The sequence below is a fragment of the Rattus norvegicus genome, chromosome 8 (assembly GCF_036323735.1).
Source record: "Rattus norvegicus strain BN/NHsdMcwi chromosome 8, GRCr8, whole genome shotgun sequence".
Lineage (NCBI taxonomy): Eukaryota > Metazoa > Chordata > Mammalia > Rodentia > Muridae > Rattus > Rattus norvegicus.
The window spans coordinates 97,505,192-97,649,370 of NC_086026.1; the positions used below are offsets into that span (position 1 = coordinate 97,505,192).

Sequence of the window (144,179 nt, forward strand, 5' to 3'; positions counted from 1 at the left end):
TAAATACGACTGTGTGGATGCCTCTCTAGCAAGCTTCCTTTGGATATATGCCCTGGAGAAGCTGGGTCATAGGATACAGTATTAGCTTTTGGAAGAACTTCCATACCGATTTCCTTAGTGTCTGGATCAGCTTGTATTCCCACAAGCAGGGTTATCCCCAACCCCACATCTTTTCCAATATTGGTTATTTTGTTGTTTTTCTTAATGATAGCTATTCTGACTGTGGTGACCGGAATCTCAGCAGTTTTGATTTGTATTTCCCTGATGACTAAAGATGTTGAACATTTTTTCATAGAACTATTGACCACATTTTTTCTTCTTCTGAGAACTGTCTGTTCAATTCATTTACACATTTATTGACTGAATTCTTTGAGGATTTCAGTTTTGGCATTTAACATTTCTTACTTCTTTATATATTCTGAATGTTAATTTACTATCAGAAGAAAAACTGGAAAACACCGTAGACACTTGGTTGTTTTCTTTGGCTCTCTGAATCTTTTTAATTTAATGGGATCCCATTTGTCAATCCTTACCATTCCCTGAGCTATGTAGGAAACTTCTGCAAGAGGTCATTGCCTATGACTGTATCTGGAGAATCTTTCATGCAGTTTTCTCTAGTATTTGTAAAGTTTTGTCTCTTTTAGTAGGATCTTTTATCTTTTTTTGAGTCAGTGCTTTAATGGGATAAGAGTAATCAACTTTCATTCTTCTGCATGTGGACATCCAGTTTTCCAAGCACTACTTGTTAATGAGTGTATCTTTTCTCCAACATACACTTTTGGCCCCACCTTCATCAAGAGTCTGGTGGCTAAGATTGACCTGTAGTTACTAGTATTTCAGTGGGCTCTGGGTCTATTCTCGTGCCAGTACAACACTGCTTGTATAACTATGGTGCTATGGAGTGATTTTTTTTTTTATTAACTTGAGTATTTCTTATATACATTTCGAGTGTTATTCCCTTTCCCGGTTTCCGGGCAAACATCCCCCTCCCCCCTCCCCTTCCTTATGGGCTATGGAGTGATTTTAAGTGGTGCTTCTAGCACTGCTTCTTTAGCTCAAGATTACTCTAGCTATTAAAGCTGTCTTTTTCACTCTTTTTGCAATGAATACTCAACTCCAGCCTTCACATGAGGTAAGCACCTGTTGTACAGCTAAGTCACATTGCAGCCTCCCCTCTTTTCTCTTTCCTTATAAGACAGGGTCTTGCTATAGAACCCAAGCTGTTACGGAATTCATATTTTGTAGCCTAGACTGGCCTTAGATTTATAATGCTGTTCCCTCAGTCTTCATAATAGCTAACATTACAGTTGTGTGCTACCAGGCCTAACACCAGTTTTTCTACTATTTTCTACTAATGTCTAACTTTTTTATTTTGCTTTTTTTTCTCCATCTTTATTAACTTGAGTATTTCTTCTTTACATTTCAATTGTTATTCCCTTTCCAGGTTTCCAGGCCAACATCCCCCCGAACCCGTCCCCTTCCCCTTCTATATTGGTGTTCCCCTCTTCTTCTTCCCCCCATTACTGCCCTCCCCCAAGAATCCCATTCACTGGGGGTCCAGCCTTGGCAGGGCAAGGGCTTCCCCTTCCACTGGTGCTCTTACTAGGCTATGCATTGCTACCTATGAGGTTGGAGCCCAGGGTCAGTCCATGTATAGTCTTTGGGTAGTGGCTTAGTCCCTGGAAGCTCTGGTTGGTTGGTATTGTTGTTCATATAGGGTCTCAAGCCCCTTCAAGCTCTTATGGGAGCCTTCTTGGGTATCACTCTATCCCCAGGATTTCTGACACTTATAGTGAAAAAACATTCTTGGGAGTATTGTGACTTGTTCCAAATGAAAGCTGAGGAAACAATTTCCTTTGGTTGGTACATTATGGGATAATATTATGGCTAATGTCTAATATAAACAACTTTAAAGTCAACAATGTTACTTATTGAGTCCAAAACTTGTCTGGATAATCTACAGTCTGATAGCAAGCAGATAATGCTGGGAATCTATTAATATCATTTTATGAAATAATTTCGGGCATTATACATTGAAAAGTAATGTTTATCCTGAGACCTTTCTCTCTAAAATGTGTTTAGAAGCCACAGTCCACAAGCTATATAAACTGAGATTACCATTTTTAACAATGCTTTAAAGGTTTGAAGTATCAACGAAAACTAATTGTGCACCTTTCCTGAGGAAAGAACAAGAGAGAAAAAGGGACAAAGTTCGAATACAGAGGCCAAGTGAAGAAAGCAGCATCCTGTGAAGAGTCCTTCCAAAGGACATTGGGAAGAAACAGATCTTGTACCACATTGAGGAAAACTACTGAAAGGGCTTTCATTCTGAAGCTGAAGTTAACTTTTGAATAACCTAACAGTAACCTGTAGATAAGCTAAAGCCAACGCTTCTTACATAAACTCTCATGAGAAGCAAAAGAGGAAACCACAAGGAAAATGTAATAATACTTAATGTAGTCTTGTCTAATAAAGGGGGAAAAACTCAGTTGGGTGTCTTGGCGCATGCCTATAAAGTCAACACTAGGGAAACAGAGGAAGAAAGAGCTTGGGTTCATGGCCATGGTGCCCAGGTTACGGAGTGAAGCCCAGTCTTTAAATAAAAGTGCTAAAGACTTCATCTGTGTTGATCTCATCTCTTATGAACATACCTACGTTGTGGGAGTGTATTGATGAGTACCATCTGCCTTGAGACACTCACCCGGAGTTAGTCTAATTAGGGTGGCTCTTCTGTCCATGTGGAGGATTTATCTGGGATTGCAGAAATCACTTAAAGAAGTATCAGTCTATTGCATGTAACTGAAAACCCAGATCTCCACCAAGTTAATCAAGAAATACATAAGAAAGTAAAACCCTAAAAGCACTAGCTGCTAGAATATAAGTATAAACTTAAGTGATAAAAAAGCTTGGAAATATTAGGAAAATTTTGCTGACTGATGTGGCAAAGGGTTCAAGTGGTACCAAAAGACACAGAGCACAGAACAGGCATCCGTCGAATTCAGTAGAATGGGAGTTGACTCTGAGTTCATATTTATCATATTTATTTTAATTAAATCCGTATGTGTTACAATGATGTTACAGCCCCCGAGAGAAGCCCAACATATAGCCACAGAGATCACTGTCTACTTTCGATATGTTAAATTCCTGGACAATTTGTGGGGCTAGTTTAATACATGTTGCCTAAATAGTGCCTCTACCGCACCAAAAAAATCTAATAATAAAATAAAGTAAAAGTGATGTGTTCGGACGAGCAGTGTAGCACGGGATGAGTACTATTCACTTTCTTTGGACACTGCTCAACTCCACCACTCCTCTGGGCAAGAAAACGTCAGATTTCATTTTTTCTATACAATAGTATAAAGCACTGTAGCCTGTGAACTAGAGTTTCTCCTTTAAAACCTGTTGAAAACTATGCCTCTGCCGACTAGTTCAAAACAATTGCAAACGCAGTCTATAATTTAGAGCCTGAGCAAATTAAAACTATTTCCTGGCCTGCCCAAGGCCATAGAAGTTTCAGTAATAGGTTATGGAGCCAGGTTGCAGGGAAACTAGTGGATGCATGAAAAGCTTTTTAAAAGCCATATCTTCTGTCTGTGATGCTGAATGAGCTAAGGGCCCAGGCCAAGAACTTCATCTCCTGATGCGAATGCAAACGCCTCGTTCGGAAATGCCTTCCTTTCTCTGGATAGAAGTCACGAATGTACATCCCTGAATATAGCCCATTTCCTGATTTTAGAAAGGAAAAGACTCCACAGTCATGCATTCTGTAAGCAGACTGTTTAACAGTGTTCCACCCATTAAGAACGCTGCTTGGGATCAATACGATTAAGACCAATTAACTGCCGTTTTATTCTTCACTGCAATATTTACTGAGCATAGTACCAGACAATAAATACCGTGCTCAGCTCTTGAGATATAACAAAGGTCCACATTGCATCTGAAGAGCTTGCAGTCTAGTGGCCCACAGCCTGAAGCTATTCTTGCTGAGGATGAACACACCATCCTCAGGTGGTTCCAGAGACTGCCCTGTGAATCATACTTCCAAGTGACTGCTTGATGTACTTCCAAAGATACACAAAAATGATGTCCTTTAAGAATGGAAGGGAAGCTTGCTTTGGGCAAAACTGTCATTCATCACATCTTATTCTTGTCCCTCTCCCTCAAAGAAGAATGGAGGAGGAGCAGGCTAGGTGTTGGGAAGCAAGCATGTTAATACCTGAACAGGAAGCAGCAGACAGAATCTCAAGCAGCCTTCAGGAGAAGGGAGGCTTTGCTTAGCTGCTCTCTCTAGGCACAGGGATGCTGTTTTCCAGCAAATCTCTCTTGACTTCCAGAGCAAATCTTTCTTTCAGTACAACATACAGTGACTTGCAACTTAGTAAAAGTCAGATCATATCATAAATTCCCTAGAGTAATGATCCCAGTTGCACTCATAGATCTCTGTAGAGATACACTTTCCTATCATTTAATTCCATTAAAAATATTCTTGGGAGGGGTAGCAAAAACAAATTACAATTTGTTGGAATCCCCTTCCTTTGAACATTAGCCTGCTACCTTCCTATGCTTTCCATACAATATACTTCCTATTTATTACATAAATTGATATTTTGATATTTAGATGTCCCATCTCTAGAAAGAGAGAAAGAAAGAAAGAGAGAGAGAGAGAGAGAGAGAGAGAGAGAGAGAGAGAGAGAGAGAGAGAGAAACTTGGTGAGTACAGCACATGAGATCGAACCTTGAAATTGGAAACTCCTGAATCTGGTTGCCACTGAGTCTGAAGTTAGCCATTCTTTGGGCCTAACTGCCTTGGAAGTGAAAGAGGTCTGAAGAAATCAGGGTTGGCAAGAAAAGTGTCTCTCCTTCTGAACCTTCCAGCTGCAAGCTGCTTAAAGACAGGTCATTTGAAGAACTTAATCGACCTGTCAAAAACATTTTGATTTTGCTTCAATGTGAGGCTGACAGCCACTTTCCCCACAACTGAGAGGAATCTGCTAACATGAGAGGTACTTGAAGACGTGTTAAGATTTTTGCAGCTATTAACACATTCCTAAGAAAAATACCTCTGGAGACACAAGAAAGCCAAGGATAACAACCGTCTCTCTCCAATGAAAACGTTTAGTCTGTTTGATTAAAGGAAGATAAATGAAAGGACAAGGCCGAACTCACCTCACATTCTGTGCCGGCCTGGTTTCCTTGAGACCAAATTGCCTAGTAGGAAAAAAATGTAGTCAATCTTCAAGTCCCTGCATTCCTGAACAAGGACTCCTAAGACCTCCACTGGCTGAGGGGGAGTGGGGGGCTGTGTGTGGGAGGGGCCTAGGCTCTGTTGTCTAGGGAGTTAAGCCAGGGCCTGGTGGCAGAAGGAAGCAGACAAGGCAGGGTCATGAGCATGGTACACGTGCCCTTCGTCCATCCAAACAGAGGTATACAGCTCACCCTAAGTGAGGAACAAAACCAAAAGCTATAACCTGACCTCAGCCGATCACAGGTGCCTTTATGCTTCTGGTTTTCTTTTTTCTTTTTCCTTAAATCAGAAGATTGGTCCAAAATGATATTTTCCAAACTGCAGGTTGTTGCTATTAGAATATGTAATCAATTTAATAGATTATAATAGGTGACTTTGATAAGATGTGGGGAGTCAGGGTAGAAAATATCACAGTACCACATACTGTTTCATGGGACTTTGAAAATATTCTCACTTTAACAGACATGTGATGCTTATGGTAGTATGTAATGTTTCAAGTTACGTGTATAAGGTGTAATGATTAGATCAGGATAACTGGCACACCCATCATTTCAAACAGATAATGTTCTTTTTGTGTTGAAAACATTCAAATCCTAGTTTTTATCAGGAAAAGATTGGAACCCACAAGGCTTGGCTTTAGAATGTAGGAATTACCAAGCCTAGTTCTGTGCTCTCACTCTTGAAAGATGGAGATTCTGAGGCCGACATTAGTGTTTGTCTCCTAGCAGCACCTCAGCCACCAGATCTTGAGGCTTCCATTGCTGGCTCGAAGCCCACTGTCCTTCTGCTGTCCAGCTTTCAATGGCCGACCTCCTTTCCTCCAAGTGCCCTCTGCACTTGCTTCTTGTCTTGTGTTTTGAATTATTTTCCCTCCGGTGCATTTATTAAGAAATGATGGGTTTCTCTTCCTTTATCCTGATTGGGTTATGACTTACCTATTGAAATGTACAGTCATACGACTTGCGAGTTTTGTGGAATTTGTGACAGCTTCTTTTGTTACACATTTCTTCTGCTCCTTCGTCGGTCTCTCCCAGAACACATCTTGAATATGTGTGAAGCTGTGTCCATCTTCTGCACAATTCAACCTTTCTATCTTGCGTCACACTGCCGCCCTTGCTGTCTTCTGAGTGACACAGAATTTTCCTACCCAATGACTCTTTTCTTTTGTCTCTGGTGTGTTATTTTTTTAATCATCCACTGGGCCTTTATAAAACTTACAGCACACATTTCTAAAACTTAAATGCTTCCCGGATTTTGTTGTCATTGTTACTTGGTCCTCTCAGTTGTTACATTGCTCATTTTGTTAAACGTTTCAAATGTGATTGTTCACGGCAGTCCAAATACGGTCTTTATTCTTCCCTGCACTTGACTTCTAGTGTGTTTGTATCTTTGCATGTCAATTTGTGGTTTAACTTTACTCTCTGCAGCATTGGCTGCCATAATGGTCCGACACAGAGTATTTGATCTGCCTCTGCTGGTGTTCAGTGGGCAACTGAAAAGTATAAGGACAGAGTGAAACAAAAAAAAATGCCCCTCTATTTTAAATAATGAGAAAATTAACTTTTGAACAATTCATTAATTCACTGAATATGCATTTTATTCATTTATTTAGCGATGGCACTGGATTCTTCCCAGGTTCATTGGCATGTAACCGACAAACACACATTGATGCTTTCACATTATTACGGACTGTGAAGTGATCCCACCAGCAGGCTAACACCTTCTGTTTATTTTTAGCCAAATTGTTTCAGACCTAATTTTCCCATACTTTTTGGTCACACAGTAGACATCACATGGCTGTTTGTTGTTGATTGACCCAGAGTTTTGTTATGTAGCTTAGACTGGCCTACAACTCGTGATCAGCCAGCTTCTGCCTGTCTTCAAAGTGATGGGCATATGGCTGTGTGTTACCATAACTAACCCCTGTTTTCAGTTCTCTACTTATGCCATCTAATGACTTATGTCAAAAAATATCTGAACGTCCTCAACTATTAGAACTTGATGAGTTGTTCCTAAGATTGACTTTTAAAGACCCCCAAAGAGAACAAAATAAATGTCAAAAACCCAGATTTTATTGTATTTCACTTCTTTTGCAAAAAAAAAATCTTTCTCATTTTATTTGCTATAACTGGGGAACTTTTCATGAATGTTGTCTTCTTTTGGGAAAAGAGACTATAACTTCCATGGTGCACTTCAGCAGATGTATGATTGAGTGTCTTCACTCATATGGATCCCATTGATTCATTTTAATCTATACACCTTATTAAAAGATGAATCTATGATTAAGGCCCTTAAAATGTTTCTCATATCCAAAAGTAATGAACATGAATTCCTTCACTATAATTTGATGTCAAGGATGACCATGTTTGGGTACATCTCTTTAAAAGACTTGTCACCACTTCTAAACTAAAATATATAGATTATTGAGTAGAAAAAAATTCATTATTATCAATCCCATTTTAGAAGCAAATAATTCTATTGCTATGGCTTGAATATGAAATGCTACCCCACCCCCAAGTGACTCATGTTCTGAAGACTTGACTGGTTCCCAACAGATAGATCCAGTCAGTTATGAGTAATTGGGTCATGAATAGCCTGACCTTGTACCTATGATTTAGTGAATTAATTGACTGATGACTTTATTTTTATCAGTGGCATACTGGAAGTTGTCAGAAAATTTTGGAGGTGGGGGCCAAATTGGAGAAAGTCTGTCAGTGGGGATGTCATTAAGGGTTGCATTTATCTTTTTCTTTGCTTCTAGAAGTTATACAATAAGCAACTTCACTTCATTCTAACCTGTGACCATGATTTCCTGACTTACCCCAGCCCAGAAACAGTGAACTTAGCTGGCAAGGACTGAAGCATCTGAAATTGTGAGCCAAAACCATCTGCCCCTGATTTCAAGCTGGTTCTGTTGGGGTTTGATGACAGCAATAAAATACTAAGCCAGTGGTCCTTTAAAACCAGTGTAAAATGATGGAGAATCTAGCTTAGGTGGTATCACTAACGCTAGCAAAACAACAGAATATTCAGATATAAATCCCTTTGAATTTCATAGTCACTGGCTTCCGGTTTTGATATTGTACTGTGGAGAACAGTAATGAAGTGTGGCAGGCCTGGTTTGGCTAATGGATATGTTGCCTTTCTAGAGGATTTCCTAGATTTCATTGTGCCAGGAATGAAAAAAAGTAGGGAGAAGGTGAACATACAGCCTCTAAGGTTTATCTCTACTTTTTTTTTATACAGATGCTGGACCAAAGAAAGTGTGATAATGATGCATGAAATATATTATAAATATAATTAATAATATTGTATCTTCCCTTCCGATGTGTAAGAACTGCCTGCTTTTAGAATCTCAGATATCCTATGTAATTTTAAATAACCACCATATTATAAAGGTTCAAACGAAAGTTCATGTGCAAATGAATCCTCCTTTATAATGAAAACACAGTAGTTCCGGACATAATCAAAACTACTGCACACATAATGGCTGCCTTTCTTTTCGTGACTAAATCGAATAGCCCAGGGAACTTCACCAACACTCCCTCACATCTAATGTCATCAAACATCTTTGAAAGATTATTCTTGCATTTAATATAGTGATGCTGTGAATGCGCAGGGCTGGTTCTGTGCCTGGAACTGTCACAGAGCTTCGTGTTTACAAGATGGCTTAGCATTGCGGCATCTCTATGAAGTACATGACATTATCGGCATCTTGTAAAGATTAGCAACCTGAGATTTAAAGGTGTTAGGGAACCACCCAAGATTTTTCTATACTTCAAAATATAAGCTCCTGTGCTTTTAAAGTTTCCCAGAGTTCTTATATGAACGTTGTAGAGAAAGCAATTTATTTCTTTTATACTATTACAAAATGTCACATGCAAAATTTGGTAACTCACGACATAGCGGAAAGTCAGAAGCTCAGCAAAATTTAAGTTCTGTGAGCTATCAATGTTTCAATGATTTTCCCCCTCTTGTAGAGGCTTTTATCATCTGTGTAAGACAAGACAAGCAGAAGAGACTCATGAAGTTAAAATAGTATGCATCTCTCATTGAAGGCCAGGGAAATTCAAGTAGCTAATATACCATTGTTAGATATATTAATAAATGCATCCTGGCAGAGGTTTATTTCAGAATGTGCCCTAGTTGATTTCAAGGTGAGTGGTGCTTGATGTTCCCCTACAGGTAATAAGTGAGAACATCCAAGCCACAGAGCCCAGTCCATTTTCCTCACAGAGAAGAAAATGTCACAAATGCGAGCTACTGTTTGAATCTGCACAGCAGTTGTCTCTGTAACTAGGCCTTCAATTTCCCTACCAACCTCTTTTCTTTAAAATATTATTGTATTTTTTCTGTCCACTGGGAAAGAACTGTTAGCTGAATTTCAAGGATGCTGTGGTGGATTTCAGAGACAAAGAACTCAATCATCATTTAATTATATAGTATCTTCCCCATCCCATACTGGCTCAAGTTCTGCCCCCACAGAAACTCTATAGGAGGAAAAAGAGACAAGATTCTGTAACTAGAAAAAGCACCAATGTATTTACATACCACAGATATATCATTCAAACACCATGAAGATTGTATTTGTGGGTACAGAAGTAGAGTAAGTTTCCATATTGGCAACAGTTGTATTCAAGATGAAACATCTCAGTGTTTAGCCCTCTGATATAGGTGGACCCTGAGAGAGGGAGGACAAACCCTCTACAACCAAGACCAAAAATTAATAAATAAATATAAATGAAGAGAAGTATTTCTAGCTCCACAGCATGTGGAAGCAGTTGAGTTTGGGAAACAGACTTCTGATGGATTGGTGCTTGGGTCAGCCAGGCAATCAACAAGGGGTGATCGAGGGAGGGGCGCTATCCTTCATTTCACTGGAGGCAAAACGGTGTTGATGTATAAATGTATGTCCTGTTTTCCAATTGTTCTCATTCAGCAATGAGGCATGAAGCCTGGGAAACCACAGATACTTGGATCTAAGAAGGTATTTATTTCACTCTCTAGGGCTGTGGAGTGGCACTTTATCTTATTCTTGTGAGTTCCCACAGCCTTAAAACCTTCTTCCTCTGGAGCTTCATGTTCATTAGTTTGATCTGTACACAATTCTATTATCAAAAAGTGCCCCCATCTTAGGCTAGGTGGGAGATGGGTAACATTTCTTCCCTCCTCACAGATGGTATACCTTGCCCTCCATGCTTTTCAGATGGTTTTAAGTCAAAGCAAGAACAATCTGTGTAGTTACATGTTAACCTCTATACACTAGAGGTTTCTCATAGAAAATGGCTCTTCCCTTGACCAAGACAGACAGACAGACAGTCAGACACACACACACACACACACACACACACACACACACACACACACACAAGTTTTCCCCATCATTACCCAGAACTCCCTCAGGACTAAATCAATCCTGACCTCGTCTATCACAGTGAAAAGATAGAGACAGATGAATTCAGGGCTTCCCAACATGGTTCTTATTTTTCCAAGTACATAGAGACCTTCCTGTGCAACTTTTTTCCCAGCTCTACTTGGAAGTTGTAACAGATCCAGCTACCACTTTAGAACCTCATTTGTATTGTGCTGACACTTAGGAATCTAGTTTCTGTTTGAGAGATGTCACAAAGTTGGTGGGCTCAAAACATGAACTACTTTCTAAAAGCCATCTGTTAGAAGCCTATAGATTTCCTTGGTTTGTTTGTTTCTGACTGTCTACTGAGATGGCAAAAACAACATTCTCACTTTCCAAGCCCATCCCGCAGACAGCGATAAATTGTATGTTTATTATTATTGAATACTAAGGGAATAAATATCTACCAAATATGCAGCAAGGCATGAACCCACATACATACATACATACATACATATACACACACACTCACACACACACACACACACACACACACACACACATAAAACAAACCCATAAAAATGTTTGACAAAAGAATATCCCTTCTCTACAGCCACTCCTCCACTCCACTCCATTCAGAGTAGACACTGCCAGGGTCACTGTCGAGCCTTTGGGAAAAGCCCAAAATCTACAGTTTGGCATACACAGCCCTTCACAGCCCTGACTCGAATCTTCAATTTTACATTTCCCTTTATTTTGTCCCAATATGGGTGCTCGCAAAAGTAGTTCTCCCACTTCTAGGATTCTGTCTGTGCTTTAAGTAGATGAGCTGAAGAATAAGAAGAAAAACTAAGTGTTTAAGGACTTTCTAAAACACACCAAGGTTCTTGTCCCTTAGGAGCTAGAAGTGTACCCAGGATTGTCAAAGCTATGAGGTTGTCTGCAAAAACAAACAATTCCAAAAAGAAACTTGCAGTTCTGGCAGGAAAAAAAAAGACTGGGAAAATGTAAATAACTAAATCAATATATTAACTTTTGCGACCCTTTCCCCTCTTGTTTATGAGTTTTTATGTCATAGATTGGTAACAGAGTAGTGACAAAATGAATGGACTAAGTTGCCAACATATCAACATCTCAGTGATTCGTCCTTGTTGAGAGCATTTGAACATACTCCAAGGATAAAGGAGAATATGAACATTATCCAGTCTTTTTAGTTGTCTGCATATTCGCACATTAAGCTAACACATATAGAACCAGGTGGAAATTACATCAATGTTTGCATAATGAAATAGTGTTAATTTGTCTTTTTCTTTTTTCTTTTTCTTTTTTTTTTCCTTCGGAGCTGAGGACCTAACCCAGAGCCTTGCACTTGCTAGGCAAGCGCTCTACCACTGAGCTAAATCCCCAAACCCATGAAATAATGTTAATAGAAAGGATTGCAGTCAAAACAAACCAGTTTCTAGATAAGAACCTACATGGAAAGTCTAAAGAGACGCAGGTAGGCCATCTCTGTGAAGATAAATGGTGGTAGGTGTTGTCTAGCTTTCATTCACACAGGGCAGAGAGAAGCATGGGCAGGAGAAGTAGTTTTTGTGACCAAGTCTGCGATACACCATAGTCTTTGGGTTTAAGAACTTTCCAGAAGGTGTAGAACTGTTGCCAAGAGGGTGAAAATGAGTTTTCCCATAACCCTCATCAACCATGGCAGAAACCCTCCCTAAAGGGACCAGCAGAGGAGTCGCTGGTCTTGACTTCCTGTAAAGAAGTACTCCCATTCCCATTTTTCACTTTGCCACAAGTACCTACTGACTGAAGCTGATCTTCTCATTTTTTTAACTACTACTTTTGACTTTCATACCATCTTCACCTCAAAATGTAGACTCCCAGAAGTTGGTAACTGAGTCCCGTTCCCCAAGCCAAAGAAAGCAGTCACAGTCCAGGGACTTAGCCTCCTGTAGGCTTCAGGCAGCTCACTCTCTTCTTTCACCCCCTCATTTCTGAATGGGAAATAATACCAGCCGACCTCACTTCCAGCACTGTTTCCTCTGCCACTAAATATTTATTAAACTTCAGGATGCACGACACAAAGCTGGATTGTACAGGCTAAATAAGACGGAGCTGTCCCTGGCTTAAGAGAGCTTTTATGATGTGAAAGATAGGCAGTCTAGGGCACATAAATAAGGGTGAGAGTGTGTGATCTTTGTGTCAGACTGAAGAACAAAAGCCAGGAACGCATTCCATTCACCGTTTTCCCTGGGTGTGTTTGCCTTGATTTTAGATTATCTTTGGAGACAAATAAATGGAAATAAATTTGAATTTCAAAAATATTGGGTTTCATTCCAAGAAATAACCAGCTTCTACCTCTCTTTCTATTTTTCCCAAAGGGCATTCCCTAGCTCCCAGCCAAGCATATCCGCATACCAGATACTCACAGCAACTCTACAGAGGAATAATGTGCCAACAGTCGCCATGCCAGGGAGAGTCTCAGGTGCCAGTTACTGAAGCACATAGCATTAGGATAGTATTTATCCTTCACGAAGGAGGCAACATGAGACTACTAAGAAAATACTTTCTCTGGAGGGAAGAGTGAGTTCAAAGAACTGGTAGCCCAGAAGGTATAGAATGGGAATTGTTGTGTTAATATATCTTTTTCAGCCATGAAGCCTCAGCCTTTCTCACTGATGCTGTGAAAAGCTGTACACAAAGAGACAACCACTTATGCAAGGTCCGTTATAATTTCCTACGTGAGCAATGGCTGCCAGTGTTCACTTGGACCCTAGCTCTATCCCCCTTGTTTGTTTAATCTAAGCTGGTCTTCCTAGAAGATGAAAGTCTGCCATTTTAGCCTCAATGCCTCATAATATATGTGTTAAGCTCACCGCTGCCTCATTATTTATTAACGTCAAGTTATTACACTTCAATGGAGGATGGGAGCTGAAGCCACACAGTGACAGATGTTCCAACAGATCAGCTTGTATAATAAGAAGCTGGGCCAAAACTGTCGAAAGGGGTGTTTTTTAAAAAAACATACAGACTTCAAAGAAATGAGCTGTGGCATCTGCAACATCGACCGAGCAGTGCCAGTGGAGGGGGCGGGACTCCAGGCGCCCGGTCGGGTCATGCGATGATGTGAGCTTGCAGCCTGGGCCTGGAACAACATCTGGGCTGCAGCAAAGCTGGCCAGGACGTTTTAAAAGAGCTCCCGTGGTGCCTCAAACTTTGATTTCCCAGAGCTGAGGGGGGGGGGGGGGGGGGGGGGGACACGGGCTGTACTCAGGAGCGCATGTGTTTTGGCTCACGTGTTTTCTCCTCAGTCACTGTGGAGGGCCGCGCTCAGCTGCAGGATTGGATGGACACTCTCTCGGATAGTCTTTCTCTGTCCTCAGGGCTGTCTGTATCCTCAGGGGTCGTGCCAAGGTCTGAGTAGGCAACTGATGCAAAGAGTATAAAATAAGGACTGTCTGCATAGTGCTGTGAAAACTGCGCATGTCCTTTCCCAGCAAGGAATTTCCAAGGAATGTCTGTCCATAAGAATTTAAGGCTCATCAGTTTAGGGTAATATGCAAGATGGAAACTAATTGTATGTGTGTGTGGTGTGTGTGTGTGTGTGAGAGAGAGAGAGAGAGAGAGAGAGAGAGAGAGAGAGAGAGAGAGAGAGAGAGAGAGAGAGAAAGCGCTACATACCACACATGAAAATTAAGAGTATCTGTTGCTAACAGCCCAGTGCTCGAATAGTTCCCTGTCTCCTCTCTTACGTTTTCTTTCATTGAATACATAAATGGACACAGATTCTACTGTATGTGACACACAGTAGAAAGTATCCAGGGCAGAGAAAGGATAGGGTACTGCAGCCCACCAACTATTAAGTCTCACTGACTGCTGACAGGCTCTGGAGCCCCAGAACCTTAGAACATAGTGAAGGTCACAGGTCAGAAGGGCGATGACAAGGTGCTTGGACTCTGACGCCAGACCCTTGGGTGCAGATCTTGACTTTGCTTTTTGTTAGCTATGTAACCTTAGACACCTTAATCTCTCTGTGATACTCAGTGCCTGGACCCACATGACAAGTACCAAAGCAATAGAATCCATTTCAGAGGCTTGTCAGGGAGAAAAAGTGTCTATCTGTCATGTGATGCCTTCAGAGTTGTCATGTGATGCCTTCAGAATTGTATTTGACACAAAGCTTTATATTTATTTTCTTTTAAAGCCACTCTCCCTGTGTGTCATATGAAAGGCATTTATCTTGCAAACCAAGCCATTGGAATTTGGAAACAAATTTCCCTCTTTCACTTCAAATTTCCCACTTTACTAAGCCAAACTCTCCCCTGGATTTCCTCATTCTTTTGTTTCTCCAAAAATTAAGTTGTATTTTTTAATGAATAAAACTATTCTTCATTTTCATTTTTTGTACATATATTAAGTTTGTATATTTCCAGAACCCATTAAGGAGCAGCACCTAACAGCATGCTGCTGTAGACCCTATGACTTAAGGAAAGGGAGAGAAAGGGCCAGCGGGGAAGCTGTGTGGTAGAGGGTTTGCCTAGCATCCGTGGGGCCCTGGATTTAATCCTCAGGAGTGAAGGTATGGAGAAACCACTCTGAGTGGAAGAGGTTGGTGTTATACGATGTCAGGCATTTTAGACTGTCACTGGCTTGCCTATTAACTGTCACATGCCTCTCATACAGCAGTTCTGACAAATCACAACCAGGGTGGGAGAAACCAGGCCCCCTGACTTCACTCCCTTTCCAGACCCCCTCCTTCCTCTTCTCCTACCCTGTCAGACAAAGTGAAGGATGTCTGAGAGCACTTTGTTGAGTCATAGCCTCTGCTCAAACCCGAGGATGGAGGAGGCTTTTTCTATAGCACCACGAAGGAAGCGAGAGGACCTCCTAGCTCTGTGACATCCATCCATGAGTGCTTAACTGACTCCAAGTACCTACCCTCATTTCTAATTAGGTCATCAAGAAACCTTAGAATGTTCATTCAGGATCGACACTTGTCTATAAGAGAGCTAAAGTGAACACCAAAGCCCAAATGACTTACAGAAAACATTACTCATTCTTCACATCAATAACCTTTGTACCTAAAAGTGCAGCTAAATATACCAAGCAGAATAAAAGGGTATCAAAAATAACTTCAGTGTGGTCATGATCTTCAAGAGATATTACATTTTACTCAGCCCCTAAAAGTGACAGTCATCCCGATGGGACGTTTTACGTTCACAAGCTATAAAATCTTAGAGAAGATCCCCAATGTGGAAGCCCATAAATGAGTCATTTGGGAACACACAGCTTTCTTTTTATAAACTCAGTAACAGCAGAAACAAATCATGGTCTCTAGAAGCCACAGTGATAATCTTCCTCCTCCAGCCTATTTTCGCTTCAGGATGAAAGATGGTGTTGGGGCCCCGCAGATTCTTATTGAAGTTTATGGTAGGTCAACTAAACAGACAAGCCCAGCCTTCTCTTTGATATCTCCCTTTTCCCCCTATGTAAGCCAACTCGACTTTGTTTTTTATTGGATTTCCATTACTTCGATTCTCATCACGAAGTCTCAGTTCCTGTAACTGTTAGAGCTTATGGTAGTTTAGGACTTTGAACATCATTAATTAAATCATTGCATCATGCAAGCCAGGCATATTTCTATCCAAAGTTGTCTTGTCCTCTAGCCTAGAAACCTTGGTGTGGGGCTTTCTTGCAGAGACTGGATTGCATCTAAAACCATGTGGCAAAGGAGAAACCAAAAGGAGGCCACTAAGAGAAGACTCAGGCTGAGACTGAAGTGTTGTTCTCCAGGAACCAACCACACACTAGGAAATCAGCAGTGCTATAACTGCTCCACTACTCAGCCACCAGCTCCTGACCAGCTTTTTAGCAATTTCACTTGCTGCGAAGCACCTGCCCAACCCTTTCCAGTCAAAACTTCTATGGCATGCTCTATATATCCAAACTTTGACTTCAACTATGCCCTTTTTCAAATATATATATATGAATTATATGTATACTATATATAAAGGTTTATGTAGACCTAATACTTCTAATGACACTAATAATACTAAATCAAAATTATTATTCTCATGGGATATAAAAGAAATGCTTTTTTCTTGAACAATTATTCAAGGGTTGTCTTTATAGGAGATCCCACCTCGAGTCACAACCATTTTCCATGTATATGGATAAATAAATTTGCTTTATTTTAGATTATATACTATTCCACTACTATGATAGACATCAGATATGATCCATCAGTTATAGTCTATAGCTTTGAGGATCTGATATTCATATCATTAACATAGATAAGCAAGCACACAATAATGGCTAATATTTTTGAAGAATACCCAATGATACCATTTTCCAGTTTTTTCTTTTTAAATTTTTTAATTTAATTTTTGAGAATTTCATGGATGTATGATGTATTTAAATCATTCTCTCCTTTCTTCTCCTCCCTCCAATTCCTGTCATGTCCCTCTCAAATTCATGACCTGTTATTTTTCAGATACACACACACACACACACACACACACACACACGCACACACACACACACACTCTTTCTCTCTCTCTCACCTACTGAGATCACTTAGTGTTGTTGAATTGCTGACTTTGTGGGCTCGTTTCTGGAAAAGACTGATTTTTTTTTCTTTCTCAACAACTATTAATTGCCTGTAACTCTTCTTCTATGGATGAAGTCTTGTGAGAATTCTTCCTCTCAAGTCCACGCTGTATGCATATATATTTTATATTTATGTAAACATGTAAATGAAGTTAATGGCCATAGATGAACAAACAAACAAAAGAAGTTCCAGACATGAGAATCTCCTGACAAGTTGTTGATCGGGGGAGTACAAGAGTACAAGAGACCCTTCAAACCATATGAACTATTATTGCCTTTCCCCTCGGTTGCCTCCCACAAGTTAAGGTTAGACCCGATTGCTCTGTTGCCCAACATGGGAGCCATTTGACTACTGAGTACTTAAAATGTTTAGTTATAGAATTTGATTATTTTAACTCTATCTTAATTAAATTCAATTCAAATTTTAAAGAACTGACAATATAATTTTTTATTAATAGACACAACTTTGCTGATTAAAAAGGATGATGTTGAAAATTTATTATTCAAACTGAATATGTTGCAAGTGTCCCTGGAGTTCAAACTACAAATTTTTTCAGTACAGAAAGCAAAACTATGTAAAAAAAAAAAACTCTCATTAATATGTTTTACACTAATTAAATTTGAATATACTTGGCTAAGTACATCGCTAAAATTTATTTTACTTCTTTCCTTTTTTAATATGGCCACCAGGAAATGCAAAATTATTTGTGTGGTTCATTTTCTATACCAAGTGAGTAATAATACTCTAGAGAGAGAATTAAAAGAAGAAAATAGCATGCCCTCTGTATTGAAATGTGAAGGACAGAGAATGGTAAAAATAAGAGAATAATGATTTAGCCCAGATACCTACATGATAGAAGAGTAATCTCACTTGAGAATAAATCATGGGCCCTTAATTCCCCAGAGATCTAGTCTTTCATTCCTCCTTCATCAAAACTGACCTTGGGAAGCCCATACTGGCCACCTCCAGGATGAGACTGTTCTCTGGAAGACTGATGGCTCACTGTCTGGACAAGACGTACTCCCCACCCCTTACCAAAGGGCTTAAGACAGTGCGATAAATACAGAGCTAGCAGATATCAAACACCCTCCCCTCTGGTATTTGTGAGGGCCTTAATGAGACAGAGGGACTCTAGGAAAAGTTTGTGTCAAAATGATTCTTTAAAGTGAAGACGCAGATCAAAGTTCACCATTGCCAAATATACAACTTGAGGATGAACTCAAGTGCTGCTATTAATCATGGTTTCTGGGGATCCGATGACACAGATTAAATGGCTGTAAAGAACACTGCCGTGCATCATGTTCCTGAAACTGTCATCAACGCTTCTGCCAAGTGTCCGCAGACCGGGCGGAAGGAAAGCTGTTCGGTATTTATGGAGGTGTCTCTAGCTGAGCCTAGCCAAGAATCTGGACACCAGGTTTAAGTTCATGAGAACGCCTCAGAGGTGCCTTCCAGACCTCTGCTCCCTCAGGAAAGAAAAGACCGAGAAACCGAGAGGAGTGTGGAGGTGGACCAGCGTGGGATCGGACAGCGCATTAATTTCATTGACACTTAGCTTTCAATCATGATACGACTTTCCACAAGTATTCCATAAAACATTTTAAGTAACTTATAATGTGCCAAAGTTCAAAGGTCTGCAGCTATGTGGAGTTTCCCCCTTTTTTTTCACAGTCAAAAAGGAAAAAAAAATCTCCCAAACAGAAATGCCTCCTGGAGACAACAGCTCACAAACACTGTTGGATGGGCAGCGTGAGGCTCAAATTTTCATTGACTTCTTTGCACAGTTGACACAAAACCTGAATTTAACTAACAAGTAAAGGAGTTTGCACGAGGAGGACATAGCACTGAAACCAAGGCATGGGCATGGAAAAAGAAGCAGCAGAGGGGGATGGTAGGGCATGCATTTGACACGAGTGAAGCAAATAGTTATTGTGGGAAGAGTGGCATACAGTACGAGTTTCCTTATACAACAGCAGTTCAGTGCCAGCTGGGACCAAACGGAGAAAGAGGGAAACTCCAATTGTATTTGAGACAAATGTACATGAACATAAATATTTCTCGCCCCTTCTTTTTAGTTATTGCGTGCTTTCTTCTTGAGATGAGGTGAGGCTACCTATGCCAGTTTGATTGTGAGCTCCTGAACCTGTGAGTGCTGGATTACAGGGATGCGTCATCATGTCTGACAGGTAGAACATTATCTGCTTCCAGAGAGAGGATGTGGGAGGCCACTCTTCCCCTAGCTATGGCAGGAGCACCCTATTGTGTCCAGTACTCAAGAGTGTACTTGAAAGATTCTGCACAGTGTCAAACATTGCAACCCTGCCTTCAACGATACCCTTTCAGAGTACGTCATCACAGCTCACCAAAGCCTTTCCGCAGGAAACAATCTGCAGTAAGTTCAGATTTCTGTGAGTCAGTGTATGATTATTAGTTTCTCTAGTAGATTTCGCATGCTGTACGTAGAGGGAAATCCTATATCTCTTTTGCCACAACTTACCCCAACATTTAGAATTATACCTGATTTAGAGTTCGACACATGTATTAAAGACAGCTAATGGCTTGATTTAGTTACTGAAAACCATGAGAATTAGGTTTTCTTCCTATGATTGTTATAACACTGTGTTTTTACTAATACAATGATTTTCTTCATTTTTATTGTAGTAAATATACATATATAATAAAATTCACCTTGTAGATGATTCATTAAGATTTACTTTATCATGTATTTTGCATATGTCTCTCCCACGTGTGTGTGTGTGTGTGGTGTGTGCTTTCAGAATCAAGAAGTAGGAATCAGATCTCTCAGAGCTGGTATTAGGAGGTCACTATGAGCCCACCATGGGGTCTGAGAACCAAATTCTGGTCCTCTGTAAGACTAGCAGGCACTCTAACTGCTGAAGTGTGTCTCGGGCCCATTAAATGATTTTAAGTGTTATAGTTCTTTGGATTTACTTGATAGGCAATCACCACCTTACCCCCTCGATCTCTAGAAACTTTCACCTTCTGTCTTAGTCAAGGTTTAGACAACAAGACAAAATTACCCATAACCCTTTCTCAAACTGAAGCCAGAGTTCTCCATTCCCTTCTTGCATCTATAGGCACAGCTCCACTTTTTACCCCTGGGCATTTTGATTTCCCTAGGTTATGAGTGAGATACAAATATTTGTCATCTGTATATACATATTCGACCCAAACACATTCACAAGGCCCACCCATGATTGCAGTAACACATATCAGAATTTTATTCCTTTAAGAGACTAAAGACATGGCTCACTAAGTAGCAGCACATTTGCAACCCAGTCTGCCTGAGTTCAGATCCCCAGGACCCACCTAAAAGCCAGATGCAGTGGCACAAAGGATGGATGGGAGGTGGAGGTTATGGACCTCCAGCTAGCCCGGCTATGCTGTGGCAAAGAAATCCTGTCTCTAAAGAGGAGGAATGGCAAGGACTGACACGAAAAGGTTATCCTATGGTCTCCATACTTGTTCTATGGTATGCAAACACCCACAGATGCCACTTTCACACAGACATGCACATGTATGAACACACACACACACACACACACACACAACTTGATATATATGAATGTCTACCTATATTATGTATGTGAATCAGATGTGTGTCTGCTGTCAGCACAGAGAAGAAGAAGGGTCTAATACCTTGAAACTGGAGTTACGGATCATTGTGAGTTGCTGTATGAGAGCCATGAATTGGACTCGGGTTTTCAGGAAGAACATCCAGTTCACGAAAGTGCTGAGTTATCCTTCTAGCCCCAGCTTGCTCCTTTTTAAAATAAAAAAAGGGAAACTGGAGAAAAGAACTGTCTCCAAAGATCTCACTATTAGAAAGAACTTCCCATAGCATTTTGAACTTTCATACACCTATATCCAAGGTATTTAGCTTCATAGGAAAGAATGCTGACAGTTTCCTTTCTCCTTTCCAAATGCCTAGTAATATGCTCTTAAACTCATGCAGACTTCCTAGTGGTCCTGTCCCAATTTCAAATTCCTCAGCTGTTCCTGAGCAAGTCTGGCCAGCAACTGACCAATGCAGATCTGGATGCTTGGAGCCAACCATTAAACTGAGCTCAGGGATCCCAGTGCGGGTGCTGGAGGAAGGACTGTAGAAGCAGAGGGGGACATCAGCTGGCCAGACCATCCAGTGCTCCCAGGGACTAGACCACCAACCAGGGAGTATAGAGGGAGGGATCCATGGCTCCAGATACATATATATCAAAGGATGGCCTTGTCTGACATCAAGGCCCTTGGTCCTGTGGAGGTTTGACACCCCAGCATAGGGGAATCCTGGAGCAGTCAGGCAGGAGTAGGTGGGTGAGTAGAGGAGCACCCTCATAGAGGCAAAGGAGAGGGGGAGAGGGCAGATGGGATGGGGGGTTGTGGAGGGGTAACCAGGAATGGGGATATTATTTGAGATGTAAACAACAGGAATGATTAAATAAATAAATAAATAGAAAAGCTAAAATCAAGTGCTAATCTTAAAAAAAAAGAACTCTCAACTCCTCCAGCACCATGTCTGCCTGTACACTGCCATGTTTCCTGCTATGATCATGATGGACTAAACTTCTGAAACTGTAAGCCAGCCCCAATTGAATTATTTCCTTATAAGTGTCATGCCTTTCCTTATAAGTGTCGTGCCTTAGTCATGGAGTTCCTTCACAGTTATGGGAACCCTAAGACAGAAGCTGTCGGGGAGACTTGCCGCATTTGTTCAATAGCGTTCTGGTATTTGCAGCAGCGACCCACAACACATCTCTATGTCTCTCTTACTGGATCTCTGAGGATCTTCCAAACAGAACTTTTGAGTTTTTCTTGCCTGCTCAGTGATCTCAAGGTAAATCTGCAGAGACAGCAAACATCGAGCTATAAACAACATCATAGTTCCACACACCAAGGTTATCAAACTTAGGAAAACAAATGGGCAGAAGCTTAAGAGGGCTCCAAAATGTACTCATTTGTTGCAAGGCCCCTGACACTTCGCGTGTCTCTATGTCAACCTCTTTAAAGAATGCCTTTCCTGTTGTACAGTGAGAGCCTCTACTATGTACGGAGACATGTGGTTCAACTCATTTTTGCCTTGAAACTCAATCAGGCAAATTAAGAAAGAGGAATCTGTAAATCCCGGCAATTCATTTCACCAAATACTGTTAAGAAAAATGTGCAGTTTTCCAAAACCCTAAATAAGCACATTTTTCCCTTTCTTGCTAATAATGGAGAAATATCTTATTACTGTTCTGTAAATAAAGTCAATTGGGAAAATGAATTCTAAATGATGCTAGGATTTCCAAAGAAAACCACAAAACAAACTCGGATTCTAGGCGATAATGCATCCCACTTATACCTTGGCACATGGTACAAGCCGTTTGCAGTGAGCATCTGGGATATGTGACGTCATAACAAGGGTGAGGGCAGCAACTCGTAGGAAAGTCAGGGGGCAATACGTGTTTCCTGCCAGCTGTGACAGATTGCTTTCTGAAGAGTTTTTCGTTTTCTTCAGAAACCATTTTTACAAGGCACTGAAGGCACCAATGGTGTGTCATTCACTGCTGCCCATGTCTAAAATAATAGTGAATAGTGAAGGCTTAATAAATAGGCACTGACTGAATACATATTGAAAGTGCTGACCATTTTCTATGGTAATAAAAAAGCTCATGATGCCTTAGGATCCTTTTATTAAGACACTGAAGGGATGATTTATTTCCTTAAGAACATTTCAGACCTGTTGCGGGGGAGAGGCGATTTATCGAGTACTGTTAAATTTACATCCTCTAAAAGCACTTTTGAGATGCATATCAGTTATCACCACCCCTACCATTTAAGGATGACGATAGCACTAATGATAATAATATAAAACATCGGATGAAAAGAGCCGATCGAAATATCTTGGTTTTCACATCAAAAGAACTATCAAGAGAAGAAAAACAAACAAGACCTCCCCAAAATTAAGGGTTCGGTGCTGCAAAGGACACCATTAAGAAAGCTGGAAGATGGCACACAGGGTGAGAGGAAATATTTGCAGATCATATATCTTAGAAGAGGCATGTACTTAGTTTATATGCAAAGAAAACGTACGCCATGATGATGAGGAGGAGGAGGAGGATGACGACGACGATGACGACAGCCCAGTTAAAAAGTGAGCAGGTAATATGTATGGTTATTTCTCAAAAGGAGATACACAAATGACCAATAAAGCAAAGAAAAAAGTATCATTCTTGTCATGAAAGAAATGCAAATCCAACCATATAGTAAGATGGCATTGCAGAAAGACGGATAATAACAGGTCAGAGAAGATAGCTTTGCATTTCTGACAAGCACGAGAAATGGGGCTTTGGAAGGCAGTATAAGAGTATTTCAGCATCACACAGCTCCACCCCCAGGTACAGACCCAAGAGCGACAAATACGTTGCTCTTGTCCTCACCATAATATCTGCAGTGTTTACAACAACATCATTCGTGATAGTTAAAAGTAAAAATGGGTTGAACATGTTAGTTCACTTCCACAATGCTAGCCCTTGAGAGGCAGAGGTGGACAGGATATTATTCTAAGTTTGTTCTAGAACTAATAACGATGGTGATAGTTTTACAGTTCTGTGGATACAGAAACCCTTGAATTGTTCACTTCAGAAAGATAACTTGTATGATATTGAACTATTATCAATAATTAAAATATAAATATTACTGGATTTTTAAATCCTTGGTGGCCAAAGTTGTGGCTAATTTATTACTTTTTGAATATTTTTTATTTATCATTCAGTGTGTATGGATGTGTTGCCTTAATTTATATCTGTGCACCATTTGTGTGTCTCATGTCCATAGAGGACAGAAGAGAACATAATATCCCCTAGGACTGGAGTTACAGAGGATTGTGAGCCATCATTTTGGTGCTTTGTAAGAGCAGATTGTGCCCTAACCACTGAGCCATCCCTCCAGCTCTCATGTCAGATTATTTATGCTCATGTTACACTTATTGTATGACATCATACTTTTTAAAATAATTTTATTAGATATATTTCTTTACTTACATTTCAAATGTTATTCCCCTTCCCGGTTTCCTGTCCATAAGCCCCCATTCCCTCCCCCCCCTCCCCCATGCAGGTATCCCCCCTATACATCCCCCTTATTGCCCCCCCCATATTCCCCGGTTTTGGTGGCTGTATGTATATGGGTCACATGTACTTTTTATTGTAATACATGCACATACCTCAAAATGCACTATCACATATCTTTAAAATATGCAAATCAGTAGTATTAAATCCTGTGTCATGTTGTACAACTATCACTATCGATCTCTGGAGTTCTTTTTAACTAATAAAACTGAAATTTCACACTGACTAAATGTTTAATCTGTTCCTCTTGTAACTCCATGCAACTTCCATTCTATCTTCTGTTGGTGTGGTTTTGAGACCACCAAAAGGGGGTGCAATCATATAGCATTGTCTTTTTAATAGAAGGTGTTTTTCACTGCACGAAATACCCTCAACTTTCCGACACCTTAAAATATTTGCAATAATTTCCTTCCTTTGAAAGGCTGAATAATATTTCAATCTGTGTGTAAGGGGGTGTGTAAGGGGGTGTGCATGCACACACAATATACACACACACAAAATGTCATGGTATTAATAGTAAGTCATTCTAGTGACCATAATAAAAGGATTCAAACACGGACATGGAATGTCTGTGTGGATCTATATCTAGTCTTTTACAAACTCAGTCAACAGCACACTTAATAAATTGCTTGATAATATCACATCTGAGTCTTGGCATGAATGAAACTTCAGAAAGACAAATTTAAGTGACTCTCAAGGATTTGAATGGACTTAGAAAGATGTCTAGATACTTTACAAGATTTCTGTGCTTTTCCCATGTGATGATTATGCTGTGCAATTAAGAGCAATATGAAGGGGAAGTTTTATTAATATATTTTATGTACACTGCGCAGTATCAAATAAATTACTAAATATAGTTTCACTCAAATATGAAAGCACTAAAATTTTTCATATATGTTGTAACTAAGCAAAGCTCCATTCTACTTAAAAAGTCATCTTTAATTAAACCAGTACATTGAAAATAATGCTGATATTGCTATGTTCTTTGTAAAATATATACACACATATTTGTCTGTGCATATAGCTATATAGAGAGATGTGTATGTACATGTATAACATTTCAAAAGAATAAGCTTGCTAATATTAAGCTAAGTATTAATAAATAGGTATTTCATGAATTCAAACTTGAATGAAATTTTCAAGATTCATATTCTAACTCAACTTCTTAAACACTAACAATCTGCATCTCAAAGTGATTTTTATTAAACTAAATCTTGATTGAGAAATCTATGGTGTGCAAGCAACTTCTCTATTCACCAAGACAATCATGTTTTCACTCAAAAATAGCAACTTACCTGCAAATACACCTGCAAAAAAACCACCAAGCGTAACATCTGGCGGAGGTTTCTATACTCTGTATTTAACTCCATTCTCACCTTACCGTTTCTTCTCAGAAAGGATGATAAGATTCAAATTCAATATGGTAATCATTTAATGAAAATCTAGTTGCCAATGTAAACTTTGGAATTTCCTTCATGTAGAAGAGCCAGCAAGTTCTTATAAGGAAACCTAACACTGAAATAAAACAATTCTTTACAAGATCCAGTGTGGTGTCCAGCAACTCTGCCATGATGCTCCAGTCTCAGGGAATGGCTCCTTTAATGGTCCCCTGCTAGACTTCAGGGGAATGTGTGATTTCACTAGCCATCCCTTTTTGCATCTTCTCCTTCCCTCAAAATTTCCCAAAAAGAACCTGCTGCAAAAATTACTCCCTTTTTTGTTCTCCTAATCGAAGGCTATCTCACTAAGCTGCTCTTTATTATGCAATAAAACTTCTGTAAGTTTAAACTTGGGGAAGGGTGCAATGAAGACCTACTTGCATTTTAAATTGTTTCTTTATCTCTCACCATTTCATGAATTGACATAAAGAGCAAGTCCTTCCTTATACAGGCCACACTGTGCCTCCTCTGGGAGGCATGAAGGTCTCCTGACCCCCTACATTCCAGAAATCAGGGGTCAGCAACAGTGTGCCCTACTTGTGAAAAGCTGTTGACCTCTGGGAGGGGGGCTTGTATGGAAGCAAGTATTAATTTTCAGAATGTGACTGGCCTTGATAACAACACCCTCATCCCATCTCCATGTGTCCTGGAATGTTTTCCAGTCAAGAGGCCTAGAAGGGATCTGTCATCACTGCTTAGCGGCTCAAGGAGATCATTCCGACATCCCTGCCTTTCTCTCTGGACCTGAACAAAGCATTCTATTCCATCTTCTCTGCTCACATCCAAACTATCACATGGGGCCTTCACCTTCGATGACTTGATCGCCGCAAAAAGAAATTAAATTGAAATCAAAAAATAAATAAATACCATGCCCATTTCTCCCTGCTTTGTAATGGAGGGGTATAGAATTTGTGTCTCGGGTGTGTGTGAGTGCCTTTATTTAAAAAAGTATTATCTATAAACAATTAAAATGATCACCCTCCAAGACCATAAAATGGTTTCATAATGTACTTTAATATAATTTCTTAAGCAATTCTTAATAAAATACAGATAGATAATTATAATTATCAATGCATGTGTGTCATTCAGCACAACAATAGAAGGTTATTAGTCTTTGGGCTGACATGGTGATTATTATTATTTACAGCAAAACATAAAAGAAAGAACATTTGTACAATATTGCTAGGTTTTACCAAAATGATTAATAGAAATGTCTCCTCACATCATGGCATCATCTCAAATGACCAACAGCAAAAGGAAAATGCCCCACCGGATGCTCTCTCAGGGTGGAAAGCTGTCTTCCGCGAATTAGAATGGCCCAAAGGCTAGACTCGTTCTCAAAGCCTCTCTTTCCAAATCTCTGTCAAGTTAATAATACCACGCATAAAGCCTTAGCTAGCTCTATCCATTGCAAATATTTCATGTCCCTTTAATACTAATCTTGGATTTAAAATTTGCTATTCATTTGATGACCTTCTTACAGAATCCATGGGGAATCTTGTCAGAAACTATAAACAGAGGCAAATCCAGAATGTGTTCTGTCTAAACAGAACATTCCCCTCAATATTCAGCAGTGATTCCGTTCAGTAAAGAAAGAAAGTGGGATGGAGACTCCTTCCGGTCCAAATTAGGGACAAGTTAGAGCAACTCCGTGGATAAACAGAAGGAAAACATTCTCTTCGTTTGTTAGACGTGAAGTGCAGAGAACAGCTGGGCAGACACATCCCTTTAGATTCCCAGCAGAAGGAGCCATCCATGCTCCACTCTTTCCTGTTTATCTACTATCAAAGTTCCTGCTTCTGAACTCCTGAGCCACGCGTTCATTTTAGGAACCTTTAGAGGTCAGTCCTGTTTTCACTTCTTCACTTCCAAAGTTAAAATGCTGTTGAGGTTAAAAGTTTTATAGCTCACTTATCATAATGAGTATCTTCCTCCGTGGTCCTCTTAGGAGGCCTTTCTAGTGACAGACTTTGGCCTTTGACTACAACCACAAGACAGATTGCCGGAGATAACCCTCTGAAATTCCTCGCAGCACTAGCACCACAAAGGCAAAATGTGTCTGTTTTGGAAAAGAGTCAGACAGGGAGATAAGACAAGGGAGGGGGAACATTTCAATTTGTAGGAGTTATGAGACATAAATAAGTGGTGTACATGCCTTTTCCTAACTCATAGCCCAGGGGTCAAGCAGTTCAAAGATGAAAAAGTATAGCCTAAGAAACCAAGCCACACAAAGGCCTAAGGACTGCTTAACACTATTCAATCCTCTGATTAAAAAATAAATAATAAACATTACTCACTGGGACAGAAGAATCTGAGAAGTATGCTTATTTCTTTTAATTTTTCATGCCATACAGTCCTACTCCTCCACTAGTGAATATTGGCGTTTTAGAACGTTTACGTGACAGTTTCATGGCCTTCTTGATAAACTAAATGAAGTGGGCAACAATTTCAAAATATCAGAGATATGATTTCTTTTTTTTTTTTTTTTGCAGGAAGTAAGATTTTCTGTTCATTAGAAAGTGGAAAGTCACAAGGCTGTCCTCCACCTTCCTTCAGAAAACAAACATCAGCACAGCTATGGATTTTGACAGACCCCAGGTCTGCAGTCAGTGAGAAGAAACAGGAATGGCTGTGCAGTGCTGGCATACACCTTCAATCCCAGCACTTGGGAGGCAGGGGCAGGCTGATAACTGTGCCTTAGAGACCAACCTGGTGCACAGAGTGAGTTCCAGGACAGCAAAAACTCCACAGAGAACCCTGTCTCAAACAACAAACAAACAAACAAAAACAACAAAATGAGAAGGAAAGTAAAGCTAAGCTTTTATTGTTAGATACCTCAGAAATACACTAAGATTTAACTGGCTTTTGCACTTTTGACGTTCTCACATCAAATCCAAGGATAAAAGAGATCGCAGTGCTATCAACATTTCAATACAGACTGCTAAGAGCACGCTTCTGATAGATGAAGTTACAAATCTTTGGTTAGGTATGTAGGAAACTGCTGTAATAAACCCCATCCCTTCGCATGTGGGCATTAGAAGAGTCTTTGGTAACATCAGTACCAACTTTCAAGTGTACCGTTTTACCTTTAGAGTCTGAAGTACACGTCGCCAATGCTATGTGGAACTGAATAAACAAGGCAGAGAGAAAGCTTCCGTATGCTACATGCTGTGTATATACAGCATACGCACACACCATAATGTAATACGTGTTACAATCTTGCCATGAGGAAGTAAAAATACTCAGTCAGCCTTCCTTTTCTACCATATGTACATTTTTCCCATATTGCTTTAAAAAAAAATAAGGAAGATCCATTAGATTCAAACGTCGTTTAACTTAAAGGCCTCATCAGACCATATGCGCAGACACTTGAGAAGATGACAGAGTCAAGCTTCCTAGGGTCCTGGAGTCAAAGAAACTCTGCTGGTTCCCACTGCCGAGCAGGTGCACTCCTTCCACCGGGGGCAACATCTGCCGATCCGTCATGGTCCCACTCGGTGACGACCCCAAGAAACTTCCTTGGGAAGAGACAATTTTCTCAGGACTGGCAGCCAGTTTGGGGGATGTGGAGAAGTTATATCCATACAAGGCACAGGGACTGTGCAATCGGAAAGTGTTGTAGGAACCCTGATGGGTCTGGTTAGCAGCAAAGGCATTGCTGGATGGTGACGGGATGATGTACTGCAGTTGAGGGGACATTCCTGAAATCTGCATGGACAGGCTGGTCTGCGGGCAGCTGAAGGTGTCCCCGTCCGTGCCGCCCATGGACATGTTCACAGAGGGGCTGCTCACACTCACATAGGAGGGAGTCCTGGGTGGGGCAAAGGTCTCGCTGCTCTGGTTGGTAAGCCTGTTGTAGGTCTCTGCCAAGGACGTGCTGTATCGGTTGAGAGCAAGGCCTGACCGGGCGCAGGCAGAATAGTCAGCGGGAGCCATACTACACAGCTGGCTGGTGTTGGGCCCCAGATGGAAGGCAGGAGAGGAACAGGAGGAGCCAGACAGCAGGTGAGGGTGCGCAGCAGGAACGCCATTCCCAGTACCTGGGAGTAGAGCTGAAGAACTTGTGTTGCCTATAAAAGAGGTTGCAACGTAAAGAATGACTCCACCCACCATATCTTCCTTTAAATTTCATAAGTGTTCGTACGGTATGTGAGGCTTTTTACAAAGGGGAGAACTACAAAGGTGAAAGGTGGCTTAGCTTTCAATGAATTCTGAACTCAGAGTGAGAAACTTAAGCAAACATACAGTTTCTTAATGTTGTGAAACCAACGACTGGTCAAATGGCTCCAAGGGTAGTAATAAGCAACCTGGGTTGCACACGCAAATGCACAGACACAAGTAAAAAATAATAATAATAATAATAATAATAATAATAATAATAATGGTGATGATGATGATTAGATAAATGTATTGAAATTTTAGAGGAATATTCTTAGCCAAATTATCTCTCCTGGTAATGAAGAAGTTTTGTAATACAGAAGACAGTAAGACACTCTAACATGAAATTTTTAAGTTCTATCACAAATTGCTTTCTCAGAATTTTCCTATTGACAAAAATATCACAGAGGCCAAACTTACCAGAAATTGTATAAAACTAAATTTCATCTAATTTTGCCTCTTGCCCCAAATGTGTAATAAACTGTTCTTTTTATCTGTGCTATTTCCCTTCTCCCAATGGTTTTCACTTCCTTACAGAGGGAAAGAACTGCTGGAAGGAAAGCACCGCCTCTCACACCAGGATGCCCCACCTCTCATACGTCTGGAGCTTCTCACTGAGGCCTGTGTGCAGCCATGATTGCACCACTCAGGTCTCTGCTATGCTATCCCTTGTCCCTCAGAGATCTCAAGTCCAGTTAGAAAACAGGTCGGCAAATCACGGGCAACTCAAGAGCAAACGTCTAACAAACGACGCTGTGAAACTCGGAAAAGGCTGCTTAATTCTGCAACCAAAGGATAGCCAAGATGGCCGCTGACTCACTTCCCTGGATCTGCTGGCAGATTGATGTTTGCAAACTTGACATAACTTAAGAGCAATGGAGAATTCCAACGTGCTGGACAGGCTGTAAAACCTTCATTATTCTAACAACAGTATTTCATTCTGCTTCTTTAAATAATCTAAAAGCCCAAAACAGGCCATGACAATAACTTAAACCCAAGTATGTAAAGTTCTCACTCGGGAGCTGGCAGGATCCTGGTGAAATCTGCCTAGGTGGGTGGCCTAAGAGTCTACCTCCTGAGGAGGAGACACGAGCCCTGGACTGGGCTCAAAAATGGTCCGATCCAGTGTGCCTGAACATATCACAGACCTAGTAAGAAAACCTAGTGAAGAGGCAATAGTGAAGTGGGAGGGACAGGCATGGACAGCTTCCTATGGAATATATCTGACTTTGGAGCCCAGCATCCCATGTCCCAAAGTGAGACATCAGGAGGTCAGAATTATGAAATAAACAGCTAAATCATGCAAGATTGAGCCCCTAACACCACAGGATGACCATCGTTCCTGGCCTGTCACCCGTCAGACAGAAAAGAAATGGGTTCTGGAATAGGACATTGTTAATGATAAACTCAGCATTGGGGTGCAGATAACAAAGTGTGCATTTCTTACACATCTGCCCCTTCTCAGTGACTGGCTGCATGCATGACCCAGGAGACTGAATTACCTTGCTTTGGGATTCCAGGAATATCTTCAAAGGTGAGAGTTCGTAGTGATGGCCTCCAGAATGCATATGACTCCACCAGAGCTTCCAAACCCATTCTAAATGGAAGGGTGGGGGCAAACGGAGTGTAGTTAGGAACAGTTGGGCTTTTCACTAGTAATAAACATTTGAGTGAATGACATGGTACTGACCATGCTCTATCCCTTCTACACTTAGTGGCATGTTCGGAGATTGCCACAGGCAAGGAGAGATGCTTTGGACGGGGTGTAGGAAGAGAATGGAAACCTAGTACATACGATGCCTGCCAACATTCTTAGGACCCCCAAAGCTAACACATGGACCCGCAGAGTGGAGCCCATGCTGGCTACTGTGAGTCCGAGGCTCTGCGGTGCTTTGGTGCTCTCTCTCTCTCTCTCTCTCTCTCTCTCTCTCTCTCTCTCTCTCTCTCTCTCTCTCTCTCTCTCCTTGTCTTAGGAGTTCGCCCTCGATCATGAAGGAGATGGTGGCAAAAGCATTCTTATGTCAAGATCTCTTTTATGAAGGGACCTTTCTGCTCATCATTCAGTACCTCAGGAGCTAGCTCAGAGGAAGAACCACTCAAAGAAAACCAGCTTCTGTTCTGGGATACAATCTCCATTGCCAACCAAGGTAGGCCAGCAGGGGGCAGCACTGTCTGCTCGCTTAGCTTTTCACTGTGTGCAGGAGGGTAGGAGGTCACCTTTTCTCCATACAAAACTGTAGAGGGGGCTATCCATACAGTATGTCTATACAGTTAGTAGAGATGTTTTAAGTTATGATACAACCTCGCCATACCTACTTAATGATTGCTGTGTAAAGTGACAAACTGGGTTGCAGACTACTTACATTACTCGATGTCTTTATATTACATCTGTATGTTTTAAAACAAAAGCAAGAACTGTAAGCGCAAACATAAATAACTTCCTACCATAAGTACATTGGTCTTCCTCCCTCTTCTATCTGGTGGCTAAGGAATACAATCTGGGATCTGGGGTTGAGACTTTCCCTCAACTGTCCCTTCTCAAGGCAGCCTGAGACCTCACTACTCATCTTCGACCATTTCAACCCTAAACAATTTGCTAAAAAGATGACATGGTAGGGACCAGAGTGTATCTCAGGAGTTTACCACTTATCTAGAATACACAGAGCACTGGGTTCATCCACAGCACTGCAGATCAGGGTCAAATGCAACCTGGACATTTCTTGTCACTGTAATATTTCTTGCTATTTTCAACTCAGCTGATAGCCTCCCAGTACCCACAAATCATGAACTAAGAACTAAGGCTAGAGAAAACCACCAGCCGGTCATATGAACTCTCGAACAAAGTACAAAGCAACTTAAAGAGCAGGACCGACTTATGCAGAAAAAACATCTCACATTACTGTCCTTCTTGTTAAGGTTTCACACCCCCTGCTGTGGTGGGCTTGCATGGGGACCTCACTCATTTCCTCAGTCTCAGAGAAGGACAGATCTGGGAAGGCTTTTGGGGGACATTACCAGTCAATACCGATGCTATGGCAGGCTGCCCCAGGAAAAGCACCTGCACCTGTTTCTCCTGGGCTACATGGGCTGGAAGAATGGAGTCTGGCTTCTGACATCATCACCGTTGTCACAGAGTCACAGAGGACTGTTAGCCTGGATCAGAAGAGCCAGTCTGTGACTAGAAGGCACTCTAGCTAACTACGACTTGACCTCCCCAAGTCACTTTCCAGAGATTTCGAGACTCGAGTGTGAGGCTTGAAGCCCTATTATATTTAGCTGTAATTCATTTCATTCTACCTGGTTTTTATTTTTGCTTAATTATTTTTGCAAATCAGACATCAGACCTGTGACCAAACTACAAGCTGAACCCCTGAGATCATACCAACCAGTAATATTTTCTATATGGCAAAATATTCATTTTTGTTATTTATTTATTGGTTTTCTATTAGTTATTTATTAGCTAATTTATTATGTAATTTGTGGGGCCTGAGTTGTCTCCATACTGGGTTACCTGTGAGTTGTATTTAATACCGGACTAATGAATGCTGGATAATGCTTTGAAGGTGTCTATTCAGCTTAAACCGATACTAAACATTGACTACTTTCAAGAGAAAAGAGTTCCCTTATGTTAAAGAATATTAGTACACACCTTTATTTTAAAAACAGCAACAAACCACCTACTTTTTATTTTCACACAGGTGAGCTTTGGTTAAAGTAGATTTGGATAGTAAAGATACCGACGTTCACTATTAAAATCAGTTTTATTAAAATCAGAAGTTTGTGGAACCACATAGATATGTTTGCTGCTTTCTATGTAGCAATGTAGCCTGAATTACATTTCACATCCACAGTTCAGATCCGTAAGGGGAAGTTGCTGAGCAGAGTAAACTCATAGCCCTGTACTGTAAGCTTGGAGGGGCCATGTCGACTGCAAGCTTCTTCTCACTGGGAGCTAGATAATGCTGCCCCAGGCTCCCGCTCCACACTGCCAGTTCCACAAAGGAGTTCAGATATTTTGCAGGAAACAGTTATAAAATATTTATTAGTTGAATCTGGACTTTTGTTAAAAAGCCTTCATTTTCTCCAGTAATGGAGACTTTTCCCATCTAGTTAAACGAAAGATGAAAGGCCCCTCCTGCAGGAGAGTAGCCAAGGCGATAATTCAGACAAGGTGCCTTTGAACAACCTCCACATTTACCAGTGCCCTCATTTATGCTATCGAGTGGCCGAGTTTATTTAGTAAGATGGTTATGTTTTTCCTGAAGTATTTAAGAGAAGAAATTTTTGTACCTTCCTGAGTAAAAACTTTTATAGGGTCAAACCTAAGGCCTAACTGCGGAATGGGGCTATTCTCAGCACATAAATTCACTCTCACATAGCAAATGCCTGCAGGAGGGCTTCCAAGGACTGAAGCTACTGACTCCTGTAAAACAGGCTGCAGAGCCATAAGTAGCCAGGGAAAGACACGTTTTAATTAAACAGGATCGTTTTTATAAAATCGAACCACCCATTGCATGTCCATGTTTATCTTGGGGCTTGATCACCTTGTTTATGTCATGTATGAGGAAAATAAAAATAAAATTTTGTTTTAAAAAGCAGTAAAACTGCACAGCAGAACCAGGGATAATAAAGGAATATTGTGGACTTTTTCATGGACTTTCCTCTCTATTAATATATGAAAAAATAGTACGTCCCTCTATGCCCTCAAGGCTCTATACCTTCAACAAATCCTCCCATATTACATGAGTTCTTTTTTTATTTTTCAGGAAAATAATACATCAATTTGAAATGTTTAAAATTGACAGAATCTTTCACAATGTTAATGCCAGATTTTTTTTTAATATAGAGCAACATTTCATGAGAAAGGATGGAAACTTTATTTCATTAACCAGAAAGCTCTACACTAGTGGTTCTCAACCTTCCTAACACTGTGACCCTTTCATACAGTTCTTCATGTTGTGGTGACCTCTGACTATAAAGCTATTTTCAGTGTTACTTCGTAACTGTAACTTTGCTATAATTTTTATTGCTATTTCATAACTTTAACTTTGCTACCGTATAGATCATAATGTAAATATCTGATAGGCAACCCCCATGAAAGGGTCATCTGATCCCAGAGGAATCGAAACCCATAGGTTGAGTCCTACTTCTCAATATAGACACAATACATTTCCTGTAACAAGGCAGTCACTTGAAGCAAATTAAGAATATTGAGTTTTAACAAGATTCAGGGTGTTAAAATATAATCCATTATTTCTGTCTGTTGATTTAAAACATTATAGGTTTTATTAGAATCAAAAGAAATAGCACAAAGCACCATCTGAGGCCAAGCCTACATATTTCCATACAGCCAATGTGGGGTGAACCCAGTCAGTCCTAGCCTGTGCCCCCAAAACTCAGCAAACAGGGCTGGGGATTTATTTCTCACCTGTGGTGCTGATTGCTTTCAATAACATGATTTAAATAACCAAATCTTTTCATTGTGCAGGCATATCTAGAATTCTTCCTCGAAATTTACCCTCTGAACCCATCGTCTGATTTCTTATATAAGGCTCCTTCATTATTACTTTCTATCCAAAATATATGTTAAGACTATTCATAAGTCGTTGCCTCATAAAGGAACTTCTCTCCAGTGTCAGAGGCAGTGAGGTCTTTTGCAAACTCATCAGCAGTGTGGGTGTGGTTCCTGATGTTTACTCTCAAAATCTCAGTGTGGCCCTCCTATAGGTCCAAGAGTTTTAATACCTTGATTTCCTACTTAAGAAAGAGAACTAAAGCCAACACAAGGCTCTAAAATGTTGTTCTGATACAACCTAAGACACAAGAAGGGTTTAACCAAGCATTTGACAAGGCAGGAAAAGTCACCACACAGGTTCCCTTCAGCCTCTACACCCATCATTTGAGGGCTACTAAACTATGATTTTTTTTTCATTGTTTTCAAAATGTCTGCAAGGTAAGATAAGCAGGAGCAAAAAAAAACAACAACAAAACCAAACAAAACAAAACAAAACAAAAAACAACCAACAAAACAAGCAAACAAAAACAATCGCCAGGCAAAACTTTTAACTACAAAACATATTTTAAAAGGCATAAAGCAATTTTGATGCAGGAGATAAATTTGTTAGCACCTGCAAACCTTCCCATAGGGTGAAGCACTTCAGAAAAAGCTCTCCTATTGGCCAGTCTTGTTGCTCCTCCTACACTAAACTTCAAAAGAAGCTCTCCTATTGGCTAGTCATGGTGATCCCCCTACATTAATTGGAAGGTCACTCTAAGATCTAATATCACTGTGTTTAGTATTTAAACTGTGTGTTGTTTAGGTGATGCCACTGTAAAGGAGGATGGCACCAAGCCTCTTTAGCAACTGAGTATGTTTTGAGTCCTGTCTGTCACCTATCTTGACCATTTAATTAGCTGAAAACACTGAAAATGTAGACTATTACCTGACTGCTTTTCTTTCTAAAATGTCAAGTGGAATCACTTCTTGATAATTGAGTATTTTCACTTCATTTAGACAAACCTAGTTAATGCCAGTTTCAAAACATATCAGAATAATTTAGGGAGTGATGTAATAGAGAAGTTCAAAGGCTGCTTGTCATAAGATGTCTTCAGAAGAGTGAGCATAGCAAAGCCTTCCCAGAAAGAGCATTAAGAGAATGTTTCTCTATTATCACCCTCTATCACAAACAATGATTTCTTAAAATGTAACACTGAGCTGTACCAGAATAGAATCATTATCAATAAATTTAGAAACTTGCAGCAAACAGACTAGATGATCTTCTCCTTGATAAAAGTAATAAAGTGGGATTAATTGTGGTAGCTATCTCCTTCACTGCAAACACTGGAAAACACAACACAGAAAAAATAAACAAGTGTGTGGCTGTCTGTAGAGCCAAGACAGATTTGGAAACTGGAGAGCTGGGTTTCTTGGCAATGTGAAATGGCTTCATATTCCAGCTGGAAATCTGAGTTAACAAGAGACTCTACCACTATCCAGAGAGAATCAATAGACAGTGTGTTATCACTAAGAACATTCTAAACCAAAAGCAGAGGCAGGAAGGACAATTTCTTGGAATAGGGAAGCCCACGGCCCCTAAGAGCAGAATTCTCCATGGCTCCTCCAGAAATAACATACAATCCACATGCCAAGAGCCTATATCTTCACCCCCACCACATGCATGATGTTTACCTTAGGGCAGGCAACAGGGCTACATACACTCTATACCTGTTACCTCCAAGACACAGTAATGTTTACCAATTTAATCTGTCATCCGAATAATTCCAAGCTATGTTTGTTAAGTTAACCTTTATGCTTGTAATCAAAAAAATCACATTCAAGTTTCAAATCACATTCACTAGAACAGCCAGAAGGTTTTATTAGGAATTACCTGTTCCTCCCAGAGTCTCGGAAGCCTTTGGCAAATGGATTCCTGTCTATCTTCAGGCGAGTAATCTGCGGTGTAGAAAAGCAATTGTGTCAAATCTTATGTAAGCATTGTAATCTTAAATAAGAACATTATTTAAAAGTTAGGGTAACGGTAGAACTAAAAACAATCCATAAATTAACCGACAGAGGGTTCCATTATGTTCCTTGTGTGTTTTAATATCCTGATAGTGAAGGTTGACTTTAGATGTCACCTAGAACATCTGCTGAGAAACAGTTCACTCATTTTCCTTCTAAGTATGAGAATAAAGGACTGGTTTGGTTTGAACATTCTTGAAGAAGTAGACTGAGTAAGCCCCCTGTTGATTGTTCCTATCTGACCATCCTGTCAAGCTGAAGTTATTCCCTTCCGCTCTAGGATGTGGTTTAGCACTGATTCTCTTGTAATAGTGTTAGGGATGGAGGACCATTGCCTTGCTCTCCACGTAGCACACAGTGGGAGAGGAAGTCAGATGGCACAGATAACTCTGTATGTGTAACAGAGAGACGGGGGGGAAAGATGAATTGGGCTTTGTTATAACATATGCTGTTCTCTCTTCGTGCACTAATTTTTCCCAAGGAGAAGATACATTTTCTGTCCCTAATATATTTTAATAATCCTAAATCTCTCTAGACCTTCAAATGGTTACTTGCATATTTCTTCCTAAAAGTCTGTATGTCCCAAAGTGACAATGGGAACAGGAAAGGCTGAGCCCCTTCGGCTGGAAAGCAGAAGCGTTGAGGGTCAGTCTTAAAGACGAGCACACGGTTGCCACTCAGATGAGTGCAAGGGCTAAGAAGTAACCGACAACAGTCTGGCTGGCAGGTGAATGAGTGAATGAATGAATGTATGTATGAAGATATGAAACAAAAAGAAGGGAATCTAACACAGACCACGTCAGCGGCCACCACTTAGAAAACTGGCTGAAATGGAATGGATTAAACATTTTGCCTACAATTAATACTCTTTCTCTCTTGATTTTTTTGGGGGGATTTTTGTGTTTTAAGTTGAAATAAGAGTCACATCATTTCCTCCCTCCATGTTTTCCTTCCAGCTACTCCCATGTCCATTCTCAAGTTGACAATCTCTTTTTCTTTCAATACTGTTACATGTATGTGTACACGCACAGGTGCATGCATTTATACAACTCTGTGTGTGTGTGTGTGTGTGTGTGTGTGTGTGTGTGTGTGTACACAAACTTCTAAGTCCACTTTTTATTGTTTATGTTCATACGGCTTCAGAACTGATCACTCTGCATTGGACAACCAATAAGAGGGCTTGACGCTCACTCTCTTTTCTCAGTGTAAAACAACCATAAAGAAACAACCTTTTGCCTATACAGAAGTGAAGCACTTCATTTCTCAAGCTGTTTAAACCATCATAAAAGCATCGTTTAAAAATTGCTGGTCTTTTAGACTATAATGCACATCAGTGCCCTGCAAAATACTTCAAATCATAGTTGAAGAGAAAAAGCCCTTTAGAAAGCATCCAAAAAGTATATATAGGAGAAATCCTTCTGAAATATTTCTTATAATTTATGGGTTGTAGTTTTAAAGCCAAATCTCATGTTCTAAGATACAACTACCTTTTCACACTTTACATGTCTATTTTCTGGGTAACCAACACGCCTTCTAATTTTAATTAAGACATTATGATTCAATATCTCAAGATAGATAGTAAAAATACACTGCCAATGGCAAGAAACGCGCTCAGCTGAAGTCATCACTACCATAATCCTGCCTGGGAATCTGTGGTCTTGGAGATGTCGCTGTGTATACACAGGCATACTGTGAGTGTCATGTACAGCAAATGCTTTACGGTAATGCCTAGCATTTAGATAGAACAATAAAGAGAGCTGGCTCTCTCTTTACACCTACAGAGTCTAGCAAGAGGGCCACTGAGACAATACCTGCTGATTCTGATAGGCAGTGACAGTTGTGAAGACTGTTTCTGGAAAGGAGAACGCCTTCACTCCCTCTCCCGAGGGAACGGGCTTGATGGGGGACAGATCGTCCCCGCAGTCTTTACGGATGATGTGCACTCGCGGTTGGTATTTGTGCATAGAATGAAGAATGATCTAGATCAAGGGAGGAAAGCCACATTAAACAGGAACCACTCTACTGCAGTTTGATGGTATGAACAAATATGTAACGTGGAAAATAACCTTTTCCAGGAGAGTCCCATTTCTGAAGATAATTTCTGAAGTTAATTTAACAAAATACTGCAAAGCCTCATGGAAGGGGTAGGAAGACATCTGTAGCATTCATATAAAAATGCAAATCGCTTTAATAAAATCCTCAGTACAGCCACATGAAATAAACATCAACTTCTATTGCTTAAAATACAATAATATATTCATAAAGATTTTCTTTATAATGAATTGAATAAAACCAGAGTCAGTACCAATGAAATGAAATGGAAATGATCATTTACTTTGCGCCAAACCCATCTTCTGAAAGATACATGCGAAGGTTTTCAAACTCCAAGGGATTTGCTCCTCTGTGGGTGACTGCACCCACACATCCCGCTGTCTCCTGTGTTTGTTCTACAAAATCTGTAGTTTGTCAGAATAGTATAGTGTCTGTGCCCCTATTAAAGTCCCAGACTAGAGACTGGAAAACCTGCCCTGCCCAGTCTCTCATGTAGGCACCAAGATCCTAAGGTTTGTCCTAAGGAATTGCTCTAGATTCAGAAAAGTATTTCATATACAGAGGTGGACATCATGTAATCGTTAACATGGAAGAACTATAAGTCACTTACATGCCCAGCATACTCATGCTACCATAGAGTAGTCACCAAGGAACAACTACATCCTGAGATGTGATGTTACAAAGCTGTTGCTAACACTGTTTGGGCAAATTTTCAATCATACAATAAAATGCTGGTTTTTAATCTTAAGGTGATAAAACAGTGCCTAATTGTTTAGGTACATTTTATGAAACAGAGTACGGCGGCTCATAAAGAGATTTGAACAATGATCACCTCTGATGATGGGATCACAGGTCAGGGTGTGTGTGTGTGTGTGTGTGTGTGTGTGTGTGTGTGTGTGTTTGCATGGGAGGCACATTTGATGTTTTATGTTTTAATACTTTCATAAACAGCAGATTTTAAATTTTTTCTTGGGTTCTATATTCATAAATAACTTTAGCTGATGAGTAGGAAAATTTTCTGAACTCTAAGCTTTAAATTCAATATCTTGGTTATTATGAATCTAGAAGGAAAATACCTAAATGAAAGTTCATGGGAAGTGTGGTGTTTGAAGATGTGCTTCATGTTGGTCTGGATGCAGGCAATTTAATAAGCCAACTTCAGAGCTTTGGGTCAGCTCAAACCCAAATAGCCCTGTACTCAGAGAATGTCTGCTGTCAGAAGAGCAGGCCTTTACTCTTAAGATAGTCAATACTGCAACTGGTGGGTGTTTTGCTTGTTTGTTTGTTTGTTTGGTTGGTTGGTTGGTTTTATTTTTTCTCGTTTGCTCTGTATGTAAATGGAAGAAATACTGGAAGGAAATAGATCTAAAGACCTTGCCAACTCTTTGAGGGAGGCAGTGTGAATACAAGAAACTGCAAAAGGGGGCAGCGGTCCTCATCACCACCTGAGAGAACACGGGCAGAAATCAGCTGCCTCTTTCTAGAACCAGGAAAAGGAAATAATTTAAGCAAACTATTAGCATCTTTGACCAGAAAACTTTTAAATGAGTAAAACTACAATACACAGTAGTAAACCCTGTGTTGCCAGAGATGTGTACTGGTTTTTTTAATAGTTTCTGTTGGTTTTAAGTATGTGTGTTCACTGCCACCATTTGAAAGGTATGCCTTGCTATAAACCAGGATAAAAGAACACAAAAATGAAAGTGTATACAAAGAGTTGAACCATTAGCACAGTCTAGAAAACTTTTTTTTCTTCTGTCTTCTTTAGTTCTTTAGGTTTTTTTTTTTTTTTTTTTTTTTTTTTTTTTTGACAAGGTTTCTCTGTGTAGTCCTGGCTGTCCTGGAAATTACTCTGTAGAACAAGCTGGCCTCGATCTGCCTGGGATTAAAGGCCTGTGCCATCACTGCCCAGCGGCTAAACAAAGTTTCAGTAGATGAGGAATGCCTTTTGCTCACTTCCTTGTTACTAGGTTCTGTCCACTAATTCTGATTTCAAAAGATATCAAAATCTACACTTTAATCATTGGTAAAGTTTCTAGCCTGGCAGAGTTTGTCTGCTTGTTTGCTTTGTTTCCTGAGCGATGCTAGGGTAAGGAGAGCAGCTGACGTGAGGTCAGCTTTCCGACTTCCAGGCAGGAACATGCCTGTTTTACATTTGGGGTTCTGCATGATGTTTCTTTTTTTTTTTTTTTTATTAACTTGAGTATTTCTTATATACATTTCGAATGTTATTCCCTTTCCCGGTTTCCGGGCAAACATCCCCCTAATCCCTCCCCCTCCCCTTCGTTATGGGTGTTCCCCTCCCCATCCTCACCGCATTGCTGCCCTCCCCCCAACAATCACGTTCACTGGGGGTTCAGTCTTAGCAGGACCAAGGGCTTCCCCTTCCACTGGTGCTCATACTAGGAGATTCATCTGCATGATGTTTCTAAGCCTCAACAGATTGTTTTTTAAATAATAAGTCCTACAGAACCTACAGACTTCTGAGTCCTCAGAGGTTCCTAGGCCGTGGGTCTGTTGTCCTTTCCTGTCTACATGCCTTCACTATGAATTTACATTACATGGGCAGGCACAGTCCCTGGGCTAGGCTCAATAGAAGAAACACACAGGAATGGTTTTGAGACTGTAGATGCAGTTAATTGAGTCCCAGCTTGTGTCTCGCTCCCCACCTGCAAACCTGCCCTGGTCCTTTTCCTATGATTTACTATTGCAATAGCACACTCTTTTCAAAGTTAACATAAAATAGCAAATGTCCACTTTTAATGTAATAGCCTCAACATCAAATCAACTTTTCACCCCTTTATTGAGCTGATTTTCTCTTTAGAAAATTGTCTTGCAATAGGTATCTTCCAGGGTTGAAAAGTTTCAACCTTCCTGTTCTCCAAGCTAAGAATTAAAATGTTGGTGGCTGGAGAGATGACTCAGCAGTTTAGAGCTCACAATTGTTTGTAACTCCTGTTTGAGTGGCTCTGACACCCTCACACATACATGCATGTACGCAAAACACCAATGCACATAAAGTAAATAAATTAATTAAAAAAAAAAAAGGATCAAAACGTCAGCAGCACTCAAATGGCAGCATCTAAAAACTCCAAGAGAAAAGTGATTCCCACAGCAGAACAGGAGGGGGGAGAAAAAGACACGAAATTTCATATAATTAAGCCAAAAGTGTACAGCCAATTCCAGAGCATTGGAGTGGAATGATTTGGAATGGAGGTAGTAAAGGGCTCTTTATTTTTACAGCCTTGTCTTATGAAGACTGTTCTCTCAAGGACATGCCTCCATTCAGTTTTATACGTGTCCGCTCATTTGTTTATACCCTTACCATGTTTTCAAAAGTGAATTTGGATGGGGTATAATGAAATGGGGTGCAAAAACTGATTGATAAATGCCTGTGTTCACACATTAACTGATAATGTATTTTAAGAGTCTATAGAAAATATAGTGTATCCCTGGAATTTTTGAGAGAACACGAAGCAAGCTCAGTTCTTCTTTATCATCATAGTATCACCATTTGTTTCTTAGTGAGTTAGCAAATGCAAAACTGGCAAGATGGCTCAGTAAGGATGATAAGTGCTGCCAAGTCTAACGACCTGAGCTCCTTCCCTGGTAGAAGGAGTGAACGGACTTCTGCGAGTGTACTCTGACCTCTAGGCTTGCGCAGTGGCATGCATTGACCCACAACCACCCATTCTCATAAATAAATAAATAAATAAATAAATAAATAAATAAATAAATAAATAAGATAAACCGTCCCATTTATAAGAATAGTAAGACAACAATATTTTTCTTACTGAGTAGGATACCTCGGACCACCAGCCATTCAAAAAAAATGAGATCATAATTATAGCTTAAATAATCATACCTTATGTGTACTCTCTATACTATCTGTTCTGTTTAGACAGGATTTGGTCAGGGGACTAGCTATAACATTAGAAAAGGCATACAGACCTATATTCACAAACGGAGTGAACTCATTTATAGGCTTCTTTTCTACTTTAAAGACTAGAGTTGAGGGGCTGGGGATGTGGCTCAGTAGTAAAGCACTTCTGCTGGCCTTAACCTCTATCACTGCTAATTAGTTAATTATGAAATAGATTTGTATCAAAGGAAGCATAGTTCTTTTTCTTACCCCCCCCATTGGATAGTTTATTTATTTACATTTCAAATCTTATTCTCCTTCCCAGTTTCCCCACTGTAAACCCCCTGTCCCATCCCACCCCCCTGCTTCTATGAGGGAGAAGCCTACGTCTTTATCTGACAGCTGGATAGTTTGACAGATGGGGCTTCTAGTTTTTCAAAAGTTCAGTGGAACTTGTTGATGACTGGGGGAAAAATGTTTTTTTTCTAGATGACAAACTGTCAAGATTGGATTAAGCCAAGCAAAGGACCTAAAAGGACCAGATAACAATGCCCCTCCCTGGGGTGGGGATTTAGCTCAGTGGTAGAGTGCTTGCCTAGCAAGCACAAGGCCCTTGGTTCGGTCCCCAGGTCCGGAAAAAAAAAAAAGAAAAGAAAAGAAAAAACAAAAAAACAAAAACAAAAAAACAAAAAACAATGCCCCTCCCCACATCCCCAATCCCTCCCCTCTCCCCCTACCCCTTCCTACAAGCCTTACAACACCAGCTATGCCTCGGTTTAAGTAGTGTGGAAACTATCAGTTAATCACAGGCATAGTAGGGTTCTCTTTTGTTCTTCTGTGACACTGTGTTTCAGGCCCTTTTAAACGCACTCTTTCAAGTTTGCCAGCTGCCTTGTGTCTCTAATTCCAATACCACCCATGAGAAAACAAGGCCGCGGGAGTGGAACTGACTTGCCAGGGAATCACAGATGTGGCATCCTTCTCAACCACTTCAACTTCCTTCCCAATGAGAAAGCTCAAGCACTGTTCCTGCATCATCTTGCTTCCCCATCTGACTTTTCAAGGAGAAACCATAGGAGAGTGTAGGCACGTGTGACAGGAAATCGTCAGCAGTGGAGACACACGCACTCCTACAAGCCTATGAATATAGCTCTGAGACAGAGCCCATTTCCAAAGCATCCCCAGAACTACAGATAAGAAGTTGCTGCAGCTCAAAGTGCACCCTCAAACCTCTTCTCCTTTTAAGAGAAATGCTCAAGGAAATGCTTTCCTCAGAAGACAGGTTCCAGGAAAACAAGGAAACATGCATGAGGTAAGAAACTATCACCCAAGCATAGGACCTTCCTATCCAAGGGAAGGCCAAAAGCCACCCTTGGTTTGTACCAAAGCTATCATAAGGTTACCCAGAATCCCCAAGGATCAAAAGGATCTACAAAGTTATCCCAACATTCAAGGATGAGCTGTGGCTCTGAGGGACATTGCCACTCTGAATCTTCCTTAATTTCCTTTTCTGAACCAAGTCTAGTATTTGAGAAGCTAAAAAGTCACTCTGGGGAAATCATATCATCTCCTGCGGAAGCAAGTCTAGTCAATGCCTACAAGACTTGGCTTACCTGGGATCACTTTATGCTAATTTAATAACGCTCCCAGGGCCCCAGAGTTCTCCAGTCACAAAGCTGCATATGCGTGGAAATGTTAACACAGTAAATTGGAGAGGGTTAGGTGACTGAGAGATTAAAATGTAAGAAAGGAATCTGGGAAATTAAACTCTGTCCTGTGCGGTTTTATTAGAGGTGACACTGACTTCTTTTAGAATTGGTGGAATGACAGAAGTGAAAAGACTGCAAAAGCTAAAGCCCCCAAGGGTCTCTGCTTAAGCCCCACCACACAGCACTGCCTGCAGTGACCTGAGCTGCAAGCAGCACAAATACAAGCATTTTCCCAGTCTCTAATCTGCTTTCACTCGGGCTCAGCTAAGAGTCCACGCAGCAGAGGACTTCCTGTACTCTTCCTAGGCTTCCTGTGCTGGGATGACTGTACTCTAGGAGCAGCAGACAGGGAACCCATCTGTGAGGGCTCCTTTCTCACCCCACGGAGGCAAGAAACTCACAAAACCAGTTTCTGCCCAGTGTCCTTGATCATTTAACAATCTTCAAGAACACATTTTTCCCCCCAAGGAATAATGTGGAAAGGCCTTCCCCTCCAGTCAACTGGACACTAACATTCACAAGGCCATGCCCTTGCTTCTTAAGGTCACAGATCTCTTGTGCCCCTATGGACGCCCTTTCAATCCCTTGATTAAACAGTACATCTTGTCACAACTGTAAAAGAACACTTCACTAGTAGCCAGAACACTTCATTATTGTTGTTGTTGTTGTTGTTGTTGTTGTTGTTGTTGTTATTTGCTGCATTTAGAAACTTTTCTAACAGCGAGATTCTTTAGGTCCATGTCACTGAACTTCAATTTGGAACTATTCTTTTATGTTTTGAACAAATAGTGTGTGATGGTTAATTTTAATCTATTGACTTGGCCAGGACACTGTATCCATATTTTTAAGCAAATAGTGACAAAGATATGGCTGTGGAAATATGGCTTAGAGACAAATACTTAATCAGTAGACATGTGAAAAGCAGATTAGTCTCTGTAGCAGTAAGTGGCCATCGTCCAATCAGTTGAAGGCTCTAAGAGAAAACAGAGTAAGGTCCCGGGAAGAAGAGAAAATTCTGATAACAGACTAGCTTTAGGTTCAAGTCATAACTTCAGTTCTTCCTAGGTCTCCAAAAGATAGAAGTGGCCCACTCTCCCACAATGACGTGAACATGTTTATTCTCTATCTCCTCCCCCATCCCTCTCTCCTCTCTCTCCTACCTCAATCTCTTTCTTCTCTCTGACTCCTCTCTCACATACAAATACATAATATTTTTCCTGTATGTATGTATTATACATTATACATAAAATATACGTATATTATACATACACACATACATATTATATTTTCTGGGAAATTTCTTTTAGATAAAAACTACTAAAATTAGAAATCTAAAAACACAGATTACTGAATCTACACATAAAACTTTTTATGGTACATACTATATATAAAACCAGCGCCCTTAACTAAAAGTATTAGAACTGTAAGATGACTATGTTGATATAAATTCTTTATCAGTTAATGGTTTAGGGCACAATTATCTTTTTAAAAAATATAATCTTAAAGTGTAGAATTCAGGACACTCATTTGTGTTTTGAAAGTAAGCAGCACCAAATAGCATTCAGTCTAAATCCCCTACTAAGGGGGAAAACAGACCCTTTCCGATGAGTGCACCAGCAACAGCTCAGACAGAGGAAATTGTGACACGTTTCAGCACAGTAAGCAAGTGAACAGTAGCTGTAACAATTTGATTGTGGATTTATAAAAGTAAAGAAAAAGAAAATAAAGTTGTCTACTAAAATAGAAGAAAAAACAAAGTGTCTATTTCCTCTGATTCAGTCTGAAGTCATAAAAGTGGCCATAGTTTGTCATGTCCTTAGCTGTGCTTTAAAAGGCAGACACTGCATTTGCAACAAAAAGGTGACCATCCCAAGGTTCCCATCAAGGTGATGAGACATCTAGACAGCTGCAAACCACAGCACAAGCAATAAATTAATGTTCATTTCAGTTTTATTTTGTGACTCGTTTATAAGTAACCTGTGTGTGCTCTTTGGCTGGGAAATAATGAAGTTGGTATTTCTTTCCTGTATGCATTATTCAAACAGCATGTCAGTTCTTCTGAATCAAAACTCTAACAACAATACACCTAACAGCAATGCTAGCTTTGAACAGAAATCAACGTTATCCAGAGTTAGTGAGTATTTAAAAAAAAAATTGCGCAGAACCCTGCCTAAAATCAGCAAGCTGTTAACAACGACTGACTGTCTTTTCTGAGTGGTTGGACTTGATCCACGTATCAAGTTTCAGCAGTTTTAAGAGTAAAGGGAACTGTAACATACTTCGACACATTAGATGTCATTGCAAAACAATTGGGAACTTGCAGATGGAAGGCACAAACAGAGTAAGCCCAGGCCGTGAGCCGCATCTGGGAAAAGAGCTGGATGCGTAGAAGACTTAATAAATCATCCCTGTTACCAAACTTCCAAACACAGTTCAAGTATAATAATTAGCCCCTCATGGGATTTCAGATAATTTTTTTTTTTTGGTCTCTGCCTTGGTTCCTTTAAGTCCAATACAAAGCAAATATCTGGTTTAAGCTTAATAAATGCTTCATGGGACACTTCAGCTACAGACATGGTCTCTGATACAAATACATACATTGATTTGGCATATATTGTTTCCCCACTGACCAAAGGGAAAGGAGTGTCACAATCTCAGCAGTTTTCAGCTAGGCTCTGGGTTGTCACCTGATGGTCATGCCAGAGAGGCTGTCTACTTACATGGCCTTGGTCATCCAGTTCGTTGTTGGTAAGTTTCAGCTTGTCGAAGCTGATCACTTGTCTCATCCAAGTCTCCCCAGAGGCCGGTGAGTCTGGATGAATGTATACTCGGGGTGGCACCGGGGAATCAGCATTTCCTGCCACCATCCATTTAGAGCTGTGGTAAACATATCTACATGGCAAAGACAAGACTATCAGAATGTGAACTATTTCTTGTAATTAACAACTCAAAGCAAATGTGCACCCTTTTCTAAAAGTCTAACACAAACTTATTTCTCTCCACACCCAAAAGAAACCTTTAAGCAAACTTTTGAGTTTGTACTATGAAGCCTTGTATAACTCAGAGTAAACATCTTTTTGATGGCTTAGTGAAAATATACAGGCTGTCTCCTCCCATAAATGCCACATATCGTGATCCTAACGTATTACACATACAATAGACATAATTTACATTCTGGTAGTTTTCATCTGAATAGTTAACTGACATGAAGACAGTACGAAACTGTCACTCTCACCTCTGAGTAAACCTACTTCAGTGTCTTATTTTAAAGTTTTTTACTTCCTGAATGATAACTTCCCTTCTCAGGCTCCATACAGCCTGGTGGGATAAAAGTGGAGAGGTGAGAGAAAACTGTTACATTGTTTTTTGGGGAGAAAAAAATGTATCATTTTAACATGTAGGACTGTTTTTCCCAACATAAGCATAGAATAAAATAATTCAGGATAATTTAAATTTTTTGAAGAATCATAAAATGTAAGGCTATCATTAATCTTTCGTGCTTCTCTTTCTTGACCTTCCAAGAAAATCACTTCAGTTAGCAAGTTCTAATTTCCAACTATCGATACTCAACATGCAAGGCACACTTGTATAGACCTGCCAATTAAGATTATTTTCACAGTTAAAAAACATAATAGCCTACTCTGTTTCTTTTTAAATATTCAAAAATAAATTGACTCAGCAATAAAAACATTCAAGCAATAAAATTTCCAGGAATAAATAAAATCTGAAAATTCAAGTGTACAATTCAGATTATTATCGCAGTGTGAATCTAAAAAAAAGAAAATAGAAAGTAGGATATTGAAAAAGTGACATGAGATTATACATTTAGATATGCTTTATCCTATTCACGTGTTAAAATACTGCACAAAATTTATGGTGATAACTTTCAGGTAAGTCAGAAACACCTGTGTGTCAAACGCACATCTTTTTACAACAGCACGAAACGTTTTCTTACATCCATATTTGGTGAAGCTCTTTGTCTCAGCTGTGGTTACGCATTTCAGTGAACTCAATTTTAAGCTCAATATCCCTTGTAGATTTTAATTCCTTCCCTTGAAGCAAGATATATATGCAGAGCATTTAAATTTTTAAAACTGTACTTTAATTGGCATGGTATGGTTTTAATAAATAAATTCCTATGAGCTATTGTGATTGTTGATTTTTTTATAACGTTTTTAACCAAATACCATTCTTTGTCAGAGAATAAGTCAAAAAATAATTTCTGGTACCCATGGAAAAGTTGGAAAATAAATAGAAATCTTAGAGATACATAAAAAAAAAAAATACCGGCACTTCAGATAAGACTTGGGCTACTACCAAAATAAATAAAAACGTTCTATCAAAACCTTGCAAAATTATGTGCACTAAATGGTTCAACATCCAACATGCCCTAAGAAAATAAATTGTACATATAAACTTTCCTTGTAAAACATGCTAATTACCAAAGCCAAATGTATCCTAGGAAGCAATGGTGGAAAACAAATTTGTGTTTTACAGTTTGATCTGTTAAGATGTAAATTTCGTTGCTTACTGTAACAGTATATATAGATCTAAAGTATATGGGCAAAGCTTGAGGGAGGAACAGAATAGAAACTTGAAAAAGGAAAGGGTAACTTGGAAACTCATTAAGAACTATGTCATCTTCCTCAGCACAAAACTCAGATTAGAATATGGACTTTAAATCGTATGTGATTGCTGAATAAACTTAATGCATTCTGCTTTCTGCTAGTTATTGGTAATGTTAGCAAACTCCCAAAGACTTACGGAATTAAAGCAAATCATTCAACTTAAATAAAAAAAAAAACACAAATAAAACTACTATGTTTAACACTGTCAGTATTTCATATGCTCATATGTAAATTTAAAGCTGGATACTTTGACATCAAAAACTTGCCTTCAGCAAAACAAGCACCCATTTTTTTAAAGTGATAAAAATCAAATAATTTCATTTAGACATATACTAAATGGCAGAAAAAAAAGAAAATAAAAAGACCTTTCAGAGGCCCTTCTTCTATCTTCCAAACTCTCAAACTTCCTTTTAAACAATTTAGCATTTTAAACCCTTCTGATAAACAAAAGGCATTGTCATTGAAAAATCCCTAATTCTCTCTCTTGCATAAATGGAAGCAAAGGCAGTTTGAAACTAAAGAACTAATGTATCTTTTCAGAGTTCACTTGATGCCTAGACAAAAGTATTCTGTTCCAAAATCCTCAAATTATAGAAAACTTTAAAAAATTGTCCATTCCCAACCTGAAAAACAAGCCAGGGATAACAATTTACTACAAGTTTAAAGATGGTTTCTTGTCACAATGAAATTATGAGATTTATTTTCTAACTTGTAAACATGTTTTTCAAAAGTCAAATTTATATGACTTTTACTATAACAGGAAAATTAGCATAAGATCAAAATAGGAAAAATATAACATTTACCATAATGTGAATCTGCAAACATTGCATTAAGACACTTCCTATCAAAATTCTAACTGAAATTTTAGCGGACATTAAAGATACATTCACTGTAACAATGCTGGACTGTCCCCTGCTCAAAGTTCCAATGACCAAAGACATCTCTTCATGTATTAAAAGCTAAACAAACACTGAGTTTCCACATACCCTGGGGGACAAGGCACCAACTGAGTTGTAAGAACCCATAGGTGTTTAGATCAGGAATCTGGGAATTCTACAGACTGTGAAACAAAGATCATAGGCTGGATAGGACAGGCACAAGCTGCAGAGCCCTAATGTTGCCGCTGCTCTGCCTGTAGCCATCAGTCCTACCTGTATCTTTTGTTGTCCACGGGCACAATATCCATGGCAATGTAATATTGTTGGTGAGGATCTAACCCGGAGATCTTCACTCGCATCGCTGGAAACATGCGCCTGTTTGCAAGGGAAGGGTTTGGTTTTACTTGTGATTAAGAATAGAGACTGAATAAACCCAAGAAACGTCCATTTTTTTTAATGTAGACAAACTTACAATATTCACTTTAATAACATAATTCTGGGTTCAGAACACAGGATATAGCAAAACTACAGCCTTTAAAATTGTGACTTGTTGTGCTGCGTACACGCGTTCCGTGTTTAGTGAAACATCAGTGTATCTTAAACACGAAAGGACTTTACAGTAAAGAAATGCTGCTTTTGAGACAAAACCAACAAAGCCTATTTACCTTCCTACGAACAGTGAAATGCGTCAAATGATACAAACTTCAAATTGCTGAAAGCGATAAAATATATTATAATGTGAAATTTTAAAGGGGGTTATAAAAAACCCACAAGGAGCCAATGTGCCATGCTATAACCAAACAATATGTTCTTTATTGAGACAGGACTTCCTGTCTGCAGCCTGGTAAGGTAAGTGCAAAAGGCGCTCTAAATTTGAAAGGTATAGTAAAACTTCTTTATTGGAAGCAGAAACTAAACACAACGTATATTTATGAATCTCCTCCCCCCCCACACCACAACCCCAAGATGTTTTCTTTTCTAACCACAATTATTGCTAATTAAAGCAAACGAAAATTCCATTTTCCCTTGACTTCCCAGATATGTGTATCAAAGGAGATGCTGAAGTAAAGGCACGTAATCCCTTTACAAAGAGCACAGAAGCAAGAAATACGCAGCACCTTAGCATGCATTAAAAACAGCATCAGTTTCGCCCTTTAAAAAAGCTTTCCTTTAATGATTTATGTCTAGGACCCTCCAACTAATCTCATTTCTGTTCATTTAGCCTTATAACACAAATTTATTTACCGATTTTTTTTCTACAACAGCGCTATTAAAGGCCACTGCCAGTGAAAAGAAAGTCCCTAAGTATTAACTAAACAGGAGAGCAGTTTAATATGCTGGCTGTTTTAGTGTTCTTTCAGTGCACCTGTAAGATAAAGAGGCAAGGTCTTTAACTACATCCTTTATAAGACAACTGTTGCTTTGTGCTGCTGAAGAACGCATTTGGATCATTAATAAAAACTTCCCTGAGAATGCAGAAGGTAGCATATGGATTCAATAAAATATGTTTTTGTAATTTCTAATAAGTTTGGATGCTTTTATGCTACCCAGGTTTTTACCATGTGTACTCCCTGAAAGAGTTGTGTGTGCTTTTTAAAGAACCTTTAAAGGGATCGTATTATTCTTAGATTTCATTACAGTAAATGAGTTGAAAACTTGAAAGTGCAAGTTTCTTATGCCGACCCCAAATTAATTTGATGAGGCCAACAAATCCATTTATTTGACTAATGACCCATACACAAATTACACAGTCTAGAAAAATTAACTTCTTTCCAAACGTTTTTGTATTCTGCAAATTAAGGTAGTGGGGCTGATTTCGTGTGTGTGTGTGTGTGTGTGTGTGTGTGTGTGTGTGTGTGTGTGTGTGTGTGTTGTCTACAGTTTTAAAACTCAGAGTAATGATTCTTATCGCAATACATGATTAAACACGACCATGGTGACCTTTCACGGTAGCCTAACATCAGAATAGCACAATACACCCTTGGGCTCATGGTGCTTCCTAATCTAGAAGTTAGAAATTTTATAAAAAAAAATCAGAGTGTGCTAAAAAATATATATTTAAAATATAACTAAAGCGGGAGGGGTCATCTATTACCTAGTTCAGAACTGATAACTAGAGCCTAAGTAAATGCATAGACTGAGGTACACAAGTAACTAGGTCTCACTCCCTCACTCAGAGCATGGATCCTGGCTCGCTAAGGCTGTAGCACCCATCTTGACAAAAGATCTCTCTGACTTTAACAAGACCGGGCCGGAATGCGCCCTTCATCGACAGCACTGTCTGGAAAGAAAGCAATGAAGATTTAGACAGGGAGCTACTGTCTGGGGCTTTGTGGGGTGGGTCACGGCTGCGGCCAGGCGAAGGGTAGGGTGAGGCCAGAGTCCCAGGAGACCTGGAGACTCAAACTTACCTGCCGGCTTTGGTGATGATCATCTCGGTGCCTATTTCGTGAAAGCGTTTCCAGAGTTCTGCTCCTTGCAGATCCACTCTTGGGGCCTGTGGCGCGGGCAGCGGGGTCCCCGGCCGTGCCAGGCCAGGTACCGGAGACCCTTTCGGGGAACCTCCCGGGGACGCCAGCGGGGAAGCGCCCTGCAAGAAACCGTCCTCACAGCTGCCTGGACAGCAGAGGGCAGAGACAGGGAAGCAGTGAGGGCGAGAGCGGCCTGGAGAATCAACTCAGGGCCAGGCCCGAGGACAGCTGCCTGCAGTCCAGCAGCGCCGGGCGATCAGAGCTGCCTTGAGGCCTCTAGGGTCCCACCAAGTCCGCATGTCGCAGAGCCAGGTCCGCGGACTCCCTGCGCAGCAAACGCTACGGAATCTGGGACCGGTCCCGAGCGCACTATTTCGGGGCTCAGATCCCGCCGCTGCCTCTGCCCCGATCTGCTCCGGTCACCTATTCCTCCCTTCGCCCCAGGCGGCCGTCTGGCCTCCGGGCCTGAAGCGAGGCACCTTCTGGAAAGTTCCCCAAATCCCGCTCCCACCAATCCTCCCAGCTGCTGGCTCTCCAGGCCTCGCCGCACAACGGATACAGAGTGAGAAAAGCCAGCCCCCGGGCGCCTGGGCTCGGGCGGAGCAGCGCTCCGCATTCCGGAGGGCAAAGAGTGTGGGCGAGCTCGCTGCCGCCTCCCGGGTTGGCGCACCCAGCTTCGGGGCATCTGATGCGGTTTCCGCGCTTTAGCCCGCGCCCTCCCGCACGAACCACGGGGGCTCCTAAAACTTAAGAGAAGCGAAAAGCAGCAGCACCCCTGGGCTCGAACCCTCCGGGGCGCAGGGACAAGGACGTCGGCAGCCCGCCGGGCCCGGCTGAGAGCCGCGGATTGACGGTGCGCTGGGCCGACGGGTCAGTGTCTGACCTCCGGGGCTCGGCGGCTGAGGCCGGGGAGGACCGGGCGAAGCTCAGGTTCGCGGGATCCGGGCGGGGACGCACCGGGAAGCCGCTGGGGCGGGAAGGGGTCGACTCACCCGCGGGTCCGCGGGAAGCACAGCTCCGTTCGGCGTCCGTGCAGCTCCGCGCCGGCCCGGACGCCGACCCGGCTGCGGGCGGCGGGGGAGCCGGGTCTTCGTCGGCCTCGGTGCAGCGGTGTTCTCTCGCGCCTCCGCCACGGCTGCAGCCTGCGTCGTCCACCGCCCCGGCCGCCTCTTCCGTGGCCAGCTTTCTCCGCTTCTTTTGAAGCTGTTGCTGCTTTTCGGCGCCGATCAGTGCCTCCACCGAGAAGGCATGCGCCTTGAGGCTTAGCATGCTGCACGGTGAGCCCCTCCGCTTCTCCGCCATCCCCGCCGCCCCGAGCCCGCCCGCCCCTCTCTCATATACCCGCGGCTGGGGCGCACGCACGCGTTCGCCCTCCTGGCCCCACCAAACGCTCCGCAGCTCCCGAAGCCTCCCGAGATCTGTTCCCTTCCTAGCCGCGGGCAAAAACAAATTTGCCGTTTCCTCTTTCTCTCCGGCGTTGGGATCCGAGGAAGCAGGAACGCGGCCGCCAAGTTTCCTTCCCTCTGTCTCTCCTTCGAGCTCAGTGGTGCACTTTTTGACTCCCAAACCCTCCACCTCCTCTTGCTGCTCCAAGATCTGCCTCGACTGATGCGCCCGAGAGGACTAACACGGGGGAAAAAAAACACTCTGCGGACACAAATTAGGGATTGTAATTGAAATTTGTTGCCTTGATCTGTCAGCACTTCCAGGCAGGAGAGCGGTGGGAAGAACTTGCTCATTAGTGTCAATAAAGCGGCGGGGGCCGGTCCTATGGAGCTGTCCATCACCGAGACAGCTCACCAATCAGAAGAAGGACTCCGCTCAGCCCGCGCCCACTTCCTTACAAGGTCGGAAAATCTCGGACAGAAAAGCGCCGCCATCTGGCTCGTCTGTGCCAGCCTCTTGAAAGCTGAACCCTCTTTTGAAGACACCCACCAACCCAGTTCAGACCCTGCCTCTCATCAGAACCAGGAAAGGCTGAGCCTCCTGGTTTAACGGAGAAAAAAGAACCACAATTAGCAGTAGAGAGGATCTTTCAAGGACCCCTAAATCTCTGATCCCACATCCCTATCCCTGGGCTACAAAGTACATTTGAAGGGGGCAAGAACTCACAGCATATTTGTCAAACATATTTGTCACATCTCATTTAAAAATCCCTGTGCTTATTGATGCCCACTGTGCGTAAAGAGTGACCCCGGGCTTCAAGCTTACTCCGTAGCTTTTTCTTAGGTTAGATGACTTTAAGCATATTTTATTTTTTTAATTTAAAAGTAATCATTATAGTATCTCTCAATCCTTCATATAAACTATCCAGGAAAGGTGTCTCCTTTCTAGAGACGCCCTCGGAGTAATTGTTTTAAGACGTAGTCGTGGGATTTTAATTCTGTTTTTAATGATATAGGTTTATCTTCAAAACTTCACCAAGTAAAGCATGCTTTATGAATTTTTGTATGTTTTTTATGAATTTTCTGTATGTTAAAATAGCTTCATATTCATATTGGGCCTTTAAGAATCGGTGTATTTCTTTGAAATAAACTCGAAAGAAAGCAGAATTTGAAATTGAACGACTGCAAACATGTATATGCAGTTCTGTTGTTTAAACTCAACACTTTCTTAGGATTAACAGGATATGGGTTTGATGTGAACACAAAAATCTCTTGTAGAATAAAATTCACTACACGAACCTTTAGTATAAAATATGCCACGAGCGATTCGTTTTGTTTCATTTTGCCTTTCCTCCCGTATTCGATGTTCATGTAAACACTGTAATGCTCAACTTTTTTCTGGCTTCTCTTCAACATTCAGGAAAATGGCTTCTGAAAGTAGTGTCACCCCTGGAGCCAGTAGTTTGTTTTTAAATCGTAGATTAAGGAAACCCGCAATTCCTTCAGGGCTCAACTGCTGAGAAAAGATGGAACCAAGCGAGGGTGCCTAGAAGCGCATGTGGACCCGGGCCATAAAGGACTTAGTAATATCCTTGTTGCGGATGCAAATTTTAAGTGACTGAGAAATGCGTTCAATTGGAAGACCTTGTTTTATTCGGGGGGATTGGGAGCCTGTGTCACTGACTTGGAACTATCCGGAGAATCTCGCAAACTCAGCACTGTGCAGGATGGTGTTGTGTCCTAAAGAGTAAGTTCAACCCGGTTAGTGAAGTTTGGCCTAAAGCGGGGAGTCAACCGGAAAGCGTGAGGAAGCGGCCTGGAAAGTTTGGGTTGGTAGGGATAGTCTAGGGTGTAGTGGGATTCAAATGTCTGTGGAGTTTACACACGCAGCTCCTGGCCCTGCGTGAAGCTCCCGAAGCGCGTGCGAAGCTGTCTTCAGTCCCCTGCCCGCTAAACTAGAGCGCCGGGCCCCAGCCCTGGGCCCTTATGGATCCTGCAATGGAGTGGTTTTCCAAGCAAGCCCGGCTTGCAGCCTGGGAGATTCATAAATTCTATGGCCCCGGGGGTGGAGTCACTAAAAGGTTTCTGGCCTGCTGGACCGCAGGAGGAGGCTGAGCGGCTGGTTCCAAGAAACCTCTGGGATTTCCAGACCGGAAGCCTACTTTGTAGTTAGGATCATGTCCCTTTAAATGCCACGCAGTCCAAACTGGCTTGAGATGTTTAAATAGGCCTTCTAGGGTGTCCGGGGATCACAGGGTCCCAAGCCGTCCGTGGTCCCTCTGCATCTTCTTCCAACTTTACCCCTGGCAGCTGGAGCCTCAGGCTACAAAATTTGACTTGGGTTCATATAACAAACTGGAAAGCGATATTACAAACTGGCAAGAAAAAAATAAAAGCAGTCCCAATGTATACAAGTATGCGCAGAGCGCAGAGGCAGAATGAGGGCGCTAGCTCCCTTAGTACTGGTCCGACTGCTTGAATCCCTCTCCGGCTCCAGGACCAAGGATAAGCTGGTTCCCCCCATTGGACTGCAAACTGTGTACACAGAGCACTACCTGTGTTCCTTAGTAACTGTCAGAGAACCTCATCCCGTGCTAGGTAGCGAAACTAGACCTCAGTCTGCTGAGAAGTCAAGGAAAGGGGTTTCAGGGAAGCCTTCGTTTGCCAAGGCCTGTCTCCACCGGGCAGCAAGTGTGTGCTTAAGAAAAGGCCAAATCCTGGTGTTCCAATGAAGAGAGTGATGAAAATACACAGCCGCTCTGCTTGCCCCACCCGGGAACCTCCAAATCCTGGGGTCTGTAAGTGCAAGTCTATAGGTGCCTATGATCTCCCGGTACATGTATTGGTATGTGTGTGCATGTCCACCTGAGCATATGTAAACACGTAGGAGTGTGTGCCTATAACTCGTGAAGAGAAAATATTGTTTCATGTTGTATGACCTACATTAAAGAAGGATTAAAACTGAAAGAGTTTGCAGTCGGGCCTCTCCCCGCACATGCCAAACACTATTTTAAATGAAAGTCACTCTGGGGTTGGAGTGACTTCATTTACCAAGGCTTCGAAGGGTAAGTCAGAGCTGGCTGGGCTGCAAGGCTTCACTTAAGAACTTACCCTCCTACTGAGCAAAAGGAGAGGCAGAAAATCCTGGAGTGTCCAGATTTGGGGGGAGGGGGTGATGTATGCTGGAATCAGGTCCCGCAGAACAGGCAAGGGGTGTGTGTGTGTGTGTGTGTGTGTGTGTGTGTGTGTGTGCGTGTGTGTGTGTGTGTGTGTGTGTGTGTGTGTGTGTGTGTGTGTTGGGGAGGGGGTGTGAATGAAAGGGTAGACTTTTTTAAATGGATATCTGCTCTCTGCTTTTCTGGAGGCAGTTCAGAAACATTTTTCTTAAAAGAAAAATAATGAAAGAAAAATTCTCTTTGTCTCCATGATGCTTTTTAGCCTATTTTTATAAACATCTGGTGGTTTCCTAAAAGGAGTAGACTGACCTGTCCAGACTTTATTGTGTACTATCAGCCATTCCATGCCCCACCACACACACACAATCACTGTAAAATATTCTAGCCTTTGTGTTTGATTGCTTGCACTGTTTGGTTTCTTGCAATAGAAAACAAGATACTGAAACAAGAAAGTGAGCAGTTAGCTGAACTGGACACTTGGAGTGGGCTCTGGATCCTTTTCTACATTTGTAATACAAAAGGTATTTTAATATTAACTAAGTTTAATTAACTGAGTGAGAAACACAGAAACAGGAGAGGCTATGGGGTGAGCATTGTTAGACCAGGAGAGCAAGAAAGAAGGATGATTTCGCACTTTGTAACTGGATATCAGAAGGAGATGCTGGCTCTTAATTCAGGACCGTGAACATCAACACCTCCCACAATTTACCAGGTTACAGAGCTCTCTGCTTTTGGATCTTGGCCTTTCTTCATTCTGGGTACAAGGCTTCTTTGCTTCTCCCTCTAATCTGGATTAATGCAAAACAAGTCATAATCCGCATAAGTTTACCAAGGCTTCCAAGGGTAAATCGGAGCTGGCCTGACTGCAAGACTGCACTTACCCTCCTACCACACAGCTGCAAACCCAGAGGGAGCAGAAAGAGCCTAAGGTGGGATTCCTTTCAGCTGGCTTCTGTTACTGTCTCTCAGCCCACACCAACTCCCATTTCTTTTACTGTCTCCTAAACATAAAAAAAGAAGAGTCTCCTCTCAGTTTCAATTAGGTAAGACAAAGACTCCAATCAATGAACCCAAGAACCTGCTCAGCTCAGCTCTGACAATACATCCTGCGAGTTTCCTTTCCAAACTTGATTTCTCCACACAGGCTTGCGCCTCCTTGGTGCTGAAGAGAGGTATGGTTTCTGGGTCAAATGAATGCAAGCCCCTCTTCCTTCTTTACTCCCTCAAACTAAGGGATCAGGAACCTGCAATATATCCAGAAGAAAATTTGGGCTCCAGTAAATACCCATCCTATCTCATCCCAGTCAACCCATCTCCCGATAGACCTGCTCTGTGTCAGTCAGTGTTTTCAGAGGGGGTCATTTATCTCATTTATTGACCCACACTCCTCACACACTGCTACAGGATGCGAAATCCCTGTATCTTTTTATACCTGATCTAAAATATCACAGCCTGAAGAAGATCATGCAGTTAACGCCAGGGGTGAGTGGCCGGGCATTGCTAACACCAATGTAGTAATAATTTGGACCAAAGACGATGAAGGAACCTGAAAAATAATATATGCTCTCTGGTTGCAGGGCAGTAGTCCATGCTATAAAACATCTCAGTTTCACTATTTTTTTTTTTTTCGGAGCTGGGGACCGAACCCAGGGCCTTGGGCTTCCTAGGTAAGCGCTCTACCACTGAGCTAAATCCCCAGCCCCTTTTTAAAATATAATTCACATTCTCTGCCTTGATCCTGTCTCTCCCTAGAAGCAAAGGTTACCAACATCGTGGCTGCCAGTCTAACAACCGGATTGAAACTAGAATCATGCACAGGCCTCACTTAAGAATCGATGTTTGCTGCTTTGGTTTTGTTTTGTTTGGAGACAGAGGGTGTGTGTCACCCATGCTGGTGATCTTCCTGTCTCATGGCCTCACAGGGAAGCACAGGCTCCATCCACTATACTATGACCACCAGCGTTAAGTGTTTGGCTTTCTATAAAGTTATGTGCTTTGCTGAGACCTGGGGTTTGTGTTCACCCACATAATCTATAGAAAGTACCAACAACAACAGCAAAAGAATGTGAATAGAACTTACTCTTATTTCATATTGGTCAATAGGCCCTCACCTTTACCTGAACAACAGGACCTTTGACAGATTAATTTAAAGTAGCATTGCTATTGTGTAGAAAACAAATTAAGCCATTGAAGAGCAGCCCTGGGAACGGTTCCTGTGCTCCAGCACAGAGCACAAACTGGACCAAAAACAAAGACTTGGCTGTGTAATCTTTCCTTCTTTTTTACCTTTGAAACTGTAAGAAATCTTTTATTATTTAAGAAGGGCACATGAGCAATTAAGTAGTCAAAATGGAAAAGATTGTACTCTCCCCCACTTTCATTATAAAGACTTGAAACCAACCAAATAACGCACTGAAAGATATATGTTCAAATTGGATTGTCTCCTTTAAAGGTGTTTTAAAGTTTACTTTTAGTTACTAGTGTGGGTGCAGGTGCTCAAGAACGGTGCTGGGGTTCCCTTGGAGATGGAGTTAGAGGCACTGCCTGTCATCAGTCCTGGGACCTGCCTAGCCATTTTTCCAGCTCCCAAACTGGATTTTCAGGTAGAGCCAATGAAAATCCTCAAGCAAATGGCTAAACCGTGGCTAGTAGGTAATAATAGGAACTCTATAAGATGCTTTAGAGGTGATTGGGTAGAACCCCCAGCACCCTCATGCTCTTGTTTCTAAACTGTCACAATCTAAATTAAGTCTCATTAATAAAGGGGGCGGGAACGCTTATCTCACGCCACCACCTTAGGAACTAGCATTTCTAGAAAGACAAGCTTTTTTTTTTTTTTTTTTTTTTTTTTTTTTTTTTTTTTTTTTTTTACATTCACCTTTAGTCTTCAGTCGTGGTTCCTTCTCAAATTACACAAAATGTACTTTAAGGAGCACTCACTACCTGCTACAGATGTCCAGGAAAACTGAATTATGGAAGTCGGAAACATATGGTGGTTGCCTATTGCACAAGGAAGGTACATATGAAAGTTATAAATTTCTTTTTTAAGTCAGCATTGTAAACGCATTTTATAGGGTTCACGGTATGTATTACATCTGTAGGTTTAAGTCTCGAAATATATGTTTTTAAAAATTATGCGTGGTTTGAAATTTTAAGACAAAGAAAAATTTTCTTCGTGAATCAGAAGAAGGGAAGGAAGGCAAAGTCGAACAAACAAAAATAAATGTATGGAAGGACACATGTTTATCTTGGCTTGATTCCCCAGCTGGTTATCCTGAAAAGGACTTTAGGGCATCCTCTGGTAAAGGAAGACTCACAACATGGGGGTGGGGTGGGGTGCGGTAGGGTGGGGGACACTGGACTGCCCTGTAGATGAAGCTGCCATTCTTTGAGTGCCTGTTGAACAGACAAATGAATTGGGAATTGATAATTTTTTAAAAGTCAGATTAAGAACTTATCTTGTATCAAAACTGCACCAATATCAATTGCTTGTGAGGGAAAGCAAAAACCAATTTCTTGCCAACCCTGTGCACATCAAAATGTGTTTTAATCCTAATTATTCATAATTTTGAAATATGGTTTGATTCCAATAACAATTTAGATTGCGCATTAAATACTATCAACAGACGCCGAGTACCATCAACTACCAAACGATCTTCTAGCACAGTTTCGAAGCTACTTTAAAGTGATCTTTTTCGTCGTCCCCCCCCACAAAGTCTTTGTGTTATCTTTTAAATTCCAATTTAATTGTATGGTTTAAAAAAAAAAGAGCCATAGATTTCTCATTTTACTTGAAGACGTTTCATAAGCAAGTTATGAGAATGGCTTTGGTTTTTAAAATGAGTGGAAGCAAATATTTACATGTTTAAATGTTTTAAAAGTGGAGCGTATGCTTACAGGTGCAATCGCTACAGGAGGGCAGCATGAAAACCATGTTTGTACTTCCACAGAAGAAGAGAAATGTCCAGGATGGTCTCCGTGTCCGGGCTGGAGCTCCAGTGAAATTTCCTGGCGGGTGAGGGTGAGTGGGTAGGGGGAGACACCGTGCAAAATAATAACATATGCTTCCTTTCTGGGAAGTTTTATTTGGTTGTATTTTGCATCCTCCTCTGTGATCCGTTGTTGGGTTGGTTTTCTGTTCTTTTCCAGTCCCTGCTTTGAGGAGGCTTTTGATCACTCCGTACTAAGTGGAGGTAAGAAATTGAGCATTTAACGTTGAGGACTTGTAGATAGAAGGAGATAGGAATTCTTGAGGCGCGGAAAAGGCTATCCGTTCCCAAGATCCAGTGCAAGTTGGGAATAAGGGAATCACAAGAGAAATTTTTCCTTATCAAAATTTAAGTCGCTTCCCTGGCATCCTGGCCCAATCCTACCCTGGGACATCCCCTGCATTTTTGTTTCCATTTATAATTACAACTCTAGAAAGGGGCCTCAACTTAGAGCCAGGGTAAGCTTAACTGAGTGCTCTTTGGTTTGTTTTTTAAACTATCATTTATTGTCTGGAACTGCTAGAAAGCGGACAAAAAGATTAAAAAAAAAAAAAAAGTCTGGTTTCCCAGGGTATCCTAAAACGCTGGAGACTGATCTCGCTGGCAAAACATTTAAGAATTCAAATTTCCGATGAGGTTCCACACCTGAAATTAAAAGTCCAGCCCCGGCTTTCTGAAGCCTACGTTGCTTGAGTCAATATCTGCATTTTCTTTCATTTCGATTTCCGTTCTTTCTGGTCTTGGTACCTCCCCTCCCTCCCGCCACCCCCGCCACTGCTGAAGACATTCTGATTTACAGTTTGACTGAGAGCTGCATTTCTGTTTAGAAGGTGAAACGTCCAAGTCAGTTAGCCAAATTATTCCCCGACGGTTCCAATATTGCGCCAGAGTCCCAGAGTCAGTTATTTTTATGTTCGACTGTATTTCAAATGTGCGGGGTGATAAATAAAACTCGCCTCAAACTTCAAACTATCTCAACCTGATGAGGAACAATGACAAAAATTAACCCAGCCAAAGCGTCGGACTTCTCTTGAGCCTCTGGTTCATAAATCAGAGTCGGCGCTGTGCGCCCACTTGTAGCCGCGCTTCCGGCGGCGAGCGCGCCTGGGTAGTGAGTGCGGCTCGGAAGCCGCGGCCCAAATAGGGATCGCACAGGATGCAGAGTTCAAGTCGTCCGTGGAAGGGGCGTCATGCGCGGGGGCGGGGAGGGGAGAAACTCCAGACCACGCCTAAGCGACCCCTAACTAATTCGCCATTAACAGTTCTCCCAGGTGGTGTGTGTAAAACCAAAAAGGGCTCGAAAGGGAGCAGAGGAGAGGGGAAGTGTTGAAGGGATGCAAGCAGGAAATTTCCACGGATCCCTCTGCAGACCCTGTCTCTTGAAAGGGAAATTCGACTCTGCCCTTTGCCAGTAAGCCCTTTTAGGGTAACCGGGGGGACACCGTCTGGGGAGCTGATCTCTGTGCGGCCTTTCCTGGAGCTGCGTACTGGAGTCTCCACTCCAAAATGCACACGTCCCATCCCTGCAGCCAGACTCCCACTTAGCCCGCATCCCCTCTCCCAGAGCTGGAAGCTGGCCTCAGGCCTTTCGTGTCGGGTGTTTGGCCTGCTGGGTCCGAGGGTGGTCCTGACCCTCGGCCTTGAACCACGCACCTGTGGGGGAGCCGGGCGGGGGAGCCTGAGAAGGTGGCTTGACGCTTGGAAAGTGGCTCAGGGACCGGCGGCCTAATCGGTGCCGGGCGCAATGTGGCCTCCGTGGCTATAGGCTTCGTCCTTCTTAGCGTCTGTCACTAGCGCCCAGCTGCCTGTTGAGCGGCAAAGCCAGCCCTGGGTTACAATTCCCACGGCAAGGGCGTACAGCTAACAGCGCAGGTCCAAACCATCAGGAAGGTCTGGATCTGGTGAGGCCGCGTCCCTTACGCTAAGAGGTGATGGTGACTTAGTAAACAGAGCCGTGGCTGAGGTGCATTCCGTTGCAGGTTCCACTTAGGCCAACCTCAGTGACCTCGGGAAAGCGGGAAAAGAAGTGCAGTGCGGGAAAGGGGGGCTGTTGAGCCTTTTGTACATTTGAACTAAGAATTCCCTGAAAATGAAAAATTGGTTCAGAACATTGAGTGAAAACTCGACCTCGTAAGAGAAGTGTTTCAGTGGTCAGGCGACGCAGCCACTGGTGTGCGGCCAGCTCTCTGGTGCTGCGTGTCCACAGGGTCATCCGCGGAGGTCTGGCTGAGGAGACTGAAGAGCTTGGGCCTCGATAGGCAGCTTCAGATCCGCTTCGGGATGGTGCCTTAGACCTCGCCTACCGCACCTCTCCGGCCTGACATAGGCAATAACACCTTGGCCTGTGGGCCTTAGCACAATGCAAGGAATCCAGAGCATTTCTGGACGTCGGGAGGGAACGGTGCCCTATCCTCCGCGTGCTTTGCGATTTGGGCAAGTGTTTATGGCAAGAAACGGTGTCCCGGCCACAATCTCTTCACACAGCCTGAATAATAATCCCAGCCTGCTTGGCGGGCTGGGCGGTGATGAGACAATATATCCAGGTGGGGGGTAAGGAGGTGGTGGCGGAGAATCTGTCAACTATCCCGCTGGGTGGCTGTTTCCAGCCCTCCCTGGTCTGGGCAGCAGTGACGGATCCGGGTTGGAGTCCCCTACAATCCCCCTCACCCCCATGGCTGGCAGCGGTTGGGCCTGGCTTGAAAGCAGGTTACGAGCCCAGGGCGCCCTCTGGGGACCATTGGTGGAGCAGTCAAAAGCCTGACTCGGGGAAACAGGCTGGCCTGGCACTCCCTGCAGACCCAGGCTCTACCTGTGTCCAGTACTAGGCAACACACAGAGCCCTTCACTTCGCAGCCCGCTGAAGCTCTGAGACACCCCAGAAATCCAAGCCCCGCTGAAAGTGAAGCTCTGTAGATGGAGAGCTTTTGACAGGATAGAGGAAGGCCCTACTTCTTAGGAGAACCATCCCAGACAGAGAAAGCCCTGCCCTTTAACTATCTTATTTGACCTCCATTAAGAGAATTTTCCTTTTCTTGAAAAAAAAAATGTAAAGTTGTGTGGAAACGGAAGCCTCCACATGGACATAGGTGGAACATTCAAAAGGTAACCCTAGGGGGAGGGGGAACCTGGACAAATGTTAGCATGGGTTCCTGACCCTGGTGTGAAGATTAACATCAGGATTAACTGAGCCAGAGAGATCCCAGTCCCCTCCAGCCAAGGAATACTTCCCAGTGAAGTTCCCACGACCCACTCAGTTCCCTCTTCTCCACATAGTAAGTCCTTTGCCCCACCATCTTCCCATTTGCAATCCCCAATGACCTTTCTGGCTTTTCTCAATAGTTGAGGCTCTCTGTCTCCTCAACCGTTTTTCTTCTATTTTCATAGCTAGGACTTTATTACTAGGTCAACAGTGACAAACTGCCTAGGTCTTGAATGATAACAACTAAAATAAAAGTGTGAAGTGACCTGTCTCTAGGGTGGTAACCGGCTGTGATTACAGACTCTTCATTGAACAGTTCTTCCTGATACTTTGTATTTTTTTTTAAAGAATAAAACATTTCGGGGCAGTTACAGTTGCATTAGTGTATGTTGTGGAAATAAGCTTGCATTTAGGGGACTTTATTAGAAACAGCTGGGATGTGAATGTTTCAAACCCGAGTCTCCTCTCCTTACCCTCAATATCGACTTTTCATTCTAACTTCCCCGTGTGCATCCACACAATGCATGCTCTCTCTGTGTAATACAAGACACTTGTTTAATAAAGCGAACGATTGTCTGTGTCAGGGAGATTGGTCCTCTCTCCCTCTCTCAGCCCATGTGCAGAGCAGATCAAAGACCTAAACTACCTCTGTCTTTCTAAAGACAGCCAGATGGTGTCTTGATTTTTCTTCAGATTCTTTTTTAAAGCAATAGAATTCAAAGCACTAAAGAATCTGTAGGGTACAACAGATGAAGGCTCATCCCAGGTAAATTATTATTGTTCTTTTTTTTTTATGTCACGCATGCTTTACTTTAGTCTGCTAAAGTTTGGAGGATGCTTCGTGAGAGTCCTTACAACAGCATGTAAATGCTGTGTAAAGACTTAAGGCTGCATAAAAAATTGAAATCAGAATCCAGAGCCAAGATGAGAGGAAAACAAGAGCTCTGGTGTGCATGTGGGACAACAGACAGTTTATTAAAGGAGAACTTCATATTTGCCTCTGAGCTTCCTAGAAGCCAGGGAAAGAAGTAAAAATTACGATCCTTGTTACACAAGGAAAAGTCAAGTCATTTCTCTATAGTAAGGGATATAGTTCCTGAATTGACCAAGGCAATGGGGTCAGCAGCAACAGCAGCAGCAACAGCAGCAGCAGCACCACGGAGGGGCTTGTCTTATATGCTGCTCCATTAGGGGATCACCTGCCCCGTCTCACCCAACACTTTCTGGGCTGTGGTTTTACTTTGCTGCACATAAATCAGAAGGTGCTATTCTATAGGAGTGCAGTTTATCGAGAGACCTTAGGAATCAGTCTTGAATTCAGCGCTGGCTTCTTAGGGTTCAAACTGAATACAGGCTGCAAACCCTAGCAAAGCGCTTAACGTCCTTCCCTTCCCACTAATTCTCTTTCCAATATGGAGGCATTTGGTTTATAGAAAGGACATTCTAGAGAAGGATACCTAAGGACTCTTCCCTGTAGCCCAGGCTGGCCTCAAACTCAGTCTAGCTTCCCCCGAGAAGCTTCAGCTTCAGAGGTATTGGCTTGCCCCTGCCCTTTTGAGTGTCCTCAGTGTACCTCAACTGTTACTTTCCAGTTTTCTTTCTGGCAGCTTCCGATTCTAAGGACACTTCTATATCTGTGCACATAAGAACAAGATATGACCTCCAAGGCTTCTCAGTACAGAGGCTGAGGGTCCACCTGGCCTCTGTGTGGCAGCCTGTGGGGTGCTCTGGGTCCCTGTGCAGTACGAACTCCAACAGTGGCTAGATACATTCTACAGAGTGCCACTCTGTTCTTGCAGGAACATCAGCATTCGCCTAATGATGGAGGACTTGGAGCCTGGGGAAGAGGAAGGTAAAGTTTCCTTTCCCTTGTTCCCTCTCACCTGTCTCCTCACCTTGAAATGCTGAGTCAAGAAGTAGGTTGAGTATTATGAAGCCGAGTTCTCTGGATCCACCCACTAAGACTGACTGGGAAGGCCCACTCTTCAAGTGTCTTTCCTTTTCTTCTCTCCCTCCCTGTTTCCATGCCTCCCACTCTCCCTCCCACTTCTCTCCTCCCTTACATCTGTTCAGCACGTACATACTGGATGCTCATCCTCCTGCTGAAGCTTGCGAGGATGGGCTACCCATCCACCCAGTGTATTTCAGTCTATTTCTCAAGGTTAACTGAGCCTTCAGCTTAAAGGAATGTATGTGACTTTCTCTTCAGCTAGGCTGTAAAATCCCTGTCATCAGAAGCCTGCTGAGGTGTAAGCCTTAATCTTCTGAATAAAGAACAGCAGATAACTTGTTTCTACTCCAGGTAGCTCCAGGCAGAAGGGTGTGATCAGGTAGGCAAGTGGGAAGGGTTTGGAATGAGCAAATGGAGCACAAAGGAATGCTGGCTTTGCCACTGGCTCAAAGATCCCAAGAAATAATCAAACATCTTTAGATGAGGTGATCCCAGTGGTACGAGGCAGGACCAACATTTCGTGACATTAAATTGACTTCCCAGTTGAGAGTAGTCAGGCTTTCTTCTGAATTAACCTGCATGGCATGCTTTTTAATTTGACAGTTAAAAATCTTCTATTTTCTCATGATATCTAGCAACCCCCTTTGCTTGAGACAGGGATTCATGTAGCTCAGGATGACCTCAAACTCACTGTATAGCTTGAGTTGGCTTTGAACTCCTTATCTTTCAGTCACCACTTTCCAAATGCTGAGATTACTAACATGTGACACGGTCCTTTTCAGGTATGTAATATTCCCATTCTATATTAACCTTGGGGTGGATGATGGTTAGAGATAAGCCTTGAAGCCTGAGACAATGTTTATACCAATTATCTCCAAGATGCTGACCCATGGCTTATACCATTGTACTCAATACTTTGGTATTTATTTATTCAACATTTAGTATAGAATTTCAAGCATGAACACAATGTATTTTGATCATATTCACCCCTCAATCCCCATTAATTCCTCCAAGATCAGCCCCCTAACTCCCCACCTCCTCCTAGGCTTTTGTTCGCTTTTCTGTTCATTTTAATAATCCACTGGGTCTAATCTGTGCGGCCCATAGACTCTTGGATGTGGGGCTGTTCCCTCAAGAATGGTTGACTTCCCAGGGAGCCGTGACCTTAAGGAAAACTGATCCCTCCTTAATATATAGGGTCCTATGGGGCAATTTCAAGGACAAAGTTCTCTTGGAGGTCAGGGCAAATAATACTGCATGGAACAGAAACAAGCTGCCTAAGAGAAGATGAGGGACCAAGGATATCCACTGGCTCTGGAAACAGCCTTGTATCAGAGCCTCAACGCTTCCTGTTACAGATTCCCGTAGTCTTTTTACTATGAGTGTGCTACCAGTGATGTAGAACATGGGAAGGTTTAGCAATGTGCTTAGTGGCATTTCCAAGTCCAGGAATTAATCATTCCTATCCTGTCACTCTCTCACTCCTAGTCACCATACAAGTCATCAGCACTTTCCTTTCCTCCTCCACCTTGGTTAACATTTTATTTGCAATCTTTATTGATTTAACAGATGTCAAACCTTAGGTTGTCCTGACAAGAACGAACATTGCTTGAATGTCTCTGCCTAGGTCTGGTTCATTTATGAGGGGTAGAACAGACCACTGATGTCATTTTCATGTGTTTTGGTAGAAATTTCAGGGTCCCCACTCCCCAGTAGAAGGAGTTTTACACTTGTAAAGTGATTGTGGTCTTCTTGTTAAGGTTTTTCCAACACAGTCTTGAGTTTTACCTTTTAGCTGTAGAGCGTATTGTGATATCATTGTGCGCAAGTTCAGCAGGTACAGCCAACTTTCCAGATGATAAGCACAGCAGAAAATACAAGGTGTCTCCTACTTTTTTTTCTTTTTTTCTTTTTTTATTAACTTGAGTATTTCTTATATACATTTCGAGTGTTATTCCCTTTCCCGGTTTCCGGGCAAACATCCCCCTCCCCCCTCCACTTTCTTCTCGGTGTTCCCCTCCCCATCCTCCCCCCCTTGCCGCCCTCCCCCCACCAGTCTAGTTCACTGGGGGTTCAGTCTTAGCAGGACCCAGGGCTTCCCCTTCCACTGGTGCTCTTACTAGGATATTCATTGCTACCTATGAGGTCAGAGTCCAGGGTCAGTCCATGTGTAGTCTTTAGGTAGTGGCTTAGTCCCTGGAAGCTCTGGTTGCTTGGCATTGTTGTACATATGGGGTCTCGAGCCCCTTCAAGCTCTTCCAGTTCTTTCTCTGATTCCTTCAATGGGGGTCCTATTCTCAGTTCAGTGGTTTGCTGATGGCATTCTTTTAAGGCAGACAATGGGCATTGCAAGCTGCCTGCGATAAGACAAAAAGACTCGAAGGAGTTCTGTGCTACCTCTTCTTAGAGCAGTAGTCTGACAATGTTTTCGTTCTTGAACTTGCGCTGGGGTCTAAGACGTTCAGCCAGAACCTCAGAGCTGTGTAACAGGTTGGTGTGTATGGCTGCTGTTCGCTGGCTGTATCCAGAGCACTCAAAGGAAGCCCCTCTAGCCAAAGGAAGAATTAAACGGAGGGTGGGGGGGCGGGTCTTGCGAGTGCCAGAAGACACATATTATAAACTGTATGGAACATGAAGAAAACCTGGCCTCTGCCTTTAAGACTTTATAGTTGAATGAGCTCTATGGAAACTTTTTAAAAGGCCGTTTAACTATACGAGTAGAGCAGAGAAGTCGTGGCTAGAAGCAAACTCATTACCTAAAGGAAATGTGGGTGAGACTGTTCGGCCAGTACTGTTTCAGGCAAAAATGTCAAAAAGCAACCATGCAGGAGTCAGGGCCTAGTGAAGGAGTCCAAGTTGAGAAGTGATTTCTGGAGCCCATTGCTTCTAGTCTATGGCTACAGGAAGTTCTTTAACTTTTATAAGGCTCAATTTCTTTCATCAAAGGGGAGGGGATAAAATGGGCACTGAAAATGCATTAACTAATGGCGAACACAGCAAGAAACTGCACACTTGAAAGTCCTTTGAGAAGGGAAAGCGCTTAATAAAGGTGAAGGCAGACACCTTGTACCCCGTTCTCTCACAGACTTCTCTCTACCTCTTCCCCTCCCTTCCCTATTTCATATCCAGGCACAAGGTGCTGTGGTCCCTCACAGCAACACAAGGAAAGACTCCAACAGGAAACAACACATTGAGTGGAGGGAAAGGTCCTTTGGCCTTTGGGGTATGTCCCTTGGCACAATAAGCATATGTAAAAAAAAAATAGTCATTTTGTCAGAGGCCAGTTTTCTCCTGCAGACTTTGCTGAAAGCATTTTCTTTGTGATCAGAGACATGATTTAATTACAGGAGAGGTGGCACTTGATGATGGCTCTGCATCTTTCTGACAAGCCGTTTGCCAAAGCATAAATTGCAGGGCGCCTGTGGGCACGTGACGTTTTTGTATAAGGTGGAGAAGAGCTTCAAGAGCCTCCTCAGCTGCACGCTGGGCCATGCAGAGAGCAGCCTGCAGAACTGCAGAGCCATGGGAAGGCGTGAGCAAGGAAAGAAAGCTCTTCCACTCTGATCTCAAATGTAGAGTCCTGTGCTGTGAACTACACGGAAAACTGACGGTCAACTCACTGGGCTGCCCATCAAATCATCTGGCAGGCCTGACATGGATAACCAGCAAAACGAAATGTTTGCAAAAGGCAATTCAGTGAGTTGACTGTACAAGAACTCTGTCAAAAATAAGGTATCTCCAGATCGGAAAAGAAGAAGTCAAAATATCACTATTTGCAGATGATATGATAGTATATTTAAGTGATCCCAAAAGTTCCACCAGAGAACTACTAAAGCTGATAAACAACTTCAGCAAAGTGGCTGGTATAAAATTAACTCAAATAAATCAGTATCCTTCCTCTACACAAAAGAGAAACAAGCAGAGAAAGAAATTAGGGAAACGACACCCTTCATAATAGACCCAAATAATATAAAGTACCTCGGTGTGACTTTAACCAAGCAAGTAAAAGATCTGTACAATAAGAACTTCAAGACTCTGAAGCAAGAAATTGAAGAAGATCTCAGAAGATGGAAAGATCTCCCAAGCTCATGGATTGGCAGGATTAATATAGTAAAAATGGCCATTTTACCAAAAGCGATCTACAGATTCAATGCAATCCCCATCAAAATACCAATCCAATTCTTCAAAGAGTTAGACAGAACAATTTGCAAATTCATCTGGAATAACAAAAAACCCAGGATAGCTAAAACTATCCTCAACAATAAAAGGACGTCAGGGGGAATCACTGTCCCTGAACTCAAGCAGTATTACAGAGCAATAGTGATAAAAACTGCATGGTATTGGTACAGAGACAGACAGATAGACCAATGGAACAGAATTGAAGACCCAGAAATGAACCCACACACCTATGGTCACTTGATTTTTGACAAAGGAGCCAAAACCATCCAATGGAAAAAAGATAGCATTTTCAGCAAATGGTGCTGGTTCAACTGGAGGTCAACATGTAGAAGAATGCAGATCGATCCATGCTTATTACCCTGTATAAAGCTTAAGTCCAAGTGGATAAAGGACCTCCACATCAAACCACATACACTCAAACTAATAGAAGGAAAACTAGGGAAGCATCTGGAACACATGGGCACTGGAAAAAATTTCCTGAACAAAACACCAATGGCTTATGCTCTAAGATCAAGAATTGACAAATGGGATCTCATAAAACTGCAAAGCTTCTGTAAGGCAAAGGACACTGTGGTTAGGACAAAACGGCAACCAACAGATTGGGAAAAGATCTTTACCAATCCTACAACAGATAGAGGCCTTATATCCAAAATATACAAAGAACTCAAGAAGTTAGACTGCAGGAGACAAATAACCCTATTAAAAATGGGTTTCAGAGCTAAACAAAGAATCTACAGCTGAGGAATGCCGAATGGCTGAGAAACACCTAAAGAAATGTTCAACATCTTTAGTCATCAGGGAAATGCAAATCAAAACAACCCTGAGATTTCACCTCAGACCAGTGAGAATGGCTAAGATCAAAAACTCAGGTGACAGCAGATGCTGGCGAGGATGCGGAGAAAGAGGAACACTCCTCCATTGTTGGTGGGATTGCAGACTGGTACAACCATTCTGGAAATCAGTCTGGAGGTTCCTCAGAAAACTGGACATTGAACTGCCTGAGGATCCAGCTATACCTCTCTTGGGCATATACCCAAAAGATGCCCCAACATATAAAAAAGACACATGCTCCACTATGTTCATTGCAGCCTTATTTATAATAGCCAGAAGCTGGAAAGAACCCAGATGCCCTTCAACAGAGGAATGGATACAGAAAATGTGGTACATCTACACAATGGAATATTACTCAGCTTTCAAAAACAATGACTTTATGAAATTCATAGGCAAATGGTTGGAACTGGAAAATATCATCCTGAGTGAGGTAACCCAATCACAGAAAGACATACATGGTATGCACTCATTGATAAGTGGCTATTAGCCCAAATGCTTGAATTACCCTGGATGCCTAGAACAAATGAAACTCAAGACGGATGATCAAAATGTGAATGCTTCACTCCTTCTTTAAAAGGGGAATAAGAATACCCTTGGCAGGGAATAGAGAGGCAAAGATTAAAACAGACACAGAAGGAACACCCATTCAGAGCCTGCCCCACATGTGGCCCATATACAGCCACCCAATTAGACAAGATGGATGAAGCAAAGAAGGGCAGGCTGACAGGAACCGGATGTAGATCTCTCCTGAGAGACACAGCCAGAATACAGCAAATACAGAGGCGAATGCCAGCAGCAAACCACTGAACTGAGAATAGGACCCCATTGAAGGAATCAGAGAAAGAACTGGAAGAGCTTGAAGGAGCTCGAGACCCCTTATGAACAATAATGCCAAGCAACCAGAGCTTCCAGGGACTAAGCCACTACCTAAGGACTATACATGGACTGACCCTGGACTCTGACCTCATAGGAAGCAATGAATATTCTAGTAAGGGCACCAGTGGAAGGGGAAGCCCTGGGTCCTGCTAAGACTGAACCCCCTGTGAACTAGACTGGTGGGGGGAGGGCGGCAAGGGGGGGAGGATGGGGAGGAGAACACCCATAAAGAAAGGGAGGGGGAGGGGTTGGGGATTTAGCTCAGTGGTAGAGCGCTTGCCTAGCAAGCACAAGGCCCTGGGTTCGGTCCCCAGCTCCGGAAAAAAAAAAAAAAAGAAAGGGAGGGGGAGGGATTAGGGGGATGTTTGCCCGGAAACCGGGAAAGGGAATAACACTCGAAATGTAAATAAGAAACACTCAAGTTAATTAAAAAAAAAAAGGGTATCTCTTGTTTTTTTTTTATCTGAGTTCTGGAATGATAATCAGGAACTATCACCCACCCTGTCACGCCGGGCATGCAGCAATGATTGATTGATTGATTGGCTGCCTGACTGACTGATTGATTGATTGATTGATTGAGATAGTCTCACTCTGTAGTGCAGGCTTGTCTGAAATCCAATAACTCGCTATGTATTTGTCAGGTTTTCATGTAACCCGTTCTGACCTTCATGGCTCATAGTCTGTATAACAAATAAAAGATTCCATTGGTGGGGGGCAGTCTATGCCTTGAATCTGAGAACTTAGGAGACAGATTTCTGTGAGTTCAAAACCAGCTTAGTCCACACAGTGAATTCCAGGACAGCCAAAGCTATAGAGAGAGACCCTGTCTCAACAAACAAACAAACATTAACAACAAAACAGACTAACAAACAAACAAAAACCTCATTTATAAAATATCAATGTTTTTGTGTGTTTTAAATTTTTTATTAGAGCATGTTCATATGAAGTGATGAGTTTTATAATGATGGCTTCATTCCAGTATATCATGGACTCTGACCGTATTAACCTGTACAACCCTCACTTGCTCCTCATTATTTTAAAAGCAATTTATCTTGGTGCTAAGTTCTTTACCAATTGCAGATGTTGTAAATACCAATTTAAATTCTTTAAATGTTTAAATTAAAATATTTAAGAAAACATGGCGTTTCTCCAATCCAAAAAGAGGGTGGGGCTGTAAATGTGATTTACTGTTTTTTTTTTTAAAGTAAATAAGCATTTCCCTACCCCAGAGACTGAGCACCCTGTAGACAGCAGCCTGGCTTCTCCAAGGCTGTGTGCCAGGAGGATGGTGCTTGTAGCTGTTCTCCACGTCAGCTTTACCTCAGACTTGCAGTGTGCTTGTCTAGGATGCCAAACTGTTCTTCTTTAAATAATCCATGCTTCCAGATAGTCACACCCCAGAAACCAAACTGACTAAACCAGAGATCCAACCTCTATTCATCAAATAGCTATTAATGTGCAAAGCACTGCGTGAGTTACGATGGCTCACCAGGCAAGTTGGAAGGTTACACACATTCCTCTCAAGGTGAAGAAAACACACCAGGGCTTATTACTCAAATCAACACAGTAGTCTAGGAGCCCAAAGGAGAAAGCTGTTGCTTCTGTAGGGAACTGGGGCAGCGTTGAAGGAGACAGGGAAGAAATCAGAACTTAGCCCAGGTATGGGACCACTCCAGGTGGAGAAGTATTATGAAGTCATCTCCACTCCAGATACAGCTCAGGGCAGCATAGCATGCTGAGACCCAGCAAGGAGTCCTAGGAGGCTGTGATGAGGGCAGTTACATTTAAAGATGCATTTAAGGCTTTAGGTGTTGTGGTTAAAAGTCTGGTCTCTATGAGCAATTGGGGACCGGTCAGGTATTGTTTATCTGAGGGATTTCAAGCAGGGCAAAGATGAGATAAGATCTCAGATCTTCAGGAAATAAATTAGAGAAGTCCGTGGAAGATGTATTTGATAGGAGAGGAATAGAAGAAACGGGTAGAGTGTTTTTATTTATTGTAGTTAGAGTATGTTCTGCAGCCTGTCACTGTATCTGTGAGAACAGAGTCCACACTGCAATGCTCACAAGGAACGGGTGATTATGTAATTAAAGGGCTGGTCCCATCTCTTAGCAAAAGGCATGAAGGGAAAGGGAAGAGGAGATCACTTTAATGATCACTTTGACATTCAACTCAGGGAACAAGGGTGACTGTTGTAAGGCATCATTAGATAACACCCTTGAGCATGAAGGGTTAATGCTTTAAAGGCATTTGTAAATTTCTCTTCTGGCTTCTCAGACTGCCCCTCCCCCCTCCACCCCTCCACCCCTCCACCCCTACCTCCCTCCACCCCTACACTCTTCCACCCACTGATTGACTGCTTCTTTGTAGCAAATCATGAATTTAGCCTTCTGGGAGGCCTGTGATGTACGTTCACCATGCTCAAGGGAACTTAGAACTTGTAGGAATTTTCTTTCTGTGGATGTGCTTTTCGTTTTGCTTTGTTCCATTTTATACAAGCTCCTGTCAAGAGGGATCTCACTTGAGAAACTGTCTCCATCAGATTGTCCTGTGCAGAACTCGGTGAGGCATTTTGTTGACTAATGATTGATACGGAAGTATAGAAGGTCCCAGCCCATCACGGCATTGCTACCCCTGGGCAGAGTCCTGGGTTTTCTAAGAAAGCTGGCTGAGCCAGCCATGAAGAACAAGTCTGTAAGCAGCATTCCTCCATGGTCTCAGCTTCCGTTCCTGCCTTGAGTTCCTACCTTGATGATTTTACTTCACGATGGACTTCAGAATTAATAGTAGGAAGTAGTTTCCAAGTAAGTGTGGAGATTCTCAAATTTCAGAACGGTCTGTTAACCACACTGCACCGTTTCCCATTCAGATCCAGAAGGCGCGGGCGATCTAAAATGTAACAAGTTTCCAAATCATTCTAGTCTTGCTGCTTCAGGCTTGGAGAACCACACTGCTTGGGAACTTGGAGACTGGAAAAACAACAGGATTGTTTAGGGGCGAAAGGGTCAAATGGGACTAAAAGGAGGGGTAGCTCAAGGGGAAAGACCCCTTTGCTCACCACTGAAGCCTTCCTTACCCATCTGAGACTTGAACAATGTGAACAACAGTATGAGGTAGGTTTTTCGGGGACTTTGAAGCTGAGGATTTTTGCCAAGACTTATCTCTTTGAATTTTGTTTTCCTTTAGCACTGACTTTTAAAAACCAATCTCTGCACAATGTTCTTAGGAGAAAATGAAACAATATGACAGAGACGAAGTAGCATTTGTGTCAGAGCAGGTGCTCAAAAGAAATAATTGCTGAATCTGAGCACGTGTCACATTTATATAAGGGCGAAATAGCTTGGGCAAATTGGTCTATCTAGTGATAGCAATAATGATTGCTCTTTCCCTAACTTTTCTAACTTTCTTCAGCCCTCCAAAAATGGCTCTGTGACCGTCATTCTAATGTTGTCTAAGAACTATAAATCAAGCCAATAAAAGAGGCTTGCCACTTTTGGAAACAACGAGATTAATACCACATTACACAAAATGATGTCCTTCTGCTCTTAGAATGTGCCATTTAGGACAGTTCTGACTCCCAAAGTTATTTCCCTCTGGCCATTTTAAAAAATAAACATTTTAATTAATCTTCTAACATGTCTTTCATTAGTGCGATGAGTGAGTATAAATCAGCACAGCATGTTTGAAGAAACACCATGAAAAGCTGACCACAATAAAAAGTGTGGATGCATGCTAAGGAACTTTACGGGAAGTCAGGATACCACTGTCAATATTCTCGATTAATCATAAGGATTCTGTGAAGACTCTGTTTGTTTAAATAACTGAACTCCGCAAGAGAGGTAAGCACGCCAGCATTTTGAGTAATTAAACGTAAACGTAAATGATTGTGCAAATGCTCCAATCTAGCGATTAATAAAAGGCAGGTCCAGATGATGCCAAACAGTTACTAGCAACACAATTAAAACTATAAAGACCAACAATGAAGGCTTATACCACATAAAACATGTGTTTCATATGTTTAGCTTTTAATTGACATTTAATGTGGAAGGGGAATGATTGGTTCTTGCTCTTCCCACCCTCTCCTCCTCATCACCGTCACTCACACACTTTCCATCTTCCCTCCTCAGAAGAAAAACTGAGTATAACATACTTAGAGCAGCCTCTGGTGCTTTCGTTATTACAGCTACTCCAGTGCTGCCACCAGCTAACTAGCTTACCAGTCAATGACAGCCCTTCAGCCCAGTTAAACACAAACATTCTGGAGTGTTCATGACCCTCCAGCCTTCTCATCCTCCCTAATTGTCCTTTAGTGACATCTCCTGTCTGGGGATCTGAAGGACACATGAGAGTCTCCTTTTGCTTACTCAGTGTCGACCTCTTGACATCTGGACTCAGTTTCTCATTTCTGCCTCTCCCCCACCCCCGTGATTTACTGGAGTTCTTTTCCACAGCTAAGGGGCACATGTGAAGAAATTCTTTTCAAAGCTTTAATATTTGAAGGTATATTTCTTTTACGTTATATTTTCCTGAAAGGGTGACTGCTGTAGAATTCCTCTTAAAAGCCTCATCTTCATCATCTGCTTCCCTCTGTTCTTTATGTCATTCGAGGTCTGTCTCTTCCAGTCAGGCCTGTAGAGCTCTTTCCTCACAGAAATGTGTTGATTTCTTTGTCCTAGGTGTCCTGAAATGTCAAGATGGCGTGGATGGTGAACACCTGTTTGTTGTTTATTTTGCTAAACATGAGACAAGCTCTTTCAATTTATGAATCTAAGTCCTTTACATAAAAAATATTTCTCAATTTTCCCTCCCCTATTAACTTTTTATTCTTTTATTCAAGACTCCTTTTGTTTTATTGTTAGACCTGAGCTGACCTCTTAACGTTTTGTTTTGTTTTAATTCTTATCTTTTACTTCAGCAGATCTCCATGTTCTCTTTTTGATGTTTCTTGGAGAGCCTCAACCTCATCCCCTGTTAAGCTTTCATTTCTGCCGTGATATTTTCATTGTCAAGATGTTCCTTTAAAGTCCTTCTGTTTTGCTTTGCCAGTTTGCACTCTCTCTCTTATCTCATTGAAAAGTAACATATTTCATATGTCAAAGTTATATCTGGTAACACTACAGAAGATGTTGCTGAAAAATTAGCTGTAGGATATATGATTGAATTATAGCTTCAAGTGAAATACTTAATGCGGCAATCAGCAACGCCCTGTAATTTACCCTGTCTTCCCTGCAATTATTATTAGAATTTAGCAACCCTTTCATCTTTCTGCATTTTTTCCACTAAGTTGTTCATTTTATCTACTTACTCCATTTTTCATAATAGAGGGCTTTCCTGAGTGCGTGGCAATAGTTGATGGTTCCAGCACACCAACATTAAGCAATGAGAGCCAAAGAGGCTATAGCTTTCCACATGGTTGAATGGGTGAGCCAGGCATCTATACTGCTGGGCAGTTAACACTTTGGGCTTTTCTTTCACCCAGAAAGACAGGAAGTAGGTAATGGTGCAAATATACACCTCACTTCCTTTCCCATGCCCCTCCCAAAGGCAGTCTGTTCCAAGTTGCAATGACTCCCTGTTCATCTCTAGACACCTATTACATGACTAGCTTTCCAGACAGCATTTTCTTGAGTATTTGTGGTGAATTGTCAGTGCATTCTACTTTATGTTTGCCTGTGCCTCAGTGTCCTGTCTCTCCGGTCTCCTTGGAATTGCACTCTCCCTCCATGTGGCCACAGGTTAGATTTGCCTCAGGATATCATTTCTAGAGCTAAGATCCTCATATGTTGAGAATTATTTGGGGTAGTCAATGTTCATAAGAATCACCTGGAAAATTCTATAAAACCAAGATCCTGATTCATATCTCTTGGACTGGGACCTGAGTCTGTTTCCAACAAGCATCCACAGGGGGTTGACATCACAGGCTCATCAATTCCATTGTCACAAATCTGCAGAAAACACAGGACAAGGCCCTTGGTGTTGGTACCTTCTGGTAGCAATCCCTGGTGTGCTATGGCAACTCAATTATGAAAACATCCACCATGGATAATTTCCCTAGGTACAAATGGGACATAAATAACATCAGAATATTGGGCCTTTAGTACACAAACATTATGGTTGCAATGACCATTGCAATGACCAGAACTGTAGTTTAGAATTGCTTCTTTTTACACCATTTTGTGAGATGTCTCACGAAAGCAATACAGACTCCTGCAGCTCTTAACCCGTGTCATGCTATGAGCCAAAGCCGGTTTATGGCAGCTTAAAGTAAGCTTACATTTCCTGAATCTGCAGGATCAACTGGGTTAAAGTGAAGATGTTTAATCTGATCATAATAGGGCAACTCTAAAAAAGAAAGGCAGATATGAGGGCTTAATAATACTGTCTAAATAAGGATTTCTGGTAGTAGATCGGCCAGGAGCCTAAAAACTGGATATATCTAGTAATATATCTAGAAGTCACTGATAAAAACTAAAGCCATAGGATATATGATTACTTGGGAGAATCCACCTGAGAACTGTTCATCCTGAATTTCTTAGAAGCCCTTGATCATCAGGAACAAGTTCTTATCATTTACTTGAGACCAGAAACTTCTACATAGAGAATTAAGGTCTTCCCTTGCCGTTTTTCATTGCTTCTAGTCAATATGCCTGTGTCAGATATCTACACAGATTGAACAGAGAAATTCAAAGCTGCCTAAAAAAAGAAACGTTACCTTTTTAGAACCAAGACACATTGTTGTGTAATAATTTCCTCTAAGACATTCCAATCTGCAGGGAAGTTTCTTAAGCCAGAAGATAAACCATTCAAAATGGCTTCAGGAAGTTCCAGAAACTGACCAGATTCACTAGACCCCTCCCTCTCAGAGTAAGCAATAAAGACTATTGACTATTGAGAGTCACTTTCAGACATGCCAAGCTGCAATAAAAGACTATTGGGTAAAGCAAAGCCACAAAGAAGACTCCGAGACCACACCAGCTGGCTGTAAGAAACCAGTCAAGCTCCCTGAAAGAGGTTTGGAGCAGCAGATGCACCTAGAAAAGACACTCCCCAATCTGTTGAACTGCCTGAAGGCTGTGCAGTCTGCTCCAGGTTCTGAGCTGTCAATCATGTGGGATGGACTTCAATGACACAGCTGCCTTTTGTTAATTTCTGCTCCTATAAGCAGCCCCTCATATTTTTGTATATAACCTTTCAGTAAAACTCATTGGCTCACCGAGTTGGACTTGGGTGGTAACTGTGCTTTGGTCTGTCCTGTGTTCCCTGTCTAAGATTAGGAGATGTGTATGCTGCAGGAAAAGTCTTGTTACACAGCACACTCTTAAAGACAAGCAGGGAATGTGTGGGGTGGGGCTTTGAGGAAGTGAGGTACAGCATGGGTGGGGTAAGAGAATTCATAGGATCATGTGAATAATTCAGTGTTCTGGAAGTATGTCTACAGCTGATCTTAATAATGTGATGAGGCAGAACCTGGGAACTTGCCCATGTCCATGAAACACTGATGCAGAACTTTGCGAGAGTACCCAGGTTAGGTATTAGAAAGCTCGGCATGGTGGATCTCTTAGGATGGAATTTGAGTGTGAAACAGCTAACTGTCCATCTTGAGAGGTAACAAACACCTCCCTCCCTTTCTAACAGTAATAAAAATATCCTAGTAGGAAATACTCTGGTATGAAATACCCTAGTGAAAGTTCCCCCTTTTATTTTTGGGAAGCATGGTGCATAGTGTTCTCTGAAGGAAATTGCTGAGAAGGAGAAATTTTACCCGGGAGTTCATGTCCCCATTATCAAGAGGATGGTGGAATTTCATAATAACTACTATAGTCTCTATCTAAAAAGGCCCAAAGATCATGTGGTTAAGACACCATTGCCAGCTATGAACTTTTGGTAATTCATGGGATCATAAAGGCTCTACCTCACCCATGAATTATTCACTTATGGGATCATTATTAAATTAGATATTGAGAGGTCAGTGAGGGAGGCCGTAGTTGAATGGAGTGAGTCTTTGTCTATGTGTTGGTAGAAACTGTCTTGTGTCCCAAGCACCTTCATCTCCTTATTGTTTTTGCTTCCCAGATGCCAGGACCTAAGCAACCTCCCTATCTTTCCCTGTTGCTGTAATAAAATATCCTGACAAAAGCAACTTAAGGGAGAAAGGGCTTATTTTGTCTCACAGTTAAGGCTTGCAGTCTATCATGGTGGAAAAGCCACAGCATCAGGGAACTGGTCATATCACATCTACAGTCAAAAAGTAGAGAGGGATGAATGTTTCTACTCACCTAATTTTCTCCATTTTTCCTCCCTTTCTTTTTTATCTTGGATGTTTCTAGAAACTTACTATACAGACCAGGCTCTCTTTGAGCTCACAGAAATCTGCCTGCCTCCCAAGTGCTAGGATTAAAGGTAAGTACCAACACATTTGGTTCTCTCTCTCTCTCTCTCTCTCTCTCTCTCTCTCTCTCTCTCTCACACACACACACACACACACACACACACACACAGAGAGAGAGAGAGAGAGAGAGAGAGAGAGAGAGAGAATTAGTTCTGGATCCTAGCTCAGGGGATGGTGATACCTAGAGTGGGTGAGTCTTTTCACCTATGTTAATGTGCTCAAAATAATCCCCTGTAAGTATGTTTAGAGGCTAAATTAACCTAAAGAACTGTCACAGGTACCAGGAAAGTTATCTCCTAGGTGATTCCAGGAATGGTCAAGTTATGTTTTAACTGCTCTGATAGTCAACCTGAATTCAATGAAATAACAAAAGCTGGAATAATTAACCGTAATTACAATGAGGAGTCTATGTTGTTATTGTTGGGTTAACACTACAAATCTGGAGGCTTAATGCCCTTAGGAATGACAATCTATTCAGTTCCATTAAATTAACATAATATTGTTCAGGGAAGAGGGGATTCTAGAATGAGGAAAGTTGAGAACCTGGGCTCTACTAACCCCACCCTCAGGGACTACAGTCCCAATCAAAAGTCCCACTAAAAATCTTTAGAAGATTTTAACTGGTTGCTGGATTTCAAGGGTAAGACTTAGGAGACTTGCACTTATGCTGGAGTTTGGGGAAGGTTGCAGGGGTGGGGTGGGGTGGGGTGGGTGGAATTGGCAATTCAAAGTGAAGAGTTTTTGTTCATATGTAAAATCAGTTACAGTAAAAGATGAGCTCGGGTATTACCATCGTAAGTACTAGTGTTTTCCTCATGCCTGGGTTGTTTGATATTTTCTATCCCTTGGATCTCAGCTGTTGCCTGGCTTCCCAGTCTGAGCAGTCACAATGGTGGACTGTCTCTGTAGTTCCCATAGTCTCAGCTGCTGCCACCCCCATCACATCTTTTGATGTGTCTTCTACACTGACAGCTCTGCTTCTCTCAGGGTGTGAAGATCATTCTGTCTTTTAGTTGCTGCAGATTAAGCCATCTTCCTTTCCTTTGCACAGATCCCACACAACTGACCGTCAGATGTATCTTCTTCAGAAAGACATCTGTATTCTGTAATGCTCTGTGACGCACTGCCTAGGAGTCACCTCCTTCCTTCATTCTGGATTCTCTCTTGTTCATGATTTTTGAGGATTGTACTTAATAATAGAGTCTTAATAAGTTTTGTGTTGAGCTTTGTCTAATGTGTTAAAAGGAAGGCTCTAATTTTTTTTCTGTCTCTTCCACTTTAGTTCAATATTTTCAAGAGGAAACACTGTGTCTTCTGTCAGGGCTAAATAAGCTTGGTCTCTGAGCAGGCCAGATAATAAATACTTTTGGTTTTTTTAAGCCACATGGTTGACTGTTGCAACTTTGGAAGAATGCTGTTACTGTAAGAGAGACCACAGTGTGTGAACAAAGGGACATGGTTATATTCTGATAAGACTTTATTTCTAAAAGATGACTAGAGGTTAGATTTTGAACATTGTGGACAATTTTCTGACTTCTATATTAAATTAAAATCAGATTGGCAAGGTGTGAGGCAAACACCAATTACCTTAGCACTTGGGAGGCTGAGGCAGGAAGATCATTAGTTCAAGGTCAACCGGAAGATATACAGCCGATCTCCATGTCAGAAAAAAAGATAAGTAAACAACCCCTAATCAATCAAACAAAAACAAACAAACAAAAAAGCCAGTATAGTGCAAAGTATTAAAGTCTTGCAGAATATTAACCTGGGCTTAATTCCTATTCTGTTGCACACTAATATAGAACTCTACAAGTTACGTTTATTTTTTTTGAGTCTGTACTTATTAAAATGGGCCTTGTAGGCTTTTAAGTTTTCATAAGAACTAAATAAAATGAAAATAAGATTGCTTTTGCGAACTGTTTGGGAAAGTATAAACACTCTGTACATTGAAGCAATTTGTTTGATTTTATACTCTTTTTGGGCTGGCGACTGACAACACAGAACACTCTAGGTATTCAGTAACTTATTGCTAAAGAGCTAAAAGGAACCCAGCAAACTGCTTTTTAATGATGATGAAATTCCCTAGGCAAACCTTCATGAGGTCTTTCCTGTCCCCAGTGAAAAGGCATGGAGCCCCAGTGTGGAAGCTTCTAATGGAGTCACTGGCTCATGGCTTTGCTAGGCATCCATCTCATAGCCTTCATTCTAACTACAGAGAGTTGCATGATCATGACGTTTCCGTGTAAAGTTCTGACAGATGATGTGTTTTACAAAATCAAGTCTGTCTGAAGCTTTTTGCTCTCCACCAAGTCTTCTATAATTTTGAGGGAGCCCGGGTTGTTTTTAAGGTTTGTGGTATATTAGGCAATGTGGAAGGCCAAATGTAATCAAAGTAATTGGGGTATATTTCAGTTGCTTACATGGAGTAAAGGAAGGCTTTTAACTCACAAAAATAGGATTCATCATAATTCTCCCCTTACCATAAGCTATCCAGAGTCTGAATTCGAGGCTCATCATGAGTAAAAACTAAGGTAAATGGACTTTGAGGTTCTGCTCGCCTGAGCTTGACCCTGCTCAGCTCGGAAGACCTCTAACTTGTTGGCACTTTAAAACATTTTTCAACAACTGTTTTATGTTTCTGAGAAATCGCTGTGTAGTTCCATAAAACTGCACCTGGAAATATTGGTGCATTTTGGATAATAGCTTTCATATTTCAAAATTAGGTCTGATAACTTACTCTGGAGAGGAATGAGAAAAACAGAAGCAAAGCCAGAAGAAATACTATAAAGTGCAGCACGGGTTGATATATATACGAAACTATGCACAGGTAATGAGTGGTCCCATCTCATGTCGGGGGTATTTTTGGAAACAAATACTACTTCTATTATTAAGTTTTACAAAATGTTATTATACAGAAGCAACAAAAACAGACATCAGAGCTGGCTTTTTAATGTGGCTTGGTATAAGTTATCCTTGGAGAGATGTGGAACTAAACCACATTGCAATGATCTTTGTGGGTGCCCATGCTCAGAAAATAGAATATAAAACAGTTATGGAAGACTTTAGAGCTGACATGAGGTTCTGGGTACAAGGGAAACATGCCTTCTTGTGAATACAAGCAGTTGGCCATTCTTTTGGCTTCAGGAATTCTAATTCTACCAACTGTCATATACACAGAGAAAAGGCCATTGTGGCTGGTTCTCTATTATGAGTCCTGAGGAGTATGTAGAGTTTTTAATTCTTTGCTGCATCCACAGTGCTGAGGACACAAGCAACAACCTGAGGATTATTTTTTTGAGATGTTCGTAATGAGCAAACCGTCAAGTGTGTTTTCACAGAGATCTTGAGAGATGTGTACAGTTAGCATGATCTATGGATAAGAAGCTGAAGGAAACAGCACTAAGTAACAAGAGTTAAGATTCAATTTGTGATCCATGTCCATGAGCAGGCAGAGTGCTCTGTAGGCCACAGGTATGTGTAATTGGATGGGTGGGCTTATTTGTATAGCAAATAGCATGTTGTATGGAGAATTTTGTCAGGAACAAGCACCAATCTAAGGTCAGAAGGTAGCTCAGTATATGCCTTTGGTCAAACTGAACGTAAATATTATTGATATCCCACAGTGTCTATGCTCCAATCGGCTCTGGGATAGACATTGGTTTAAACTGTTTTTTAAGTCTTCTATATGTATTGACTTCCTAGACACCTGACCTAAAATTTCTTAGTAACAGCAAAATTTAGGTTGTGTTTTAGTTATTTGTTTTCTTGTCTTATTTTTTTCCCTGTTGGCTTGATGATTAGATGACATCTCAAAGTGAGAAGAGCATGAGGTGTTAGAAGAGACAAAAGCATTATCATTAAACAGGTTACCCAGTTTTGCCTACAATAAAACAAACAAGAAGCAGCTTGCTAAAGACCAGCAATTTTATTAAGCAAAGAGAATGAGAATCTAGGTAAGGACATTTCAAAAATTGGTAATGTTTCCAAGTCCTTTTCTCACACCCCTAAGAAGAAACCACCTGTTTAAGAGATCTGAAGTTATTTGGTACTAATGTGTGCTTCACTCCTTTCTTCTTTGGTGGAGATATCTTTCTGGATTTATTTATAATTTTATGCATCAAGCATGGGAAAAATTGTTGGGAGCGATACCCTGGAAGCCCGCCATTGTTGATGTTAGAATTAAGTATGACTAGGTTCGTGGAAAATCCCCAGTCAGCTGCAGAAGACTAATACAAATCTGGTGGTCAAGAAAAATAATAATATGATAAAATTCTCCTGCTGACTAATAATATGACAAACCTGTGACCTTTCTGATATCCTGTCAACATCAGCCTATTTCCTGACCACACGAATACTGTGTCCTTGGCCTGCGTAAATGTTTCTTACTTCCCCCCTCCCTCTGTTACCCATGTTATGGTATAAATTCAGCCTTGGGGAAAAATAAAATTGTCGCCTTGACCAGACTCTTGTCTTGGTGTCCTTCTTTGCGTCTCTTGTTCCCCATTCTCTTCCAGGTACCTCCGGACTCTTCGCTTACAAAAAATAAACCAGGCTGTGGAAGGAAATGTAAAAGAGTAAGCTAACTATTGGCTGCGGTGTGCAGATGTTTGGACGTTCAGTCTCTTAGGTCAGCTGTGGTGTTGTAAGTGGCCGCCTTTAACTAGGTGTTCATATCCCAGTTGTAGCTTGGATGGTAGCAGCATCTTATAGATGATGAAATCAGGTTTGCATGGCTTGACAAATCAAGCAAGAGGTGACCCAAGATAACTTCTGCTCAGATTAGACTGTGGCTGACCATAATACCACGGTAGAACCTTCTGTCTGGGCACAGGGCACACACAGTTCTAGGGACTCTGCGAAAGTGACACTGTAATCTGTCCTGAAGAGTTGTGTTATCTCAGGGGGTTCTTGGCAGACTAAGTACCTCTACAGTAAGAGAGGAGGAGTGGGCTCTAACAGAGCTCAAGTTCTCAGACATTACCATCCCCTGTTCTGTAAGGTAGTCAGTAACTCAGTACTGTTGAAAACTCTTCTGCATCTATGATTACACATCTGTGACAATGGTGTACGCTGGGAGTTCCACCTGGAAGGAACTGAAGTTCAGTGTTCCTCCAACATCCTCAGCAGGGTAGTAGTTTGCACTAGGATGTCACTTTCTTGTATGATTGCCCATTAACATGGCTAGTGTTTTAATCTGGGTACAGGACAGTGAACATGGACTGGTCCTTGCTGGGTGGTCTGGAGTAGACATTGTTCTAGTTCAAAAGGACAAATTGGACAATTGCCTATACACATTCTTTAAACAATCTAATATGCTCTGGAAGAAATCATCCATAAAGACTGGTACGCAACAGCAAAACAGGATATTTAAATTTACCATTTCATCATTTATAAACTGCCAACCATTTATAAGGAGCTATCCTAAACCATTGAGATCCTAACACAAATGTGATACAGTCTTCAAAAACCTCACAGTCCAACACAACGACAGCCATGTTAATGGGCAATCATACAAGAAAGTGACATCCTATTGCAAACTACTACCCTGCTGAGGATGTTAGAGGAACACTGAACCCAGCCTGCTATATACATAGAGTGTCAAGGAGGCTCCATGAGAAACTGACCCTTGAATGTTTAAAAAGAAACTGTAATGCACCTGGGAGACATACAGAGAAAAATATGCATGAGGAAGAACTTGAGGAGTATCAAGCAGTTATATAGAGTTTTTGAGGATACCATGGAACATTATCATTGAAAAACCATAGTCCTGAGAATTATACCATGACTAGAAAATGGTTTTCTGTCCAAAATCAAAAATCACATTGTTCTTCCTCAAGAACTATTTAAAAAATAGTTCTGTTAAGTATGATTTGCAAGTATCTATAATTTAATAAATCATGGTGCAAATAATGAAACCTGAGATTTCAATCATGACAAGAATGTAGGTACTCTGATTCTGAATAAAGGAGCTTATGGTTTGGAAACACCTGGGTCCTACAGGGAAAAGGCTGAAGAATGAAATGAAATGTATCTGGCAATACTACCCCATGAATCTTTTCAATCCTGACCATAATCTCATCCCTCCCTTGTGATGTTGTTTTTTACTTCCTGTCTAACACTGTGAGAAAAAGTCATTGCTATATGTTTCCATTTAGATTTTCTTCTATGCTAATTCCCACTCCACAGTCACAGGTCCTAATATGTACACAGTGCTAACATAGTTCCAGTTACAAACTATCAAATAAAGGAAGTGACAAGTTAGTCTATGAGCCTTTTGACCCAGTCTTTATCCAGAACTTTATTACTCAGCTCTAGAAACCTCCCCATTTTCATGGGGGTGGGGGACAGTGATGATGCTCTTGTCTTCTGGCAATCAGTGTCAGCTAAGAACCCATGTCCTCAATATGTCTGCTTATTCTCTTCCCTAGTATATCCTGTGACCCAAGTATATGGCCATAGGTTCTACTGGATAAAAACTGGGGAAATCATTATTGTATATATTAGGCAGTGTGTTATTACTTCTATGGATCTTGTGAATGGATGGGTCAAGGAGGCTTGCACCTGAAAATTGGTTCAACTCCCAAAACAAAGAGGTTATCAATCTTAGTTGGTGAAACTGATCTCATCCTCTTGTTCTTTCAGCCTTGCCTTCTCTCTGATTGTCAAGTTCAGCAGCACCTCATTGGCTATTTTTTCCCATTGGGGAAGCAGTGTTCATTTTTCTTTAAAAATTTTTACTTAACTTTTATACAATATTTTTTCATATTATTCCTCTCAACCTGCTTCCAGTTACTATCCACTCCCCTCCCCAACCACCTTCATATTCTTCCTCTCTCTTTCAAATAACAGCAAATGAAAACAAAATCAAACAAAGGATAAACTAGTAAATCAAACGTACACACACACACACACACACACACACACACACACACACCCCAAAACAGAACAAAATGAAGCAAAAACCCCTCCCCACACACGCGAAAGTCTATGTGTCTGTATTGTGTTGGCCAATTAACTCTTTTGTCACATGCCTTACCCTGGAGTGCGGTAGATACTAGCAGTGAAATTTGATTGTAGAACACTGGCTTTCACTTTCCCAACTGTGAATGGTTTCTGTGTTGGGATGGGACTTTGTGTCCACTTCCCCCTTCTCAGTAATGAGATGTTGTCTACTTTGAACCTGTTCTGTGCCTACTGTCACAGTCTCTGTCAGTTCATCTGCTGTGCCTAGAAAGCATTGTGTCCTTGGAGTCAGCCATTACCTTTTGCTCTGATAATCTTTCTACCTCCTCCTTCACATAGATTCTCCAGCAAAGGGGTTGGTAAAGACATCTCATTTAGAATTGAATGGTTCAAGGTACTTAACTCTATGCACATTGTCCACTTGTGGATCTCTGTGTTAATTACCATCCACTGATAAAAGAAGCTTCTTTGACAAGGATTGAGTGGTACATTGATCTATGGATACAGCAATATGTCATTAGAAGTCATTTTATTACTATGTTTATTTAGCAGTATAATAGTACTGGGTTTTGCTCTAGGACCTGTGACTTACCTATTTTCAGGTTCTTGGCCATTATGGAATGTGCCTTAAGTCCAAGCAAAATGTGATTGGCTATTCCCATAATAGTTGTGCCACTATTGTACCTGTGTATTTTGCAGATAGGTCCCTATTGTGTCACCGAGTTTGTATCTGGGTGATATTTATATACTTTTCTTCCATAATAGCATTCAGAGTGCCTTTAAGCTTCATGAACACTAACCAGTCAATAGAGATGAAGTTTCTAGTTGGGTACCAGGTTGATTTCTCAATGTTTGATGACACAAATAAGTAATGTTTTCATCCACATGGTTTTATTACCATTAGATTGTAGAGAGCAACCAATAACCTTGACAACAGCCTGTGATTTTTGAGGTGAGGATATCTATGGGATCCCTCAGATGTGTTCTCTTCTCTGCCTTTACAACATTGCAGAAAGGCCCTCTGGTACCCTTGCATCATTGCAAGTTGTTATAGCTATTGCAGAATCCTGGCATCCGACAGTTCAGTGCAGCCACCCAATCCCTGTTGCTTTGAGACTCAGTCTTCTATGAGCATGAATGACTGGCTCAGTGACTGCTTTGACTACAGTCACCATCTTTAGCATTTAGAGAAGAGCGACTGTGAAATTCTTAGTGTGGCTCGTGTCCCTCTCACAAATATGTTCTTAATGACTTCAGACGTTGCTCTTATTCTCCAGGATAGCTATAGAGAACACTCTCTTGGCCTCACAATGTATCCTTCTGAGTATCTCATGGTCTCACTTCCCTTGACCAGTAGCCAGGGAAACCCATGGAGTTGTGCTCTTCTTGGGTTCTCTAATCTTAACTCAAGCTTCCAAGAACTGCTCTAGTAGTTTCTGTATCCCCTGAGGATCTTTGCCAGGGTGTTCAATATAGTCCAATGAGAAAGAATCCACAAGCCAAAAAAATTATATACTTGCTTATTTAATCTTATATTCTAATTTCTTTGATCAAATATTTTTTTATCAGTTTCGGTTCAGCCAGGAAATAGAAACGACAGTGTAATAAAAGAGAAAGTTTTAATATAAAGGATTATTAAACTCTGATGGAGAGTTAACTATAAAAATGTAAAATAGATTCAAAAGTGAAACTTCTGGGCCGAGAAAATTCCAAGAACCAGCTTGGAAGAGAGGTTTTCTACCCGTAGCTAGAGTCCAAAACTCACTGGAGTCAGTGTGGTTGAAGTTGGACAGCTGAGATGTTGTTCACTTAGACGTTAGGATACAGTGCTTTGGATACAGTTTAGATGAAGCTGGAGGAAAGGGGGGTGGCGAAGGATTTGAGTACTACAGACAGCACAAATCTAGATGCACACCTAAATTGATAAGAGAAAGACTTCAGTGAGGTAGTGACAGAATCAGTCTTATCAAAGAGGCTTACTCATATACTCCTCTACATAGGGGAGGGTGCCCATTAACACCCAAACAACCTCTTAGCTCTTTCTAGTAAGATGGAGTCATGCCTACAGGGGAAAAAAGCTCTTTTGCACCTTTCTTTAAGATGAATCAGCTCTGACTGTCTGAGGAAGCTGTAGAATAAAGATCTTGGAGATCATCCATTCAGGTACCCCATCTTTTATTTCATTTCACAAAAATCTCATTATTTTTACATCATAAATGATTTTCCTGGGTGAATATCTCTGTCAGATACAGGTAATAGGAGGATGACGGCACTGAGAGCCTGAAGAGATAGGTATTGGCTGTTTGGCGGAACATAGTTGAAGGGAGGGCATGGTAAGAAAGAGCCTTGAGCTTGGTGCTGTCACAGGACTGACATGGCCCTGACTTCAGCAGACTCAGGAATGACTGCTGACATATGGAGACAGTTGTCGAATCAGAGAAGGTGGACATAAAGACCTGGCATTTTATCAGGGGATGGTGTTGCTAACCAAGTTGGGACTCTTAAATGTTACAGTGAAAATTTAAACTAGCAATGCAGTATAGGGGAAGTGGTTTAAATGTTAGTTTGAAGTCAGATATACTCAGGTCCTAATCTTAGCTTCTTATCAATAAAACTGAGATGAGACTGTGGATGAGGTCAGAGAAAAGTCTAATAAGAATCAAGTATGGCAATGCATATAAAGCTTTTTGCACAAAACAACAATACATTGTCCTCAAATTTCCTATCTTTAAAAATGATTGTTAGTCAGGAGATAGAGCCCAGTCGGTAGAGTAATCACACAGCAGACACAAAGCCCTGGGTTTATTCCCCAGAGTTTCATAAAAGGGAGGGAGCATGATAATACATGCCTATAATTCCAGCACTAAGGAAGTACATACAGGAGGATCAAGTGTTCAGAGTTATTATCTTCAGCTAAAGGGGGAGTTCAGGGGCATCCTGGATGGCAAGAGATCCTGTCTAAAGATAAACAAACAAAACCAACCAAACAAACAAACAGGAATCCTACAAACAACGAAGAAATGAGGATGGAGAAATAAGAAAGTTGAGCACAATGTTTGAATAATTCATTGTTCACTTCTCTTGCTAGCAGGTTTGTTTTAGAAGATTAGCTACCCGCTTTTGGTCCAATAGACAATTTCCAGGGCCATCCCAGTGCATAACTGGATTAAAATCCCCATGCTCGTGGAGCTTACATTCTAATGGGGTAAGGTTGTTCATGTCTTCATTTCTGCAGAAACCTTTTCTGTGAACATCAGAGGAACAGCTGCAAAGATAAATTCCTCTGGAGCAAAGAGGCTGTGTGTGAGTTTCTGGAAAGGAGGGGAAGTGAAAAAGTTCTCCTTAGTTCTTATTGGCCGCTTTATCTGAATCTTCATCCTTTGCAGTAAATAGAAGAGTGATTAGAATACTAGTTCTGGCCAGATGGATATTTTGGTTACACTTATTAAAAAGTAATGCATGTCCTCCATTTACTCTTCCAGATCTCTCTCTCTCTCTCTCTCTCTCTCTGTCTCTCTCTCTCTCTCTCTCTGTCTCTCTCTCTCTGTCTCTCTCTCTGTCTCTCTCTCTCTGTCTCTCTCTCTGTCTCTTTGTCTCTGTCTCTCTGTCTCTCTCTGTCTCTGTCTCTCTCTCTCTCTCTCTCTCTCTGTCTCTCTCTCTCTCTCCCTCTCTCACCCTGTGTTTGGAACTTGGCTGCTAGGGACTGCACCACCAAGTTCCCCTACTCCCTGCTTTTTTTTTAAAAAGATTTATTTATTTATTTATTTATTTATTTATTTATTTATTTTTATGTATCTGAGGACTCTGTAGTTCATCTTCAGGCTGTAGCTGTCTTCAGACACACCAGAAGAGGGCATCAGATCTCATTACAGATGGTTGTGAGCCACCATGTGGTTGCTGGGAATTGAACTCAGGACCTCTGAAAGAGCAGTCAGTGCTCTTAACCACTGAGCCATCTCTCCAGCCCATCCCTGCTTTTTTTTTAAAAGTTGGGTTCAGCCAAGAAAAGATGCTTCAGGAGATCCAAGAGCAGGAGGAGAGAGGCCAGGCAATTTAACCTCCCAAGACCTGTCTGCCAGGTTGGTTTGGCCATAGTTGTGTCTTTGCATGTGATGTTTCATTGGGATTGGTCCTGCCTAAAACAATAAAAGCCTCCTGATAATGCTAACCCTTCACTACTAAACTAGTTTCTCTTACGCTTACTCAAAAATAAACTGTCTCTTCATTAACCTCTGTTCTTTTAAAGTTCTGATCTCTTTCCCACTTGACACAATCACCTTTCAACTTTAAATCTGCTCTCTTTCACTTATAAAACAGGGACAATAACAGCACCCGAGTCAGAATCCTTGTGATGGGCAGGTAGCAAAACAGGGAAAATTCTTAGCACAGTGACGGGCACACAGTGGTTATTCAATAACTGTCACCATTCTCAGTCCTGTTATTATGATCAGTTTCTACTGAGGACCCAGCCACTGGGACAGGAAAAAAGAATGTCAAGAAATGGGCTTTTGACTAAAACCTCCCCTAGAATCGAGATCCAGGACAACATTTAAGTACAATCAAAGGCTGAGTCCCTCGAGACTTATTTATTAACGTACAGTAAAAGCCACTTTTGCCAATATTCCTATGGCTGATAAAAGCAAAGCATAGTCATTACTAGTGAGCATATTTGTAAACCAAAGATTGGGGCTCTTTCTACTTACGCATCCCTTGATACAAATTAAATTAATTTGGGGAAGGAAAGTGCAATCAGCAACATGAGGAAGAGGAAATTCTCTCTAAGCATATAAAAAGGCATTGCTACAACCTGGAGAAGCTAAGCTACTTTCTCCTAAGTGGTTTGTAACTCTTGAATGTATAATATATTGCAGCAGAGAGAGAGCAATACATCAAGATAAACGATGCAGCAATTGGACCACATTATCTGTGTAATCGCATTCACGTGGCTTGGAGGCTTTAGTTTATGTGGTCATTCTGGAGATAATAGTTCTAATGAGGCTGGATTGCAGATTTTATCTCCATAGGAGCCCATAGCACAGAGAAATTGCCTGCTCCATTATCTGTAAGTCTGTCCATAACCTCATATTCCATTTTCCATATAATTATGGTCACAAGAAAAACAGAGAGAAAGCAGAGGTAGAGTATGTACCAAGCAATGCCCATGAATCCAAAATACATGTTTTATTTTGACATGTGTGTGCATGCACATGCATGTGTGCATGTGTGCATGTTCATGTGTATAGGGGTGCACATGTGCCTTAGAGTGTTTATACATGGCATACGTGTTGAAGTCAGAGAACATCCTGTGTATTGGTACTCAGGCACTTTGCATCTTTTGTTTGAGATACATTCGCCTACTCATCTGGATCTTCACCATGTGGGACCAGGCTTGCTGCCAGGTGTCTGCCTGTCTCTGGCACCCACCCCCACATGGTTGGGATTACAGGCATGTGCAGCTGTGCCCAGCTTTATGGATGGGTTCTGGGGGTCCAAATTTCAGCGTTCCTGCTTGCAAGACCCTCACTTTACTCTCCAGCTCCAAAAGCGCTCTAAGTGCATGTTTTGCTGTGAGGGGATAAACAGTATTATTTAGCTGCATAAATGGGGAAAATAATGTTTGTGTGACTAGTGTGACTAGATTAAGCTGTCTCCCCATGAAAAGCGTCAGTTCTCCTATGTACCAGTAGCATTTATCTATCATCTTCCTAGGGCTGCAGCAAAGCATCACATGCAAAATGGCTTTAAATCACAGGAATGTATTGTTGGTTCTAAGGTTAGGAGTCAAAACACACACGCATGCACACACACACACACACACACAGACACACACACACAGACATACACACACAAGTACCACCACAACCACCACCAAAAACAAACTAACCAACCAACCAACCAACCAAACAAACAAACAAACAAACAAACAAATCCCAAGGTATCAAGACAGCAATGTTCTCCCTAAAGTCCCTAGTGTGAGAGAGGGAACCCTTCTTTGCCACTTCCAACTGATGATAGCTTATGTTGACACCATCCCACACACACACACACACACACACACACACACACACACAAACACACACACACACACACACACACCTCTGCCTCCATCTATAGGTGCTTTCCTTCTCTTTATGCTCAAATTTCCTTGTTTCTGTTCTTTTTTTTTTTATTAACTTGAGTATTTCTTATATACATTTCAAGTGTTATTCCCTTTCCCGGTATCCAGGCAAACATCCCCCTCCCCCCTCCCCTTCCTTATGGGTGTTCCCCTCCCAACCCTCCCCCCATTGCCGCCCCCTCCCCCCACCAGTCTAGTTCACTGGGGGTTCAGTCTTAGCAGGACCCAGGGCTTCCCCTTCCACTGGTGCTCTTACTAGGATATTCGTTGCTACCTATGAGGTCAGAGTCCAGGGTCAGTCCATGTATAGTCTTTAGGTAGTGGCTTAGTCCCTGGAAGCTCTGGTTGCTTGGCATTGTTGTACATATGGGGTCTCGAGCCCCTTCAAGCTCTTCCAGTTCTTTCTCTGATTCCTTCAACGGGGGTCCTATTCTCAGTTCAGTGGTTTGCTGCTGGCATTCACCTCTGTATTTGCTGTATTCTGGCTGTGTCTCTCAGGAGCGATCTACATCCGGCTCCTGTCGGTCTGCACTTCTTTGCTTCATCCATCTTGTCTAATTGGGTGGCTGTATATGTATGGGCCCCATGTGGGGCAGGCTCTGAATGGGTGTTCCTTCAGTCTCTGTTTTAATCTTTGCCTCTCTCTTCCCTGCCAAGGGTATTCTTGTTCCCCTTTTAAAGAAGGAGTGAAGCATTCACATTTTGATCATCCGTCTTGAGTTTCATTTGTTCTAGGCATCTAGGGTAATTCAACCATTTGGGCTAATAGCCACTTATCAATGAGTGCATACCATGTATGTCTTTCTGTGATTGGGTTAGCTCACTCAGGATGATGTTTTCCAGTTCCAACCATTTGCCTACGAATTTCATAAAGTCGTTGTTTTTGATAGCTGAGTAATATTCCATTGTGTAGATGTACCACATTTTCTGTATCCATTCCTCTGTTGAAGGGCATCTGGGTTCTTTCCAGCTTCTGGCTATTATAAATAAGGCTGCAATGAACATAGTGGAGCACGTGTCTTTTTTATACGTTGGGGCATCTTTTGGGTATATGCCCAAGAGAGGTATAGCTGGATCCTCAGGCAGTTCAATGTCCAGTTTTCTGAGGAACCTCCAGACTGATTTCCAGAATGGTTGTACCAGTTTGCAATCCCACCAACAATGGAGGGGTGTTCCTCTTTCTCCACATCCTCGCCAGCATCTGTTGTCCCCTGAGTTTTTGATCTTAGCCATTCTCACTGGTGTGAGGTGAAATCTCAGGGTTGTTTTGATTTGCATTTCCCTTATGACTAAAGATGTTGAACATTTCTTTAGGTGTTTCTCAGCCATTCGGCATTCCTCAGCTGTGAATTCTTTGTTTAGCTCTGAACCCCATTTTTTAATAGGATTATTTGTTTCCCTGCGGTCTAACTTCTTGAGTTCTTTGTATATTTTGGATATAAGGCCTCTATCTGTTGTAGGATTGGTAAAGATCTTTTCCCAATCTGTTGGTTGCCGTTTTGTCCTAACCACAGTGTCCTTTGCCTTACAGAAGCTTTGCAGTTTTATGAGATCCCATTTGTGGATTCTTGATCTTAGAGCATAAGCCATTGGTGTTTTGTTTAGGAAATTTTTTCCAGTGCCCATGTGTTCCAGATGCTTCCCTAGTTTTTCTTCTATTAGTTTGAGTGTGTCTGGTTTGATGTGGAGGTCCTTGATCCACTTGGACTTAAGCTTTGTACAGGGTGATAAGGATGGATCGATCTGCATTCTTCTACATGTTGACCTCCAGTTGAACCAGCACCATTTGCTGAAAATGCTATCTTTTTTCCATTTGATGGTTTTGGCTCCTTTGTCAAAAATCAAGTGCCCATAGGTGTGTGGGTTCATTTCTGGGTCTTCAATTCTATTCCATTGGTATATCTGTCTGTCTCTGTACCAATACCATGCAGTTTTTATCACTATTGCTCTGTAATACTGCTTGAGTTCAGGGATAGTGATTTCCCCCTGAAGTCCTTTTATTGTTGAGGATAGCTTTAGCTATCCTGGGTTTTTTGTTATTCCAGATGAATTTGCAAATTATTCTGTCTAACTCTTTGAAGAATTGGATTGGTATTTTGATGGGGATTGCATTGAATCTGTAGATCGCTTTTGGTAAAATGGCCATTTTTACTATATTAATCCTGCCAATCCATGAGCATGGGAGATCTTGCCATCTTCTGAGGTCTTCTTCAATTTCCTTCTTCATTGTCTTGAAGTTCTTATTGCACAGATCTTTTACTTGCTTTGTTAAAGTCACACCGAGGTACTTTATATTATTTGGGTCTATTATGAAGGGTGTCGTTTCCCTAACTTCTTTCTCGGCTTGTTTCTCATTTGTATAGAGGAAGGCAACTGATTTATTTGAGTTAATTTTATACCCAGCAACTTTGCTGAAGTTGTTTATCAGCTTTAGTAGTTCTCTGGTGGAACTTTTGGGATCACTTAAATATACTATCATATCATCTGCAAATAGTGATATTTTGACTTCTTCTTTTCCGATCTGTATCCCCTTGACCTCCTTTTGTTGTCTGATTGCTCTGGCTAGAACTTCAAGAACTATATTGAATAAGTAGGGAGAGAGTGGGCAGCCTTGTCTAGTCCCTGATTTTAGTGGGATTGCTTCAAGTTTCTCTCCATTTAGTTTAATGTTAGCAACTGGTTTGCTGTATATGGCTTTTACTATGTTCAGGTATGGGCCTTGAATTCCTATTCTTTCCAGGACTTTTATCATGAAGGGGTGTTGAATTTTGTCAAATGCTTTCTCAGCGTCTAACGAAATGATCATGTGGTTTTGTTCTTTCAGTTTGTTTATATAATGGATCACGTTGATGGTTTTCCGTATATTAAACCATCCCTGCATGCCTGGGATGAAGCCTACTTTGTCATGGTGGATGATTGTTTTGATGTGCTCTTGGATTCGGTTTGCCAGAATTTTGTTGAGTATTTTTGCGTCGATATTCATAAGGGAAATTGGTCTGAAGTTCTCTTTCTTTGTTGTGTCTTTGTGTGGTTTAGGTATAAGAGTAATTGTGGCTTCGTAGAAGGTATTCAGTAGTGATCCATCTGTTTCAATTTTGTGGAATAGTTTGGATAATATTGGTATGAGGTCTTCTATGAAGGTCTGATAGAATTCTGCACTAAACCCGTCTGGACCTGGGCTCTTTTTGGTTGGAAGACCTTTAATGACTGCTTTTATTTCTTTAGGAGTTATGGGGTTGTTTAACTGGTTTATCTGTCCCTGATTTAACTTCGGTACCTGGTATCTTTCTAGGAAATTGTCCATTTCCTGAAGATTTTCAAGTTTTGTTGAATATAGGTTTTTATAGTAAGATCTGATGATTTTTTGAATTTCCTCTGAATCTGTTGTTATGTCTCCCTTTTCATTTCTGATTTTGTTAATTGGACGCACTCTCTGTGTCCTCTCGTTAGTCTGGCTAAGGGTTTATCTATCTTGTTGATTTTCTCAAAGAACCAACTTTTGGTTCTGTTGATTCTTTCTATGGTCCTTTTTGTTTCTACTTGGTTGATTTCAGCTCTGAGTTTGATTATTTCCTGCCTTCTACTCCTCCTGGGTGTATTTGCTTCTTTTTGTTCTAGAGCTTTTAGGTGTGCTGTCAAGCTGCTGACATATGCTCTTTCCTGTTTCTTTCTGCAGGCACTCAGCGCTATGAGTTTTCCTCTTAGCACAGCTTTCATTGTATCCCATAAGTTTGGGTATGTTGTACCTTCATTTTCATTAAATTCTAAAAAGTTTTTAATTTCTTTCTTTCTTTCTTCCTTGACCAGGTTATCATTGAGTAGAGCATTGTTCAATTTCCAAGTATATGTGGGCATTCTTCCTTGATTGTTATTGAAGACCAGTTTTAGGCCGTGGAGGTCTGATAGCACGCGTGGGATTATTTCTATCTTTCTGTACCTGTTGAGGCCCGTTTTTTGACCAATTATATGGTCAATTTTGGAGAAAGTACCATGAGGAGCTGAGAAGAAGGTATATCCTTTTGCTTTAGGATAGAATGTTCTATAAATATCCGTTAAGTCCATTTGGCTCATGACTTCTCTTAGTCTGTCTACATCTCTGTTTAATTTCTGTTTCCATGATCTGTCCATTGATGAGAGTGGGGTGTTGAAATCTCCCACTAATATTGTGTGAGGTGCAATGTGTGTTTTGAGCTTTAGTAAGGTTTCTTTTACATATGTAGGTGCCCTTGTCTTTGGGGCATAGATATTTAGGATTGAGAGTTCATCTTGGTGGATTTTTCCTTTGATGAATATGAAGTGTCCTTCCTTATCTTTTTTGATGACTTTTAGTTGAAAATTGATTTTATTTGATATTAGAATGGCTACTCCAGCTTGCTTCTTCTGACCATTTGCTTGGAAAATTGTTTTCCAGCCTTTCACTCTGAGGTAGTGTCTGTCTTTGTCTCTGAGGTGTGTTTCCTGTAGGCAGCAGAATGCCGGGTCCTCGTTGCGTATCCAGTTTGTTAATCTATGTCTTTTTATTGGGGAGTTGAGGCCATTGATGTTGAGAGATATTAAGGAATAGTGATTATTGCTTCCCGTTATATTCATATTTGGATGTGAGGTTATGTTTGTGTGCTTTCATTCTCTTTGTTTTGTTGCCAAGATGATTAGTTTCTTGCTTCTTCTAGGGTATAGCTTGCCTCCTTATGTTGGGCTTTACCATTTATTATCCTTTGTAGTGCTGGATTTGTAGAAAGATATTGTGTAAATTTGGTTTTGTCATGGAATATCTTGGTTTCTCCATCTATGTTAATTGAGAGTTTTGTAGGATACAGTAACCTGGGCTGGCATTTGTGTTCTCTTAGGGTCTGTATGACATCAGTCCAGGATCTTCTGGCCTTCATAGTTTCTGGCGAGAAGTCTGGTGTGATTCTGATAGGTCTGCCTTTATATGTTACTTGACCTTTTTCCCTTACTGCTTTTAATATTCTTTCTTTATTTTGTGCATTTGGTGTTTTGACTATTATGTGACGGGAGGTGTTTCTTTTCTGGGCCAATCTATTTGGAGTTCTGTAGGCTTCTTGTATGCCTATGGGTATCTCTTTTTTTTAGGTTAGGGAAGTTTTCTTCTATGATTTTGTTGAAGATATTTACTGGTCCTTTGAGCTGGGAGTCTTCACTCTCTTCTATACCTATTATCCTTAGGTTTGATCTTCTCATTGAGTCCTGGATTTCCTGTATGTTTTGGACCAGTAGCTTTTTCCGCTTTACATTATCTTTGACAGTTGAGTCAATGATTTCTATGGAATCTTCTGCTCCTGAGATTCTCTCTTCCATCTCTTGTATTCTGTTGGTGAAGCTTGTATCTACAGCTCCTTTTCTCTTCTTTTGGTTTTCTATATCCAGGGTTGTTTCCCTGTGTTCTTTCTTGATTGCTTCTATTTCCATTTTTAATTCCTTCAACTGTTTGATTGTGTTTTCCTGGAATTCTTTCAGGGATTTTTCCGATTCTTTCAGGCATTTTTGCGATTCCTCTCTGTAGGCTTCTACTTGTTCTCTAAGGGAGTTCTTCATGTCTTTCTTGAAGTCCTCCAGCATCATGATCAAAAATGATTTTGAAACTAGATCTTGCTTTTCTGGTGTGTTTGGATATTCCATGTTTGTTTTGGTGGGAGAATTGGGCTCCGATGATGCCATGTAGTCTTGGTTTCTGTTGCTTGGGTTCCTGCGCTTGCCTCTCGCCATCAGATTATCTCTAGTGTTACTTTGTTCTTCTATTTCTGACAGTGGCTAGACTGTCCTATTAGCCTGTGTGTCAGGAGTGCTGTAGACCTGTTTTCCTCTCTTTCAGTCAGTTATGGGGACAGGGTGTTCTGCTTTCGGGCGTGTAGTTTTTCCTCTCTACAGGTCTTCAGCTGTTCCTGTGGGCCTGTGTCTTGAGTTCACCAGGCAGCTTTCTTGCAGCAGACAAGTTGGTCTTACCTGTGGTCCCGAGGCTCAAGTTTGCTCTCGGGGTGCTGCCCACGGGCTCTCTGCGGCGGCAGCAACCAGGAAGACCTGTGCCGCCCCTTCGGGGAGCTTCAGTGCACCAGGGTTCCAGATGGCCTTTGGTGTTTTCCTCTGGTGTCGGAGATGTATGTACAGAGAGCAGTCTCTTCTGGTTTCCCAGGCTTGTCTGCCTCTCTGAAGGTTTAGCTCTCCCTCCCACGGGATTTGGGTGCAGAGAACTGTTTATCCGGTCTGTTTCCTTCAGGTTCCCGAGGTGTCTCAGGCAGGGGTCCTGCCGCTCCTGGGCCCTCCCCCACGGGAACCCAGAGGCCTTATACAGTTTCCTCTTGAGCCAGGGATATGGGCAGGGGTGGGCAGTGTTGGTGGTCTCTTCTGCTCTGCAGCCTCAGGAGTGCCCACCTGACTAGGCGGTGAGGTCTCTTTCCCACGGGGTCTGGGAGCGGAGAGCTGCTGCGGGCTGGGATCCGCGGGTGTGGGTCCTTGTTTCTTTTCTTATCAACAAGGTCTCATTCTTTGCCTGGCAGAGAAGTAACTATGTAGAAGCTGGCCTTGAACTCAGTGCGACCCAGTTGCCTCTGCCTCTGTCCCTACCTCCCGAGTGCTGGTGGTCAGTGTGTGCTTTAGACTTCTTTGGCATTCTGTCTGCTACTGCCTCCCCATGTCCCTTCAGCTTCTCCTGTGCTAACTGCCTGTGCCTTGGTAGTCAGGCTGAGCAAAGCAGAAGGATTAGTTGGGATCAGTCTTGGTGACCCCTGTGATTCTCATGTAACCATCATGGCCTTCTCAGGGGCCCTAGGACCCTTCTTTGTTTTTATGGTGACTATCAAGTGAGCCCCCAGGCTCAGCAAGGGTACCTACAGTGTGATGAAACGTGCTTACAAGAGACATGTCTGAGCCCTGCCTATGCTGAAGAAAATGGGCATCGATTTCATTCTCCTTCAGAAAAGCATTGGTGCTCTTGAAGTGACCTGTGGCACTCTCATGACCCTGGTACCTGGGAGTCCCGAAGATGTGGCCATCTTCTCCTTGTCCTTGCTGGTGTTGGGTGTGCTTTTCTTTCATCGGCTGGTCAGTGATCCTCTCAAGCCCATGCTCTGGTGTTCGAGATCCTACTCACCCGCCACCTGCTGATTGCCCACAAGCCTGAAGACGGTCTTCTGAGAAGAAGGCCTTGCCTGAGAGTGCAGAGGAGTAAACCTATCTATATGAGAAGGCCTCACAGGGCAGAGCGAAAGTATCATAGAAAATTGGAAGTGCAAAAAGCAGACCCTCCAGTCAGTTGCCTCCTTGACACCCAAGATGATAGCAGTCTGTGTTTTTATTTATTTATTTTGGGGGGAGAGAGAAAGAACACAATCTGCAGGTTAATTGGCTGCGTATATCTATACCCTAAAGTGGCCTGCCCACATTGACATTCATGTATCACCTTTAATCACTCTGGAGTAACATCTTGCTGCATGTACATGTGTATGACTACTATTGAGGTGTATTTGTGAGATGGACTCCAATAAGCATGTGACTGTGAGATTATACATCAAAGCATGTATTTAATGTGTACACACACATGTAAAGGAGACTCCTGAACACCTCCTGCGCAGGAATCCTTCCCTTTATAAATATATAAGTAACCTATTCCTGTATGGGGAGAGAATCTTCTGGGTTAATGTGTAAACTTAAACTCATAATATTAGGAGGAGTTTCTTCAATTGAATTAGCCTCCTGTTCAACCTTTAAATTGTAAACACTTGACATTGAGTTTAATTAAAGCAAGGGATATATGCATATATGCAGTCAGCCGATAGGTAGTCTGAGCCTTCAAGTGATGCGGTGGGAGGAGTCTTCTTGCCTTTGTCTGACCCCAAGCTTCTGAGCTCTTTGGCTAATGGTTTGAAATTCTATTTGTAACGTTTTACTAGACACCTTCAATTTTTTTTAAGCACAAACCTCCCCCACTTTCCCCATTCTCAGTAGCCAATCAGGATCTGGCAGGTTCCCCACTGTTTCTACAAAGAGACCATAGATTGGTGTGTTACAAGTTTCAATCTCCAGCCCTAGTGGTTTTCTGAAACCTGCAATTGGATGGAGAAGCTATGGCCAGTGTTTATCTGTTGGGAGAGCTCCTATTGATCCCTCATCAAACTTTGTTGAATGCTAACAAAGTCCAAAATGCCCCCTAGAAATGTCTATTTTATACTTCTTCAGCATTCCAGGGGGTGGAGTTTAGCTGGGGAAAGGACATTTGACAGGTTGAGCAGTATGAAAATTTGCTTTTGTAGTTTCATACTGATGTTTCTCTTTGTTACCTGTGCTTTGACAGTTTTAAGATTGTTGTGCTGAAGATGAGAAAGGGGGCAGGGGTTGTGTGTGGAGAGAGTGCTTATTGTATTTTTTTCAATGTCATTGTTCTTGGTCATTGGTACCTGCCTTCTTTCTCTCATCCTTTCAAAAGAAAGATTTTTAAAAAATTGGGGGGAAAAGGATGTTCTACGGTGCCAAGCCAAATTCTCTTGTTCTTAAAAGGTGTTCATACTTGATGCAGGACCTGCTTTCTGCTACCATGACGTCATCTTAACTTGGCTGCACCTTCGAAGATCTACTTCTCCAATGGTTGTCATCACAGGTTTTGAGAAGACAAAGATTTGGGGAGACCCAGTGCACTTAAGACAGTGTCTCTCATCCTATCAAGGCCATGATATCTTCATGTGTAGGTTCTTCGAGGTTTTCTTTTCTTTCTTCAAAACTTTATTCCAAGCTTTCCAGCATTTCTTCTTTTCCTTTGTAAAAGGAAAAGAAAAAAAAACACTTTAAAAACTTTAAACAAAACTTTACAAGTTTTGTTTGACTCTTACAGAAGAGCAATGTATACAGACTCTTACTTGGTTGAAATCATTCTAACAGTTCATGTTTAACCAGTTAAAAATCTTACAGTCTTAGCTATAATTTTTACTGTGGTATTCTCTCACACATATAATGGCGTCTGAGCACATTTTCCATCCCGCACTCTCTTTTCATCTGCTCTCTCCCTTTGCTTTGAAGCATGTACTTTGGAAGCAGCTTTGTATGTTCTTGGTATCCTAAGGACAAGAAAGCCATTTGTTCGTGGTCTTGACTAAGTCTTTGCCATCTGCTGAACCCAGCACCCATTTCCTGTGTGATGCTTCATTTGAGGAGTTACCACACCCTCTCAATAGCAAGACCAGTGGACTCTAACCGTTCCGTCGCTAACTTAGGAGTATGACCATATTTTATTTCTGAAGTCATCAACTTAACACATTTTAATCTGTTTTTGCCTTATAATTATTTGTGGAAACATTAGCATAATTACAAGAAATCATTTATTAAAAGTCTAGTGTAGGGTTAGGGATTAACATCATTGGAAATGTGGCTTCTTTGGGTTCCATCAGAGCGCACGTTAAACGTCAGTTGCCATTCAACCAAAATGACAAGTAGCCATCTTTTAAGATCTGGGCTATGCAGAACTAAAATTTAACCTTCTGATATATAATCTTTTGACATTTTAACATGACTTTCTCTAGTCCGTAAGAATGAGAGAATTACGTTTCTTAAAGAATTAATATTTTATTTATATTTAATTTCAGTAATTTGCTCACTTAACAGTTTTATTGTCTCCAAAGAACCCAGTTAATATTAATCAAAATAATTAGAAACAAATAAAGATATTAAAATATATATAAAGATCACTGTTTAAATGTACATATTTTTAGAAATATGTAATAATACAGTGCCTAGAAATATTTATTTACAGATCAGGTATAATTACTATCTCTGAGTGTATGGCATTGGCAAAAAAGTTTACTAAATGGAGAAAGATTTTCTTTTTGTGGGGTGATTGTTCTGGACTTGAATATACATGGTCTTCTATGGTACCAACCAGTGTTTACTTGTTAAAAGTGCCCGGAGAACTCGTGGCTCAGCTGCCATCAGTAAGAGTGCATTGGAAACCCCTTGTGTGTGAGGCTACCGCTCAGTGATTTTCTTTTCAAACACGCAGGTCTATTCCAAATCCTGTCCGAGTCAACATTACCCAGTTCTGTTTCCCCTCTTTCTGGCATTGCCAGTGAACTGTCAGGAAACAAAATAGAGGAGCTTCATTTTGGTCCAAGGAAGCAGTGCCTGTAAGCCAGAGTTCATCCAGAGGAGCTTGCCTGAGGGAAATTAAAGTCCTCACAAATTAAATACTTATCCATGCTGACCCAGAAAATATTAGACCCAAATCCTCTGACTCCTGAGACAAGCCCCCATTCTGCTTTCATTCACGATGATGTTACGTGCTTTCCCCTGCCACCCTCGGAACATGCTTCCTCCGTGTGCGCTTTGCGCTGGCTAAATTTATTGAGGCTATTAACTGGACCTTGAAATGCATGTTCCGCCTCGCGGTGTTAGGTAGACTCAGATGTAAAATCTCCGCCGCGTTCTTATGACGGCATACTGACTTCAATCATTTTGGGCCACTTCAGCTTAATGTCACTGGAAATTCTTTGCATGGATCATGTACAACACGTGACCCCCCAAATTATTTTTTCAGTTCGTTATTAGCTTTCATGTCTTCCGGAACATTTGAACTGGATATTTCAGCCTTTTGTGTATGCTATCTCATATTTTAGTAATTTAGAGGAGTATTTAATGGCATGAAAGCAAAAGTGGCAAAAGGGGCGGGAGAAGCATTTGAGGGGTGTTCACTCGGCTTTTCCCTGGCTTAGCTGTTCAAGGTGAGCTAGCTGCGAAGACGCTAACTCGGCCCCGAGACTGAGGTCGTCTACCCACTTAAGTCCTGCTTCGGGGTCCTGCGCTGCTACTGAAGCACTTCTTGTGGCACAGGCATTGTTCTTCCCTGTATCCACGCCTGTGTCTGTTAAGACCTTTTCTACAATAGCCTCAGAACTCTGGTTGCAATTAGAGTTTTGATTAGCTGTCAGTGATGTCATAGCCATGGTTATTTTAAATCCACTGTGCTAAGTGTTTTCCTTTTCTTAATGTACTGTAGAAATTCCATTCCTTGACAGCAATAAGACACTTCAGGCAGTGCGTTTCAGGGCCAATATTGCACATCTCATGGAGTTAAGACACTTGGCCTTCAGCCTCGTGACTTATAACATAATCTGAGTTATGCTATAATCACCCAGATATACACGCAGTCTGTTGTGTTTTATTGCCTAAATGGATCCTGCCTCAGCACCTCATCAACTGACAAGGTGGGAATATGGACTCGAATGACCGTTCAGAACCCCACTGGGAGTTACATTTGGTCCGTTCTCCTTCAGCCTTTCAGGGGCTGTGCTGAGGGTATGGATGCCTTTTGTAGAGTTACCACGCAACAGACATCAAGCTGTCCAGTGTCCCAGGTCTCGCTGCCAGACTGCCTAACTTAGTGTGCCAAATATCTCCCCCTCAACACATTTACTGAACTTTAAAACAGCAGAACAGCATTGAATGAAGTCCAGTAATTTTTATAGGATATATTTTAGTCACCGGACTTTGAAGACCATTCCAACATTAATTATAAAGTTTCTGTGTCTGGATAACATATTGTTAACAGTTATTTTGTGAGTGCTAATGGCAAGATGGAAGATTTCCAATAACTTTATTGAGGAAGTGGCAATTAAAATGTTGAACACTACAGTGTACATGCAAAATAAAAATAACTTTGCAAACACTATACTACATGACAACAGCGGGGGTATTTTTTTGAGGAGGTATAACGATTTTTCATTTGTAGTACATGTTTACTTAGAAAGCATTTTAAAGGGATCTGTGTATGTTTGTTAACATTTAAAAGCAGCATAAAATACTCAAGTGCTAGGATGGCTTGATATTGTTTACTAGGACATCATGAAGTGATTTTCAGGACAAGTTGTTATCCATATTTCTTTCAATAACAAATATCACTAAAATGAGATCACTGGTGTAGTGTGACAATTTATGACCGGTCATGCAGGATCTGTCTTTTCTTAAGGCTTTCAAAGATCTCATCCAGCATGGGGTTCTCCCTCCGCAACTCTCTTTGTGTGGCCACCCATCTTGCAAACTCACCCACCACAGTCAGCAAGCAGCTCTGGGTTGTTGGCCTGTCAGAACCCTAGGAGCAGAATGATTGACAGCCGCAGGCAGCAGGCTTGGTAGAAAGGCAGTGTGGGGGGAAGATGCAGGAGACTGATGACGTTGTTCAAAGTCAGAAAGCTGTACTCCGGGACCTCTTCCACTCACAGCTTTGCTCGCTTTGCACGTGGAATGATAAATGATAATGTAGAATCACAATGAACCCAAGAGCCCAAACCGTCTGTCAATAGTGTGTTGCCCTTGTACATCACAATCTTTTGTTTTGCCAGTTCACTGACTGCTATATAATTTACAGTATGTTTCCTTTTCATTGGCTAGTTTTTTTTTAACTGAAAGGTGATCAATGTTTTGCTCTTTGTTTAAATCTATGATTGGGATGCTTATCCATATAGGCCATCCCCACATGGAGCACATGCAGGTTCTTGCTGAAGACTTTTCCTTACACTTGCTTCTCTCAGGTCCTCAGGCCCTCCCTGGGCCTTTGCCAGGGGGACACACCTGTTAAAAATACCCTTTCTTCTGAAGGGTCATCTGGGTGCAAAAGACCAGGGACTAGCTCATCCCGCCTCACACTCAAGAACAGAAGCTGAAAATTCTGCAGTGTTTCACCCACTTCTGTTAAGTCAATGTGACGTTTAAAAAGACTCTTAAGGACCAATAGTCAGAAAAGGGGTCATTTTCAACAACAAATTCCCCTCTATTTATCATGAGTTGTCCTCGTTTACTTTCTGTCGCCATGACGAAGAGCATGGTGGGGAGGAAAGGGCACATTGCACCTTACAGTTGGAGTCCATCATGAGGGGACGTCAGGGCAGGAGCTCAAGGCAGAAACTGAACAGAGGCCATGAGGTAACGCTGCTTACTGGCTCTCATCTCACAGCTGGCTCAGCCTGCTTTCTTACAAAACCAGAACCACATGCCCAGGGGTGGCACAACCCACAGCAGACGGGGCCCTCCCATACCAATTACTAATGAAGACAATTGACTCGGAGTTGCCGAGAGGCCAATCCAATGGAGACAATTTCTCATTGGGTTTGCCTTTTCCCAGGTGACTCTAGCTTGTGTTAAGTTGACAAAAACTAATTGGTAGGTGTGCATCTAACGAATTATGTTTTAGACATTTTTATTCTTTACTTACATTGCATCCCAACTGCAGCTTCTTCGACTTCCGCTCCTCCCACCCTCCTCCCCCTCTGCCCTAGATCCATTCTTCCTCCATTTCTCTTAAAAAAAAATAAAGCAGGCCTCCAGAGGATATCAACTGAATATGGCCATAACATATCACGATAGGACCAGGCACAACCCCCCATATCAAGGCTGGATGAGGCAACCCAGAAGGAATCAGAGGGTCCCAGGCAGGAGCAAAAGAGTCAGAGCTATCCTTTACTCCCACAAGGTCACCAAGCAAACCAACCATACTACATAAGCAAAAGACCTGGCTCAGACCCACGCAGGGGCTGAGATTGCTGTTCAGTCTCTGTGAGATCCTACGATCCCTTAGTTGATTCCGTGGGGCATGTTCTTATGGTGTCTTTGTTCTCTTATGGCTCCTAAAATCCACCCCCACCACTCCATGAGAGGGTCTCCTGCATTTGCCTCCCGTTTGGCTATGGGTCTCCACATCTGCTCCCATCAGTTGTCTCTCTGACGACATCTGGGCTAAGCGTCAATCAATGAGTATAGTATAGCGGAATATGGTCAGGAATCATTTTCTTGACTTTTTGCCAGGTGTATTTGGCTCTATTCTGGGTCTTTGAGCCGACCAACTTCTGGCTCCTGGCCACCCAGGCAACATCAGGCACGGGCTCCTGCTCATGGTGTGGACCTCAAGTAAGACCAATCATTGGTCAGGCACTCCCACAAGTTCTGTACTCCCATTACCCCAGCACATCTTGCAGGCACAATATATTGTATATGGAAAGTTTTGGTACTAGGACATCAACCTAGTTGGGAGCCTTGTTTGGTTATAGAGATGGCCAGTTGGGGCTCCATATCCTTTATTACTAGGAGACTTTGCTAGGGTCACTCTGGTAGATTCCACAGAGTTTCCATTGCACTCGATTTCTTACCCATTGAAGGGCCTCTAGCCAGCCTGGGCCTGGCAAACATGGCTCTGGTGGGCCTTGCCCTTCTCCATTCCATCTGCCTTGCTAAAAATGATTAAATTACATTCTTAAAGCTAGCTAGCAAGGTCTATTCTTTTATTTGGCCAATTCCCCCTCTTGAGGATGACTATCAACCCAGGTCCAGCTATCAAAGTCTAGCAATCAAAAACCCTCTTCAGCTCACCTAATTCACATGCACAATTAAAATTAAACACCTCAGTCTAACACGGGGTTTTCCCCTTTATTTTTATAAACCACCATTTTCCTATGAGCCCAGTCTGTCTCCTCTTTGTCCAGAGGCAGTCCTTTGTTCCTCTGGGACAAATATTCCCCACTCCCTTATTCCCTTTCTCTCCTCCTCCTCTTCTTCTTCCTCTTCCTCCTCTTCCTCCTCCTCCTCTTCCTCACTTCCTCTATATTTTCCTAACCTTTGTCCCTCTGAGGCAAACACATCTTGGTGTTAAGAATTTGGTCTTGGGGGTACTGAGCTGATACTGTTCCCTTACACCCATGTACTCATTTTTCTGAATCTGAAAATTGAAACTGTAATTTAGATTGCTCTTTCATAGTCATTTAATAAACACCAGGGGTGTTTGAGTGTCGGTTAAATAATTCATTTGTAGAGATTAGACATCTACCTCCACAGCAGTACTTCTTTAAGAAGATATATCACTGGACTTGTTCCTCAGTAGAAATCCCTGCTTCAGATATCTATGTGGCTTCTTCATTTTTACTTCTGTGAAGAAGCAAAGTGTATCTTTTGTTGTTGTTACTTCTAACATTGCAATTTAATAACATATTTCCTTCCCTTCTCCCCCAGGCCCTCTTATATACTCCTCCTTATTCTCCTTCAAATTCATGGACTCTTCTTCATTGTTATTGAATGCACATGTGTGCACATGCACACACATTTGTGTTTACATTTATATTTCTAAATATGTTGACTGCATGTAATGTTAGTCATGTGCATGTTTTCAGGGCTGACCTTTTGGAACTGGGCAGTCAATTGCTTGTATTGCTCCTTGGGAGGGACCACCTCTCTTGCTCCTGGCTTTCTTCAGTTTACTGTAGTTCTTTGTGCAGTGTGAGGCTTCTTGGGTGTTTCCCCGTCCATGTCTATTGGCGTTATCTTCATTTAAGTCACATATGGGCATTCACCCAGAACACATCTTTTTACTATCTACTTTTTTTTCAAGATTGTTATTCCCAATTCTTCAGTCAGAAAGGCCTTATCTATATTTAGAAAAGTGACTTTAGCTACTGGTTCATGTAAATGACTTTGGAAACATTTTTCTGATTTCTCACATGATCTATAAGGCTGACAACCAATGCAACAGGAAAAGGAAGTGAAAAAGGCATCTAAGAACCCACTTCCAGACTTGAGTGTAAACATGGAGCTAGTGTCATCCTGAACATACCAGTTTTTATTCTGCTAACACACTTCAAAGAGTATGCAAAAGACCAGTATTACTGTTCAGTTTTGAAGATAGATATATAAACCTTATATACATGTTCTAAAGCTTATATAAATATAATGTGGTTGCAAAAATGACCTTAGGAAAAAATTGGAGCTGCAAGACAGCTCAGCAAGCAATTGCTGCCAATCATGACATCCCACATTTGATTACTGGGATCTCCATTTTCAAAGGAGAAAAGCAACTCCTGCAAGATGTCCTCTGACCTCCACATGGCACACATATCACCCCAAACCAAAATCAATCAATCAATTCATCAATCAATCAATTAATTAATTCATCAATTAATTAATTCATCAATTAATTAACTAAATGTGATCAATATGAAATAAGATCATCTCCTATTGGTGGTTGGGGCTCTAAGAGCCATTAGAGAAATTTCATGTAAATTGTGTTAGGTGCTGACAGCCCTAACTCCAAAAACTCAGACTTTATCCCCAGAATAGGGACTCTGCACCTCGATGGTATCATTTAAATGGAGATTCAATGATTGTTACCTTTTCAGGCATCCATGGAAATCACAGTAGTTACCTGATACTGAACATTTTTTTAAAATCCATTCCAGTATCTCTCCTCTATCCTCTTGATTCTCTTTATCCTGGTTCCTCCAGCTCTTTTGCCAGAGACCAAAGACTCGCTATATCTAATGATGGCAGATCTTGTAGAGTTTATAGGTCTGGGCTTTGAAGATGGATGGATCTACGTTTGGTGGCTCTTTTTTTTCCTGTCTATGCAAAATTAGAAAATAACTTTAAAAGTTCGATTTTCTTGTGGATAAAATAGGGATAAAATATGAGCCTCAAAAGTTATAGTTAGGCTTAGGTGAACAATATTTGACAAACCCGTGGCTTGGTGATTAGAAAGAAAGCCTGAGGCTTTGGAACAAGGATAAGGAAGGGACGCTGGAATCTATGCATGATCTTCATTCTGTCATGTGTGCACACCCTAAAATGTGGAGTTGCCAAGCAACTGAGAGGAAAGTTACAGGATCCGAAACCTTGAGGTAGAATTGGCATCTTGATGGATATACCTCTGGTATGAGCAATAAAAGAGAAATTCTGGTTAATGACACTCTACAGGGGAGGCTGGGCTAGTATTTACTGAGTATTTACAGTAGACCAAGTGCTGTACAGGGTCCTTTTCCATGTAATACACAGGAGAATAAAATTCAAATATTTCAGGAATTTGCCCAACATTTTTTCCTGTTGAGCATGGCTTGCCTTTACTAAACCACAGCTAAGGGGAGTGAAAAGATAATTACATGAAATGAAAAGCCATACTACATCTCCAAGATAGAACAAAAATGAGAGTGGTCGTGGGGATGGCAAGATGGCTCAGTAGGTAAAGGCACCTGCTTCTGACTGGTGACCCAAGTTACATCCCCAGAACCCATATGGTAAAAGGAGAGAACCCAGCCCTGCCTTATCCTTCATGTGTGCCCTGTTATATATCTCTCTCATAAGCAAATGACATCTTTATATGTAATTTTTAAAACTCAGAGCTGTCTTTGTTTTGGTCTTGCTTTACAGTGTTTCTGTTTTGTTTTTTCACTTTATGGAAAAGACGGCATACCAATAACCTGTTCTGTGAACTTGTATGATCATCTCTGTAGGGCAATATAGGAGAGACTTACTGAAAATCTGTTAGCTTTGGGAAGGACTACTAAACAGCCAATAAAAGATTTTCTTTGGCTGGAAAACTGAGACATTTCCCAGACTCCTGTATACTTAGGTCTATATGGATGCCCTCAGCTCTAGTGATGGAACATTGCAGAAGAGGTAAAAAGCATTTCTAGGCCAAGCGCATTCAAGTTTCATCTAATAGAATTTTTCTCTACTTTTGCTTTCCCACCTCATCTTCTTTTTGTTTCTCTTTCTTCTTCTTCATGATAGACCAAAACCATGGGGACAGGGGCCAGGCAAAAGCCTCTGAGACACACTGCAGACACTTGCTGTATTTTTTCTTTACGCCAATTGATACACAGACACATGTCAGCCTTGGAAGCTGCCACAGGATGGAAGGGGCCTAGGGAGCCCCAGATGATTGGGAGTGGACAGTTCATCGACACACGAGCCAGACATAAATGTTGGGGCCATGAAAAGCTTTGACTTGGCTTGTCACCACAGTGAGCAAAACTCATTGTCTGTCCTTCTTGGATATTGTATAGATGTTATTACTTATGCTTATTATAGATGCTGTTTGCCAGTTTCCACCAGGATCACTGAAAAATGAGTGAAAAATTCACATTGTTTTCTGTCTGACTGTGTTATTATGGCACTGGCAGCATTCTCTATCATCTCTAAGTTACTAAATTATACAAACATGCTAACACAGCTTCGAGATGCCTTTCATTGGCATCTGCATACTCCCTCCCCCCCTTCACACACACACACACACACACACACACACACACACACACACACACACACACACACGCTAGTCCTCACCCTGCCACTGGAACTCTGCCTAAAGTGAAACAGCAACAGAACAGAGGTCAAGAACTTGGAAGGCCGCATAGGGGGGAAAACCAGGTACAGCTTGATTTAATATCAATATTTCATGTATTCAGAGAGTAGAATTTCAGCTTACAAGATAACAGCCCATCATTTTTATGTCCTTCCATCTGTGAAAAGCTGTTCTTCAAAGCGCGATGTATGAGCAGCCTAGCGGCTTTTCATTTTAGGCTCCATATTTTGGAGGTGAGGGAAGATAGAGACCTTTTTGAGGCAGAACCAGACTCAGAATAATTGAAATCTACAGAACCTCAGGGCCAGATTCACAAAGAATGCAGTCCCCCCCCACCCCCGATATATATTACTAGGGAAAGGCACAGATCACAAATCTTGGACGTAATGAAACCTTTGCCTCCTGCACATATAAAACAGAGGTTACACCATCTACTGGCTTTCAGTGCAGAAACAGGTATCCATGCTGACGAGCTGGCTGACGGGTGTTGTAGGAACAGACTGAAACTATAAAAGAAAGTCAGACGTGCAGTGTTTTAAACAAAGGTATAGAGCAATGGTGAGGATTTATAGAAATTACGGGTTGCATGGCTACAGAGATGGCTCGGAGAGAGCTCTTGCCCATCTTGCAGAGAACTGTTGCTTGGTTCCTAGTACCTACAGAGTGGCTCTTAACTGTCTGTAGTTCTAATTCAGGGGATCGTACACTCTCTTTTGGCCTCTGTGAGTACCAGGCAGGAATGTGATGCATCTAAGCTTCTACATAGACAATAAAAAAAAAAGCAAAATTAAAAAATATAACCACTACCACTAAAAAGGCAGGTAGACTTCATTAAGGCAAGTCCCACTCTAAAATGGGAAAGCATTAAGTATAGGTGACCTTATCTATTGTTCCCAGCAGCACTCTTAAGATAATAGAGATCACAGAAGCTCAGGGAGAAATCCTTCTCTCTGACTTCCTGTCACTCCTGTGATAACTGGGGAAGTTTGACCAGGGTCCTCAAGTGCTCTCGCGGGGCCAGGAACATACTTGCTAGGTAACTACCTCACCACCAAGGCACCCCTCAATGTTCCCAACCTTTAAAGTGATATAGAATTATGTGATGCCATGAGGACCATTGACTTACCCTGGGGCTTTCTTATATGTCTAAGTACTTTAGACACATTCCTCACCCCTTTCCATAGACTTCTGTCTTTGTGTTAGTCTATGGAAATGCCTTTCTTTTTTAATTCATTGTGAATTGTTTGTTCACTTCACAATTTGCAGACAACTAGCCTTTTTTTCTAAACAAAAGGCACCTTTTTCTTATCACAGCTAAAGCATTGCAATATATAGATTCCAACAACAGAGACCCTCCAAGTTCACTGTATCCCACTGTACAACCTGTAAGCTGCTACAGTGTAGGACGAGAATGAGTCATGGGATATCCTTTTTAAAAATCTTTTTAAAGCGTCAACAGATTTCTGAGATGCTCCTTGAGCAGCCAGTTCATTCAGAATTCACCAGCCACCATCTGTAGTCTGGGCTCTGTTTCCTGGGAAGCTGGAAAAGAGTAACAAAACAAAGTGACTGGAAGTTAGTAGACATGAAGTGTTGAGAAGGGAGACTGTCCATAATTTCAAACATCTCCATGATATTCTACAAACCCGATATTATTTGGATGGTCATTTTCCAGATAAGGTTTATAACAGTTGATTCATCCACCTGCTGTGTGAGAAAACTCTTTATAGGGAGACTCTAGACACACATCTACTCACCCCAGGAACATCTGTCACCCCCTGACAGACCTAAGTGTGTATGAAGTGCAGTTTGGTAAGCCAAGTGAGTTTTGGGGGTTCACTTACAGGAAGATGGCTTAAAGGTTACTTACAGGAGAAGTGACTCACAGACAGCTGCATCAATCACTAAAGCCCAGCCCAGCATGAGTGACAGATCACCAAAGCTGGGAACATGGAGCACACGGCACAGCTCGACAGGTTGGAGAGTGTCCTTTTCAAGTGATTCTGGCCCAAACCTCTTTTAGGCAGCTCTGCTGGTCTCTGTTTCTTCCAGGAAGCTGGTCTGGTCTCAGATTCTTCTTTGCAACTTGGCTTGTCTGAAAGTCTTCTCTGCAGTTCAGCTTCCTTAGGCCTGAAAGGGACTCTCAGCTTTTATTGCTTACTCTTGCAGAGAAAGGCTTAATGAATCTGGTCAATTTCAGTGACTTCCTGAAGATGTTTTGAGTTGCTTATGTTCCTGTCTAAGGAGCTTACCTGCAGGATGGAATGTTTCAATGTTGGAGGAAACTGTTACACACCATTCGGGATAAGAAAGAGGAAAGCCTTTTCCAGAGTACAGATCTTGGTCTCCACACAAGTCTCTAACGTTCTCTACTGTAGAGTATGAGATCTTGTCTCCATACCATAAATCCCTCAGTGGTCTCAAGTCTGGCATGATACTACCATGCATGCAGGTGTAGGAATCACAGGAACTTTTCCTTAGGAGACATGAACAAATTTCTACTCATTTCAGATAGGACACCAACAACAGCACTACCGCTGAAGTACAACTTGGTGAACAAATGAATTCATTGGGCTTTCCTAGAGAGCATGGGTGAGAGGTTGCTTGCAGGGGTGTTGGGTGATCACGATTAGTACTCAAAAGAAATGCTACCAGGTAAGCATTATTGGATTGAGAATCAAGGTCAGATATTGAAACAATGGGTTCAAGACACACCCCCCCACCCCCGCCAAACATGAGAGTTAGGCTGAGAAGTTGGTACGTAGCCAGATGGTAAAGAATTCTAAATGTGGGCAGGAGAGATGGTTCACCAGTTAAGAGCACTTGCTACTCTTGCAGAAGAACCTGGGTTTTTCTCAGTACTCATATTTGGCAGCTCAAAACCAAATGTGTCTCCATTTCTAGGGGATCTGACACGCTCTTTAGTCTCCCACAGACGCCTACATGCATGTGGTGAGTATATATGAATACATATACATATATATCTACATGTATATATATATATTCAAGCCCATATAGATATTTATAAAATACAAATAACATAGTAAGAATTTTAAAAGGAATTCTATATGTGCAACAAGTTGAAGAAACCCTCAAGCAGAGAAAATAAATGGATTTTGGTGCAGAAACAAACCTAGCTATAGTACAGAGAATGGGCAGAAGGGTAGAGCTGAAGGACCAGCAAAATGATGACACTTGTGCCTTCATTACCTCATTGTGAGGATATTTCAGAAGAACGCAGGTTTATATTTTGCGCAAGGGGTCAACGGTACATAAAACACAAGCGCTTCATGTATTAAGAGGCAACATAAGTACTTGCGATGTCTGAAATTCTACACGTTGCTCTGCTTAATCCTCAAAAATCTGTCTGAAGTTTTGCCATATTCATACATCACTGCTGTATTTCTGTGGGGGGCGGGGAAGTCTCCGCTTTATTGCAGAGGAAATGGAAGTTCTAAAAGTTATGATGTCAGCAAAGTACAATGTCGCCCAAGTGTGTGATGTCAAGAAATGAGTTCTGACTATGTTAAACAGAGGCAGGCCTCTGCAGCCTTCCAAATGACCTCGTGATGGACATGTCCTTGTATATGTATCTGGCTTTTGAGAAGATCTTATCAAGATGGCGGTAGGTAAGACACTGCCACCAAGGCCGAGGGCAGAAGGCTTTAGATCACCAACATCCCCGTGGTAGAAGGAGAGGACTAACTTCCACCAGTTGTCTTCTGAGTTCCGAACGTACGCTGTAACACATGCAAGCTCTCCAGAATAAAACAATGGAATTCAAAACAAAAGAAAGTCTCACATAGCATTTAGTAAACATTAGCTCTGTGACTGTTCAGTGCTAATTTTTAGAGATTAATTTTACAGCTGGAGCCTATTCACATGGCTCTGAAATGAGAGGAAAATATACCCAGTGAAAAGCATAGGAAACTCAAGTTGCTAGCAGCCTCCCAGTACTGTGTGGTAGTGTCATGGAGTCCTTTTTGGTACCGTCTGCTAAATGACACACTTTTTTGCACTAACTATATGTTTTGCTTTTGCTGTGGGAGTTGGCAACAGCCAGCCAGACTAGAATACATTTTATAAAACAAAACAGGCACAAACATATGCGGTGTGTATATGTGGTGGTGGTGGTGTGTGTGTGTGTGTGTGTGTGCGCGCGCGTGCGTGCGAGCGCCTGCATGCCAACATGCACATTACCCTATATGTAGCACAATTTCTCATATACTTGAGGCTGACCTAAGTTTGGAAAAATTGCTAATCAATTGTTCAGAGGTCTTTTGTTTCATAACCCATAGGACACTACTGACTGAAATAACAAAGCATCTGCTCTATAGAAAGGCAATGGCTACTAAGGACTTAATACTAGATGGTTTCCCCCTCCTTTCTCTAGACACCACAGAGTTAAAGATTACAGTTTATCAACCATCTTTTCTTAAGCTAATTATACTCATGCTGGGCTTGCTGCTTTACTTTGTCTAAGTTTAGTAAAAGGTGAATGGGATCACTTGTGTAGCAATTCTAGAATCTGAAGTGGAGCTGGGACGGTGATGGTGAACAAATCCAGAACTGCTCTTCTTACTCTTTAACAGAGGGTTGAAGTTCAGCCAGAGGTCTCGGATAATGGGAGTTTTTAGAGGATATTTAGTGAGGTCCCTATTGGAACGTTATCTATATTGCAAACAACTGTTCATCATTTGGTAATCACTGGCATGTTTCGTCTTGGGAAGGACCTCATACTGATTGGCTTTGTGTAGAGTCGAGAGGTCACAGTTCTGAGGATGCCAGCACACTTCTATCCCATGAAATCCAACATGTCAAGAAGGATTAGCCAATGGAGGAGTCAGATAGTGGAGAGAGAGAGAGAGAGAGAGAGAGAGAGAGAGAGGGGGGGGCTCTTGAGCCATCCAAGCACCCCAGGAGTTTTTCACACCCTTTTCTTGGCAAGAACATAAAATGAGGGGATTGGCTCCACTGTGTCCAAGGTCTGCTAAGGCTTTAACATGCTGGGCTCTGGGCTGTGTTGTTTGCTCTTGTGAGTCTGTGAGCCTTGGCTATCCAACCTGAAATGGTGAGGGAGAAGTCCAAACAAGGCTACTTGCAGCTTCTGTCATGAAGATCAAACTACTCAGATCTCAATGTAGATGACATTCATCCTCTTAGCTGATAGGAACTTGGTCAATAGCTCACGGGTTTTGCCAAACAGAGCACTTGCAGCAAAGACCTGACCTTCAAGGTGGAGTGCAAATTTTCACTTTTAGTGCAGCTTGTAAGACAAATCTCTCCTTGACTTCCAATTCAGGTCCTTTCAAACTTTGGAGGCCATAATCCACATCTAAAATGAACAAAGCAGGTAATAATACATTAAACATTGGTCAGATACAAATGTACAATTTATATAACAATTCCACACTGTAACATCTGGCATTATTACAGGCTAGCATATTGATATTTTCATGTTTCAATATCATTTTTAAAGAGCTGCTGAGGCTCTGCTTGAGCCTCTAGCTTTGTGGGTTTATATCTGGGTTCTTTATCCTGTTCCATTGGTCTACAGAGCTTTTTTGGTGTCATTAGAAGATGTTTTTGTTACTATTGCTAGTATATTTTGAAAGAAGTCTCCAACCTGTTATTAATCACAAACAACAGTTCACACAGTTTTGATGATTTATACATTTTTAAAATGGCATTTTCATCATATGAAGTACTAAAGCTCATAAGAACACTTTTATACAAATACATTTTGGCCATGTTCTCCCATCCAATACGAATCTCTTCTCTCTCCCCAACCCCTCTCCTAATAGTCCCCTTCATTTCTCTAGATGGTTTTCCTTCTTCTCTTGTGTTATATATAGTGACATGATTTTATATAGTTCTATAAAATCTAGGAATCCCAAATGAGAGAAAACCTGTAATAGTTGTCTTTCGAGATTGACCAAATTTGCTTAATATGACAATCTTCAGTGCAATTTTCCTGCAAATGACATAACCGAGTTCTTCCTTATAGCCATAAGGAAGTATGCATATAGCCAGTGTGTATATAGCCTGTTGTCAATACAGTCTACCACTAGACTGACACCTAGGTTCATACCATAACTTAGCTGTTGATAGTGCTGAAAAAAAAATGGGTAGGCAAGGTTCTCTGTGACATTTTATAGTCTTTGGGGTAAGTACCTTGACATGGATATCTGAGTTTTGTGGCAAATCTATTTCTAGTGTCCAGAGGAACCTCTGCATTAATTTCCATAATGACCTGGCCAATTTACACTTCCACAAGTAGAACATAAGGATTCCTTTTCCTGGGATGCTTGAGGCATTTACTGTCATCTGCTTTCTTAACTATAGCCATGCTGACTAGAATGAGTTGGACTCTCATTGTGGTTCTAGTTTGCGTTTTCTCCATGGCTAATGATTTTGAACAGTTTTTCACATGTGGAGTGGTCCTTTGCACTTTGTCTTTTGAGAACCATCTGTTCGTTAACCAATTTTATACTTGGCTTGTTTGATTTATTCTCATACAGGTTTTTTGAGTTCTTTACATATGCTAGATATTAATCTGTCAGACACATAGCTAGCAAAGACTTTCAACTGCTCTGTAGGCTGCCTCTTAATTCAATAGTTAACTTTGCTATATAGATGCTATTTCAACTGCTCTGTAGGCTGCCTCTTAATTCAATTGTTAACTTTGCTATATAGATGCTATTAGAATTTCAGCCATTCCTATTGGTCAGTTTGGGGAATTACACCCTGAGTGAACAATCAGAGTCTTTCCAGGAAGTCCTCATCTCTGCCAATATTGTGAAGTATTATTCCATTTTTTTCTCTTACAGTTTCAGATTTCATATTGACTTTTATGCACTTGAAATAATCTTCTATAAATCACTAGATAGACACCTAGTTTAATTCTTCTATTCACTCTTCAGCATTACAGCTGCATGCTTTTCCCAGGACCATTTGTTGAAGAGTCTGACTTTTCCCTGGCATATCCTTTTGGCTTCGTCATTAGGGGCAGTAGCTGTGTAGGTCTGCGCATCTATTCCATGCATTTATCTACGTTCCTGTTTGTGCTGTTATGATTTTAGTTACTTTTCCTGTATAGACTAATTTGATGGTGATAGCGAATACAGCGATACCTCTAGCGTTATTCCTTTGCTTGGGGTTGCTTTGGTTAACAAGGTCACTTATGCTTCCATATGAAGGCAAATAGTGCTTTGTTTTTTTTTCCTTAAAAGAACATGAAATTGAGGTGGAGTGGAGGGAAAAGTCAAACGTAGAGATGTTAGGGGAAGATGTAGGAATTAAATATGACCAAAATACATTGTTTTCATGTAAGAGATTCCCAAAGAATTAATACAAATTATTTTTTAATGTTTTTATTCCCCCTATGGAATATGTCACTGGAAATTTGGTTGGCACTGCATTGGTTCTGTAGATTGTTTTTAACAGCCATTTCCACATGTTTGTTCTTTCAGTCCATGAGCATGAGAGCTATTCCATTATCTAGTTCTTTAATTTCTTTCCTGTTTAAAATTTCCATTGTAGAGTTATTTCACTTCCTTGGCTAGGTTTATTCTAAGGCCTTTATAAATTATAGAACTGAGTTTTGAGTTTCTTTCTCATTGGGTTTAGTACTGACATAGGAAGACCACAAAAATATTCTGATTTTTTTCACCCTGCAAATATATTGACTTGTATATGTTTAAAAAACCCTGTATCTGTTTTATAAGTATTTTATTGATATAAAATACTTTTTTGAAAGAATGCTCAGAATTGAGATTGCTCTAGAGTTCTCTTTGTTTGTATTTATTTGTCCAGCTTGTGTATCTAAATAACAATCATCCCCTAACAAGCTTTGGTAGCATTTCTTTTTTGTTTCCTGGAGCAATCTGAAGAGCATTCATGATAGTTCTACTGTCAAAGGGCAGATAGAATTCAGCACTGATTCTCTCTTGGCCAAGAGTCTTTTTGGTTGAGGGATTGTGTTAAAGTTATTGTTTTAATTTCAGTCCCTGTTTCAGTACTGTTTTGTTTATATCCTCTTCATTTAAGGTAGGCCCTAAAGATTTATTAAGCAATTTTGAATTTTCTAACATACTGGAATATAAAATGTGTGTATGTTCGCCGAATGTCAATGTTTGGTGTCTTTATCCATTTCTCTCCATCTTATTCATTTATATTTTAATAAACTTGGAGCCCTTGTGGTCTGCCTGTCTCTGTTTCCCCAGTGTTGTGTTACAGACATGTAGTACTTCACTGTTCCTTTCCATTGGATGCTGAAGATCATACATAGCAAACGCTTTATCCAAGCCCAGTGTGTAAGTTTTTAGGGTATTCCCTAGTAATAGTCAGAATTTCGTTATCTCTTTTCTAAAGTCTCTTTTAATCATTTCTTATTGTATCAATTTGAATATTTTCTATTTACTTTGGGTAGTCTGATTAAGGATTGTCAATTTTGCTTATCTTTTCAAAGAATCAATTCCATGCTTCGTTGAGTAATTGTATTTTTCCTATGGCATTAATTTTTCCAAGGGCCCAAGTTGCATCATTAGCTTATTTGTTTGAAGTTGCTGTTTTTGTTTTTTTAAATTTAGGCATGTCTAACTGTAAATTTCCTTCTTAAAAATGCTTTTTATTGCTCCCCCTTGGCTTGATATTCTGTAGTTTAGTATTCTCGATTTCTCTCTTGCTTTCTACAATGACTCAGTCATTGGATATTTTTTGTCACTTCTCTTGTTGCTTTCTAGTTTTATGCCATTGAGGTCATACAAAATCAAAGGAATCATTTCAATTTTTCTGTATTTGTTGAGATTTGATTTGTGTTCTAATACATAACCCACTTTTGAGACAGTTCCATTGGTTGCTGAGAATATGTATTCTACAGTGTTCGGATGGAATGCTGTATAGAAGTCTGTTAGATCCATTGGATCAATTCTATCATTCAATTCAGGTGGGTTTTTTTTTGATTGTTTCTTTATGGCATAAATGACCTATGTATTTCTGATAGTGGAACATTTAAGTTACCCATTGTTACTATATTGAGGTTAGTTAATGTATTACATCTAGTAGTATATATTTCATGAAATTTGGTGCATATATGTTTTGAATTATAATGTTCTCATGATGGGATTATTCTCTTAATAACTAGGCAATGACATAAATGTAGTTTACAATCTATTTTAGATATTATAACAACAATACCTGTTTGGTTGTAACTCCATTTGATTGGAATGAATATCTGTATTCTTTGCCTCAAACACTCTCTTTGACAGTGAGGTACATTTATAGGAAAAAATTAATGGAGCTTATTTTAAACATAGAAGGGTATTGTTTGAAAATCCAAACAGCTAGTCTGTGTCTTTTTTTTGAAGATTTAGTGGAATATTAACATTGACTTGTTGCTGAAAGGTGAGTACTAATTTCTGTCACTTTACTGGTTTTTTAATGGTGCGCTTTTCTATTTGTTACTGTCTTAGTGTGTCTTGTTCTTTCCTATAGCTACGTTCATGTGCTTATCTTCCTCCTCAGTATATTGGAGTCTTCGAGAATCTTTCTAGTATTGGCTTAATGGCCATTGACTCTTTCAGTTTAGAGTTATTATGGAAATATTTTCTTTTTCTTTCACGTGTAATGGATAGTTTTTCCAGATATCATAATCTTGATTGGTAGCGATTGTCTTTCAAAGCTTACCATGCATCATCTATACTCTTCTGGCTTTTAGAGTTTCTGATGAGAAACGCAAAATAACTGATGTAACTTGGTGTTTTCTATTTCACTATGACATGACATGGGTCTGTTTTGTATTCCAAATACCTTCTGAACATTAATGATTACACATTCCCTAGATTTGGGGAAATTTTTTGCTATGATTTTACTCTATGTATTGTTATATCTTTACTCTGAAGTTCTTATTATTGTTCTGTCCCCATGATTTACAACTGTGGTCTTTTAGTGGTTTCCCATAGTCTTTTTTTTTTTTTTTTTATTAACTTGAGTATTTCTTATATACATTTCGAGTGTTATTCCCTTTCCCGGTTTCCGGGCAAACATCCCCCTCCCCCCTCCCCTTCCTTATGGGTGTTCCCCTCCCAACCCTCCCCCCATTGCCGCCCTCCCCCCATAGACTAGTTCACTGTGGGTTCAGTCTTAGCAGGACCCAGGGCTTCCCCTTCCACTGGTGCTCTTACTAGGATATTCATTGCTACCTATGGGGTCAGAGTCCAGGGTCAGTCCATGTATAGTCTTTAGGTAGTGGCTTAGTCCCTGGAAGCTCTGGTTGCTTGGCATTGTTGTATTTTTGGGGTCTTGAGCCCCTTCAAGCTCTTCCAGTTCTTTCTCTGATTCCTTCAATAGGGGACCTATTCTCAGTTCAGTGGTTTGCTGCTGGCATTCGCCTCTATATTTGCTGTATTCTGGCTGTGTCTCTCAGGAGCGATCTACATCCGGCTCCTGTCGGTCTGCACTTCTTTGCTTCATCCATCTTGTCTAATTGGGTGGCTGTATATGTATGGGCCACATGTGGGGCAGGCTCTGAATGGGTGTTCCTTCAGTCTCTGTTTTAATCTTTGCCTCTCCCTTCCCTGCCAAGGGTATTCTTTTTCCTCATTTAAAGAAGGAGTGAAGCATTCACATTTTGATCATCCGTCTTGAGTTTCGTTTGTTCTAGGGATCTAGGGTAATTCAAGCATTTGGGCTAATAGCCACTTATCAATGAGTGCATACCATGTATGTCTTTCTGTGATTGGGTTAGCTCACTCAGGATGATATTTTCCAGTTCCAACCATTTGCCTACGAATTTCATAAACTCGTTGTTTTTGATAGCTGAGTAATATTCCATTGTGTAGATGTACCACATTTTCTGTATCCATTCCTCTGTTGAAGGGCATCTGGGTTCTTTCCAGCTTCTGGCTATTATAAATAAGGCTGCGATGAACATAGTGGAGCACGTGTCTCTTTTATATGTTGAGGCATCTTTTGGGTATATGCCCAAGAGAGGTATAGCTGGATCATCAGGCAGTTCAATGTCCAATTTTCTGAGGAACCTCCAGACTGATTTCCAGAATGGTTTTACCAGTCTGCAATCCCACCAACAATGGAGGAGTGTTCCTCTTTCTCCACATCCTCGCCAGCATCTGCTGTCACCTGAGTTTTTGATCTTAGCCAATCGCACTGGTGTGAGGTGAAATCTCAGGGTTGTTTTGATTTGCATTTCCCTTATGACTAAAGATGTTGAACATTTCTTTAGGTGTTTCTCAGCCATTCGGCATTCCTCAGCTGTGAATTCTTTGTTTAGCTCTGAACCCCATTTTTTAATAGGGTTATTTGTTTCCCTGCGGTCTAACTTCTTGAGTTCTTTGTATATTTTGGAAATAAGGCCTCTATCTGTTGTAGGATTGGTAAAGATCTTTTCCCAATCTGTTGGTTGCCGTTTTGTCCTAACCACAGTGTACTTTGCCTTACAGAAGCTTTGCAGTTTTATGAGATCCCATTTGTCGATTCTTGATCTTAGAGCATAAGCCATTGGTGTTTTGTTCAGGAAATTTTTTCCAGTGCCCATGTGTTCCAGATGCTTCCCTAGTTTTTCTTCTATTAGTTTGAGTGTGTCTGGTTTGATGTGGAGGTCCTTGATCCACTTGGACTTAAGCTTTGTACAGGGTGATAAGGATGGATCGATCTGCATTCTTCTACATGTTGCCCTCCAGTTGAACCAGCACCATTTGCTGAAAATGCTATCTTTTTTCCATTGGATGGTTTTGGCTCCTTTGTCAAAAATCAAGTGACCATAGGTGTGTGGGTTCATTTCTGGGTCTTCAATTCTATTCCATTGGTCTATCTGTCTGTCTCTGTACCAATACCATGCAGTTTTTATCACTATTGCTCTGTAATACTGCTTGAGTTCAGGGATAGTGATTCCCCCTGAAGTCCTTTTATTGTTGAGGATAGCTTTAGCTATCCTGGGTTTTTTGTTATTCCAGATGAATTTGCAAATTGTTCTGTCTAACTCTTTGAAGAATTGGATTGGTATTTTGATGGGGATTGCATTGAATCTGTAGATTGCTTTTGGTAAAATGGCCATTTTTACCATATTAATCCTGCCAATCCATGAGCATGGGAGATCTTTCCATCTTCTGAGGTCTTCTTCAATTTCTTTCCTCAGTGTCTTGAAGTTCTTATTGTACAGATCTTTTACTTGCTTGGTTAAAGTCACACCGAGGTACTTTATATTATTTGGGTCTATTATGAAGGGTGTCGTTTCCCTAATTTCTTTCTCGGCTTGTTTCTCTTTTGTATAGAGGAAGGCAACTGATTTATTTGAGTTAATTTTATACCCAGCCACTTTGCTGAAGTTGTTTATCAGCTTTAGTAGTTCTCTGGTGGAACTTTTGGGATCACTTAAATATACTATCATGTCATCTGCAAATAGTGATATTTTGACCTCTTCTTTTCCCATCTGTATCCCTTTGATCTCCTTTTGTTGTCTGATTGCTCTGGCTAGAACTTCAAGAACTATATTGAATAAGTAGGGAGAGAGTGGGCAGCCTTGTCTAGTCCCTGATTTTAGTGGGATTGCTTCAAGTTTCTCTCCATTTAGTTTAATGTTAGCAACTGGTTTGCTGTATATGGCTTTTACTATGTTTAGGTATGGGCCTTGAATTCCTATTCTTTCCAGGAGTTTTATCATGAAGGGGTGTTGAATTTTGTCAAATGCTTTCTCAGCATCTAATGAAATGATCATGTGGTTCTGTTCTTTCAGTTTGTTTATATAATGGATCACGTTGATGGTTTTCCGTATATTAAACCATCCCTGCATGCCTGGGATGAAGCCTACTTGATCATGGTGGATGATTGTTTTGATGTGCTCTTGAATTCAGTTTGCCAGAATTTTATTGAGTATTTTTGCGTCGATATTCATAAGGGAAATTGGTCTGAAGTTCTCTTTCTTTGTTGTGTCTTTGTGTGGTTTAGGTATAAGAGTAATTGTGGCTTCATAGAAGGAATTCGGTAGGGCTCCATCTGTTTCAATTTTGTGGAATAGTTTGGATAATATTGGTATGAGGTCTTCTATGAAGGTTTGATAGAATTCTGCACTAAACCCGTCTGGACCTGGGCTCTTTTTGGTTGGGAGACCTTTAATGACTGCTTCTATTTCCTTAGGAGTTATGGGGTTGTTTAACTGGTTTATCTGTTCCTGATTTAACTTCGATACCTGGTATCTGTCTAGGAAATTGTCCATTTCCTGAAGATTTTCAAATTTTGTTGAATATAGGTTTTTATAGTAAGATCTGATGATTTTTTGAATTTCCTCCGAATCTGTAGTTATGTCTCCCTTTTCATTTCTGATTTTGTTAATTTGGACACACTCTCTGTGTCCTCTCGTTAGTCTGGCTAAGGGTTTATCTATCTTGTTGATTTTCTCAAAGAACCAACTTTTGGTTCTGTTGATTCTTTCTATGGTCCTTTTTGTTTCTACTTGGTTGATTTCAGCTCTGAGTTTGATTATTTCCTGCCTTCTACTCCTCCTGGGTGTATTTGCTTCTTTTTGTTCTAGAGCTTTTAGGTGTGCTGTCAAGCTGCTGACATATGCTCTTTCCTGTTTCTTTCTGCAGGCACTCAGCGCTATGAGTTTTCCTCTTAGCACAGCTTTCATTGTGTCCCATAAGTTTGAGTATGTTGTATCTTCATTTTCATTAAATTCTAAAAAGTTTTTAATTTCTTTCTTTATTTCTTCCTTGACCAGGTTATCATTGAGTAGAGCATTGTTCAATTTCCACGTATATGTGGGCATTCTTCCCTTATTGTTATTGAAGACCAGTTTTAGGCCGTGGTGGTCCGATAGCACGCATGGGATTATTTCTATCTTTCTGTACCTGTTGAGGCCCGTTTTTTGACCAATTATATGGTCAATTTTGGAGAAAGTACCATGAGGAGCTGAGAAGAAGGTATATCCTTTTGCTTTAGGATAGAATGTTCTATAAATATCCGTTAAGTCCATTTGGCTCATGACTTCTCTTAGTCTGTCTACATCACTGTTTAATTTCTGTTTCCATGATCTGTCCATTGATGAGAGTGGGGTGTTGAAATCTCCCACTATTATTGTGTGAGGTGCAATGTGTGTTTTGAGCTTTAGTAAGGTTTCTTTTACATATGTAGGTGCCCTTGTATTTGGGGCATAGATATTTAGGATTGAGAGTTCATCTTGGTTGATTTTTCCTTTGATGAATATGAAGTGTCCTTCCTTATCTTTTTTGATGACTTTTAGTTGGAAATTGATTTTATTTGATATTAGAATGGCTACTCCAGCTTGCTTCTTCTGACCATTTGCTTGGAAAGTTGTTTTCCAGCCTTTCACTCTGAGGTAGTGTCTGTCTTTGTCTCTGAGGTGTGTTTCCTGTAGGCAGCAGAATGCAGGGTCCTCGTTGCGTATCCAGTTTGTTAATCTATGTCTTTTTATTGGGGAGTTGAGGCCATTGATATTGAGAGATATTAAGGAATAGTGATTATTGCTTCCCGTTATATTCATATTTGATGTGAGGTTATGTTTGTGTGCTTTCATTCTCTTTGTTTTGTTGCCAAGACGATTAGTTTCTTGCTTCTTCTAGGGTATAGCTTGCCTCCTTATGTTGGGCTTTACCATTTATTATCCTTTGTAGTGCTGGATTTGTAGAAAGATATTGTGTAAATTTGGTTTTGTCATGGAATATCTTGGTTTCTCCATCAATGTTAATTGAGAGTTTTGCTGGATACAGTAATCTGGGCTGGCATTTGTGTTCTCTTAGGGTCTGTATAACATCAGTCCAGGATCTTCTGGCCTTCATAGTTTCTGGCGAGAAGTCTGGTGTGATTCTGATAGGTCTCCCTTTATATGTTACTTGACCTTTTTCCCTTACTGCTTTTAATATTCTTTCTTTATTTTGTGCGTTTGGTGTTTTGACAATTATGTGACGGGAGGTGTTTCTTTTCTGGTCCAATCTATTTGGAGTTCTGTAGGCTTCCTGTATGTCTATGGGTATCTCTTTTTTTAGGTTAGGGAAGTTTTCTTCTATGATTTTGTTGAAGATATTTACTGGTCCTTTGAGCTGGGAGTCTTCACTCTCTTCTATACCTATTATCCTTAGGTTTGATCTTCTCATTGAGTCCTGGATTTCCTGTATGTTTTGGACCAGTAGCTTTTTCCGCTTTACATTATCTTTGACAGTTGAGTCAATGATTTCTATGGAATCTTCTGCTCCTGAGATTCTCTCTTCCATCTCTTGTATTCTGTTGGTGAAGCTTGTATCTACAGCTCCTTGTCTCTTCTTTTGGTTTTCTATATCCAGGGTTGTTTCCATGTGTTCTTTCTTGATTGCTTCTATTTCCATTTTTAATTCCTTCAACTGTTTGATTGTGTTTTCCTGGAATTCTTTCAGGGATTTTTGTGTCTCCTCTCTGTGGGCTTCTACTTGTTTATTTATGTTTTCCTGGAATTCTTTCAGGCATTTTTGCGATTCCTCTCTGTAGGCTTCTACTTGTTCTCTAAGGGAGTTCTTCACGTCTTTCTTGAAGTCCTCCAGCATCATGATCAAATATGATTTTGAAACTAGATCTTGCTTTTCTGGTGTGTTTGGATATTCCATGTTTGTTTTGGTGGGAGAATTGGGCTCCGATGATGGCATGTAGTCTTGGTTTCTGTTGCTTGGGTTCCTGCGCTTGCCTCTCGCCATCAGATTATCTCTAGTGTTACTTTGTTCTGCTATTTCTGACAGTGGCTAGACTGTCCTATAAGCCTGTGTGTCAGGAGTGCTGTAGACCTGTTTTCCTCTCTTTTAGTCAGTTATGGGGACAGAGTGTTCTGCTTTCGGGCGTGTAGTTTTTCCTCTCTACAGGTCTTCAGCTGTTCCTGTGGGCCTGTGTCTTGAGTTCACCAGGCAGCTTTCTTGCAGCAGAAAATTTGGTCTTACCTGTGGTCCCGAGGCTCAGGTTTGCTCGTGGGGTGCTGTCCAGGGGCTCTCTGCAGCGGCAGCAACCAGGAAGACCTGTGCCGCCCCTTCCGGGAGCTTCAGTGCACCAGGGTTCCAGATGGTCTTTGGCTTTTTCCTCTGGCGTCCGAGATGTGTGTGCAGGGAGCAGTCTCTTCTGGTTTCCCAGGCTTGTCTGCCTCTCTGAAGGTTTAGCTCTCCCTCCCACGGGATTTGGGTGCAGAGAACTGTTTATCCGGTCTGTTTCCTTCAGGGTCCGGCGGTGTCTCTGGCAGGGGTCCTGCCGCTCCTGGGCCCTCCCCCACGGGAGCCCAGAGGCCTTATACAGTTTCCTCTTGGGCCAGGGATGTGGGCAGGGGTGAGCAGTGTTGGTGGTCTCTTCCGCTCTGCAGCCTCAGGAGTGCCCACCTGACCAGGCGGTTGGGTCTCTCTCTCACCGGGTCTGGGAGCAGAGAGCTGCTGCGGGCCGGGATCCGCGGGTGTGGGACTTCCGGTACACACAGAACGTGCCCGGTTCTAGAGAAATTCTGCTTCCGTGTGTCCCAGGCTCACCAGGCAGCTTTCTTGCAGCAGAAAATTTGGTCTTACCTGTGGTCCCGAGGCTCAGGTTCGCTCGTGGGGTGCTGCCCAGGGGCTCTCTGCAGCGGCAGCAACCAGGGAGTCCCATAGTCTTTTTATGTTCTTTTTATACTTTTTTACTCTTTCATCATTGTCAATATCTAAATGTTCTAATTCATCTTTCTATCCCATGTCTTCCATTCCTGATATTCTGTCTTACACTTGATCTAGTCTCGTCCTAAGGCTTCAAGGAAGATTTTTATTTAATATGAGTTTTTTTATTTCTTCAAGTTTACTTCGATCTCTTTATTAAATAAATGGTTCATATTCTATATTGCTTCATTTCATTAGACTGTGTATTTATATTCCCTCTGTATTATTAGGAGTTTTGTTAAACATCTAAATATGTGTTTTTTAAATTCCTTTGCTAGGGTTCCATCCAATTCACTCTGATTGGTCTTCCTTAGTATATGAGGGTATTCTCCAGCAACAAAATCACATTGAATAGGCTCAAAGCCATAGACAATTAGAAACACCACTCTGAGAAGATACCATTAACATCAAGAGCAACCACAACGCTGGATAGGATCATTATGCAAATAACATCATAGTTAGAAACAGTCATCCCTCTAACTTCAATAATTATTGGGGGTAAGAGTGGTATGATATTTACTGAAATACTAGCTATTCATGGAAATTGGCAGAGTAAAGATAAGGATTAGTATTAGTTGAACTTAAAAGTTAAAGAAGGAAAATTTGATTGAAAGGAAAAGATGGGATATTCTGGGATCCACAGTTTAAAAACTATTCTAGATATAAAATGTTGTAGTTAAGAAGTTGAAAAAGCAGGAGCTGGGGAAAAGAGAGGAGAAATAATAGGAAACACCATGGAAGAGAAGGCTGAGCTAATGTAAGAACTATAGAATGGGAGAAGTGCTGTGAAATGCTGTCTTCTGGAGAAAGCATGACTGTTGTACACATGACCTCACAGCAGCTGTGTCGGTCTGCACAAGCCCTACACAATATCAAACTTCCCAAACTTGCAGCGTATATGTGGAAGATGATCCATGGACCCCATCCAGGGATAGGGAGCCATAACCTATTGTGGGTGTTGCCATCTTTGGCATGGTGGTACTGGGTTCTATAAGAAAGCAGGCTGAGTAAGCAGGCCATGATGAGAAAGCCAGTAAGCAGCACCCCTCCATGGCGTCTGCATCGGCTCCTGCATTAGATTTGTGCCTTGTTTGAGTTCCTGTCCTGACTGCCTTCGTGATAGACTGTAATATGAAGGTGTGAGCCAAATAAACCCTTTCTTCCCCAACTTGCTTTTGGTCGTGGTGTCTCATTGCAGCTATAGAACAGAGGAGGGACTTGGTGGAAAGCTGATAGAAGATTTCCTTACAGGAGAACTTGTTAGGAAATGGGCTCTGAAGAAAGAAAGCAGCTTTCAGGTTAGAGAGCGGGAACAACTTCCAATCTCCCTAACAAAGGAGATCTCTGACTTTAATAGCTTTTCATGGGGGTTGTGGGATGTTCCACACCCTGTGACTTAGCGTGGCCTAGCCTGCATACCAAAAAAGTGTGGGGGCAGACGCTAGGTAGAGCCAACAAATTCATCTTGAACTTGTGAGAAAAAGAAGCTGGGTTTGCTTTTCTTTCTTAGGTGTGTCTCCTATGTTGTTTCCTGGGGTGGTCTTAAAACAGTAGGTCATAATCTTGGGTCTTAAAGCAGTAGGTTCATAATCTCAACAGTGAGTAAGCAGTGTGAGTGAAAGTTGCTAGAAAGAATGGCACTTGCCACTGACCCTTCTGTGAGGCTGATTGGGATGTTACAAGTACAAAGCCAAACTGTTACAGGACTTCTACAGTCCCCTTAAAGGCCATTTTAAAAATCCTTCTGTTTGTTTGAGAACTAATAAGCTAGTGAACATTAGGTAAAATCCTTTTAAATGTACAAATAGACAACTAGCTCCCACCAATCAAAAGGCTACAAATGCTATTAGTCAGCACTTGAGGCCGATTATGGAAATTTCTCTACTTCCTTTTAACCCACCTATGAAATGCTTCTTCCAACAAGCTTTAAAGGGGCCTTAAACTAGAACTTTCTTTGTTTCATCACTATAAAAGCTTCCTAAACCTGTTATCACATTGGAACATGGAATTTGGAATAAGCCAAATCTGTGTTCCAGGGCCACGCTCACTTAAATTTGGTTCTATAATAAGCTCTCTTCCCCTTTGAGGTGAGAATTGTGATTTTTTTTGCATTGACAGCTGTATAGCAATAAAGTTTAAACAAATTACCTTCTGGGTTGAGTCTCCAGCAGGTGTCAGCCCTTTCTTGGTATTATGTGAACTTTCCTTGTGGATCCATGAACAAATGCCCTTCTACTCCAGATAGGGCATTTACCCAGCAAAAGTAGCAATTCTACCGAAGTCCAACTTGGTGAGGTAATGCATTTACTGGGCTAATTTATAGAACACAGGTAAGGATATTTACAGAAGTATAGGTAACCCCCAAATACTTGCAAAGTCCCTCCTCTTGGTGGGTAATGATCCCACGGAAGCTACATCATAAAGTTGTACTTTTAGTTAACCTTCCATTTCCTATGTACACTAGACTTGCATCTCCCAAGAATGTTTGCAACTGAGGCAGGACAGAATAGAGTAATGCTGGAATAAAAAGGTGAGGTCCTGTGCCCCCTCTGCCCCTGTCTGCTAAGGAGGGTCAGCTGGCTCATTATTAATAATATAGACTTAGCTATCGCTATATTGTTCTGTTCAGCTACTTGCGATGCCTTCTGGGCCAAGGTAATTTCTCCTTCAAAAAGCAATGATATGATCATGCCCCATGGAGAAAACTATAGTATGATATGAGAGGTTTCCCTGGATTTCAATGTAGAAAGTTTTTAGGGGTTATTTCTCCAACCCTTGTTCCATGTATGCGAGATGGCCATACTCCCTTACTTAAAAGTCTAAGTGCAGGCTGTTATGTCCACATCTGGGCTGTCAATTACCTGTTCAGTTGCAGACATTCATCTTACTGTCAACTAGCTGGGCAGACACTAGCAGGCCTGGAGCCCATTGAGAATAGACTGTCCATTATAATTGACGTTGCCCTCCTTTGACTTTAAGATTTTATATGAAAGGGAAAAGGGTGGAGGTATCCGAACTCCTTCGAGGACAATAGAGGGAAAAATGACTCTACTTAGTCAAAAGAACAAGATCTAACAGATTCTGACAGAGTTCTATCTCTGAATCTAGGTGGAAACTGACTTTCCTAATCTGCCCCCAGTGATTCATGCTACCATCTTCTCCCTTAAGAGGGGATTCAGGTGAGCCTGTTAATTACCTCCAAGGAGCCCTCAGGAAAGTTGTCTGGTGGTATGTTTGGATTATCAACATGAAAGAATGTAGAAACACCTAGGAGAGTCTCCAGGAGAAATAGTCTGGATTTAGTTGCCCTGTGAGCATACCCATAAGAGATTTTCTTAATTGGGTTCATTGAAGTGAAAAGACCCACATGGATCCTGAATTGAATAAAAAGGAGAGCGTGGTTGAGCAATAGCATGCGTGCATTAATTTATTGATTCCTGACCGTGACCATGGATGTAATCAATGTGACCAGTGGCAAGGTCGTCGAGTTCCTGCCGTCTTGTCTTCCCAGGAAAATGTACTGTAACCTGGAATCATGTGCCAAATAAACCTTTTCTCTTTTAAGTTATTTTTGTCAGGGTATTTTATCAAAGCAACGGGAACAGACACTAAGACACCAATGTACCTGAAGATATACTATGGAGATGATGAAATAATTATCTCTTCAATGAAATAATGTGCTCATAAATGCCAGAAGCCCCTCCCCCTAAAGCTACTTAGGGCTCTTCTCTGATAAATTTACCTGCTTTCCTGAATTCCAACTCAAAAAGCGGAACCTTTCCAGCTTCCTCTTTCTACTGCTTTTGCGGGTACCGACCTACTCCTGAACATGCTTGCTCTGACATTCTGACGATCCTACTGTTTCTCTGAAGCCTCTCAGCTCCCACACAGCTGCTTGTTCCATGGATGACCAAGTCCCATTTGTTGAATCCCGGCTCAAAACAGCGTGACTTTCTTCTTCTATCCATCTCCCTCCTTCTAGCAGCTGCTGAGACTTACAAGTAGCTTGCCCCTTTGTTACTTTCCTCTCCACCTCTAAATAAAACGATTCTCAAACTTCCTTCTGAGTCTATATGTTAAAAAACTTTTACCAATGAGACTAAGGTCCCCTGGTAATATTATCAGGTCTCTGCCTGCCTCTGTTGACCTCCATGGTCTCCTCAGAGATCCACATCAGCCAATTTTGGAGTGTTGATTATGTGGTTCTAAGAAGACTGCCTTGGTTCAGCATGGTGCTTCTCAGCTTTCTCACTGTTGGTCACTTAGGATGCTTCCTTCTTGAGATAGTCCCTCCAGGCTATACATAGAGAATCTCAACTTCAGGCTCACATATTACAAGACAGCCTCCATCACCACAGACTGGGCTCATCCCACCTCTCTCTGCTCATGATGTATCCAGCTCCCAGTCTCTTCAGCTTGCTTCAGCTATGGTATGTGGAGTACCACCCTGGGAGTTCTGGCTGACCTTAGCCCCAGCTACACAGGATGACTAAGCACCAGTTCCTGGTTTTACACAGACTTCAGCTGGCTTAACCCCTTCATGGTTCACAGCAAGAGGGCTTCTAATCTGCTATCTTGTCCAGACAGCCAAGGTTCCACAGAAAACTAGCCTGAATCATTTGGAGGATCTGTGGGCCTCACTCAGGTCTTAGAACTACATCTCAAATGGGGAGTTTGACAGCCTTCATAAGAAACAAAGTTTTATTGCCAAGAAAGAAGTGATGAAGTTTGTCATTATTCCTGGTATTCCTGCCAATTCGTACTCCGAATTCACTGAACTTCAGGTTGCAGCAAAAGAACTTTCCACAGCTAGATGTATATTCATATTAATGTTTAAGTTGAAATCTAGTTCCTATACATATTTGTTGATGGAATTAAATTCTTCATAGTCAAACTGGTATTAATTAAGGAAATAAATCACTGGTTATAAACTACAGGAACAATTGTTAGTGTTTATTTTTATGATCCTGTAGTACATATTCAGATTTTCCATGGATGTCAAATATCAGTTCAGGGTGTCTTAAAAATAGATGGTGCAGGATTGGCATGCTTACATTCTTCAAAAATGTCATAGAGGGAAAAAGCAGCCCAGATTTCAGATTTCTAATAACACTTTTAATATAAACAAAGCCGTATTTTAAGGTATTTGATGGCAACTTGTGGGGAATGTATTCTAGGTATTTAGGCTTCACAGTGTCCTGAGAAAGTGACAGATTATAACACCAGGTTAAGGAGCAGAAGTGCATAGAATCCCTCCCCAGACTGCTTCAGGAATACAGACAGCAACTTTTTGGAATCTTTACTCTACTGGTCACCACCCTTGTTCATTTATTTATTATTATTTTTGCTGTGTTGTTTATTGAACCAACGATGTGCTCCTCTACTGTCCTTTATCTCCAGCACTGATTCTTTAACTGGGACATCATCCAGCTTAGATTTCACAGCCATTATAAGTGTCTTAGTTAGGGTTTCCATTGTTGGACAGAGACACCATAACCAAAACAACTCTTATAAGTGACAACATTTAATTAGGGTTAGCTTACAGGTTCTTAGGTCCAGTCCATTATCATCATGGCAGGAAGCATAGCAGTATCCAGGCAGGCATGACACTGGAGAAGCCGAGAGTTCTACATCTTGTTCTGAAGGCAAACAGGAGAAGACTGGCATCTGCAGGCAGTAATGAGGAAGTCTCTTCGGCACAGGGTAGAGCCTGAGCATAGGAGGAGACCTCCCAAGTCCACCCCCACAGCGACATACTTTCTCCAAGACCACACCTCCTAACAGTGCTGCTGCTAAAGGGCCAAGCATATTCAAACCACCACATATGGTAAGGCCTGCACTTGGAAAAAACTCATGAGCAGAAGAGTTCTAATGATAGAATGAATAATCTTAGTCCTTGAAGGACTTGGACTCTCCAAAGTTGCAAACGAGCAAAATAGTAGTTACCAGTTAATGATGCACCATTGTCTACATGTGTATCTGGAACTTTATATAACTAATTTAATTAAGTCCAATGGTTTGGGGGAAAACCTGGCATTACTTTGAAAAAAAAAAACAAAAATTATCAAGGGAAGAAAAGTCACAAGCATTCAAATAGAAATATTCAGTCTATAGAAATTTAAATTCTCTACTAAAAATGGTGGTGCCTCAAGACCATGAACACATAGTAATAGGACCATAGGAATGAGACAGAGAGAGAACTCTCGAGAGGGAGTCCAGTAGGAAATGCCCACAGTAGCCTCACTTAATGTGCTTAGGAATCTGCACGTGCTCAGCACACAGGTAGGACTGGATATTCAACCTACATTGGCAACTTTGCCAAGTGGAACATGCGTGAACTGAAAGGAAAGGGATTTGGAAGGAAAAAAAAAACATTGTGGGGCACAAGAGGAAAACTGGATTCAGTTAAATCCTTGGGTCCTAAGAACCTCAACAGTGGAGAAGTAAATGCCAAGGAGCATTCCTTAAGAGTCTGTGCAAAGAGCCCAGCCATTAAAATAGCATCTCTCTAACCTGTTCTTGAAACATAGAAAGCACAACAAAGCTTTCTTTTTTTGGGGGGGGGGAGTTCACACAAGGTTACTCGTGACCTCTCAGATGTCACATCAAGTAGCAGGGAGAGAAAAGTGAATCTGCCCACAGTGGACATCACTCAAGAAGATGCTCCCCTCCCCCACACATGCCCACAGGCCGATATGAGGGAGGCAATTTTCAACTAAGGCACATCAAGTAGACAACTGAAGCTAAGACACTAGGAAAAGCAACTTTGCCTAACTTTTCTCTGTCCTTACTTTCTAAGGTCGAGCACAGTTTGCAGTTGTCTTACTTATTTCCCTGAGTATGTTTTCCTTTTTTGAAATATCTGGAGACAGATAGAATGACACATTTCCCATCATATCTCTAGCACCCACTGGAGAACCTAGAAAAATGAAGTTGCTGCTCGATAAATGTATTTATGTAAATAATTATTTTAATTGAATTGTTACTGAAATAAATTATTAAAATTGCCTTGAGGGGAAAATATGCAATAGAATATTTAAATAAGCTAACGGTTCAATAGGTAGTAGGTCAAAATAGCCTCACATAATGGTTACCTTAGAAACAAGCAGTGAACAATCCCAGTCTTACACAGAGCAATATACAAAGTGAAAGCATTTGGGCAGGACAATCATTATTTTAATAAGGATTGCCAGAACCCAAATTGGGCTGGGAACACACCAGGGCTAAAGTGGGTCCTGTCTTTTGTTCCTGACGTAGGTGATAACTGCGTCTCATCCTAGTGGTGGGAGCTCAGCTCTACAGTCTGACACAGTTGGCCAATGGGTACATCAGGGAAGGGAAAAGCTCACAACATATGAGTTCTTGTCAGGCTAACTATGCTTGTTTAGAAAGGAAAATTTCATCACAATCACAAACACACTTGGAAGAAAGTAAAAACGGGAAGTGTTTATGTTTAATTAAAATATTGCTAGGAAGTCTGGTTGATGCCTTCAACATCACCAGTCTTGTGCATCTCCCAACGGGACAGAGAATATCACATAATTTGGTTTAATTACTTATCAACTGCCTTCATCTGTAATTTGCTCATGTCCCCCAGACAGGCATATACTGTAACTGGATGAAAATGAGGCCATCCTGGTTCCTCATGGGAAGTCAGGGGAAACTCTAGGTCAGATCTTTTCTTCTGTCTAGTGAGGGAGTCACTAAATGTTTTCTGTAAAAGACTGTGTAGTAAGCACTTCGAGTTTTGGGGGAAATTGAGTCATTGCTCCGTCTACTGTCTTCAGCCTTAGTGTGAAAACAACCACATACAGACCATGAATGAACAAAAACAAATGTGCTTCTGTGTGACTTTACTAAGCTAGAAGGCAAGGTGACCTTGGTCTGGGGTTTATGTTTTACTGATACCTGGCTGTACTGTGATATCGGAGTTTATGTGTTAAACTTTTCCAAGTTACCACCTCTTCTTGGTTTGATATCTGGCTTCCTTATTTCAGACAGGGTGATTTCCCAAACATCCTGAACATCTATACTACCCACCCTCCATAAGCTTCAGTTTCATGCCTGTGGATGGGCATGAATAAGATAGCATCAGTGCTTACATCACAGGACTCTTCAGACGACTACATAAACGCTCAGACCAGGGCCTGGCGGTCAGTAGAGCTTCCGCTGCCCATCCTCTGCTCCTGGTCCACTGTCTACATACACCCGCAGGGCAGCAGCAAAGTAGAGCTGGAGGCATTTAGTCCCAATCATTATTTCAGCACCATTCTCTGCCTACAGGTGGCTTTCTCCCACTCCAGCCCTCATGGGGATATGTATGCTCTGACGATAACTCTGGCATCCTTAGTGAGTTCTAATGACACTATTAAACTTTTAGACTGAAACTCTTGCTGGGCTGTGGATGTAGCCATAGCCTTTACTATTCCCTCACCCTGCTGACAGTCAGATAAAGTGTCATGATTTAGGTGTTTTCACTTAACCCTCACAACGAATTCTACTGTTATTTCATGTTAGGTACAGTGGAGCAACTCTATCGTGATGATAAACGTTTTCACTATCATAATAATCAGTGATTTTGAAGTTCTTTCTAAGTCTTGGCCTTCATATGTCAAGTTTTATTATCCATTGTCCCGTTTCTGTATCTTTCAGTATCGTTTCTGTCAGCTAACCCCAAGAAGTTTGGTATTAGGTTACTTGAAATAGAAGAAAATCCGCTCAGCCAATTTATTCTGCTGCTTCCAGGTGTGAAACATATTTCAAAGACAGACAGGAAAGTTCACTGCCTTCACATGGGGAGAATTCAGACATCATGATGTAGGCCAGTGATAAAATCTACAGCAGTGCAAAACTCACTTCACATATAGACTGGTCCGGCCATTCTTGCATGACTCTTCTCAGAAGGAGTGGACAGCTATAGGCAGGTATTCAGAGCTAAGGTAAGAAAGAACTGTGAGGTAAATGAAGTTTAATCAGGCTGTCTGTCCCTGAGCAGATCTTTAGAGATCTCATCCCAAGTCAACAGCAGACTGACATGGTAAGCTTCCTGTGGGAGTGTGTCCTGTTACATAAGCTCCTAAGTATCATGGCCCAACAGGCCCAACCCTGCCATCTGAAGCTAAAACTAGCCAAGTCTTGGGGGCTACTAATATTTGCCTTCTCTTAAACTAGCTTCAAATATTTTCAAGTAGGTCTTAAAGCAATGTATTTCCTCAATATTTGAAAGTGAGTAAAAAAATTTTCAACAACATTTATTTAAATTAAAAAAATGACTAATTTGAATTTGACTTCAAACAGCATTGTGAAATACATCTGCAAAATGGCTGGCCATCTTAAAAACCATTGTTCTAACTCATTGTTTAGTTTATACTCTCAATTACATACATATTCTGAGCATGCATTTATTTTGTCTGCCATGAATTCTAGAAAGGATTCAATTTTACTCTCAAACACTTCCTACCTTTTTGGGATTAAAACAACCATATTATGAACTTGTAAGAGGAAAGATCACAATTACAAACTAAAGAGGTTGAATGAGAGACACATTCACCAAATACTTTATCTACTAAGGGATGCAGCAAGTAAACAAGAGTGTTATATGCGTTGTGAGAGGTTAAGACTGAAGCACCGTGTTTGTGCATCTTTCTCAGTATACCAGAACGACTTTCTCAATAAACCAGAGCAGTTATGTGCAAAGGTCAGAGGCATATATGAACTGACCCTACAAGCCAAATTCTGTTGTTTTTTTTTTTATGTAATTTGAATTTGTTTTCTGCTAATGTTCTTCACTGGGTAAATTTTACTGGTCTAAGAATATCAATATTTGAGGCTAGATTTTTCTGTGCATTTGCTCTATCTATTAACACACACACACACACACACACACACACACACACACACACATAAACCTAAGGGAACCGAGTGGATAGGCATGCACAGCCCTGTCCAGACTGCTGTATTTTCTGTGGCGTTAGCCAGTGAGGAGCTGGGAAGGGAGGGAAGAGTCTAACTTGTCCATAGATGCATCTACCAACGTTGACAGAAAAACAAATTGACCAAGGAGGAGTTCATTTTGCAGCTCCTACTGTAGGGGTAATTATCTTGAATACTGCTCCCAAAATACTGCCCCTACTGAAAAAAAAAAACCCACAACTATAAGAAAATAAATGTCCCAGGGTAGCATGTGGTGAGAAAATATGGCTATAGTCCGGGAAGCAGTTTATGGAAGCCACACCTAGCTGAGCAATCTCACTCTGGATGGAAAGTCTGGTTATTGTTTGGATCAGCTGGAAGGTTCCTCTGCTCTTGTGGTAGCAACCGAACAGAGCTGTAGCCTCGTTCCAGCTTGGCGGCACCACTGTGAATGGCTGAGATCTTGGAATTAAGCTGTGGGTGATCTAGCTTTCCTGATACAATCAGAAATATTTGGGGGTAAATTCTTTACTGGAGTTGGCTTGAGTGAACTTTAGAAACATTCTTCCCCATCCTGCTAGCAAAGAAAAATACAAACACAGTGAATGCGAAACCATGCACGATATTGATTCCAAGGTCTCATAAAAAGATGGATTGTACAGTTTTAGAAAAATCTGCGTTTCAGTCACTGGCCCTATCTGTGTGAGCAAGTACCTCCACAAACATCTTTGCTCGAATCTAGTCATACTGTGCTCGGGGCTAGCACACTGAGGTAGTGTTGTTCTTCAGTGTTTGCTTTCCTCCCATAGCATAAAGGCACTGCCTGACATAGAGCTTTAATGTACCTGTATTCTCAGTCACACCTACGATGGACGAGGCTCCAGTGTGCCAGTCACCACCACAAGGAATCCATACATTCCATCACACGGATTTGTTGCAACAACTCTGTGCGACAGGAACTATATTCCCATTTTACAGATGCAGAAATGAAGCAGCACTCAGAGCCCAGGAGCTGAGTTGGGGTTTAAACAACTAAAGCAGGCCTTTAGTTCCATGGTCAACTCTCTTTCCTATACACTGAGCTTCTCCCTTTCCCAGGAGTTGATCTCTAAGCAGGTGAGCCCATCCAACTTCTGCTGGCCGCTTCACAGCGGGATTTTGGCACTTATTCAATCCACAGGTTCTACTTAGGGCTGAGTGTGTAAGTGTGGAGACTCATTGACTGCTAAATATTAGTGGGGATTCCAGAACCCTGGAGATTTGATTCTTCGGGCCAGCAACAAGCAGGTGCTGGCAAAACTTATTTGTAAAATTGTTTAAGGCAACAGATTTTCTCATTTTTTTTTAAAAAGCACAGACAGTGAGTTGAAAGCATCTTGGTTGGAGAACTTTGGTTCCATGGGGAGCACCTTGATGGAGACTTTGACAGGCTGCTTTCAAGCTAGAAGAACTGGGCCTCTAAATCTATGAACCAAAAGGTCAATTTGGGGACACAGAAGCTTGGTCACACTGAGCTGGGCTGACTTTGTCCTCCACTGCACTGGCTAGCTTCTCACCGAACGGCTCTTGCTTCGTTCTCAGAGCAAGTAAGTGGTCTAGATATTGGTTCTGAGAATTCTGTGTGATACAGATTATGCTAACATGGAAGATTTTATGATAAATTGGTAAAGCAACAAAATTGATTTTATATACATTTTTGAAGTTGATCTCAAGAAACATTCCTTGAGCTCCTACTATGTGTCAGACTGGTTCAAGGCTCTATAGTAGCTCAGTGCACAAAGGAAACCAGAGCTCCCTGCCCATGGCCAGAGTTTGTCCCTGTGCCAGATCCAGAAGTCCTCTGGAGGGAAGAAAACAAACAAACAGAAGTGGTCAGGGAAGGCATGCAAGACAGGAGAGAGCAAGTTTTATGAGAATTAGAGGAAAAAGAATTTCACGCGCGTTGGAGAGCTGGCAAAGATTGAGTGGGTGATGGGAAAGGAATACATTGCCAAAACAGAGAGGTGAAGGGGGCTTCTGGCCTTGAAGCTGTGCTGTAAGTCCTGGCTTCGTCACTTTCTTGGGCAATGCCCTAAAGAATTTTAAACAGAAGGGGCTATGCTTAAACAGAATCCTTTATCTGTTCCGTTGAAAAATAGATGCTAAGGATTATAGATAATATAAGTACATTTGCTCCCTGCTGTATAACAAATTGCTAGAAACCGACCAGATTAGAATCAACACCCATTAATCCTACCAGTTTCTAGGGGCCAAGAGTCTAGGCTTGGCTTAGCTGAATCTGCTTAAGGTTTGAACAAAGTGTTATCCCGGGAGGAGGTCTCACTCTGGGGCTTCCAAACCTATAAAGTTGCTGCTACAGTTCATAGTCCTGTTGATTTAACCAGGAGATTCACTGTAGCCTCCTTTTGGAAAGTCAGCTGAGGAGAGACATGGAGGAAGAAAAGTTGAGAGGAAAGATAAGTCTTTAAAACCATCCCATAACCCCTGCCATAATACATGGTGGGAAAGGCAGGCTCCACTCACTCTAAAGAGGAAGGGAATCCACAAAGATGTGAATGAAGCAGGTAGGAGATCATGGAAACTGTCCTAATGCTTGTTGATCACAAATAAAAAAAAAATCAACTAGGAGGCTTAGAAAGAAATACAAGAATTAGATTGAAGAATTAGACTATATAAGCTTTTCTTTCCTTTAGTCCCAATAATGGCTTACTCTAGAGAGCCTAAGTAACACATAATAAGCCTTAAGAATCTTTGCTGGGCATCCTCTGGCCACAGTCCTTATCCTCTCTCTATCTTTAGTTGTTCATTGTCCCTCCCAAAGTACACTGCTGCATTCCTCCTGGACAGCACTCCTCCAAAGCCACACAGGATATAGATGTTCACAAGAGACAGAGGGCAGTGTGGACCTCTGAGACTCCATGCTAAGTGTGATTGTGAATCTGTCCTCTTCTTAATGTATTTGGCTTAATCAGAACGTGTCAGCATTCAGAGTTACTCTTGGCGGTGACTGCCCATGCACGGATGCCTAGGGACTGTCATGGTCTCAGCCCTCCTTACAACAAGCAGTTGATATCCTGCCTTAAATCCCATTTGGCAATTCCCATCTAGATGGCTGAAAAGGTGCAGCCTCCGTTTTTTCCGAGTACTTGGTCCTTTAGACTCCTATGACCTTGAAGATCTCCAGCCAGCCCAGCCAGGGCTCTTCCATGGAAATAATTTTGTATTAAGAGCAAGGCTGTTTTGCTGTTGACAAACACTGAGGAATATAGCTAAAGCTGCCTCCGTGATGCAGAGTCCAGACGCAAGGAGCTACGTCTGCAGCAGAACTGATAAACGCAAGAGGGCTTTCTCCTTCCCTCCATGTATGTCCTCTGAATCTATCTTCAAGCAGAGTCCCAACACGCTCCCACAGGTTGGCCTGGTTTCCACAGCGAATATAGGTGTGATTATTTGCTTTTGCCACTCCATGCCACGATATAGACTTGGCCCAGTATTGTTGGCAGGGTGTGAAATAATCTGAACATATTTATTCCTGCTCAAGAGCCAGGGCTAGAATTTCTGTGGAGCCACCTGGCTACTTTCCCTCTTGCAGCCCCTTGCCTTTCCACATAAAACAAGTGGCGATTTTAGTGTTTCTGGAAGGTTGTGGCGTTTCTTCAGTGTTTCCTTTGTCACAGGGAAAACGTACACGACCCTATTGCTTTAGCACTTCTCTTGGTCCAGAAATCTCAATGGGTCTGCTAGCAAGCCCCACAGGCAGGCTTGCCCTCTCTCTCTCCTCTCCCATCTGTTTTCTCTAATTCTTCACACCTTTAAATTTTCTTGGAAATGTTTTATTATTCACCTCGTTTGCAGACATAATTGCCAACATGCCCACACACCCAGCTTAACATCTCATTCTAGAGACGTCTCCGCCTCATAAAAGCCTCCCATGGCCTCTAGCTCCTTATCTTCTGTCATCAAGTCATCTCCCTGACCCCACCCTTTGCATTCCCTCATCCACACTATGTTATTCCCCAACCTCCAAGTGAATGATTATTTAATATTTCCCATAAACACACAAGACTCAGTAGGTTATTCTGTGCCAAAACCACCGCAAGGTCTCTGTCCTGAGGACCTCACATTCTGATGTCACTCTGGTTGTTATCAACACATTAGGACTGTAACCTCCTCTTGGCTCTGTAGTCCCAGGGAAAGGCATTGCTTCCAGATTGTTCTGAAGGAGTTGTTTATCAGCTAGTGAGTCCGTGTGCACCAGAACTCAAGTTCGTTGAGCAGTGTGCACTAAAGAGATCTGCCCCTCTCCGGCAGACACTGCAGTCCTCCTTCCGTCACTGAGAGCCCCTGGGCTCAGGGAGTCATCTTTTCCCAGGACACCAAGGCTTAGATAGAAATTCGCTGAAGGACTGTAAGCTGCCGATAGTTTGTTTGGCCCTTAACCATCTCTCATGCCAGGGTTTCCTAGCTTCTGTCATGAAGATAACTTAGTGGAATATAGAAGCCTTGTTGGATATATAACCAGGCATTGGATAACACTGGTGTTAGTGTGATTTTAAAACTAGACAACACTATAATCAAAACCAACTTAGAAAAGGAAGGAGTTGTTTCGTCTTACAACTCGGGAGTCAGTCTATCATTCCCAGGAAGTCAGGGCAACACTCAACGTAGGAACCTGGAGGCAGAAACGGATGCTCCTCCATCATGAGGTTTGCTCCTCATGATTTGCTCAGCCCACTTTCTTATTGTCCTCAGGGCCTCCAGTCCATAGGTGGTGCCACTCACAGTGAACTGGGCCCTACCACATCAATCATCAATCAAGAACCTGCCCCACAGACTTGCCCATAGGTCAATCTGGTAGAGCATTTTCTCAATTGAGGATCCTCTTCCTATGTCAAGTTGACATAAAACTAGCCAACACAACTAGTTATCAAAAACTTTAATAACTGCTTCTTCAAGTAGCTTGAAGAAGGAAGACAGATGCCTATGCTTTCTAGTCCGTCCAACTAACATGTAAACTTACAGCTTTCTCAGGCTTTATTCTTAGTTCCTCAGTCTGTTTTTATTTCTGTAAATGGAGATAATAATACAGCCCACAGGATAATGCAGGATGAAATAGAAAAGCACATTCTGCAGAGCCAGGCATGTAAACATCAGTTCTCCTGCAGAGACTGGTGACATGTCTACAGTCAGAGCTTATTCTCTCAGCTCTCTGTTCATGTGAGCCCTCCACCGCTGGGAACTGACTACAGGTCTGCCTTAGCAGTCTCACCCTGGGACTGGTGTGCGTTCATAATTTGTTCTTCCACTCTCTTCTTTCACCCACTTTGGCTAAGGGATGCACAATAAAACAGAAACACATCAGTATCAGGCATGCCTGT

At 41.5% G+C, this 144,179-nt stretch overlaps 1 protein-coding gene and 1 pseudogene across 2 annotated transcripts; one reads left to right on the forward strand and one right to left on the reverse strand.

The window, feature by feature from the left end:
* Positions 1-26,768: 26,768 nt before the first annotated feature.
* Positions 26,769-54,797, reverse strand: Tbx18 (T-box transcription factor 18). 2 transcript variants are annotated; one of them, NM_001108173.1, is made up of 8 exons: positions 54,047-54,774; positions 52,995-53,199; positions 50,857-50,958; positions 47,798-47,969; positions 39,266-39,433; positions 37,321-37,385; positions 31,435-31,529; positions 26,769-29,844 (listed from the first exon to the last, which is right to left on the reverse strand). In NM_001108173.1, the coding sequence occupies exons 1-8, from the start codon at positions 54,354-54,356 to the stop codon at positions 29,123-29,125; spliced, it is 1,839 nt and encodes a 612-aa protein (NP_001101643.1). In that variant the 5' UTR covers positions 54,357-54,774; the 3' UTR covers positions 26,769-29,122. The 2 variants fall into 2 exon arrangements, with proteins under 2 accessions (NP_001101643.1, XP_063121632.1); XM_063265562.1 differs by lacking the exon at positions 26,769-29,844 and having other exon boundaries at positions 31,437-33,085; positions 54,047-54,797.
* Positions 54,798-61,538: 6,741 nt separating this feature from the next.
* Tmem35a-ps1 (transmembrane protein 35A, pseudogene 1) lies at positions 61,539-101,344 on the forward strand (annotated as a pseudogene).
* Positions 101,345-144,179: the final 42,835 nt, after the last annotated feature.

Bases quoted from the DNA above. Each gene is read 5' to 3' on its own strand.
- Tbx18 (NM_001108173.1), bottom strand. From the start codon at position 54,356: ATGGCGGAGAAGCGGAGGGGCTCACCGTGCAGCATGCTAAGCCTCAAG. The intron at 37,386-39,265 runs GTATTGTCTCAG...TCTACACCGCAG, and splicing joins CTGCCTATCAGAATCAGCAG to ATTACTCGCCTGAAGATAGA. The intron at 31,530-37,320 runs GTAATTCCTAAT...CCTTCCATTTAG, and splicing joins CGAGACTCTGGGAGGAACAG to AATGGGTTTGGAAGCTCTGG.